At 45.7% G+C, this 142,557-nt stretch overlaps 6 long non-coding RNA genes, 22 other non-coding genes and 3 pseudogenes across 32 annotated transcripts in view; 30 read left to right on the top strand and 1 right to left on the bottom strand.

The window, feature by feature from the left end:
• Positions 1-155, top strand: part of LOC140579330 (uncharacterized) — an 875-nt gene extending 720 nt beyond the window's left edge. The window contains exon 3 of the long non-coding RNA XR_011983428.1: positions 1-155. This exon is cut by the window's left edge and continues 192 nt beyond it. This is a non-coding gene — a long non-coding RNA (uncharacterized lncRNA).
• Positions 1-41,136, top strand: part of LOC140579324 (uncharacterized) — an 88,131-nt gene extending 46,995 nt beyond the window's left edge. For all 4 annotated transcript variants that reach the window (XR_011983415.1, XR_011983417.1, XR_011983416.1 and 1 more), the window contains one exon: positions 38,053-41,136. This is a non-coding gene — a long non-coding RNA (uncharacterized lncRNA). The remainder of the gene's footprint in view (positions 1-38,052) is intronic.
• LOC140579327 (uncharacterized) lies at positions 1,461-14,968 on the bottom strand. Its single transcript, XR_011983425.1, has 3 exons — positions 7,383-14,968; positions 3,289-7,049; positions 1,461-2,663 (listed from the first exon to the last, which is right to left on the bottom strand). It is a non-coding gene; the product is annotated as an uncharacterized lncRNA (long non-coding RNA).
• On the top strand, positions 27,635-29,712 carry LOC140579328 (uncharacterized). The gene is made up of 2 exons (XR_011983426.1): positions 27,635-27,773; positions 27,987-29,712. It is a non-coding gene; the product is annotated as an uncharacterized lncRNA (long non-coding RNA).
• A 9,710-nt stretch (positions 41,137-50,846) lies between the features above and the next one.
• Positions 50,847-67,280, top strand: LOC140579642 (uncharacterized). The gene is made up of 3 exons (XR_011983590.1): positions 50,847-50,974; positions 67,044-67,058; positions 67,182-67,280. It is a non-coding gene; the product is annotated as an uncharacterized lncRNA (long non-coding RNA).
• Positions 67,281-68,841: 1,561 nt separating this feature from the next.
• Positions 68,842-74,135, top strand: LOC140579657 (uncharacterized). Of its 2 annotated transcripts, XR_011983595.1 has the most exons (3): positions 68,842-69,159; positions 69,640-69,712; positions 70,749-74,135. It is a non-coding gene; the product is annotated as an uncharacterized lncRNA (long non-coding RNA). The 2 variants fall into 2 exon arrangements; XR_011983596.1 differs by lacking the exon at positions 69,640-69,712.
• A 2,176-nt stretch (positions 74,136-76,311) lies between these two features.
• Positions 76,312-76,425, top strand: LOC140580011 (U5 spliceosomal RNA). The gene has a single exon (XR_011983792.1). It is a non-coding gene; the product is annotated as a U5 spliceosomal RNA (small nuclear RNA).
• Positions 76,426-82,465: 6,040 nt separating this feature from the next.
• LOC140579887 (U2 spliceosomal RNA) lies at positions 82,466-82,654 on the top strand. The gene has a single exon (XR_011983730.1). It is a non-coding gene; the product is annotated as a U2 spliceosomal RNA (small nuclear RNA).
• A 424-nt stretch (positions 82,655-83,078) lies between these two features.
• On the top strand, positions 83,079-83,192 carry LOC140580010 (U5 spliceosomal RNA). The gene has a single exon (XR_011983791.1). It is a non-coding gene; the product is annotated as a U5 spliceosomal RNA (small nuclear RNA).
• A 195-nt stretch (positions 83,193-83,387) lies between these two features.
• On the top strand, positions 83,388-83,579 carry LOC140579831 (U2 spliceosomal RNA). Its single transcript, XR_011983680.1, has one exon. It is a non-coding gene; the product is annotated as a U2 spliceosomal RNA (small nuclear RNA).
• Positions 83,580-84,011: 432 nt separating this feature from the next.
• LOC140579996 (U5 spliceosomal RNA) lies at positions 84,012-84,125 on the top strand. The gene has a single exon (XR_011983778.1). It is a non-coding gene; the product is annotated as a U5 spliceosomal RNA (small nuclear RNA).
• Positions 84,126-95,201: 11,076 nt separating this feature from the next.
• LOC140579964 (U2 spliceosomal RNA) lies at positions 95,202-95,391 on the top strand. The gene has a single exon (XR_011983755.1). It is a non-coding gene; the product is annotated as a U2 spliceosomal RNA (small nuclear RNA).
• Positions 95,392-95,786: 395 nt separating this feature from the next.
• On the top strand, positions 95,787-95,900 carry LOC140580009 (U5 spliceosomal RNA). Its single transcript, XR_011983790.1, has one exon. It is a non-coding gene; the product is annotated as a U5 spliceosomal RNA (small nuclear RNA).
• A 5,989-nt stretch (positions 95,901-101,889) lies between these two features.
• On the top strand, positions 101,890-102,110 carry LOC140579947 (U2 spliceosomal RNA; annotated as a pseudogene).
• A 429-nt stretch (positions 102,111-102,539) lies between these two features.
• Positions 102,540-102,653, top strand: LOC140580008 (U5 spliceosomal RNA). The gene has a single exon (XR_011983789.1). It is a non-coding gene; the product is annotated as a U5 spliceosomal RNA (small nuclear RNA).
• A 195-nt stretch (positions 102,654-102,848) lies between these two features.
• LOC140579877 (U2 spliceosomal RNA) lies at positions 102,849-103,040 on the top strand. Its single transcript, XR_011983722.1, has one exon. It is a non-coding gene; the product is annotated as a U2 spliceosomal RNA (small nuclear RNA).
• Positions 103,041-103,471: 431 nt separating this feature from the next.
• Positions 103,472-103,585, top strand: LOC140580006 (U5 spliceosomal RNA). Its single transcript, XR_011983787.1, has one exon. It is a non-coding gene; the product is annotated as a U5 spliceosomal RNA (small nuclear RNA).
• Positions 103,586-103,780: 195 nt separating this feature from the next.
• On the top strand, positions 103,781-103,972 carry LOC140579819 (U2 spliceosomal RNA). The gene has a single exon (XR_011983669.1). It is a non-coding gene; the product is annotated as a U2 spliceosomal RNA (small nuclear RNA).
• Positions 103,973-104,406: 434 nt separating this feature from the next.
• On the top strand, positions 104,407-104,520 carry LOC140580005 (U5 spliceosomal RNA). The gene has a single exon (XR_011983786.1). It is a non-coding gene; the product is annotated as a U5 spliceosomal RNA (small nuclear RNA).
• A 5,989-nt stretch (positions 104,521-110,509) lies between these two features.
• LOC140579946 (U2 spliceosomal RNA) lies at positions 110,510-110,730 on the top strand (annotated as a pseudogene).
• A 412-nt stretch (positions 110,731-111,142) lies between these two features.
• LOC140580003 (U5 spliceosomal RNA) lies at positions 111,143-111,256 on the top strand. The gene has a single exon (XR_011983785.1). It is a non-coding gene; the product is annotated as a U5 spliceosomal RNA (small nuclear RNA).
• Positions 111,257-111,451: 195 nt separating this feature from the next.
• Positions 111,452-111,643, top strand: LOC140579807 (U2 spliceosomal RNA). Its single transcript, XR_011983658.1, has one exon. It is a non-coding gene; the product is annotated as a U2 spliceosomal RNA (small nuclear RNA).
• A 430-nt stretch (positions 111,644-112,073) lies between these two features.
• Positions 112,074-112,187, top strand: LOC140580002 (U5 spliceosomal RNA). Its single transcript, XR_011983784.1, has one exon. It is a non-coding gene; the product is annotated as a U5 spliceosomal RNA (small nuclear RNA).
• A 195-nt stretch (positions 112,188-112,382) lies between these two features.
• On the top strand, positions 112,383-112,574 carry LOC140579794 (U2 spliceosomal RNA). Its single transcript, XR_011983647.1, has one exon. It is a non-coding gene; the product is annotated as a U2 spliceosomal RNA (small nuclear RNA).
• A 430-nt stretch (positions 112,575-113,004) lies between these two features.
• LOC140580001 (U5 spliceosomal RNA) lies at positions 113,005-113,118 on the top strand. The gene has a single exon (XR_011983783.1). It is a non-coding gene; the product is annotated as a U5 spliceosomal RNA (small nuclear RNA).
• Positions 113,119-113,313: 195 nt separating this feature from the next.
• LOC140579782 (U2 spliceosomal RNA) lies at positions 113,314-113,505 on the top strand. The gene has a single exon (XR_011983636.1). It is a non-coding gene; the product is annotated as a U2 spliceosomal RNA (small nuclear RNA).
• A 432-nt stretch (positions 113,506-113,937) lies between these two features.
• Positions 113,938-114,051, top strand: LOC140580000 (U5 spliceosomal RNA). The gene has a single exon (XR_011983782.1). It is a non-coding gene; the product is annotated as a U5 spliceosomal RNA (small nuclear RNA).
• A 1,969-nt stretch (positions 114,052-116,020) lies between these two features.
• LOC140579880 (U2 spliceosomal RNA) lies at positions 116,021-116,233 on the top strand (annotated as a pseudogene).
• Positions 116,234-116,649: 416 nt separating this feature from the next.
• Positions 116,650-116,763, top strand: LOC140579994 (U5 spliceosomal RNA). The gene has a single exon (XR_011983776.1). It is a non-coding gene; the product is annotated as a U5 spliceosomal RNA (small nuclear RNA).
• Positions 116,764-116,958: 195 nt separating this feature from the next.
• LOC140580013 (U2 spliceosomal RNA) lies at positions 116,959-117,150 on the top strand. Its single transcript, XR_011983794.1, has one exon. It is a non-coding gene; the product is annotated as a U2 spliceosomal RNA (small nuclear RNA).
• A 415-nt stretch (positions 117,151-117,565) lies between these two features.
• On the top strand, positions 117,566-117,679 carry LOC140579999 (U5 spliceosomal RNA). Its single transcript, XR_011983781.1, has one exon. It is a non-coding gene; the product is annotated as a U5 spliceosomal RNA (small nuclear RNA).
• Positions 117,680-142,557: the final 24,878 nt, after the last annotated feature.

Here is a 142,557-nt window from a genome sequence, read left to right as displayed (position 1 = left end):
TCCTTAAAAAAACCAGACACAGAAAGGTGAAGGACTGTGTAGTTTTCATGTACGCTTCTATTTATTTTGGTTATTGACATTGTTTTTATTCAGTTGAAAAATGTTTTTCTTGTTAAAAAAAAATTATCAACAATAAATGTTGGTTTGATTCACTATTCTGAGACTACTTTATTGAATTATATTGTTTTTTGTAAATGTTCTTATATTGAATATGAATGTTAATATTATTTTATATGCTGTAAAACACAAATACAGTCTAAACAAATTATAATGTACACAATTACAGTGTTATACCATAAACCACATTTGCAGTACAGTGATACTATAAAACTTAATCACGGTAAGTCTTTCTAACTGTAAACCATGTTTACAGTAAAGCTGCATTACCACAAACAACATTTACAGTAAAGCTGTTATACTGTAATATATGTTTACAGTAAAGTGGCTGAACTGTAAAACATCACAACAGTAAAGATACTGTAGATCAGTAATTACAGTAACTTACTGGCAATAGTGTTGCCAGTAAGGTACTGTAAAAATACAATAAAATGTCTAACAGTGTACCCTACCTTGTGCTATTCTACCTTACCCATTCCGACCCTACCTTATGCTATTCTACCTTACCCATTCCTATCCAACCTTATTCTACTCTATCATTCTTTAGTCATTCCTATCCTACCTTAAGCTTTTCTATCTTATCTTACCCATTCAACAACAACGGGTAACAAATTTATTTTTCTATAGTGCATTATGACAACATTACATCGTCTCAATGCGCTTTACAGCATCACCACCCAAAGCCCCCAGTGAGTAAGCCATAGGCGACACTACCCTACCTTATGCTATTCTATCTTATCCGTTCCTTTCCTACCTTATCCTATTCTATCTTACCTTACCCATTCCTATCCTACCTTATCCTTTTCTATCTTGCCTTAGCCATTCCTATCCTACCTTATCCTATTCTATCTTGCCTAACCCATTCCTATCCATCCTCATCCTTTCCTATCTTGCCTTAGCCATTCCAATCCTACCTTATGCTATTCTAACTTACCGATTCCTATCCTACCTTATCCTAGTCTATTATTCCTTAACCATTCCTATCCTACCTTATGCTATTCTACCTTACCCATTCCTATCCAACCTTATTCTAATCTATCATTCTTTAGCCATTCCTATCCTACCTTATGCTTTTCTATCTTATCTTACCCATTCAACAACAAATTTATTTCTCTATAGTGCATTATGACAACATTACATCGTCTCAATGCGCTTTACAGCATCACCACCCAAAGCCCCCAGTGAGTAAGCCATAGGCGACACTACCCTACCTTATGCTATTCTATCTTATCCGTTCCTTTCCTACCTTATCCTATTCTATCTTACCTTACCCATTCCTATCCTACCTTATCCTTTTCTATCTTGCCTTAGCCATTCCTATCCTACCTTATGCTATTCTCTTATCTTAGCCATTCCTATCTCAGCCATTCCTATCCTACCTTATCCAATTAAACCTTATCTTAGAGATTCCTATCCTATCTCATCCACCGGTATCTTATCCATTCCTATCCTACGTCATCCAAGTCTAACTTATCTTAGCCATTCCTATCCTACATTATCATAATCTATCATTCCTTAGCCATTCCTATCCTACCTTATCATAATCTATCATTCCTTAGCCATTCCTATCCTACCTTATGCTATTCTAACTCACCCATTCCTATCCTACCTTATGCTATTCTACTTTACCCATTCCTAACCTACCTTATGCTATTCTACCTTACCCATTCCTATCCAACCTTATCCTAATCTATCATTCTTTAGCCATTCCTATCCTACCTTATGCTTTTCTATCTTATCTTACCCATTCAACAACAATGGGTAACAAATATATTTTTCTATAGTGCATTATGACAACATTACATCGTCTCAAAGCACTTTACAGCATCCCCACCCAAAGCTCCCAGTGAGTAAGCCATAGGCGACACTACCCTACCTTATGCTATTCTATCTTATCCGTTCCTTTCCTACCTTATCCTATTCTATCTTACCTTACCCATTACTATCCTACCTTATCCTATTCTATCTTGCCTAACCCATTCCTATCCATCCTCATCCTTTCCTATCTTGCCTTAGCCATTCCTATCCTACCTTATGCTATTCTCTTATCTTAGCCGTTCCTATCTCAGCCATTCCTAACCTACCTCATCCAAGACTAACTAATCTTAGCCATTCCAATCCTACCTTATGCTATTTTAACTTGCCGATTCCTATCCTACCTTATCCTAGTCTATTTTTCCTTAATCATTCCTACCCTACCTTATGCTATTCTACCTTACCCATTCCTATCCAACCTTATCCTAATCTATCATTCTTTAGCCATTCCTATCCTACCTTATGCTTTTCTATCTTATCTTACCCATTCAACAACAACGGGTAACAAATTTATTTCTCTATAGTGCATTATGACAACATTACATCGTCTCAATGCGCTTTACAGCATCACCACCCAAAGCCCCCAGTGAGTAAGCCATAGGCGACACTACCCTACCTTATGCTATTCTATCTTATCCGTTCCTTTCCTACCTTATCCTATTCTATCTTACCTTACCCATTCCTATCCTACCTTATCCTTTTCTATCTTGCCTTAGCCATTCCTATCCTACCTTATGCTATTCTCTTATCTTAGCCATTCCTATCTCAGCCATTCCTATCCTACCTTATCCAATTCAACCTTATCTTAGAGATTCCTATCCTATCTCATCCACCGGTATCTTATCCATTCCTATCCTACGTCATCCAAGTCTAACTTATCTTAGCCATTCCTATCCTACATTATCATAATCTATCATTCCTTAGCCATTCCTATCCTACCTTATCATAATCTATCATTCCTTAGCCATTCCTATCCTACCTTATGCTATTCTAACTCACCCATTCCTATCCTACCTTATGCTATTCTACTTTACCCATTCCTAACCTACCTTATGCTATTCTACCTTACCCATTCCTATCCAACCTTATCCTAATCTATCATTCTTTAGCCATTCCTATCCTACCTTATGCTTTTCTATCTTATCTTACCCATTCAACAACAATGGGTAACAAATATATTTTTCTATAGTGCATTATGACAACATTACATCGTCTCAAAGCACTTTACAGCATCCCCACCCAAAGCCCCCAGTGAGTAAGCCATAGGCGACACTACCCTACCTTATGCTATTCTATCTTATCCGTTCCTTTCCTACCTTATCCTATTCTATCTTACCTTACCCATTACTATCCTACCTTATCCTATTCTATCTTGCCTAACCCATTCCTATCCATCCTCATCCTTTCCTATCTTGCCTTAGCCATTCCTATCCTACCTTATGCTATTCTCTTATCTTAGCCGTTCCTATCTCAGCCATTCCTAACCTACCTCATCCAAGACTAACTAATCTTAGCCATTCCAATCCTACCTTATGCTATTTTAACTTGCCGATTCCTATCCTACCTTATCCTAGTCTATTTTTCCTTAATCATTCCTACCCTACCTTATGCTATTCTACCTTACCCATTCCTATCCAACCTTATCCTAATCTATCATTCTTTAGCCATTCCTATCCTACCTTATGCTTTTCTATCTTATCTTACCCATTCAACAACAACGGGTAACAAATTTATTTCTCTATAGTGCATTATGACAACATTACATCGTCTCAATGCGCTTTACAGCATCCCCACCCAAAGCCCCCAGTGAGTAAGCCATAGGCGACACTACCCTACCTTACGCTATTCTATCTTATCCGTTCCTTTCCTACCTTATCCTATTCTATCTTACCTTACGCATTCCTATCCTACCTTATCCTATTCTATCTTGCCTTAGCCATTCCTATCCTACCTTATGCTATTCTCTTATCAAAGCCGTTCCTATCTCAGCCATTCCTATCCTACCTTATCCAATTCAACCATATCTTAGAGATTCCTATCCTATCTCATCCACCGGTATCTTATCCATTCCTATCCGACGTCATCCAAGTCTAACTTATCTTAGCCATTCCTATCCTACATTATCATAATCTATCATTCCTTAGCCATTACTATCCTACCTTACCATAATCTATCATTCCTTAGCCATTCCTATCCTACCTTATGCTATTCTAACTTACCCATTCCTATCCTACCTTATGCTATTCTACTTTACCCATTCCTAACCTACCTTATGCTATTCTACCTTACCCATTCCTATCCAACCTTATCCTAATATATCATTCTTTAGCCATTCCTATCCTACATTAAGCTATTCTACCTTACCCATTCCTACCCTACCTTATGCTATTCTACCTTACCCATTCCTATCCAACCTTATCCTAATCTATCATTCTTTAGCCATTCCTATCCTACCTTATGCTTTTCTATATTATCTTATCCATTCAACAACGGGTAACAAATATATTTTTCTATAGTGCATTATGACAACATTACATCGTCTCAAAGCGCTTTACAGCATCCCCACCCAAAGCCCCCAGTGAGTAAGCCATAGGCGACACTACCCTACCTTATGCTATTCTATCTTATCCGTTCCTTTCCTACCTTATCCTATTCTATCTTACCTTACCCATTACTATCCTTCCTCATCCTATCCTATCTTGCCTTAGCCATTCCTATCCTACCTTATGCTATTCTCTTATCTTAGCTGTTCCTATCTCAGCCATTCCTATCCTACCTTATCAAATTCAACCTTATCTTAGGGATTCCTATCCTATCTTATCCACCGGTATTTTATCCGTTCCTAACCTACCTCATCCAAGACTAACTTATCTTAGCCATTCCAATCCTACCTTATCCTAACCTATCATTCCTTAGCCATTCCTATCCTACCTTATGCTATTCTAACTTACCCATTCCTATCCTACCTTATGGTATTCTACTTTAGCCATTCCTAACCTACCTTATGCTATTCTACCTTAGCCATTGCTATCCAACCTTATGCAAAGCTATCATTCTTTAGCCATTCCTGTCCTACTTTATGCATTGCTATCTTACCTTACGCATTCAACAACAACGAATAACAAATTTATTTTTTTATAGTGCATTTTGACAACATTACAGCGTCTCAAAGCGCTTTACAACATCCCCACCCAAAGCTCCCAGTGAGTAAGCCATAGGCGACACTATCCTACCTTATGCGATTCTATCTTATCCGTTCCTTTCCTACCTTATCCTATTCTATCTTACCTTACCCATTCCTATCCTACCTTATCCTTTTCTATCTTCCCTAACCCATTTCTATCCTTCCTCATCCTTTCCTATCTTGCCATAGCCATTCCTATCCTATCTTATGCTATTCTCTTATCTTAGCCGTTCCTATCTCAGCCATTCCTATCCTACCTTATCCTATTCTATCTTGCCTAACCCATTCCTATCCATCCTCATCCTTTCCTATCTTGCCTTAGCCATTCCTATCCTACCGTATGCTATTCTCTTATCTCAGCCATTCCTATCCTACCTTATCCTAATCTATCATTCCTTAGCAATTCCTATCCTACCTTATGCTATTCTAACTTACCGATTCCTATCCTACCTTATCCTAGTCTATTATTCCTTACCAATTCCTATCCTACCTTATGCTATTCTACCTTACCCATTCCTATCCTACCTTATGCTATTCTACCTTACCCATTCCTATCCAACCTTATCCTAATCTATCATTCTTTAGCCATTCCTATCCTACCTTATGCTTTTCTATCTTATCTTACCCATTCAACAACAACGGGTAACAAATATATTTTTCTATAGTGCATTATGACAACATTACATCGTCTCAAAGCGCTTTACAGCATCCCCACCCAAAGCCCCCAGTGAGTAAGGCATAGGCGACACTACCCTATCTTATGCTATTCTATCTTATCCGTTCCTTTCCTACCTTATCCTATTCTATCTTACCTTACCTATTACTATCCTTCCTCATCCTTTCCTATCTTGCCTTAGCCATTCCTATCCTACCTTATGCTATTCTCTTATCTTAGCCGTTCCTATCTCAGCCATTCCTATCCTACCTTATCCAATTCAACCTTATCTTAGAGATTCCTATCCTATCTTATCCACCGGTATTTTATCCGTTCCAATCCTACCTCATCCAAGTCTAACTTATCATAGCCATTCCTATCCTACCTTATCCTAATCTATCATTCCTTAGCAATTCCTATCCTACCTTATGCTATTCTAACTTACCCATTCCTATCCTACCTTATGGTATTCTAACTTACCCATTCCTATCCTACTTTATGCTATTCTACTTTAGCCATTCCTAACCTACCTTATGCTAAGCTATCATTCTTTAGCCATTCCTGTCCTACTTTATGCATTGCTATCTTACCTTACGCATTCAACAACAACGAATAACAAATTTATTTTTTTATAGTGCATTTTGACAACATTACAGCGTCTCAAAGCGCTTTACAACATCCCCACCCAAAGCTCCCAGTGAGTAAGCCATAGGCGACACTATCCTACCTTATGCGATTCTATCTTATCCGTTCCTTTCCTACCTTATCCTATTCTATCTTACCTTACCCATTCCTATCCTACCTTATCCTTTTCTATCTTCCCTAACCCATTTCTATCCTTCCTCATCCTTTCCAATCTTGCCATAGCCATTCCTATCCTATCTTATGCTATTCTCTTATCTTAGCCGTTCCTATCTCAGCCATTCCTATCCTACCTTATCCTATTCTATCTTGCCTAACCCATTCCTATCCATCCTCATCCTTTCCTATCTTGCCTTAGCCATTCCTATCCTACCGTATGCTATTCTCTTATCTCAGCCATTCCTATCCTACCTTATCCTAATCTATCATTCCTTAGCAATTCCTATGCTACCTTATGCTATTCTAACTTACCGATTCCTATCCTACCTTATCCTAGTCTATTATTCCTTACCAATTCCTATCCTACCTTATGCTATTCTACCTTACCCATTCCTATCCTACCTTATGCTATTCTACCTTACCCATTCCTATCCAACCTTATCCTAATCTATCATTCTTTAGCCATTCCTATCCTACCTTATGCTATTCTATCTTACCTTAGCCATTCCTATCCTACCTTATGCTATTGTCTTATCTTAGCCGTTCCTATCTTATCCGTTCCTATCCTACCTTATCCTATTCAATCTTATCTTAGCCATTCCTATCCTACCTTATGCTATTCTATCTTACCTTAGCCATTCCTATCCTACCTTATGCTATTCTATCTTACCTTAGCCATTCCTATCCTACCTTATGCTATTCTATCTTACCTTAGCCATTCCTATCCTACTTTATGCTATTCTATCTTACCTTAGCCATTCCTATCCTACCTTATGCTATTCTATCTTACCTTAGCCATTCCTATCCTACCTTATGCTACTGTCTTATCTTAGCCGTTCCTATCTTATCCGTTCCTTTCCTATCTTATCCTATTCTATCTTACCTTACCCATTACTATCCTTCCTCATCCTTTCCTATCTTGCCTTAGCCATTCCTATCCTACCGTATGCTATTCTCTTATCTCAGCCATTCCTATCCTACCTTATCCTAATCTATCATTCCTTAGCAATTCCTATCCTACCTTATCCTAGTCTATTTTTCCTTAACCATTCCTACCCTACCTTATGCTATTCTACCTTACCCATTCCTATCCAACCTTATCCTAATCTATCATTCTTTAGCCATTCCTATCCTACCTTATGCTTTTCTATCTTATCTTACCCATTCAACAACAACGGGTAACAAATTTATTTCTCTATAGTGCATTATGACAACATTACATCGTCTCAATGCGCTTTACAGCATCCCCACCCAAAGCCCCCAGTGAGTAAGCCATAGGCGACACTACCCTACCTTACGCTATTCTATCTTATCCGTTCCTTTCCTACCTTATCCTATTCTATCTTACCTTACCCATTCCTATTCTTCCTCATCCTTTCATATCTTGCCTTAGCCATTCCTATCCTACCTTATGCTATTCTCTTATCTTAGCCGTTCCTATCTCAGCCATTCCTATCCTACCTTATCCAATTCAACCTTATCTTAGAGATTCCTATCCTATCTTATCCACCGGTATCTTATCCGTTCCTATCCTACCTCATCCAAATCTAACTTATCTTAGCCATTCCTATCCTACCATATGCTATTCTAACTTACCCATTCCTATCCTACCTTATCCTAATCTATTATTCCGTAACCATTCCTATCCTACCTTATGCTACTGTCTTATCTTAGCCGTTCCTATCTTATCCGTTCCTATCCTACCTTATCCTATTCAATCTTATCTTAGCCATTCCTATCCTACCTTATGCTATTCTATCTTACCTTAGCCATTCCTATCCTACCTTATGCTATTCTATCTTACCTTAGCCATTCCTATCCTACTTTATGCTATTCTATCTTACCTTAGCCATTCCTATCCTACCTTATGCTATTCTATCTTACCTTAGCCATTCCTATCCTACCTTATGCTACTGTCTTATCTTAGCCGTTCCTATCTTATCCGTTCCTTTCCTATCTTATCCTATTCTATCTTACCTTACCCATTACTATCCTTCCTCATCCTTTCCTATCTTGCCTTAGCCATTCCTATCCTACCGTATGCTATTCTCTTATCTCAGCCATTCCTATCCTACCTTATCCTAATCTATCATTCCTTAGCAATTCCTATCCTACCTTATGCTATTCTAACTTACCGATTCCTATCCTACCTTATGCTATTCTCTTATCTTAGCCGTTCCTATCTCAGCCATTCCTATCCTACCTTATCCAATTCAACCTTATCTTAGAGATTCCTATCCTATCTCATCCACCGGTATCTTATCCATTCCTATCCTACGTCATCCAAGTCTAACTTATCTTAGCCATTCCTATCCTACATTATCCTATTCTACCTTACCCATTCCTATCCAACCTTATCCTAATCTATCATTCTTTAGCCATTCCTATCGTACCTTATGCTTTTCTATCTTATCTTACCCATTCAACAACAACGGGTAACAAAAATATTTTTCTATAGTGCATTATGACAACATTACATCGTCTCAATGCGCTTTACAGCATCCCCACCCAAAGCCCCCAGTGAATAAGCCATAGGCGACACTACCCTACCTTATGCTATTCTATCTTATCCGTTCCTTTCCTACCTTATCCTATTCTATCTTACCTTACCCATTCCTATCCCACCTTATCCTTTTCTATCTTGCCTTAGCCATTCCTATCCTACCTTATCCTATTCTATCTTGCCTAACCCATTCCTATCCATCCTCATCCTTTCCTATCTTGCCTTAGCCATTCCAATCCTACCTTATGCTATTTTAACTTGCCGATTCCTATCCTACCTTATCCTAGTCTATTTTTCATTAACCATTCCTACCCTACCTTATGCTATTCTACCTTACCCATTCCTATCCAACCTTATCCTAATCTATCATTCTTTAGCCATTCCTATCCTACCTTATGCTTTTCTATCTTATCTTACCCATTCAACAACAACGGGTAACAAATTTATTTCTCTATAGTGCATTATGACAACATTACATCGTCTCAATGCGCTTTACAGCATCCCCACCCAAAGCCCCCAGTGAGTAAGCCATAGGCGACACTACCCTACCTTACGCTATTCTATCTTATCCGTTCCTTTCCTACCTTATCCTATTCTATCTTACCTTACCCATTCCTATCCTTCCTCGTCCTTTCATATCTTGCCTTAGCCATTCCTATCCTACCTTATGCTATTCTCTTATCTTAGCCGTTCCTATCTCAGCCATTCCTATCCTACCTTATCCAATTCAACCTTATCTTAGAGATTCCTATCCTATCTTATCCACCGGTATCTTATCCGTTCCTATCCTACCTCATCCAAATCTAACTTATCTTAGCCATTCCTATCCTACCATATGCTATTCTAACTTACCCATTCCTATCCTACCTTATCCTAATCTATTATTCCGTAACCATTCCTATCCTACCTTATGCTATTCTACCTTACCCATTCCTATCCTACCTTATGCTACTCTACCTTCTTACCCATTCCTATCCTACCTTATCCTATTCTATCTTATCTTAGCCATTCCTATCCTACCTTATGCTATTATATCATACCTTATCCGAATCTATCATTCCTTAGCCATTCCTAACCTACCTAATGCTATTCTACCTTACCCATTGCTATCCGACCTTATCCTAATCTATCATTCTTTATCCATTCCTATCCTACCTTTTGCTTTTCTATCTTACCTTACCCATTCAACAATAACGAATAACAAATGTATTATTTTATAGTGCATTATCACAACATTACATCGTCTCAAAGCGCATTACAGCATCCCCACCCAAAGCCCCCAGTGCGTAAGCCATAGCCGACACTATCCTACCTTATGCTATTCTATCTTATCCATTCCCTTCCTACCTTATCCTATTCTATCTTACCTTACCCATTCCTATCCTACCTTATCCTATTCCATTCTATTCTATCTTGCCTTCCCCATTCCTATACTTCGTCATCCTTTCCTATCTTGCCTTAGCCATTCCTATCCTACCTTATGCTATTCTCTTATCTTAGCCGTTCCCATCTCAGCCATTCCTATCCTACCTTATCCAATTCAACCTTATCTTAGAGATTCATATCCTATCTTATCCACCGGTATCTTATCCGTTCCTATCCTACCTCATCCAATTCTAACATATCTTACCCATTCCTATCCTACCTTATCCTATTCAATCTTATCTTAGCCATTCCCATCCTACTTTATGCTATTCTACCTCACCCATTCCTATCCTACCTTATCCTATTCTATCTAATCTTAGCCATTCCTATCCTACCTTTTGCTATTCTACCTTAGCCATTACTATCCTACCGTATGGTATTCTATCTTACCTTAGCCATTCCTATCCTACCTTATGCTATTCTATCTTACCATAGCCATTCCTATCCTAACTTTTGCTATTCTACCTTAACCATTCCTATCCTACCTTATCCTATTCTATTTTATCTTAGCCATTCCCATCCTACCTTATGCTATTCTACCTTACCCATTGCTATCCGACCTTATCCTAATCTATCATTCTTTAGCCATTCCTATCCTACCTTATGCTTTTCTATCTTACCTTACCCATTCAACAACAATGAATAACACATTTATTTTTTTATAGTGCATTATTACAACATTACATAGTCTCAAAGCACTTTACAGCATCCCCACCCAAAGCCCCCAGTGACTAAACCATAGGCGACATTATCCTACCTTATGCTATTCTATCTTACCTTAGCCATTCCTATCCTACCTAATCCAATTCTATCTTACCTTAGCCATTCCTATCCTACCGTATGGTATTCTATCTTACATTAGCCATTCCTATCATACCTTATGCTATTCTATCTTACCTTAGGCATTCCTATCCTACCTTATGCTATTCTATCTTACCTTAGCCATTCCTATCCTACCTAATCCAATTCTATCTTACCTTAGCCATTCCTATCCTACCGTATGGTATTCTATCTTACCTTAGCCATTCCTATCATACCTTATGCTATTCTATCTTACCTTAGGCATTCCTATCCTACCTTATGCTATTCTATCTTACCTTAGCCATTCCTATCCTACTTTATGCTATTCTATCTTACCTTAGCCATTCCTATCCTACCTTATGCTACTGTCTTATCTTAGCCGTTCCTATCTTATCCGTTCCTATCCTACCTTATCCTATTCAATCATATCTTAGCCATTCCTATCCTACCTTATGCTATTCTATCTTACCTTAGCCATTCCTATCCTACCTTATGCTATTCTATCTTACCTTAGCCATTCCTATCCTACTTTATGCTATTCTATCTTACCTTAGCCATTCCTATCCTACCTTATGCTATTCTATCTTACCTTAGCCATTCCTATCCTACTTTATGCTATTCTATCTTACCTTAGCCATTCCTATCCTACAGTACCTTATCATATTCTACCTTACCTTAATCATTCCTATCCTACCTTATGCTATTATATCGTATCTTAGCCATTCCTATCCTACCTTATCCTATTCGATCCTATACATTCCTATCCTACTTCATCCAATTCTATCTCATCTTAGCCATTCTTATCCTACCTTATCCTATTATATCTTATCTTAGCCCTTCCTATCCTACCTTATCCTATTTTATCTCATCCTATCCTATCTTATTTTGTCTCATTCTATCTTATCTTATCCTATTTTATCTCATTCTATCCTATTTTACCTTAGCCTATCTTATCCTAAGATAAAATAGGATAAGATAGGCTAAGATAAGATAAGAACAATAGAAATTTACAAACGAGAGGGGGCCATTCGGCCCAACAAGCTCATTTGGGGAGAACTTAACTAATAGCTCAGAGTTGTTAAAATCTTATCTAGCTCTGATTTAAAGGAACCCAGGGTTTTAGCTTACGCTACACTAGCAGGAAGACTATTCCATACTCTAACTACACGTTGTGTAAAGAAGTGCTTCCTCAAATTTGCTTTAAAATGTTCTCCCGCTGATTTCCACTTATGTCCACGAGTTCTAGTATTTAAACTAATATTGAAATAGTCATTTGGCTGAACAGCATCCAGACCTGTCAGCATCTTATAGACCTGGATCATGTCCCCCTTAGTCTCCTTTGCTCAAGGCTAAACAGATTCAGCTCAGCTAACCTCTCGTCACACGACATTCCTCTAAGACCAGGAATCATTCTCGTAGCCCTCCGTTGCACCTTTTCTAAGGCAGCAATGTCCTTCTTAAGGTATGGTGACCAAACCTGCACACGATATTCTAGGTGGGGTCTTACCTAGTAATTATATAAATGTAACATCACCTCCCTTGACTTAAACTCCACACACCTAGAGATATAACCCAACATTCTATTTTATTGCTTCCCCACACTTTGCGAGAGTGGGACATGGAAGCATCAACATACACACCGAGATCTTTCTAATATAAGAGCTTTACAATATGTAACCCTTCTTTCTAGGCTCAGGGAGGAGGATGATTAGTAAAAGAAGTCCACCCAAAAACTTATTTCCTTATCTTATTTATTTTGACCTGTAACCACTTACCTAATCAATAATATAACAATAAACTATCTCCTCTCTAAGGCTCAGCCTGGTTCCGTCTCTATATAATCATTTCCAAACCCTTTTCCATCAGTTTTGTGTCTTTTCTTTTCTTATCTGGAATCCAACGGAGGGCGCTCGGCTCCGGTGCAGATCCTGGCAGGGTGCGTGTGACCGTATTCTTCCCCTGACCGTTTTCCTCTCCGAGTAGTGGTGTGCGATACCACAAGATTTGTGACAGCAGGACAGAATTTTGGTAAGGTTAATAAGTAAATAAATACTTTATTATAAAACACAAGTAACACAAAATGTATTTTTCTTAAATAAAGTGCACAAAATTAGAGAACCCGCTTATTTAAAAAAATAATAATAATAAAAATAATTAGTGAAAATACAAAAAAAAGTACAATAAAAAATACAATAAAGTTTAAAAACATTAAATGAAAAAGCTAACACAAAATGGTAATTATAGTCAATCAAATCTGAGCTATATTCAGTATATTTCTTTCAATTCCAGTAAATGTATTCATTTTATAACATGTGGCAATGGGATAATATTGTATCAAATAACACGCTCATTTCGATTAATTAATCACAGAAGAAGTAATGAGTTAAAAAATAACTTTGATTAACCGCATTCCATGATTCTGGTCACGGTGACTGAAAAATCATCACGTTAACCCAAACCATATACCTATTTGAACCTGATGCTAACACTAGCATCCATGATAAAAAGGTCTTAGCATAATTTATACATTTTGAGTTTTAACCACTTGCACTTTGAAAGTTTAATATTAACTAATGCTGAAGATGACTAAAACATTACTGGCACCACTATACTCTACCTGGATATTCTCTGCCAAATTGCAAGGCCTCTGCCAGTGCGTGTGTGTGCGCGCGCAAGTGAGCCTGTGTGCTTGCCTGGCGCCGCTGAGTCACGTGACGGTAATGTTGGCATCAAATTACAAGACTGAGGAGGAGGAGCAAAGCCTGTCGCGTACTTATCGTTTTATCAATTATGTCATAACGACAATATCCTCGATATAATTTGCTTTCAGGGTTTCACACACTATCACAGCCTTAACCTGGACTGCGGACATCTAAAAGAAAAATATGGGTAGGGAATATGGCGCACTAGAAAAATAAAACATATCCCTTTTTTCCCTTTTACACATAACGAACTCATATCACAACAACATGTACATATCGATGACACATTATAACATCCAAGGTTTACGTAATCTCAATGGGCAAATGAAGCATTATTTAAATCCCCGGTAGGTTTTTTCCTTTACTTTTTATATCCCGCCATAGCACAATGAACATTTTCCCTTAACTCAGTCCCGTAACACTCACCGAAAAACTAAAGGATAACTCTTTTTTTCCCCCCAAATTACTTTTAATTTAAGAAAAGCTAAAATTAAACCAGCTGCTGGCTTGGTAGCTCCACCATGCCGGCCTGTCTTATTCCACTTTCCGTGCGCTTCTCTCCTTCTTTCTATATATTTTTCTTTAAGAGCTCTGCTAAACTGCCACACTCCTAATCCAGGTCTTTACCTTCGGCATGTAACACACCCTCCGCGTAGAACAGGGCTTCTCCGTCTCACCCGTCTTCTTGATCACATCTTTCACCATGCTGACTTTCTCCACCTTCTCGCTGCTGTTCTTTTCCACGGCCTCATTTTTTTCTAAATGGGTGTCAGATTCCTTAGCTGTTATTTTAATTGTAACGGTCATTTTAATTTTAATCTTAACTACTTTCATTTCTTTGCTCTCCATTTTTAAGATATTAAGTCTCTTAAAAATGCAGCCACTCGCCAAGATGCTCGAAAGACGTTTGAGAAAAGAAGTACATGTGATTCTAAAGTAATCAAGCTGTTGCCACGGACGCCCATTCGTACCATAACAAACAATACGATCCTATGCAGGTCGTCGGCGACTTTCGGCTGCGATCGGCTCCGACTGACCGGTCGTAGGTCCGATCCGGCCGTAAGCAGGTTGCCGACTCTGACGCATCTGGAGCGAGACTCAGGCTTTCAGACTCAAACGCTCACAGCAATCAATCTTATGGCGAATCTCTATTCATCCATTTTAAACCCAAAATTGGCTACATCAAAAGCGTTGGGGCAGTTTGCAAACCCTAAATACTATTTGCAAGGTAATAAAACTGTTAGGTACATGTAGCCTAAGTACGTGTGTAAATCTCACGCCAACCAGCTGACCAAAGTTGGCAACCCTGCGTAAGTCACCCCTTTATTTTATATGCAAAAATGATTGTATGCAGGGGGCACATACCTGGTGTGCAAGTACTGTACTCATTCGCTGTCTAAACCGATACGCGCTGCAATGTACAGTAGCAGCGCAAATGCGTATTTTTTTCATTTGCATTCGCGCTGTTATGACAAGAAATCACTGCATTCTAGCCTTCATGCCGCGAAAGAAGTACAAATTAGCCACATAAATATTCAATTGCAACGGTAATTTTTTGTCATAACAGCGTGAATGCACATAAAATAAATACGTATTTGCGCTGCGCTACAACAAGGAATTGCCGCGCGTGTACTGGGAATGCGCACTTGCGTACCATGCAGTTACTGTATGTGCGCTCCTGATCATATGTATAGTAGGCCTATATCGTACAATAAATTATATATTTAAGCCGTATTGTTTGGTGTTTTTTAATCTTTTAATCATAATTTTCTTCGTTCATTCCTGCCGACAGTTCGCAGACATACGCTCCGGGTAACACGATCACAGCCAGACGCGGCACAACAGTGAAGAATCGGGAAACAAGGGATTTATTGGGGAAAACAGCCAGGAACACGAGGCAATACAGGTAGCGACTTCAATGACAGGACTGGGGAAACATACGTTGATGCGGAGTTAAATACATAGGACTAATGGAAACAACTCGAAACAGCTGAGGATATCGGGATTCCACATGAGGTTAACGAGGGGGCGTGGCACACTGGAGGCGGGGATGAGCGGGGCATGATAATTGTAAGATAGACCACCATGAATTGCTGGGCTGTCACTCAGTACCGGAAGGCGAACCACAGTTCTGCATACAAAGATCGGCGTCAGTGGACCTGCAGCAGCATACCTGTAAGTTTACATAAGTGCAAGCTACCTGTAAACCCTGCTGACTAGTTTGTACAAAAAATGAGTCTATGATAGATTACTGGTGATTTTTATGTCGGGTATCAGAATGACATTATTAGGTATACAATGCATTGTATATGGAAAAAAAGTTAAGTCTAAATCATAGAAAAACCAGACCTGCTGGAGCAAAACTAAATATACTAAAAATGTTTGTTTATGAAGGGTGTTTGAAAAATGTCATTTGATATTATTCACCAAATTTGATGTCGGCTAGTGTAATTTATGTTGAACTTTAATTGTAAATCGTGACAAAACCAGACGTGTGGTGGCAAATTGGAAGCCATATTCTGAAACTACATTAAAATCTGTAGAACATGCACTTGTTGTTGTTAAATCACCTAACAAAAACTTTTAAAATGTCTGCTGGTATATTATATATCTATGCTATATCTTTATTTAGGCCATAATATGTGCTCTTGATGTGTTGTTTTTCAGTGAGCTGGAGGCATTTGACAAAAACATCCTTTTAGAAATGCATGAGGATTTTTCTTTTTGAAAAGTAGTGTATCTGTAAGGTTTGTGACACAACAGAGAAATTAAATATTATGTTTCAATCCTCAGGGTCAAGACTCTGGTCTCCAGCTCACTGTTCTCTGTTACATTTCCATGGCCATTTTGTCCGATAATATTATTGGATTTTTCTATGCTATATTTTTATGTGTAGTTATTGTGTGCTGTGTAAATTATTATAAATAATTGTTTCTTTTCCTTGTGATGTACACTCACCTAAAGGATTATTAGGAACACCTGTTCAATTTGTCATTAATGCAATTATCTAATCAACCAATCACATGGCAGTTGCTTCAATGCATTTAGGAGTGTGGTCCTGGTCAAGACAATCTCCTGAACTCCAAACTGAATGTCAGAATGTGAAAGAAAGGTGATTTAAGCAATTTTGAGCGTGGCATGGTTGTTGGTGCCAGACGGGCCGGTCTGAGTATTTCACAATCTGCTCAGTTACTGGGATTTTCACGCACAACCATTTCTAGCGTTTACAAAGAATGGTGTGCAAAGGGAAAAACATCCAGTATGCGGCAGTCCTGTGGGCGAAAATGCCTTGTTGATGCTAGAGGTCAGAGGAGAATGGGCCGACTGATTCAAGCTGATAGAAGAGCAACTTTGACTGAAATAACCACTCGTCACAACCGAGGTATGCAGCAAAGCATTTGTGAAGCCACAAGACGCACAACCTTGAGGCGGATGGGCTACAACAGCAGAAGACCCCACCGGGTACCACTCATCTCCACTACAAATAGGAAAAAGAGGCTACAATTTGCACGAGCTCACCAAAATTGGACAGTTGAAGACTGGAAAAATGTTGCCTGGTCTGATGAGTCTCGATTTCTGTTGAGACATTCAAATGGTAGAGTCAGAATTTGGTGTAAACAGAATGAGAACATGGATCCATCATGCCTTGTTACCACTGTGCAGGCTAGTGGTGGTGGTGTAATGGTGTGGGGGATGTTTTCTTGGCACACTTTAGGCCCCTTAGTGCCAATTGGGCATCGTTTAAATGCCACGGCCTACCTGAGCATTGTTTCTGACCATGTCCATCCCTTTATTTAATTGGGGCCCTTAATTGGTTTCTTGAACATGACAATGAGTACACTGTACTTAAATGGCCCCCACAGTCACCAGATCTCAACCCAATAGAGCATCTTTGGGATGTGGTAGAACGGGAGCTTCGTGCCCTGGATGTGCATCCCACAAATCTCCATCAACTGCAAGATGCTATCCTATCAATATGGGCCAACATTTCTAAAGAATGCTTTCAATACCTTGTTGAATCAATGCCATGTAGAATTAAGGCAGTTCTGAAGGCGAAAGGGGGTCAAACACTGTATTAGTATGGTGTTCCTAATAATCCTTTAGGTGAGTTTATAGAGTAGGTGATATCTATCACAACAAGTAAAACTTAGAACTGCTGCACGGGAAAGTCATATTTTATTATTGTGAAATTTTCAAAAATGTGTTTTATTATTTAGATTTACAGATTTAAAATAAAATGTGTTCTCTATTATAGATTCCAACACAACTGTAATAATAATAATGCATCATTTTTCGTAACAAGTGTTACTTAAGAACTTAAAAAAGAAAAATTCAAGTGTTCCATTTCAAAATAACACAGCTATAGCTAGACTACAGGTATTTTATTAGTGTTGGCTTGTAACTTACTTTAAAGTGGTGTAGTAAATCCTTAGCTGTTCTAGCTGATCCATGACCCATGAATTGGGATCCCAGGTATCTGGACTGGACTCGATCCTCTTTCCAGTAACGAACATGTAGGTTCAGTTGCTTGGTTTTAGTCATTTGGCTGAGGGTTTTGTCAAACATCAAAGTAAAACTGCCACTGCTGACATCGGCCACGAGGAGTTTAATGATGTGAGGAGCCAAACCAAATTTTGTGAAATAGGCTGTTTTGTCTTTACCACACATAAAGTTTATTGCGATTTCCAAGTCGGGAAACATAGCTCGGAAAATATCTCAGACTCCCTCATTAGCGCTTATGGCAAGCCGTTTTAACATTTAATCAAGTCGCACTCCTATCCGTAATTACATTTTAGATATACACAATATCATTTCTCCTAGTCAAAATTATACTCTTACTAGTCAGAATGGCAATTACAGATATCCACAATTGCATTCTTACTAGTAGAAAATGTATTTCAAGATATTTAAAACTTTATTTGTCCTAGTTACAATTCTATTTGAGATATCTTTAAATCATTAAAAAGTATAAGTGGCCGTTTTGACATTTAATCGCTAGACTGGATATGTATTGCAGATATCCGTAATTCAATTCTTCCTAGTCAAAAAGAGCATTCCAGATATCCACAATGACATTCTTCCTATCCACAACTGTCATTTCCAGAATGAACATTCTGGATATCTAAAATATAATTGTGGATATCTGAAATTAAAAGCCTAATAGACATGAATGACAAAAGTGACATCATTTCTCCTAGGAAGAATGACGTTGTGGATATCTGAAATGACACTTGTGGTTAGGACGAATGTCATTGTGGATATCTGAAATGTTCTTTTTGACTAGGAAGAATTGAATTAGAGATATCTGCAATACATATCCAGTCTAGCGATTAAATGTTAAAACAGCTTGCCATAAGTGCTGTAGGATTGGTGTCTTGTTACGCTGTGCAGACACCACAGTACCTCTGCCTGAAGGGTAGCGGTGGACCCAAACGTAGTCCTGAGGTCTGTTACTGTAACTGATGTTGCGGTTGCTGCTGGGTTCGGAGATGGAGCTGAAGTCCGTGAAACTGTTGAGACTGAACAGAACTGAGAAATGCCAGGCGTCTGTTCGCGGGTTTTGGCAGCAGCTTTGTGCTTCTCGCTCTGCATACTGTATCCGACTCTACAGCTTAACTCCCATTGAACCAGGTTTAAAATGCTTCTTGCACAGCATACAGCGGGTCTCATAGCTATTACCTGCAACTGGTTTTAACCATGTCGCAAAGGTGGGATTATCCATCCAGTTAACGTTAGACTTGCACTTCCCCATGACTGACGCGTCCATTAGCAAAAAACTGCTAATGTGCGTACCTGAAAAAGCGCCCCTCCCACACACACGACCGGAAATGCTGGCGGTTCTGCTCATTCCGATCTCATACACAAAAATGCAAAACACCAATTAGCAATTCGCCAAATTCTTTAGAGATTACCAGAAAAACATATAGCAATCTTGTCTATTGGGTCTGAGGTATTTTAAGACCTTTGAACTCTGGATTCTCGTCATTTTTAAAGATATTTAAGGCCTTCATTTTGGAAAGTCCAATTTAAGACTTTTTAAGGATCCGTGGATACCCTGCTCCTATACATTAAACACGAGGGTTTACCCTCATCCAACTGACTGGGGGCTGCAAAGACCCTAGAGGTATATAATTTTTGTCATATCTCACAGGTGCTTTTTTAAATTCCAGTTATTTATGAATTTGGCAATCAATCAACATCATTGTTTTCTGTTTTGATGAGTGTTTTTTAAAAATACAAATGTTTTGGGTCCTCTGTGATCTCAGTCAAAAGTGTCCAATTCCGCCTATGCAGTTCTGATAAACTGTTTATTCAGTTAATGTTTGCCAAGGGTCCTAATTTAAAGGCATCTAGGGGCACTCTGCCAGTCAATTTCATGAAGACTGGCAGAGATTTCCACATGAGCTCTGTAGATAACCTGCCATGCTGCTGTTCCTAAGGTAACATGATGTTTAAAGTCCATCCATCCATTTTCTGCAAACGCTTGTTCTATTATGGTTGGCGGGGGGTCCGGAGCCAGTCCCAGACACTATGGGAGCAAGGCGGGGGACAACCCAGGATGGGGCACCCATCTGCTATGTTTTAATTGATACTGTGCATAATTTAAAATAACTTTTACAGTTCTTGTTTGCTATGTTGCATATACAGGAACACTACCCCCCCGCCAATTAATGTTTGAGTGTTAAATACCGTTATATCATTAAGGAAGGTTTACTGTTGATCACTTGAGATTACGGTCTTCATGTGCATTTTTTATTCATACCTCTTGTAATGTATAATCAGTTACGCACTTGAATGTGGTAAGCTGAAGTACAGCCTTGCAGCATTCATTACAAGTTTATTACACCTATATGACCATAATGATTTTCCCCCATCATATTAATGTGGATTTGGATAAAAATGTCTTCTTTTACATAAATATAATTCATGTATATTTCAGTTAACCAAATGTCAGCCTCACTGTAGGTAACAAAGCAGAGACATTTTTCTCCCTCACCCCTTACAGTATGTCAGGTTTGGGGTTACTAAATCCCCCTTAGCGGTGGAAACGGTAATTTTTTTTTTTTGTCTAAAACCGAATGACATGAAACTTGGTGACTTTAAAGATATTACCAAGGACAAGTAAAGTACCAAGGAGTTTGAAAATATATTTTGTATTTTTTTAGAAAAACTGCGAAATACACTCGTTCGGTTTGGGGTGAGAAGTATGAAGTATGGGTATTTTTCTGACCTAGAGGGATCAAAGTTTATGGAGAAAAAAATATAAATGAAAAAAAATTACGCCATATGCCCTTGTAACACTCGAACGGTTGGGGTGCGAAAATCACCCCAATGTTATGCAAATGAGATTCCGGAAATTATGAGCGGTGTCGGATTTCATCGCCCAGGACCGCAACCTAAATGTGTAATCACACATGAAGTATGGGTAGTTTTCTGACCTAGAGGGATCAAAGTTTATGGAGAAAAAAATATAAATGAAAAAAAATTACGCCATATGCCCTTGTAACACTCGAACGGTTGGGGTGCGAAAATCACCCCAATGTTATGCTAATGAGATTCCGGAAATTATGAGCGGTGTCGGATTTCATCGCCCAGGACCGCAACCTAAATGTGTAATCATACATGAAGTATGGGTATTTTTCTGACCTAGAGGGATCAAACCTTATGGAGAAAAAAAAAAAAAATTAAAAAAAATTACGCCATATAAAATTTGATTTTACACAGCCACGGCTTCTGTGAGTACTAAAAAATATGCCATTTGAAAATGCTTATGTTTTTACTAAACTTTCATCCCTTTTCTACAACCTGGTGCAGTTTCTAGTTGATTGATAAGGTTTTAGGGTGTTTTTCTGGGTTTTGAAAAGACACGGGGCGACAAGTCCCATTCACAACAATGGAGCGCAAATTTGATTTTACACAGCCACGGCTTCTGTGAGTACTAAAAAATATGCCATTTGAAAATGCTTATGTTTTTTCTAAAATTACATCTCTTTTGTACAATCAGGCAGAATTTTTCCTTGATTGGTTAACTTTTGCGGTGCTTTTACGGCTTCTGACCAAGCACTGCCCATAAAATCCCATTGAAGTGAATGGAGGGTGCCTTTTTGTGCAAGACCGGTAACAGTGATGCAATGACGCCATCTCGTGGTCGAAAAAAGGTACTGAATTAAAGTAAAGGGATAGCCCTTCGGGGTTGAAACGATCTGGAGTATACAAATTAATGCGAAAATTAATCAAACCAGCATTATTTTTACGGAATTGACACACCCCAAACCTAACATACGTTAGTTTTTATTATCTGTATACAAGGGGTGATCACAGACCAAAAACAAGGGGTTTTAACTGCTGAGGTCAACATGTGACAACTACACAGTAATGACTGGTTAAGATGTTTCTGTGACAAACATAAACTCATTGTGTGTAGGGCAAGTACAGCAGTATTCATAGGAAGTCAGGACTCACACTGAAATTCCTTACATTTGGATATACACTCACCTAAAGGATTATTAGGAGCACCATTGTAGGATCACACATGCACATATCACAGGGCCTAAATTCCAGGTGGCCTGAGACAAGGCCGAGCCTGGTACGAGAGGCACCAAAGGGGGGTTACACACACAAACACACACACACACAGATAACCAGGGAGGCTAGCACTCCAACTTTTATTGCCCAAAGATTTAGGAACCTACAGACAAGCAGAGTGGACTTCACGGACAGGGGTCCCTCGACTTGGCACACAACCCCCTCCACATACACTCTGCCTTACATCTCACTCACCCAACAGACGAACACCCTAAAGGAAATTTCATTTAAGTTTGGCTTTTGTATACCCTGTATATTGATTTACTCACGACTACTAGTCTCAATATACAGATAGGTTATGTTTGTATGTGTCCTTAGACAATCTTAGTGTTTTGTGTGCCACCCTTATAACCATGTTCACGGAGTATCACCTATTTCACCCCTTTGCACTTGAACACATATAAATTTAAATAAATATTGTTCTCTTCCAACATTCCTTTGTGGTCCTTATCTGATCTTGGTGGACGGTTACCAAGTTTCGTTGTTTCTACCATGCTATGTTAAAAGAACTGAATTTAGGTGTATCTTATCCATTCTGGAGAAGATGAATTGGCATAAGCCACACCAAACAAAATATGTTGTTTCCAGATGTGCAACATATTGTTATTACCACAAACTAACGGCCAAGCCTATCTATGGATAAGATGTGCTGTTTGTAATATGAATATTTGATGTAATATCTGCACAAAGTGTAACATCTGTTGAGGTGCAACCCAAAACACCTGTATCCCATACTGATGTGAATGAGTCACATAGATAAAATAATTAATTGTTTAATCAATTAATGCAGATGGTATGAGGTATGTACCTGTGAAGCTGGTATGGCATATTTGGTGTCAAACTGATGGAAAATCACTCCTGATTCCAAATCTGGTCAGTGATTACCATATAAGTGGATGTATCAAAAGTTATAACAGCTTAATGAAAATCATCAGTAAAGGGAGAATCAGTCGGGCCATAAATCCCAAAAGGACTGATACAGACCCCCTTCCGAAAGCCCGCCAAATGGATGGCCAGCCATTGGGCCAGGATTCGAATTCCTGGTCATCCCTATTCATGAACTTTAGACCATAAAAACCTGGACCTCAGAACAAAGCAGCGCAGAGAACAACCAGCAGCTGTGCAGAGAATAACCGCCAGCCCGAAGAAGAACATCAGCCGGGGCAAACAGATCATCAAGTGTTGAGAACACCCAGCAGCCGTACAGAAAAGACCATCAGCCCGGGAGCAGAGAAGCCCACCAGAAACCCTCCGGTGAAGGCCCAGCTGAACAGAGGACAGCACCCAAGACAAAGCTTCACCAGGAGAGAGAATCCAAAGGGGCTCCACTCCACTGCTTAAAACGCCGCGCCTTCCTGAGTGCCATCGGCTCAGCAGCTCTGCCATCAACTGCCAAGACCCCCCCCCCCCACTCTTCAACCAAGTAAACCAACTTCCTTTCATTCTAACAACTTAAGCTGTTCTGTTAACCTGCTATAAGACTTTAGGGTCGTGTTTCCACAAACTGTGCTTGCTTTGCAGAACAGTATTTCCAATTTCAGGTTACTCATTTAAATCCGGTCATTGCATTTTCATAATTACATTGTTTGTTTTATTCCGTTATTTCGTGTTTGTTGTTTGTGTTAGGTGTAATGTCTGTCTTATGTCAGTTGTAGTGTTAGCTAGGAATAAATGCATGTCTTTTACACAACTTTAGCCTCCGTTATTGTGTGTCTCATAATAAGTTCCTGCCTTTGTGCCTCTGAACCTCAAACTCGCCTGAAACATCGCGAGACTCTCTCTCATCGGCCGTGAGGGGGGCTTCGCTACCAATTGTTTACATTACCTGGTGACGCAGCTCGGTGGACGAGCCTTCTAACCCAGGTTACTAAGTGATACTGGTAATTAGTGAATCCCGTTTAAGTCTCACATTAACAGACTCACGGGGATACCGCAATCGAGTTTGGAGGAGCCGACCATTCGGCATAACAATTGATTAATAATCAGCATTAAATAATAATTAATTAAACTTTAATTAATTCAAACATATTGGTGGAGATATAAAAATTTACCTGAGCTAATAATTCCTACACCATACTAATACGGTGTTTGACCCCCTTTCGCCTTCAGAACTGCCTTAATTCTATGTGGCATTGATTCAACAAGGTGCTGAAAGCATTCTTTAGAAATGTTGGCCCATATTGATAGGATAGCATCTTGCAGTTGATGGAGATTTGTGGGATGCACATCCAGGGCACGAAGCTCCCGTTCTACCACATCCCAAAGATGCTCTATTGGGTTGAGATCTGGTGACTGTGGGGGCCATTTAAGTACAGTGTACTCATTGTCATGTTCAAGAAACCAATTAAGGGCCCCAATTAAATAAAGGGATGGACATGGTCAGAAACAATGCTCAGGTAGGCCGTGGCATTTAAACGATGCCCAATTGGCACTAAGGGGCCTAAAGTGTGCCAAGAAAACATCCCCCACACCATTACACCACCACCACTAGCCTGCACAGTGGTAACAAGGCATGATGGATCCATGTTCTCATTCTGTTTACACCAAATTCTGACTCTACCATTTGAATGTCTCAACAGAAATCGAGACTCATCAGACCAGGCAACATTTTTCCAGTCTTCAACTGTCCAATTTTGGTGAGCTCGTGCAAATTGTAGCCTCTTTTTCCTATTTGTAGTGGAGATGAGTGGTACCCGGTGGGGTCTTCTGCTGTTGTAGCCCATCCGCCTCAAGGTTGTGCGTCTTGTGGCTTCACAAATGCTTTGCTGCATACCTCGGTTGTGACGAGTGGTTATTTCAGTCAAAGTTGCTCTTCTATCAGCTTGAATCAGTCGGCCCATTCTCCTCTGACCTCTAGCATCAACAAGGCATTTTCGCCCACAGGACTGCCGCATACTGGATGTTTTTCCCTTTGCACACCATTCTTTGTAAACGCTAGAAATGGTTGTGCGTGAAAATCCCAGTAACTGAGCAGATTGTGAAATACTCAGACCGGCCCGTCTGGCACCAACAACCATGCCACGCTCAAAATTGCTTAAATCACCTTTCTTTCACATTCTGACATTCAGTTTGGAGTTCAGGAGATTGTCTTGACCAGGACCACACTCCTAAATGCATTGAAGCAACTGCCATGTGATTGGTTGATTAGATAATTGCATTAATGACAAATTGAACAGGTGTTCCTAATAATCCTTTAGGTGAGTGTACATCACAAGGAAAAGAAACAATTATTTATAATAATTTACACAGCACACAATAACTACACATAAAAATATAGCATAGAAAAATCCAATAATATTATCGGACAAAATGGCCATGGAAATGTAACAGAGAACAGTGAGCTGGAGACCAGAGTCTTGACCCTGAGGATTGAAACATAATATTTAATTTCTCTGTTGTGTCACAAACCTTACAGATACACTACTTTTCAAAAAGAAAAATCCTCATGCATTTCTAAAAGGATGTTTTTGTCAAATGCCTCCAGCTCACTGAAAAACAACACATCAAGAGCACATATTATGGCCTAAATAAAGATATAGCATAGATATATAATATACCAGCAGACATTTTAAAAGTTTTTGTTAGGTGATTTAACAACAACAAGTGCATGTTCTACAGATTTTAATGTAGTTTCAGAATATGGCTTCCAATTTGCCACCACACGTCTGGTTTTGTCACGATTTACAATTAAAGTTCAACATAAATTACACTAGCCGACATCAAATTTGGTGAATAATATCAAATGACATTTTTCAAACACCCTTCATAAACAAACATTTTTAGTATATTTAGTTTTGCTCCAGCAGGTCTGGTTTTTCTATGATTTAGACTTAACTTTTTTTCCATATACAATGCATTGTATACCTAATAATGTCATTCTGATACCCGACATAAAAATCACCAGTAATCTATCATAGACTCATTTTTTGTACAAACTAGTCAGCAGGGTTTACAGGTAGCTTGCACTTATGTAAACTTACAGGTATGCTGCTGCAGGTCCACTGACGCCGATCTTTGTATGCAGAACTGTGGTTCGCCTTCCGGTACTGAGTGACAGCCCAGCAATTCATGGTGGTCTATCTTACAATTATCATGCCCCGCTCATCCCCGCCTCCAGTGTGCCACGCCCCCTCGTTAACCTCATGTGGAATCCCGATATCCTCAGCTGTTTCGAGTTGTTTCCATTAGTCCTATGTATTTAACTCCGCATCAACGTATGTTTCCCCAGTCCTGTCATTGAAGTCGCTACCTGTATTGCCTCGTGTTCCTGGCTGTTTTCCCCAATAAATCCCTTGTTTCCCGATTCTTCACTGTTGTGCCGCGTCTGGCTGTGATCGTGTTACCCGGAGCGTATGTCTGCGAACTGTCGGCAGGAATGAACGAAGAAAATTATGATTAAAAGATTAAAAAACACCAAACAATACGGCTTAAATATATAATTTATTGTACGATATAGGCCTACTATACATATGATCAGGAGCGCACATACAGTAACTGCATGGTACGCAAGTGCGCATTCCCAGTACACGCGCGGCAATTCCTTGTTGTAGCGCAGCGCAAATACGTATTTATTTTATGTGCATTCACGCTGTTATGACAAAAAATTACCGTTGCAATTGAATATTTATGTGGCTAATTTGTACTTCTTTCGCGGCATGAAGGCTAGAATGCAGTGATTTCTTGTCATAACAGCGCGAATGCAAATGAAAAAAATACGCATTTGCGCTGCTACTGTACATTGCAGCGCGTATCGGTTTAGACAGCGAATGAGTACAGTACTTGCACACCAGGTATGTGCCCCCTGCATACAATCATTTTTGCATATAAAATAAAGGGGTGACTTACGCAGGGTTGCCAACTTTGGTCAGCTGGTTGGCGTGAGATTTACACACGTACTTAGGCTACATGTACCTAACAGTTTTATTACCTTGCAAATAGTATTTAGGGTTTGCAAACTGCCCCAACGCTTTTGATGTAGCCAATTTTGGGTTTAAAATGGATGAATAGAGATTCGCCATAAGATTGATTGCTGTGAGCGTTTGAGTCTGAAAGCCTGAGTCTCGCTCCAGATGCGTCAGAGTCGGCAACCTGCTTACGGCCGGATCGGACCTACGACCGGTCAGTCGGAGCCGATCGCAGCCGAAAGTCGCCGACGACCTGCATAGGATCGTATTGTTTGTTATGGTACGAATGGGCGTCCGTGGCAACAGCTTGATTACTTTAGAATCACATGTACTTCTTTTCTCAAACGTCTTTCGAGCATCTTGGCGAGTGGCTGCATTTTTAAGAGACTTAATATCTTAAAAATGGAGAGCAAAGAAATGAAAGTAGTTAAGATTAAAATTAAAATGACCGTTACAATTAAAATAACAGCTAAGGAATCTGACACCCATTTAGAAAAAAATGAGGCCGTGGAAAAGAACAGCAGCGAGAAGGTGGAGAAAGTCAGCATGGTGAAAGATGTGATCAAGAAGACGGATGAGACGGAGAAGCCCTGTTCTACGCGGAGGGTGTGTTACATGCCGAAGGTAAAGACCTGGATTAGGAGTGTGGCAGTTTAGCAGAGCTCTTAAAGAAAAATATATAGAAAGAAGGAGAGAAGCGCACGGAAAGTGGAATAAGACAGGCCGGCATGGTGGAGCTACCAAGCCAGCAGCTGGTTTAATTTTAGCTTTTCTTAAATTAAAAGTAATTTGGGGGAAAAAAAAGAGTTATCCTTTAGTTTTTCGGTGAGTGTTACGGGACTGAGTTAAGGGAAAATGTTCATTGTGCTATGGCGGGATATAAAAAGTAAAGGAAAAAACCTACCGGGGATTTAAATAATGCTTCATTTGCCCATTGAGATTACGTAAACCTTGGATGTTATAATGTGTCATCGATATGTACATGTTGTTGTGATATGAGTTCGTTATGTGTAAAAGGGAAAAAAGGGATATGTTTTATTTTTCTAGTGCGCCATATTCCCTACCCATATTTTTCTTTTAGATGTCCGCAGTCCAGGTTAAGGCTGTGATAGTGTGTGAAACCCTGAAAGCAAATTATATCGAGGATATTGTCGTTATGACATAATTGATAAAACGATAAGTACGCGACAGGCTTTGCTCCTCCTCCTCAGTCTTGTAATTTGATGCCAACATTACCGTCACGTGACTCAGCGGCGCCAGGCAAGCACACAGGCTCACTTGCGCGCGCACACACACGCACTGGCAGAGGCCTTGCAATTTGGCAGAGAATATCCAGGTAGAGTATAGTGGTGCCAGTAATGTTTTAGTCATCTTCAGCATTAGTTAATATTAAACTTTCAAAGTGCAAGTGGTTAAAACTCAAAATGTATAAATTATGCTAAGACCTTTTTATCATGGATGCTAGTGTTAGCATCAGGTTCAAATAGGTATATGGTTTGGGTTAACGTGATGATTTTTCAGTCACCGTGACCAGAATCATGGAATGCGGTTAATCAAAGTTATTTTTTAACTCATTACTTCTTCTGTGATTAATTAATCGAAATGAGCGTGTTATTTGATACAATATTATCCCATTGCCACATGTTATAAAATGAATACATTTACTGGAATTGAAAGAAATATACTGAATATAGCTCAGATTTGATTGACTATAATTACCATTTTGTGTTAGCTTTTTCATTTAATGTTTTTAAACTTTATTGTATTTTTTATTGTACTTTTTTTTGTATTTTCACTAATTATTTTTATTATTATTATTTTTTTAAATAAGCGGGTTCTCTAATTTTGTGCACTTTATTTAAGAAAAATACATTTTGTGTTACTTGTGTTTTATAATAAAGTATTTATTTACTTATTAACCTTACCAAAATTCTGTCCTGCTGTCACAAATCTTGTGGTATCGCACACCACTACTCGGAGAGGAAAACGGTCAGGGGAAGAATACGGTCACACGCACCCTGCCAGGATCTGCACCGGAGCCGAGCGCCCTCCGTTGGATTCCAGATAAGAAAAGAAAAGACACAAAACTGATGGAAAAGGGTTTGGAAATGATTATATAGAGACGGAACCAGGCTGAGCCTTAGAGAGGAGATAGTTTATTGTTATATTATTGATTAGGTAAGTGGTTACAGGTCAAAATAAATAAGATAAGGAAATAAGTTTTTGGGTGGACTTCTTTTACTAATCATCCTCCTCCCTGAGCCTAGAAAGAAGGGTTACATATTGTAAAGCTCTTATATTAGAAAGATCTCGGTGTGTATGTTGATGCTTCCATGTCCCACTCTCGCAAAGTGTGGGGAAGCAATAAAATAGAATGTTGGGTTATATCTCTAGGTGTGTGGAGTTTAAGTCAAGGGAGGTGATGTTACATTTATATAATTACTAGGTAAGACCCCACCTAGAATATCGTGTGCAGGTTTGGTCACCATACCTTAAGAAGGACATTGCTGCCTTAGAAAAGGTGCAACGGAGGGCTACGAGAATGATTCCTGGTCTTAGAGGAATGTCGTGTGACGAGAGGTTAGCTGAGCTGAATCTGTTTAGCCTTGAGCAAAGGAGACTAAGGGGGACATGATCCAGGTCTATAAGATGCTGACAGGTCTGGATGCTGTTCAGCCAAATGACTATTTCAATATTAGTTTAAATACTAGAACTCGTGGACATAAGTGGAAATCAGCGGGAGAACATTTTAAAGCAAATTTGAGGAAGCACTTCTTTACACAACGTGTAGTTAGAGTATGGAATAGTCTTCCTGCTAGTGTAGCGTAAGCTAAAACCCTGGGTTCCTTTAAATCAGAGCTAGATAAGATTTTAACAACTCTGAGCTATTAGTTAAGTTCTCCCCAAATGAGCTTGTTGGGCCGAATGGCCCCCTCTCGTTTGTAAATTTCTATTGTTCTTATCTTATCTTAGCCTATCTTATCCTATTTTATCTTAGGATAAGATAGGCTAAGGTAAAATAGGATAGAATGAGATAAAATAGGATAAGATAAGATAGAATGAGACAAAATAAGATAGGATAGGATGAGATAAAATAGGATAAGGTAGGATAGGAAGGGCTAAGATAAGATAGAATAGGATAAGGTAGGATAAGAATGGCTAAGATGAGATAGAATTGGATGAAGTAGGATAGGAATGTATAGGATCGAATAGGATAAGGTAGGATAGGAATGGCTAAGATACGATATAATAGCATAAGGTAGGATAGGAATGATTAAGGTAAGGTAGAATATGATAAGGTACTGTAGGATAGGAATGGCTAAGGTAAGATAGAATAGCATAAAGTAGGATAGGAATGGCTAAGGTAAGATAGAATAGCATAAGGTAGGATAGGAATGGCTAAGGTAAGATAGAATAGCATAAAGTAGGATAGGAATGGCTAAGGTAAGATAGAATAGCATAAGGTAGGATAGGAATGGCTAAGGTAAGATAGAATAGCATAAGGTAGGATAGGAATGGCTAAGATATGATTGAATAGGATAAGGTAGGATAGGAACGGATAAGATAGGAACGGCTAAGATAAGACAGTAGCATAAGGTAGGATAGGAATGGCTAAGGTAAGATAGAATAGCATAAAGTAGGATAGGAATGGCTAAGGTAAGATAGAATAGCATAAGGTAGGATAGGAATGCCTAAGGTAAGATAGAATAGCATAAGGTATGATAGGAATGGCTAAGGTAAGATAGAATACCATACGGTAGGATAGGAATGGCTAAGGTAAGATAGAATTGGATTAGGTAGGATAGGAATGGCTAAGGTAAGATAGAATAGCATAAGGTAGGATAGGAATGCCTAAGGTAAGATAGAATAGCATAAGGTATGATAGGAATGGCTAATGTAAGATAGAATACCATACGGTAGGATAGGAATGGCTAAGGTAAGATAGAATTGGATTAGGTAGGATAGGAATGGCTAAGGTAAGATAGAATAGCATAAGGTAGGATAATGTCGCCTATGGTTTAGTCACTGGGGGCTTTGGGTGGGGATGCTGTAAAGTGCTTTGAGACTATGTAATGTTGTAATAATGCACTATAAAAAAATAAATGTGTTATTCATTGTTGTTGAATGGGTAAGGTAAGATAGAAAAGCATAAGGTAGGATAGGAATGGCTAAAGAATGATAGATTAGGATAAGGTCGGATAGCAATGGGTAAGGTAGAATAGCATAAGGTAGGATGGGAATGGCTAAGATAAAATAGAATAGGATAAGGTAGGATAGGAATGGTTAAGGTAGAATAGCAAAAGTTAGGATAGGAATGGCTATGGTAAGATAGAATAGCATAAGGTAGGATAGGAATGGCTAAGGTAAGATAGAATACCATACGGTAGGATAGTAATGGCTAAGGTAGAATAGCAAAAGGTAGGATAGGAATGGCTAAGATTAGATAGAATAGGATAAGGTAGGATAGGAATGGGTGAGGTAGAATAGCATAAAGTAGGATGGGAATGGCTAAGATAAGATTGAATAGGATAAGGTAGGATAGGAATGGGTAAGATATGTTAGAATTGGATGAGGTAGGATAGGAACGGATAAGATACCGGTGGATAAGATAGGATATGAATCTCTAAGATAAGGTTGAATTGGATAAGGTAGGATAGGAATGGCTGAGATGGGAACGGCTAAGATAAGAGAATAGCATAAGGTAGGATAGGAATGGCTAAGGCAAGATAGGAAAGGATGACGAAGTATAGGAATGGGGAAGGCAAGATAGAATAGAATAGAATGGAATAGGATAAGGTAGGATAGGAATGGGTAAGGTAAGATAGAATAGGATAAGGTAGGAAGGGAATGGATAAGATAGAATAGCATAAGGTAGGATAGTGTCGGCTATGGCTTACTCACTGGGGGCTTTGGGTGGGGATGCTGTAATGCGCTTTGAGACGATGTAATGTTGTGATAATGCACTATAAAATAATACATTTGTTATTCGTTATTGTTGAATGGGTAAGGTAAGATAGAAAAGCAAAAGGTAGGATAGGAATGGATAAAGAATGATAGATTAGGATAAGGTCGGATAGCAATGGGTAAGGTAGAATAGCATTAGGTAGGTTAGGAATGGCTAAGGAATGATAGATTCGGATAAGGTATGATATAATAGCATAAGGTAGGATAGGAATGGCTAAGATAAGATAGAATAGGATAAGGTAGGATAGGAATGGGTAAGAAGGTAGAGTAGCATAAGGTAGGATAGGAATGGGTAAGGTAGAATAGCATAAGGTAGGATAGGAATGGTTACGGAATAATAGATTAGGATAAGGTAGGATAGGAATGGGTAAGTTAGAATAGCATATGGTAGGATAGGAATGGCTAAGATAAGTTAGATTTGGATGAGGTAGGATAGGAACGGATAAGATACCGGTGGATAAGATAGGATAGGAATCTCTAAGATAAGGTTGAATTGGATAAGGTAGGATAGGAATGGCTGAGATAGGAACGGCTAAGATAAGAGAATAGCATAAGGTAGGATAGGAATGGCTAAGGCAAGATATGAAAGGATGAGGAAGGATAGGAATGGGTAAGGTAAGATAGAATAGGATAAGGTAGGAAAGGAACGGATAAGATAGAATAGCGTAAGGTAGGGTAGTGTCGCCTATGGCTTACTCACTGGGGGCTTTGGGTGGGGATGCTGTAAAGCGCATTGAGACGATGTAATGTTGTCATAATGCACTATAGAGAAATAAATTTGTTACCCGTTGTTGTTGAATGGGTAAGATAAGATAGAAAAGCATAAGGTAGGATAGGAATGGCTAAAGAATGATAGATTAGGATAAGGTTGGATAGGAATGGGTAAGGTAGAATAGCATAAGGTAGGGTAGGAATGGTTAAGGAAAAATAGACTAGGATAAGGTAGGATAGGAATCGGCAAGTTAAAATAGCATAAGGTAGGATTGGAATGGCTAAGGCAAGATAGGAAAGGATGAGGATGGATAGGAATGGGTTAGGCAAGATAGAATAGGATAAGGTAGGATAGGAATGGCTAAGGCAAGATAGAAAAGGATAAGGTGGGATAGGAATGGGTAAGGTAAGATAGAATAGGATAAGGTAGGAAAGGAACGGATAAGATAGAATAGCATAAGGTAGGGTAGTGTCGCCTATGGCTTATTCACTGGGGGCTTTGGGTGGGGATGCTGTAAAGCGCATTGAGACGATGTAATGTTGTCATAATGCACTATAGAAAAATATTTTTGTTACCCGTTGTTGTTGAATGGGTAAGATAAGATAGAAAAGCATAAGGTACGATAGGAATGGCTAAAGAATGATAGATTAGGATAAGGTTGGATAGGAATGGGTAAGGTAGAATAGGATAATGTAGGATAGGAATGGCTAAGATAAGTTAGACTTGGATGACGTAGGATAGGAATGGATAAGATACCGGTGGATGAGATAGGATAGGAATCTCTAAGATAAGGTTGAATTGGATAAGGTAGGATAGGAATGGCTGAGATAGGAACGGCTAAGATAAGAGAATAGCATAAGGTAGGATAGGAATCGGTAAGTTAGAATAGCATAAGGTAGGATAGGAATTGCTAAGGAATGATAGATTAGGATAAGGTAGGATAGGAATGGCTGAGATAAGAGAATAGCATACGGTAGGATAGGAATGGCTAAGGCAAGATAGGAAAGGATGAGGAAGGATAGTAATGGGTAAGGTAAGATAGAATAGGATAAGATAGGAAAGGAACGGATAAGATAGGAACGGCTAAGATAAGACAGTAGCATAAGGTAGGATAGGAATGGCTAAGGTAAGATAGAATAGCATAAGGTAGGATAGGAATGGCTAAGGTAAGATAGAATAGCATAAAGTAGGATAGGAATGGCTAAGGTAAGATAGAATAGCATAAGGTAGGATAGGAATGGCTAAGGTAAGATAGAATAGCATAAGGTAGGATAGGAATGGCTAAGGTAAGATAGAATAGCATAAGGTAGGATAGGAATGGCTAAGATAAGATTGAATAGGATAAGGTAGGATAGGAACGGATAAGATAGGAACGGCTAAGATAAGACAGTAGCATAAGGTAGGATAGGAATGGCTAAAGAATGATAGATTAGGATAAGGTTGGATAGGAATGGGTAAGGTAGAATAGCATAAGGTAGGATAGGAATGGGTAAGGTAGAATAGCATAAGGTAGGATAGGAATTGGTAAGGAATAATAGACTAGGATAAGGTAGGATAGGAATCGGTAAGTTAGAATAGCATAAGGTAGGATAGGAATTGCTAAGGAATGATAGATTAGGATAAGGTAGGATAGGAATGGCTGAGATAAGAGAATAGCATACGGTAGGATAGGAATGGCTAAGGCAAGATAGGAAAGGATGAGGATGGATAGGAATGGGTTAGGCAAGATAGAATAGGATAAGGTAGGATAGGAATGGCTATGGCAAGATTGGAAAGGATGAGGAAGGATAGAAATGGGTTAGGGAAGATAGAAAAGGATAAGGTACTGTAGGATAGGAATGGGTAAGGTAAGATAGAATAGGATAAGGTAGGAAAGGAACGGATAAGATAGAATCGCATAAGGTAGGATAGTGTCGCCTATGGCTTACTCACTGGGAGCTTTGGGTGGGGATGTTGTAAAGCGCTTTGAGACGCTGTAATGTTGTCAAAATGCACTATAAAAAAATAAATTTTTTACCCGTTGTTGTTGAATGGGTAAGATAAGATAGAAAAGCATAAGGTAGGATAGGAATGGCTAAAGAATGATAGATTAGGATAAGGTTGGATAGGAATGGGTAAGGTAGAATAGCATAAGGTAGGGTAGGAATGGTTAAGGAAAAATAGACTAGGATAAGGTAGGATAGGAATCGGCAAGTTAGAATAGCATAAGGTAGGATAGGAATGGCTAAGATAAGTTAGATTTGAATGAGGTAGGATAGGAACGGATAAGATACCGGTGGATAAGATAGGATAGGAATCTCTAAGATAAGGTTGAATTGGATAAGGTAGGATAGGAATGGCTGAGATAAGAACGGCTAAGATAAGAGAATAGCATATGGTAGGATAGGAATGGCTAAGGAATGATAGATTAGGATAAGGTAGGATAGGAATGGCTAAGATAAGTTAGACTTGGATGAGGTAGGATAGGAATGGATAAGATACCGGTGGATGAGATAGGATAGGAATCTCTAAGATAAGGTTGAATTGGATAAGGTTGGATAGGAATGGCTGAGATAGGAACGGCTAAGATAAGAGAATAGCATAAGGTAGGATAGGAATGGCTAAGGCAAGATAGAATAGGATAAGGTAGGATAGGAATGGGTAAGGTAAGATAGAAAAGCATAAAGTAGGACAGGAATGGCTAAAGAATGATAGCTTAGCATAAGTTTATATAGCAATGGCTAAGGTAGAATAGCAGAAGGTAGGTTAGGAATGGGTAAAGTAGAATAGCATAAGGTAGGATAGGAATGGGTAAGTTAGAATAGCATAAGGTAGGATAGGAATGGCTAAGGAATGATAGATTATGATAAGGTAGGATAGGAATGGCTAAGATAAGTTAGACTTGGATGACGTAGGATAGGAATGGATAAGATACCGGTGGATGAGATAGGATAGGAATCTCTAAGATAAGGTTGAATTGGATAAGGTAGGATAGGAATGGCTGAGATAGGAACGGCTAAGATAAGAGAATAGCATAAGGTAGGATAGGAATGGCTAAGGCAAGATTGAATAGGATAAGGTAGGATAGGAATGGGTAAGGTAAGATAGAATAGGATAAGGTAGGAAAGGAACGGATAAGATAGAATAGCATAAGGTAGGGTAGTGTCGCCTATGGCTTACTCACTGGGGGCTTTGGGTGGGGATGCTGTAAAGCGCTTTGAGACGATGTAATGTTGTCATAATGCACTATAGAAAAATATATTTGTTACCCGTTGTTGTTGAATGGGTAAGATAAGATAGAAAAGCATAAGGTAGGATAGGAATGGCTAAAGAATGATAGATTAGGATAAGGTTGGATAGGAATGGGTAAGGTAGAATAGCATAAGGTAGGGTAGGAATGGGTAAGGTAGAATAGCTTAATGTAGGATAGGAATGGCTAAAGAATGATATATTAGGATAAGGTTGGATAGGAATGGGTAAGGTAGAATAGCATAAGGTAGGTTAGGAATGGGTAAAGTAGAATAGCATAAGGTAGGATAGGAATGGGTGAGTTAGAATAGCATAAGGAAGGATAGGAATGGCTAAGGAATGATAGATTATGATAAGGTAGGATAGGAATGGCTAAGGAATGATAGATTATGATAATGTAGGATAGGAATGGCTAAGATAAGTTAGACTTGGATGACGTAGGATAGGAATGGATAAGATACCGGTGGATGAGATAGGATAGGAATCTCTAAGATAAGGTTGAATTGGATAAGGTAGGATAGGAATGGCTGAGATAGGAACGGCTAAGATAAGAGAATAGCATAAGGTAGGATAGGAATGGCTAAGGCAAGATAGAATAGGATAAGGTAGGATAGGAATGGGTAAGGTAAGATAGAATAGGATAAGGTAGGATAGGAAGGGATAAGATAGAATAGCATAAGGTAGGGTAGTGTCGCCTATGGCTTACTCACTGGGGGCTTTGGGTGGGGATGCTGTAAAGCGCATTGAGACGATGTAATGTTGTCATAATGCACTATAGAGAAATAAATTTGTACCCGTTGTTGTTGAATGGGTAAGATAAGATAGAAAAGCATAAGGTAGGATAGGAATGGCTAAAGAATGATAGATTAGAATAAGGTTGGATAGGAATGGGTAAGGTAGAATAGCATAAGGTAGGGTAGGAATGGCTAAAGAATGATATATTAGGATAAGGTTGGTTAGGAATGGGTAAGGTAGAATAGCATAAGGTAGGATAGGAATGGGTGAGGTAGAATAGCATATGGTAGGATAGCAATGGTTAAGGAATGATAGATTAGGATAAGGTAGGATAGGAATGGCTGAGATAGGAACGGCTAAGATAAGAGAATAGCATAAGGTAGGATAGGAATGGCTAAGGCAAGATTGGAAAGGATGAGGAAGGATAGGAATGGGTTAGGCAAGATAGAATAGGATAAGGTAGGATAGGAATGGGTAAGGTAAGATAGAATAGGATAAGTTAGGAAAGTAACGGATAAGATAGAATCGCATAAGGTAGGATAGTGTCGCCTATGGCTTATTCACTGGGGGCTTTGGGTGGCGATGCTGTAAAGCGCTTTGAGACGATGTAATGTTGTCAAAATGCACTATAAAAAAATAAATTTGTTATTCGTTGTTGTTGAATGGGTAAGGTAAGATAGAAAAGCATAAAGTAGGACAGGAATGGCTAAAGAATGATAGCTTAGCATAAGGTAGGTTAGGAATGGCTAAAGTAGAATAGCATAAAGTAGGATAGGAATGGGTAAGATAGGAACGGCTAAGGTAACAGTATAGCATAAGGTAGGATAGGAATGGCTAAGGTAATTCAGAATAAGATAAGGTAGGATAGGAATGGCTAAGGTATGATAGAATAGGATAAGGTAGGATAGGAATGGCTAAGAATGGAACGGCTAAGATAAGAGAATAGCATAAGGTTGAACAGGAATGGCTAAGGCAAGATAGAATAGAATAGGATAAGATAGTATACGAATGGGTAAGATTGGAACGGCTAAGATAAGAGAATAGCATAAGGTAGCATAGTAATGGCTAAGATAGAATAGCATAAGGTAGGATAGGAATAGCTAAGGTAAGATAGAATAGCATAAGGTAGGATAGTAATGGCTAAGATAGAATAGCATAAGGTAGGATAGGAATGGCTGAGATACGATGGAATAGGATACGGTAGGATAGAAAGTGGGTAAGATAAGAGAATAGCGTAAGGTAGGATAGGAATGGCTTAGAAAAGATAGAATAGGATAAGGTAGGATAGGAATGGCTAAGGTAAGCTAGAATAAGACAAGGTACGACAGGAAAGTAATATTTGTTTAATAATAGTTTATTTTCATTTTTAATTCTTTATTCTGCCAATGCAGATTTGTTTCTTTAATAATTTATGTTTCTTTAATAATTAACTACACAAAGTAATTAGAGAATATAGTAATTCACTACATTCATCATTTTTCATGACTCAAGGGCCCATCAACATACAGTTATCCACCTTTGAACCAGCAAGCTTTGGATTGCAAGCCCAAATATTTAGGTTACTGAGACACACACCTACACTGACTCAGCTTAAGTTGTAACTTTTCAAGTGGAATGAATTGCAGTGTACCTGACTATAATACTCATTAAGGTCAGAATGAAGAATTATGTCCTGCTACAACTGTCACCATGACCCTTTCAAATTTGCCTCCTAATCACTAATCTGTGAATTCTTCACCACTTTAGCTAATGTATAGTAAGTGTAACTGCTGCAGAATGACTGTGTTGCATCAGCAAGGTGGGTGTTGCACATTGGTGGTAGTTGAAGTGGCTCCTGCACTGCATCATGGCTGTTGGGTACACCTTGTATTTTGCAGTACATTCCATGTTCTGTATTTTGCTGACCCATTCTTATTTCTCTTTGCTAAGCTGCATTCGGCAGATAGTCTGCCTTTCTGTGGTTCTACGATCCAGGTCTGCAGAGGCCCTGCATCACTGGCACACTGCTGAGACCTACTGGACTCCATACAGCTGCATAAAATGGCTATAATTACCTGGAGCTGGACATTGCGGAGACACAGTGGACTTTCTATTGGATGTCAGACAGAATGGCAGAAGAGCGTTCACTAACAGGAAACTAAAACACACAAACATTTGGGAACGCTTCAAATGCGTGATCTGACTCTGTAAGGGGAGAACATGTGCATGCGGAGTCTTGGCTTTTCACAATGTTTTATTCCTACTTATAGCTAAGGTTTTCTTTTCTAGCCATTGTTACTCTAAGGTTGCCCATTAATGGTTTGGAATTGGTAATATGTAAAACTGCTTTGTTAGCATGTCTGCCTTACAATTCCTTCACTGTAAACTGAGGCCTGCCGGAGATCAATTCTGCTTCATGGCACTTGTGTTTACTCTTTATTTTGCAGTACATTATGTGTGTGACTAACCCCTTTCTCTACATCTCCATTCCTCCTGTCGAGCTCCATACACAACTAGTGGAGAAAAGGGGTGCTGATGTCTCTGGATGTCCACATCTGCATTCACACTGACGTTGGATTGGAGGGGGGACGATATCTCTGGATGCCCACTTAAGAAATGTCTGTGCTACCGTCCAGTTCACCTTCGTAGCTAAGTTGTTATATCCGTGTTAAGGACCTCCGTCTTTTAACATTATACTTGCATAAACCCTTCACTCTTCAGAGCATCATATGTGTGACTAATCCACTCTCTTCTGCCGAGCTGCATACACACTTCATGGAGCCAGCAAAGGACGTAGATGTTCTGCCTAGGATGCCTGTGGTTACAGGATCCAGCTCTATGGAGACCCTGTGCTGCCAGATTCCTGCGGGACCCTCCTCCTACTGGACTCTATACTGGACATGACAGAATGCCGCTGTTCGCCTGTACTTGGACCAACACCTCATAGAGACCCAATGGCTCACCATTGGAAAAATCTGACTTTATGATAGGTGGACCCTGCGGAGGCCTTTTTGCAGGATCCATTAGAGACTCTCTAAACCTTATCTAGACACACACTTTTGGATAATTTAAACTGCATGAACTGTTCCGGTATCGCCCAGAGGAGGATGGGGCCCCCTTCTGAGTCTTGTATCCTCTCAAGGTTTTTTCCTATTTTCAGCTTGGGGAGTTTTTCCTTGCCACTGTCGCCTTGGGCTTGTTCTTTAGGGGCTTGGATCCAGTGACATGTAAAGCTGCTTTGTGACAACATCCGTTGTAAAAAATGCTATATAAATAAAATTGGATTGAATGAAATATTTGTTTTGCTTTTTTATTATTATTCCCGCTTTGACATGCTAGGTCTACAGTTTAAGCTGTACAAACACCATTCAGAGTTTAAAATGTGAAGCCACATATCAGCTGTGTAATAGTCTGTACTACCTATTACAGTTAATACATGCAGTTCAAGTGCTGTGTGGAGCAGCATTATGTTTCTGACCTGCCTGCCATAATTGGGGACCAAGACTGTTTGACAAACATGTATGAGGCTTAGTGCACTGTTGTGAAAAATGAAATTCAATAATATTGTGGCAATATAATACTATTGTCTTTTTTGTTTTTCTTTATATAATTTCTTAAAGATAAAATTCTGCCCTTCAAAATGATATATGATTCATCCTGGGGACTCATTTTTACATGACACTTATGAACTTGAATGTAAAATGGAATGGCATATGGAAATCTGTCTCCAGGGCTTGTGTTACATTGTCTTAAAGGGCAGAAATTGTCCTTTACAAAAATATATAACATTGAAGAATAATTTCTACATATTATTCAATAAAACCATTAATCTGGAATAATAAAGAACATCCGCTGTGCAATCTCTGTATAAAAGTCCATGGAAGTTACATGTGGACATCAGTCCCCAGGACTTGTCATGTATTGTCCGAGAGAGCAGAATTTGTCCTGTCCAATGTGTGTGTGTGTGTGTATATATGTATATATATTAGTGCTGTCAAACGATTAAAAATTTTAATCAGATTAATCACAGGGTTGCTGTGGATTAATTTAGATTAATCACGATGAAATATAATTCATTTTTAATCTATATTAATCACATTTCATTTTGCATGAGCAAGCAGACTCAAGTAAAAAGGGAATATATATGCACTTAACATGTTTATTGAACATCTTGAACACGAGTCGGATGCATTCCATCTGCCAAAGAAGTGCAATACCATGGACCCATATCAAAAAGCAAGATTTTTTGCTTAGCCGGACAACTTGTCGTATTTAAGGTACCTCAGTTAAAATGGTCTTCATCTTCGTTGACTTACAATAGCCCGAACTACCGTAAATCCGACAAATAATCAGACTAATCATGGAATCCAATTCTAGCCCGGTTAATTGATTCTGATCTCGGGATTCTCTGTGCTTCTCCGAGATATGTCATCACTTCTGGCTTCAATACTCGGAATCCGACTCGGAATACGAGTTCCCAGGGCAAATGGAACACACCAAAATTGCCCGAAATGGGTTGCCAGAGACATTTCAGGGATTTTGAGTCATTCTGCGCTGCAGATGGGTTAATTGCGTTAAAAATTTTAATCAGATTAATCATGATGATGGATTAATCCACCTTAACCCGTTAATTTTGACAGCCCTAATATATATATATATATATATATATATATATATATATATATATATATCACTGTCTGAGAAACAATTTCTACATATCACTACATATACTTAATACACACAGCAAATGTGCCAGTGTTAAATTAACACTGCATGGTGTCTATATGGGTCCACCCCATTTAGTGTTACCTTTAACACTTTACAGTGTGTAGTGAGTGTTGTTTCTACAGTGTTAATATTGTTATATTGTTCAATGTACAACCTAGAGTGTTAAGACAATGTGTCTCCACCTCTTCCCAAATTGCAAGCCCATATGGGTGGCACACAAGTACAAAATGGGTGGCCCGTATCTGCCCCATTTTAATATACTTTCCTTTGAGTTCATTTGGGCATTCAGCTGCTGTGTTTTACTAACCCACCATAATAAGAAAGATTCAGACTAACATAGCCTTTTCTCTTTTTATGCAAGCCTTATTTCAGTTCAGCTTTTGATACCCAATGAACTGTGTTCATGTAAATTGGCGAGCATTAAAAAGCTGCTGTTATAAATGTGTTTATTTACACGTGAGTAAGATAGAGTTCTTCAGTTATGATGAGAAAGAACCAGTCAAGCTCTTCTGAGTACTGTCTGTGGTATCAAAGTGAGTGAAATGTATGGCGCCAGTCACCAAACACAGATTATTATCTTATCTTATTATATTACACTGCATAACATAGCTTAGCACGGCTGAGAAAAGGTGAGAGCTATCTTAATGGTAGAAGGAGTGTATTTCCACTAAAGCAGATATAATGGGTGGTAGCCTTATTGCTTTTAGACCTCAACTTGGGATAGAAGAACAAATCAAATCACGTTGCTCATTTAATATTCAGATTTTCATTTAGCTTAATTTTTAGAAACCCACCACGGTCGAGGATGGTATGGCACTGATATTAGTCTTTACCACATTTGATGACTAGTTTTTCTGGGTTGTCTATGTGTATTAACTTATCTGAGTAGCGTTGCTTGTATATATGTGCATCCCCAAAGAAACCTCAATTGTAGTGGTACATATGGTCTGGATGTCTTTCCTAGAAAGCCTAGGCTTAGAAGAGAAACAAATGGTTTTTCATGGTAACATGCCTTCTCTAGTTAAGCCATAGAGACTAAACCATCTAGCCTAGTCACTGGCTAGCACGCCAATGCCATTTCTGTGGTTTTTGCTCTCTTGTCCTATTCATCACAATCACTGTAGATTTTAAAAATAATCTATTAAGTAAAAAACAGTACTGTGTCATGCTATGCAAATATACATCCAGCACCATTGGTTCACAGGGCAGTTGGGAGTACCAGGAGCAGCACAAAAAAGGGTATCACACCTGACCTAACACCTTTCCACATATGTTAATCATCCAAGGGCAGGACCAGCAATCAAAAACACCGACACCACAAAATAATTATCACTCTGGAGACAGTGTCCAGTTTTCTGCTAGAAAACCACCGCTCTCTTAACTCCAAGATCAGTAAGAACTGAGCCAGCAAAACTTCAATATAAAACAAGAAAAAGCTGTAACGTCCTTTCTCATGATGGTGGGTAAATCTGGGATGGCACTTCTGATCCTCATGACTTGTGCGCATATTAAAATGGGGCAGGTGTGGAGGTGGAGACTCATCGACTTAACACCCTATGGTGTAAATTGAACATTATTAGAGTTAATAAACATTAACACTGTAAAAACAACACTCACTGCACACTGTAAAGTTTTAAAGGTAACACTGAATGGTGTGGACCCATATAGACACCATGCAGTGTTAATTTAACACTGGCACATTTGCTGTGTATGGCTCCTTATATAACATTACTGTTGATAATTGTTTACTTAGATATATATATATATCTATATCTGGGATTGCTGCGAGGATTGCTGGGATTGCTGCGAGAGAGTGGTGTTGAGCTGCAGCGATTGTTTGGGATTGTTTTTTTGGAGTGTTTTGAGTGTTTGTGTGCTTTACCTGTTTACGTGGGTGGCTGTTTATTTCTATTTATTGTTCTTATTTCGGTCAGCGTGAGTGCTTGTCTGTCCTGTCTGTTAATCAACAGCGCGATTATTACCGACGGAGAGCTGCGGGTGTCGCGTGCGCGGCGTTTTTCTGTCCGCGTTTAAACTCCGTAACGAACACCCGCGGGGCGATTATAACTAACAACATCTAACGTCGGTATCGCTACCAAGCGTCGGAAAAGGACAGTTGCTCCTGAGCTTTGCTCGGTCGCCAGTCGGGGCCGGGAGGACATTTTCCACTTTTTTCCCGCTCCGGCAGTAGCCTGCTGTGAGGGGGTTTTTGTGGTTTTTCGACCTCCCAAGAGCAACTTCGATTTCGCCTTGTTTTTAGTTCATACTTGGTTCAGGCAGAAGTTCTTCTGGTAAGTAGTAGTAAGTTTATCAGGTTTAAAATTTTTAATAAAATAATAATTAAGTTCCGTTTTAACACAAGTAATAACTTATTTTAGTGTACTCCGCACGTTACTGCATTTATTGTTACGCAAATTAATCTTTATAGTTAAATACACTATATAAATTTACTGGGCTGGGAGTACGGGGTCATAGTGAGTTAGTTAATTATGGGGCCAGCTCAGTGTTGCGTTTGCAAGATGTTTGCCCTTCTGGACGTTAGTGTCCAGTCGGACTTCATCTGCGAGCGATGTAAGCTAGTGGACTCACTCATGGTCAAGGTTCGCGACCTTGAGGAGCAACTGGCTCGCATCCAATGCAACAGTGAGTTAGATGAGCTAGTTGATACGCCGTTTAGGGAGACGGTGTGTACGCCACTAACGGGGGGGAGGGAGAATGAAGAGCAGAGAGGTCGAGAGAGCTGGGTGACCGTAGGTCGTAGACGCAGGAAAAGGCGTACACACGTTACAGAGGCGGCATCACCTGAGGTGTCTGTGTCTAACAGGTTTCAGGTGCTTCCAGCTTTAGAGCCGGAAGGGACTGGGGAAGCAGGTGGGCCCTTGGGCACTGAGGAGCCCCCTCCCCCCAGAAAGAGGGAGGTTGTGGTAGTGGGGGATTCAATTATTAGGGGAGTAGACAGTTATGTGTGCACGCGTGATAGAGGGTCCCGTACGGTGTCTTGCCTGCCTGGTGCCCAGGTAGGAGACCTTCCAGATCGTGTGGACAAGCTTTTGGCCCCAGCTGGGGTGGATCCAGTTGTCGTGGTGCATGTTGGCACCAACGACATAGGCAAGGGTAGAAGGGCTGTTCTGCAGGATAAATTTATAGAAGTCGCCAATAAGCTTAGAAGCAGAACGTCCATGGTGGTATTTTCCGAAATACTCCCCGTGCCACGCGCAAGTGAGGCTAAGTTAGCTGAGATAAGGAGATTAAATGCGTGGCTAAAAGGATGGTGTAGGAAAGAGGGGTTTAGGTTTATGGGGCACTGGAGGACCTTCTGGAACAGGTGGGACCTGTTCAAGCCGGATGGGTTGCATCTGAACCGGAGGGGAACCAGTGTACTGGGAAGGCGTATTTGTAGAGTAGTTGAGGAATGTTTAAACTAGGGACTGGGGGGGCAGGGAGGTTAGTTAAGTATGTAACTGGGGGGAAACGGAAAGCCCAAAAAAATCATATTATAAGTAGGCACTGTAATAAGCCTACCCTTTGTTGTCTGTATTTAAACGCCAGGAGTATTAGGAATAAAATTCATGATTTAGAGGCTCTTATCTCATTGGACTCTTATGATATTATAGCAATAACTGAAACGTGGTTGAGTGATAAGGATGGACAAGAATATAATATGGATGGTTACACATTGTTCCGTAAAGACCGTATAGGTAAGAAGGGAGGTGGTGTTGCAGTATATGTAAAGGAAATCTTGCAGGCAAGGGAGCTTACTGATATAAGTAAAAGTACGGAAGCTATATGGGTAAAATTAGATGCTAAAAACTCAAATAGCCTAATTGTCGGTGTTTGTTACAGAGCACCCAATGTAGCTGCTGAGGAAAGCAGATTGTTATACAGTGATATTAGGATTATGAGCAATAAAAATGATGTGGTAGTTATGGGTGATTTTAATCTACCGGGGATACAGTGGGACATTGTTGCTGGCTCTTCTGAAAATGAACTTGAGATGGTGGAATTAGTACAGGATTGTTTTTTTACTCAGTTTGTTAACACCCCTACCAGGGGAGATGCCATTCTTGATCTTGTTTTGTCTAATAACCAGGACAGGATTGGTAAATTAGATGTTTTAGAACCACTTGACAGTAGCGATCATAACATGGTTAAATTTGAGGTTAAGTTTAGTGCCCGAAGAGCAAAGTCCAAATCAAAAATATATAATGTTAGGAAGGCTAACTTCAATTGTATGAGATTAAAACTAGAAACCGTGAACTGGATGGAGTTAAATAACAAAACTGTTGAAGAGGCATGGGAATTTTTTAAAAGCACATTATTGCAAGTACAAGAGGACTTCATACCTGTTTCTAGCAAGAATAAATCTAGGAAATTGCAACCTAGGTGGTTTAATAGGGACATAAAGTATAAAGTAAGGAGGAAAAGGGCTTTGTTCCAGAGATGGAAAATAACTGATGATGACATAATAAAGCAAGAGTATCTAAATCTACAGGCTGAATTAAAAAATGACATTAGACGAGCTAAAAGGAATGTCGAAAGGAAGATCGCATTGGAGGCTAAGGATGACGTTAAAAGTTTCTTCCAGTATTTTAACTCTAAAAGAGCTCTAAAAGCTGAAATTACTAATCTGCAGGATAGTAAGGGTCTTATAATTGAAAACGACATTGACATAGTAAATGAGTTCAATGATAGTTTTGCACGGGTATTCACTGTCGAGGACACTAGTAACTTACCAGTTCTTATTACTAATTCAACATCGTCTATAACTAATATATATATAACTGAAGCTGATGTTTTGCAAAGCCTAGCTAAGCTCAAAATAAATAAATCACAGGGCCCTGATGGCATCTTACCTATAGTGTTAAAAGAGATGAGGGATATTATTTGCCGACCCTTAACATTACTGTTTCAAAAATCCTTATCTGAAGGTGTGGTACCTTCTGATTGGAAGCATGCCAACATAACGCCCATTTTCAAAAAAGGGGATAGAAGTAATTTGTCAAACTATAGGCCAATCAGTCTAACTTGTATAACTGGTAAAGTTATGGAGGCTATAATCAAAGAGAAAATGGTAGATTACCTGGACTCAAATAACATTTTGAGGGATAGCCAGCATGGATTTAGGAGAGGTAGATCCTGTTTAACAAATCTGTTGGAGTTTTTTGAGGAAGCTACTCAGGAAGTTGATGATAAGAAGGCCTATGATGTCATCTATTTAGATTTCCAAAAGGCTTTTGATGTTGTTCCCCACAAGAGGCTCTCACTTAAACTCAAAGCGACAGGTATTTTAGGAACTGTAGCGACTTGGATTGATAACTGGTTAACGGATAGGAAGCAGCGAGTAGTTATAAGAGGCTCGATGTCACAGTGGGCCTGCGTTCATAGTGGGGTACCGCAGGGTTCAATTTTAGGACCACTTTTGTTCCTAATTTACATAAATGATATAGACACCAATATATACAGTAAACTGGTGAAATTTGCAGATGACACCAAGGTGGGTGGTGTAGCAGATACTGAACTAGCGGCTCAGCAGCTACAGCGGGATCTTAATTTAATTAGTGACTGGGCTGACACCTGGCAGATGAAATTTAACATAGACAAATGTAAGGTACTCCATGTAGGGAGCAGAAATATAAAGTACAGGTATTTTATGGGACCTACTGAAATAAAGGTAGCTGATTATGAGAAAGACCTTGGTGTGTATGTTGATGCTTCCATGTCTCATTCTCGCCAGTGTGGGGAAGCAATAAAAAAGGCCAATAGGATGTTGGGGTACATCTCCAGGTGTGTGGAGTTTAAGTCAAGGGAGGTAATGCTAAGATTATACAATTCCTTGGTGAGACCTCACCTAGAATATTGTGTACAGGTTTGGTCACCATATCTTAAAAAGGACATAGCGGCCTTAGAAAAGGTGCAGCGTAGGGCCACAAGAATGATTCCTGGTCTTAGAGGAATGTCATACGAGGAAAGGTTATTTGAGCTAAATCTGTTCAGCCTCAAGCAAAGGAGACTGAGGGGGGACATGATCCAGGTCTATAAGATTCTAACAGGTTTGGATGCTGTTCAACCGAATAGTTACTTCAGCATTAGTTCAAATACAAGAACTCGTGGCCATAGGTGGAAATTAGCGGGAGAACATTTCAAACTGGATTTAAGGAAGCACTTCTTTACACAGCGTGTAGTCAGAGTATGGAATAGTCTTCCTGATAACGTAGTGCAAGCTGAATCCTTGGGTTCCTTTAAATCAGAGCTAGATAAGATTTTAACAACTCTGAGCTATTAGTTAAGTTCTCCCCAAGCGAGCTCGATGGGCCGAATGGCCTCCTCTCGTTTGTATAGTTCTTATGTTCTTATGTTCTTATGTAGATATATAATTTTGTAAACAGAATTAGCAAAAGTACTGCAAACATACAATTAGTTTTACTGCTTATATAAAAGTATATTTACCACCTAAATGAATTAGTTAAAGATGTAACTTAAATGGGTTGGGGCTATATAACATGATTAATTGCAGCCTTTGTGATCACCTTTGCATTTATTCAAATTTCCATTAAGCACCAAAAGGCTAAGCTTTCAGGCTAAAATCTTATTTAGTGTAGTATGCATTAATCCACGAGACCCTGATAACACAGCTTAGCTGCACTGGCACTGGTAACCCGCACCATCTTGGTATTCACGGCTGGCTGCACTGGCGACCCACACCATCTTGATGTTCACGGCTGGCTGCACTGGCACTGGTGACCTGCACCATCTTGGTGTTCACGGCTGGCTGCACAAGTTGCCAAAAGGCCTGGAAGTGCTGATATGATGCAAATCTAGCAATGAAACAGTTATGTTGGCGTTAATTTAACTTGATATTAACAATATACATTAATTCCATGCAATGAGGGACGTGTTGATTACAAAATGATTTTTCAGGACATGGACCTTCCTTGTGTAAAAACGAATGTCCTCATCAGACCCTGCAAGACGTTCTAGGCCAAATCTTAACTGCAGCTGCAGAGTTTCAATCTGCTGTTGCAGCTCCTGAATTTTTTTCTTCAAAATTTCATTCTCTTCTGCCAAGTCGGATGCCATCACTGATGTCGACGGAGTTACAGGATAGTCATGGTCCAGTGGTAACGTTACTTCTATCTCGCAATCAGGGTCAACGGACACTGACACCGGGCCCTGCCAGGGAGAGGGGCATTTAGGGTGGCCCTCCCACACATTGCGCCTCGGTGCTGGTATGGTAAAATTATTCCACTCAAAAAGGCAGGGCACCGCTCCTTGAACGAGTTTTCGATGTCCTGTTGTGATGAAATCGTCTACCTTGAAATGCCGACTGCGGACCAGAATGTTAGTAGGAGTGAAGTTCTCTCGTCATATCTTGACTACCACTGAGCTCGCACCTCAGGATTACGTGGGAAACAATGGAAACTTATTTCAGAATTATACCTCGATGAAACGGCACATCAAGGTACACTACAATGTAATTTAGACTTGCCAATTTGATACTGATATGTAAGGCGCTTGTTCTTCATTCTCAACATTTTGCATAAACTCGCTGACAGCTTACACCGGAAGTACCCCAGCCCACCACACAGATTTTGAACATTAGAAGTGCCATCTTGTGCACGGAGGGTATACCACACTGAAAAAAATACCGTTTAGGATATACTCAAGTTAATTAAGGCAACATTTTTTGCACTCACTTATTTTGGGAAATTTCGGCAAATCTTTTTTTATCAGTACAATAAACCCAAATGCTTTCCCCAATTTCCCCAATGCCAATTAAAGGACCATAATCAGCATCTGATACAAAGTGGAACCAGGCATGATGCAAGTGTCTTTGCTCACACAAGCCTGATGCAAATTTTCTGCCTCGTTGGGAATCAAGGGCTTTGCTCAAGAGCCCAAAGACATGGAGCTACTCAGCTGAGGCTGGATATGAACCTTTGGATCATATGGTCAGATACTTAGTCTGTTGAGCCACGCGCTGCTCTCAGCTGCAGCCGGGCCCCTTAAAATAAATGCAAAAAATTGTCATGTTAATTTAAAGTAAACTACTGGTAGGAGGGTTGCAGTAGTTTACTATTAATTTTACAGTTCATCTGTTCCCGTGATGCTGTGAGATCCCGTGAGAGCTGTGCGTAATCCAACATGGCAGCGTCCTACTAAAAAACAAACAAAACTTACTTCGACAGCCAACTTAAACAAGCCAAAATATTAATAATATTAATAATAGTATATATAGTATATATAGTTTATCGGATAGAGAAGTTTACTCATTACATCCTGGACGAAGAAACCTTAGAAGACTTACAGGATTACGTGGACGAGTATTACGAGCGACTCATCATGAAGAAGAACCAAGCGACTCCATCCACGAAGAGAACCCGCTCGGACTGTACTTCAAACAGCCCCTCAAGCAGCCCTTCATCGCCGGATAAGGAAAACAGAGATATCCTAGAGTCCATTAATAACAAACTTTCCAGTTTTGACGCCCGACTGGCACTTGTAGAAATCCTTAACAAGGAATTTCAAGCACTACGGGAATCTCTGGAGTACAGTCAACAACAGGTGGAATCGCTCGCATCTGAAAACAAGATTCTCAGAGACTCCGTAAAATCCCTCACGGAAGGTATGGCGGAACTCTCCACAGAAAATAAGCGTATGAAAGAGTCCCTGCTTGATATTCAAGCAAGAAGTATGCGGGACAATTTAGTGTTCGCCGGAATTCCGGAGCGTGCAGAGGAAGACGCAGAAGCTACCATCAGAAACTTCATGCAACAAGAACTTAAACTTTCTCGGGACACCGTCAACAACATCACGTTTCATCGGGTCCACCGCATAGGAGGGGTGAGGAAAGAAGCTCAGCGTCCAAGACCTATCGTGGCCAAGTTTGAACATTTCAAACAAAAGGAGCTGGTGAAAAGCCGAGGCAGGGAGCTCAGAGGAACGGACTTCAGCGTCAACGACCAATTTCCCAAAGAAATCCTGGATCGTCGCAGAATCCTGTTCCAGCTAAGGAAAAAATTCATTGCGGAAGGAGCCCGGGCTGTCATCGCAGTAGACAGACTGTATGTTAATGGACAACTGTTTCGCGACCAGAACACCACCGCTTGGCTCTACTGAAACCACTTCCGACTAAGGTAACACGCATTTAATAAACTAACTTTAAAAGTTTGGCAGTTAATACAGGTTTTTAGCGCACGCAGCACACTAGACGGCTTTGTCTAGGACTATTAAGGCCGGGTCACTTTATACCCCTTACTGTTCCTCAACCCCCTTGTTTAATGTCTCACCACAGTCGCAGTTCTTGTTGTTGTTGTTATGGCCATCATTGTCATTGTTATGGTAATTGTAGCATATCGATATTGACGCTCAAAAATGTTTTATCTGGAAGCAGTCTACCAGATACTATACACCCACACATACACGTAGATAGTCACACACTCGCATGCATAGACGCCCACTCAAACATACACGCACCCCCTCATCTAAACATCACACATGTATGCATTCATACACTAACATATACACATGCCCACTCAAGCTCAGACAGATCTCCTCATCTTAGTAGCACACATGGAGACATTCACACATTGACATTTGCACACACATTCATCCTGACACATTCACACTCATACACACACAGTCATTCACATACACACACATCCGTCCATTTTAACATTAGATTGCACTCAGGGGGTCTAAGTTAGGACAGCATGAATTCACTACGCTTTGTCACTTGGAACGTGTGTGGTATTGGCTCATTTGCTAAGAGACGTAAAATCTTAGAATATCTAACAACAGTACAGGCAGACATTGTCCTACTACAGGAAACTCACTTAGCCAAAACAGGACAGTGAACATTAAATTCACCAGAATTTCCACACGTATACTTAGCTAGTTATAATTCAAAACAGAGAGGTGTAGCAATTTTAATCAACAAAAGAATATGTTTCAACTGTAAAGACACTATTGCAGACCCAAAAGGTAGATTCATAATTATTAAAATTTCAGCATATAACAAAGAATTATGTATTGCCAATATATACGGTCCAAATAGTGATGACCCCTCCTTCTTCCACCACCTTTTTGCTGCAATATCATCATACTCAGACACAGAATTTATACTGGGAGGGGACTTCAAATTAGTACTTAACCCAGAATCTGACAGACGTAGTACAGCAGCTAGTTACCGTACTTGCCAGTCATCCGAAACAGTAAAACAATATATGAATGATTTCGGCCTATGCGATGTCTGGCGTACTTTTCACACCACGCTTAGAGAATACACGTTTTTTTCACCAGTCCATCATTCTTACTCCCGGATAGACTTTTTTCTTATCAGTAATACAGTCATGAAAGATATACGTGACACACAAATTCACCCTATAACAATCAGTGACCATGCACCTGTCACTATGACGGTCACTGTAAAAGTTAGTGCACCACCTTTTAAACGGTGGAGACTGAATACATCATTACTAACGGACTCAGAGTTTCTAGAAGTTATTAAAAAAGATTGGACAACATTTATTGAAACAAATGACTTGCCAAGTATCTCTGCGTGCATTCTCTGGGAGACAGCAAAGGCTGTAATACGAGGCAGAATAATATCATATTCAGTACATAAAAAGAAAAAGGAAAAAGCACTCGAGACAGAACTAGAACAGAAAATTAAAACTTTGGAATCAGCACATGTTGCCTCCCAAGAAAAACACCTTCTAAATGAGCTGAGGAAAAGTAAAATGAAATTGCAAGAATTAAGAGACAAAAAATTGTGTCAATTACGCTTGGACAATTTTGAACATAGTAATAAATCAAGTAAGTTTTTAGCAAACCAACTAAAACAGAATAAAGAGAAGGCAGCAATCTCTTCAGTTACAGACCCCAATGGGAAGGCAACTCATAGCCTAGGAGAGATAAGGATATTTAGGGACTTCTATAAAAAATTATACTCACCTAATATTAATCCAACCAATTCTGAAATAGAAGAGTTCTTAAACAACATCGACCTACCAAAATTAAATAATGAACAAATATCGGCATTAGAATTACCTCTCTCAATATTGGAACTTCACGAGGCACTACAATGTATGCCTAACGGGAAAGCCCCAGGTCCAGATGGACTTCCAGCAGAATTCTACAAAACATTTTGGCCTCTGCTAGCACCACTATTCCATAGAATGGTTATAGAAATTAAAGAAACTAGCAGCATCCCCCCAAATATGAATTGTGCAGACATTAACCTGCTCCTCAAACCTGACAAAGACCCTGCTCTCCCCTCTAGCTACCGACCAATATCACTCATAAATGCGGACCTTAAAATCATCAGCAAAGCACTGGCTAGTAGAATTGAAAAAGTGACACCTTATATAATACATCCAGATCAAACGGGTTTCATTAAAGGCAGACAGTCCACTAACAACATGAGGAGACTAATTGGCGTAATAGACTACTGCAACATTCAAAATAAGGAAGCCATAATCATCTCATTGGACGCAGAAAAGGCTTTTGACAGGGTCAACTGGAAATTTCTAATGGCAACCTTACTAAAATTTGGATTTCGCGAGAACTTCGTAACCTGGATTAAAATTTTATACAGTTCACCTAAAGCCTGCGTAAAAACGAATGATCAAATCTCCCCAAGCTTCACTCTCAGAAGGGGCACTAGGCAAGGTTGTCCACTTTCTCCATCACTATTTGCTATATTTATTGAACCATTGGCAGCAGCAATTCGGAACAATAATAATATCAAAGGTATTCAAACAGCAAGTATAACCCATAAAATTAGTCTTTATGCAGATGATGTATTACTTTTTCTTCAAAATACACAGGGTTCCCTCACAGAGACGATAAGACTCATAGATAAGTTCTCCTCCATTTCAGATTACTCTATTAATTGGAATAAGTCGACTACTCTTCCAATATCTTGTGACTTCCAGTCCAATCCAACTATCCCACTTCAATCTGGGAACATTAGATATCTGGGTATTAACATTTCTGCCAAGCTGTCAGATCTGATGCGATTAAATTACAGTCCGCTGCTTAAAAAGATAGAAGATGACCTTGCACGGTGGAACAATCTACCCACATCACTTCTGGGAAGAGTAGCAACAGTCAAAATGATGATCTTACCAAAAATTAACTACACGTTCTCAATGGTTCCGAGTCAACCTCCGCGGACTTGGTTTAATTCACTGGACTCCTTAATCTCAAAATATCTATGGAAATCTAAACCACCACGAATAAGTTTAAAAACTTTACAGAAACCCAAAAACTGTGGGGGTTTGGAGCTTCCCAATTTCTACAACTACTTTCTTGCCAATAGATTGATATATGTCCTAAAATGGACTACACAAAATAACTTAGACCTTAACTGGCTGGATATTGAGCAAACGTTCTGTAATGATATTCGAGTCCAGGACCTGCCATTTATCAGTCATATACTTAAACGACAATGTTGTTTTAAGAGCATCAACATCAGCACATCACTGACAGCCTGGTGGGAATTTTTTTTTTTTTTTTTTATTCCCTCCTCCACCCCCCCTCTGTGGGGGACTGTATCTATTTATTTATTTATTTATACATTTTTTTTTTATTTTTATTTTTTTATTTTTTATTTACTTATTTATTTATTTTTTATTTTATTTTATATTTTTATTTACTTCCTCAAAAGAAGGAGAGGGAGGGGGGGGACAAAGGAGAAGGAGGGAAGAGAGAGAGAGGGAGAGAGAGGAATGGAAAGAAAACAGAAAAAAAAAAAAATAAACAAAAGAAAAAAAAAAAAACAAACCAAGAAAAAAAACAAAACAGATAATCTGCTTCCATGTCTGTTGAAAAGAGAAAGACAACATACAACATCTGTACTAATCACAACGACCATCAAACGTTGAATGTTGTTGAACAGCACACACAACCAGCCTTACAACCCATGCCCAGAAACAACAGCCGATCAAGACAGTGTGTGTCCGTGAGCACGTGTCCGTGAGCACCTGTGTGCACACCTGTGTGTCAGCGCGCTGGTGTTCCTAAGGTTTCTCCAAGTAATTGTCTAGTAGTGTGTGTGGGGAGCCACAGCCCCGCCCACCCAGGACATGAAGTCGACCCGGGGGAGACCCGGGCCACAGATATCCAGAGGCCCCCCAGGGCACGGGAACCCCAGGAGGACCAACGCAGGGACAATTGCAGCCCCCACCCAGAAAAGGGCAGAGGAGCGCTCCGGAGGGGGGCCATCCGGCAGCCACATCACAGGAGCCCCAGGGGGCCGTGGCGACGAGCACGCAGGCCCCGCCGGCGGCCGGCCACACAAGGGCAGACCGGACCCCGGGCCCAGAGATCCAAGGGCCCCCCCACCCCCCAGCCAGGGCCCCGACAGAGCCGGAAGGGCCAGGCCCCGGCAGGCAACCGCCGAGAGTGAGCCAGCACACACCAGAGCATCCAGCCCCAGACATCGAGAACCACCAACGCATCGGCGGCCGGGGGCCTCATCCACCAGCAGGGAGTGTGGCGGGGGGTAATAGAGCCTGAGATGTTATTTCAGGTGGAGTCTAAGACCCAACCTGACACATACGTATAGACAGACAGGCACACACATACACAAGCATACGTTCCCACCCTCATGCACACATAAACAAATATTCACCCATTCGCCCAACATGAAGACACAGAAATGAACGCCGTACACACACTCACACTCCCCATATATACTCTATACTCCGAGATCTAGGCACCACCGCCCCCAGAGGGGCAATCCGCCACCAGACCTCGGAGATGGATCCCTTTTTTCCTCTGGCATGGGGACAAGAAGACCACCCCGGACCCCACAGCAGCCAAGAAGCCCACCAGCCCAGACCCCGACCGGACGGCCAGCTCCTCCCAGCCCCCGGCCCCAGATGGTGAACAGAGAACGGGGGCGTGAAAAGACCCCATGCTTCCCTCCGCCCGCTCATATGTGGTGTTGGTGCGTGTTGTTCTAAAGTGTTTTAAAACAGGGGAAGGGCATGGTGCTAACCACCCTCTGCCAATCAGCAGCTGGTGTCAGCTCGGCCCCTCCCCAGAACCCTCAATGTCTATATGCAACTTAAAATTGAGAAGTGGGCACTGGCACCAGAGGTAAGGCTGAATGAACAGACCGCCCTCTGGACGCCATTCCTTGTGCCCACCCCCAAGGCCCTAAATGTATGTGTCATGAGAGAGTAAGTAATGAGAGTGTCTAAGTTGTGATGTGTGATTGAGACACAGGTGGCCACGGGGGGACAGAGGAGGAATACCTCCCCTGCATCCCAGCGACGCACCTGCACCTCAAAGCCCTATATGTGTGTTGGGGTGACGGAGCGGGAGGAGGGAAGCATTTAGGGATGGGGAGGAAAGGATCGGGGGGGGCAAAGTACCCCCCCTCTGGAGCCAGCCCCCCCGCTGACCCCCATAAGCACCCCCGTTCCCCGAAATCCACCCAGGGCGGGAGAGCCGAGGCCCATCCAGTCCGGGGGCCCAGAGCAGCGGCACCACCGGGCACCACAGAGCCCGGGGCAGCCAACCAGACCCCACCACAGAGGGAAAAACTACACCCACCCCACCATTCAGTCAACTCCCAGACTACATAAGACAACAGACACCCAGGTTGGGTCCATTCTCCTACTCTATTGGATTCCCCCCCACCCCCGCAGAGTGGATACCCCTAAGGCAGGGACCACCTGCGGGCAGATGGTAACAACCTCCCCACCAGCTAAAGAGGCCCCCAGCCCCTCCAATGCGCCGAAGGTCCCCGCGCCGGGGCCGGGCCCCAGTGCACGCGCCAGCCCACACCCCGGCGACCCACCCACCAGGACCCAAGCCCCCCCAGCCCAGCCGGAACCCCAGCCCGGAGGCAGAGCGCCCCCAGAACCCCAAGCCCGCCCCGGACCCACCCAGGAGCAGCACGGCCGCCAGGCTGGTACCCTACGTCCGCCGGCACAGGCTACCCCAGCAGCGCTGCATGCAGCCACCAGAAAGACGCCACCCAAGAGCCACCAAAGCCCCATCCAGGCCAGGACCGCAGTCCCAGCGCCGAACCCCCCCAGAAACCCCCCCCCCAGGGAACCCCCAGACACCCCAAGCCCATAGGCCCCCCCCCACACCAACAACAAAGACCGAAGCGGGACAAACCTGCGACCCCCCACCGCCACTAGGTGATGGAGCTGATCAAAGGAGCCCAGAGAGATTGGTCTAATGTGGCGGCAGAAGCTGTATCAAGACTAATATGGTCCAGCAAACTCTCTCTATATTGGTTGATATTAAGGTTATTTTTATTTTTCCAGTTCATGAGGACAGTCTTCTTAGCAATGCATAAAGCGGTGAAAGCCATGTGGGTTGTGTTAATCTCTGTAGTGACACCATCTAAGTCACCCAACAAGCAGACTGAAGGAGAGGCTGGAATGGTACATTTCAGACACTTTGATAAGTCCTCACAAATCCTGCGCCAAAACATCTGAACAGGTGGACAGAACCAAAGAGCATGGATGTAATTGTCAGGTGTATCCCCTTGACAGTGTGAGCAGTTGTTAGAAGATGTAAAACCCATCCTGAACATCCGATGCCCTGTATAGTGCACTCTATGCAGGATTTTGTATTGTATTAATTGTAAATTGGGACTTCTAATCAGTTCAAAGGTTTTTAAGCATGTCTTAGACCAGAAATTGTGGTCCCAGCTGATTGATAAATCTGCCTCCCATTTTGCAATAGGAAGGGATATTGAATCATCCATTGTAGAAAGTGTCCTGTATATTTTAGACAGTAATTTGGGGGTTTTGAGATTAAGGAATTCTGCCACCCTTGGTGGTATTTGTAATTTGATTTGATTAGACTTGAATTTCCTTTTTACTATAGATTTAACTTGTTGATATTCTAAAAATCTATTCTTGTTAATCCCATGTCTTTTAACTAATAAGTCAAAGGGGATAAAGTCTATTTCTTCAAATATATGTTCCAAGTATTTAATACCTTTACAACTCCAATCCGGGAAATTTATCATATTATTGTTTAGTAGTATGTCAGGGTTGTTCCAGATGGGAGTACGTTTGCATGGGATTAATGAAGACTCAGTCATTTTAAGAAACTCCCACCATGCTGTCAGAGAAGAGCTGATACTGATGCTTTTGAAGCATTCATGTCGTTTAATGTTTGAGCTAATGAATGGTAGATCCGAAATGTCTATGTTATTGCATAGAGCCTGTTCTACGTCTAGCCAAGGTTCATCTAAGAAGGTATGTTTTAGCCATCCTGAGATGTTTTGAAGCCTGTTGGCTAAGAAGTAGTGGTGAAAGTTAGGCAGATCTAGTCCTCCTTTGTCCTTGGTCCTTTGCAGCGTTTTTAAGCTAATACGCGGTGGTTTATCTTTCCAAAGGAATTTAGAGATGGCGGAGTCCAGAGATCTAAACCAGTCAGGTGATGGTTTACTTGGAATCATTGCAAATAAATAATTAATTCTTGGTAACACCATCATTTTTATTGATGCAACCCTTCCCATGAGTGATATGGGCAGGGACTTCCATCTAACCAGCTCATCCTCTACCTTCTTTAAAAGTGGGATGTGGTTTAATTTAGTTAAGTCTGCCAGCCTAGGTGAAACATTAATACCTAAATATTTAACATCCCCAGATTGCAGTGGAGTGGAGGAAGAGTTCTGAAAGGAGCAGTTAATTGGAAGAACTGTAGATTTTAACCAGTTTATTGAATAATCTGAGACTCTTGAGAAAGAGTTTATTAATGTAATTACCTCAGAGAGAGTGGTTTGTGAATGCTGGAGAAAAAGTAACACATCATCCGCATAAAGACTGACCTTATGTTCCACATTCTTGCATTTGATGCCTTTAATCACTATAGCCTGTCTAATTGCTGCTGCTAGTGGTTCAATAAAAATTGCAAAGAGTGAGGGGGAGAGAGGGCATCCCTGCCTGGTGCCCCTCTTGAGACAGAAGCTAGAGGATGTTTGGTCATTCGTCCTAACACATGCTGTTGGGGAACTATATAATATTTTTAACCAGTTTATAAAAGAGGTTCCAAAACCAAATTTGTGTAATGTTGCAAATAAAAAACTCCAACTAACTCTATCGAATGCTTTTTCTGCATCTAGAGACAATATTATGATTTGAAGGTTTTTATTGCACGAATAGTCTATCAGATTGAGTAATCTACGTGTGTTTGTTGATGAGTGCCTCCCTTTTATGAAACCAGTTTGGTCAGGATGAATTATGTGAGGGGTTATCTTCTCTATTCTTTTTGAGAGAGCTTTGCAGATTATTTTAAGGTCAACATTAATAAGTGATATTGGACGATAGCTGGTAGGCAATATAGGGTCTTTGCCTGGTTTTAGCAAGAGACTAATGTTGGCAGAATTCATATTTGGTGGTAGTCTACCATTTTCCTTGGTTTCCTGCAACATTCTGTAGAATGTTGGTGACAGAATTGTCCAGAATTCTTTATAGAATTCTACTGGAAATCCATCTGGGCCTGGAGCCTTATTATTGGGCATACTGTTCAAAGCTTCCTGGAGTTCACCTGGTGTCAGCAGAGAATCCAGTGCCATCGTTTGATTATCTGATAATTTCGGAAGGGTTATACTATCAAGAAACTGATCAATTTCGTCTTTAGATGGGTTTATCTGTGGTAAGTATAAAGATTTGTAAAAGTCCCTGAAAGTGTTGTTTATTCTTTCAGGGTCATATACTGTATCCCCAGTTGAGTCTTTAACAGCACATATAGTTGTTTTTTCTTTATTTATTTTTAACTGGTTAGCTAAAAATCTACCTGATTTATTACCATATTCATAATTTTGCCAGCGAAGTCTTTGTGCTAAGAATTGTGTTTTTTTATGAATAATTTCATTTAATTCTAATTTTGCTTTACGTATTTTATTCAGCATTTCCTGTTCCTGGGATGATACATAAGCTTCTTCTAAGGGTTTGATGTTTTCTTCTAATTCCTGAATATACTTGTTTTCTCTTTTCTTTTTATGTGATGAGAATGAGATTATTTTACCTCTCATCACAGCTTTGCCTGCTTCCCAGAGAACAGATGCTGATGTTCCAGGCAGGTCATTATAGTCTAAATATAAAGCCCACTCTTTTTTGAAATAGTTAATAAAATCTCCATCTTTAAGCAATGATGTATTAAATGTCCAGTTTCTAATTGGTGGAATGGCTTTCTTATTTATTAGGGTTAAAGATACAGGAGCATGATCGCTGACAGCTATAGGGTGTATCTCAGTGTCTGAAATGTCACTCAGCAGTGAGCTACTGATTAGGAAATAATCCAGACGAGAGTAAGAGTGATGGACGTGTGAGAAGAAAGTATATTCCCTACGGTTGGGGTGAAGAGAACGCCATGCATCGCGAAGACCATAGTCACTCATGTACTGCTTAACTATATTTATGGATTCCCAATTGCGCTGAGCAGCTGTACTGAGCCTATCCATTTCTTTATTTAGTGCGAAATTGAGATCGCCCCCAAGAACGAGTGTGCTATCTAGGTGTTCAGAGAGTGTGGTAAAGAAAACGTGGAAGAATGAAGGGTTATCAACATTTGGACCATATATACTAACAATACATAACTTCTTGTTAAGTATAGACAATTTAATGATTATAAATCTACCTTCTGGATCTATAATTGTGTTGAGTAATGTGAAATTAACATTTTTATGTATTAAAATTGCTACTCCCCTCTGCCTAGAGTTATAACAGGCTGAGAACACATTAGGAAACTCAGGTGTTTTAAGTTCATCTGTAGCTGTGGCAGGTCTATGAGTCTCTTGTAATAAAACAACGTCTGCCTGTAGTTTTTTAAGCTGGCTAAATATTTTTAACCTCTTCTCTCTGGAGCCAGCTCCATGCACATTCCATGAGACAAACCTTAGTGTGCCCATAGACATGTGTGTGTAGCTAATATTGCACGTGCAAATGAGTCAGATATGAACGAGCGTGTGAACGCTTGTGTGCGTGTGTATCCTATATGTCTGTGTGCACTATAAGGTCGGAGTGGTTGTGGTGAAGCTGAGTACATATGTACATTATCATGTCGTGCAGATGTGTAAAAATCGAGGGTGTTGTGTGTGATTGAGTAGAAATTTAAAGCAGGTGATCGATGCAGGGAAAGCAGGGAGAAGTGAAAAAGACATACAAAGGGGCACGCGAGTAAGGGTATTAGTGAGAAACATAGAAACATAAACATTGTTAGCACTGTGGCGCCGCCGAGACTGACGGTAGTGTATTTGTTATGACCTAACATTAAATTAGCGAATTAACATGTATAAGCTAGATTAAACAGAAGAGGAAAATATAAGGAAAGAAGAAAAATATAACAGGTTCTTATCTGGAGTGGCGTTAATATAACCAGGGAGTGATGTTAGGGTCGCGGTAGAGCTGTCCATCCACGTAGAGCCGAACCCCGGCGATGACAGCTCGGGAGCCCTTCTGGATGGAGCTGCGTCGGATTGGGAACAGAACTTTGCGTCGCTCCAGAATCTCTTTGGGGAACTGGTCGTTTACGCCAAAGTCCGTTCCTTTCAGCTCCCTGCCGCGGCTCTTCACCTGCTGCTTCTGTTTGAAATTCCCGAATTTGGCCACAATAGGACGCGGTCTCAGGGCACCAGGCCTCTTAGCTCCCAGCCGATGGACTCTGTCAAAGCAGATGCTTTCCACAGTGTCCTCTGGAAGCTTCAGGTGGGTCTTGATAAATGTTTTAACCGTAATTTCTGCGTCCTCTTCAGCAGATTCCGGGATGCCTGAAAACACCAGGTTATCTCTCATACTACGGGCTTGGAGATCGATGACAGTCTCTTTTATTTTTTTATTTTCTTCTTTTAGATTGGTCACATTCTCAGTTAGAGACTTGACCGAGCCCCGTAGTGAGGCGTTTTCAGCAGCGAGTGTTTCCACCTGTTGCTGGCTGAATTCCAAAGACTCCCTCAGGGATGTGAACTCCTGATGCAAAATCTCGACCAGAGACAACCTCGCGTCGAAGCTGGACAATCGCTTGTCGATTGACTCCAGTATGTCGGCGAAGTCTTTACTAGTCGGCGAAGTTGCTCCGGGGGAGTCTGCCGGGCGACTTCTTTTGGATGACGGCGTCTCGCTTTTTCCCGGGGAAGATGTATTGAGGTTCTTCTTCATGACTGTAGTGTCGAAGTACCAGTCAATGTATTCTTCGAGTGATTCCAACTTCCCCTCGCTGTCCTCGCTCAGCTCGCTGTTCATTCAGATTTTCCGCCAAGTCTCCGGCGTCTGACGTCACTTACCGCATTTCCGGTCTTCCTCCTTCCTTACTCTCCGGTCTTCCTCCTTCCTTACTCCTTACTACAATGTATGCCTAACGGGAAAGCCCCAGGTCCAGATGGACTTCCAGCAGAATTCTACAAAACATTTTGGCCTCTGCTAGCACCACTATTCCATAGAATGGTTATAGAAATTAAAGAAACTAGCAGCATCCCCCCAAATATGAATTGTGCAGACATTAACCTGCTCCTCAAACCTGACAAAGACCCTGCTCTCCCCTCTAGCTACCGACCAATATCACTCATAAATGCGGACCTTAAAATCATTAGCAAAGCACTGGCTAGTAGAATTGAAAAAGTGACACCTTATATAATACATCCAGATCAAACGGGTTTCATTAAAGGCAGACAGTCCACTAACAACATGAGGAGACTAATTGGCGTAATAGACTACTGCAACATTCAAAATAAGGAAGCCATAATCATCTCATTGGACGCAGAAAAGGCTTTTGACAGGGTCAACTGGAAATTTCTAATGGCAACCTTACTAAAATTTGGATTTCGCGAGAACTTCGTAACCTGGATTAAAATTTTATACAGTTCACCTAAAGCCTGCGTAAAAAACGAATGATCAAATCTCCCCAAGCTTCACTCTCAGAAGGGGCACTAGGCAAGGTTGTCCACTTTCTCCATCACTATTTGCTATATTTATTGAACCATTGGCAGCAGCAATTCGGAACAATAATAATATCAAAGGTATTCAAACAGCAAGTATAACCCATAAAATTAGTCTTTATGCAGATGATGTATTACTTTTTCTTCAAAATACACAGGGTTCCCTCACAGAGACGATAAGACTCATAGATAAGTTCTCCTCCATTTCAGATTACTCTATTAATTGGAATAAGTCGACTACTCTTCCAATATCTTGTGACTTCCAGTCCAATCCAACTATCCCACTTCAATCTGGGAACATTAGATATCTGGGTATTAACATTTTTGCCAAGCTGTCAGATCTGATGCGATTAAATTACAGTCCGCTGCTTAAAAAGATAGAAGATGACCTTGCACGGTGGAACAATCTACCCACATCACTTCTGGGAAGAGTAGCAACAGTCAAAATGATGATCTTACCAAAAATTAACTACACGTTCTCAATGGTTCCGAGTCAACCTCCGCGGACTTGGTTTAATTCACTGGACTCCTTAATCTCAAAATATCTATGGAAATCTAAACCACCACGAATAAGTTTAAAAACTTTACAGAAACCCAAAAACTGTGGGGGTTTGGAGCTTCCCAATTTCTACAACTACTTTCTTGCCAATAGATTGATATATGTCCTAAAATGGACTACACAAAATAACTTAGACCTTAACTGGCTGGATATTGAGCAAACGTTCTGTAATGATATTCGAGTCCAGGACCTGCCATTTATCAGTCATATACTTAAACGACAATGTTGTTTTAAGAGCATCAACATCAGCACATCACTGACAGCCTGGTGGGAATTTCTTAAAATGAACCAAACCTCACTGGTCCCATGCAAACTGACACCCATCTGGAACAACCCTGACATCTTGTTAAATAAAAAAATGATAAACTTCCTGGCTTGGCATAATAAAGGAATCAAGCGCCTCGAACATAATCCAAGACAATCGCATGATATCATTTGACAAAATAGCAGAAACTTATAGCATTGAGAAAAACAAATACTTAGAATATCTTCAGCTTAAATCAATAATACATAATAGATGGTGCCGTAAGCAATTAGAGCTGGAGCTTTCACCTAAAATAGCAAACTTCTTAATAACACCAACTAAAAAACTACTGTCTAGGATTTACGTGCATCTAGCAGAATCTGATATAACGCTCTCACTCCCTACCCACAAATGGGAAAGGGATTTACTCATCAATCCAGACACTAACTTCTGGAGGCAAATTTGCTTGAATACCTTCCGAATGAATCAGAACTCCAACCTGCAGCTATTACAGTACAAAATTTTACACAGAACACACTACACAGGGCAGAGGATGTTCCAGATGGGTATCAGAGATACTGACATATGCCTAACTTGTAAAAAGGACGCACCAGATAATTACCTGCATGCTTTCTGGTACTGCACACCGGTCAACGAATTCTGGCAAAGGATTTGTGAAGACTTATCGACACACCTAGGGCATCCCATCCCACCCTCCCCCTCACTCTGCCTGCTTGGGGACCTCACTAACACTAATATAGACACGAATAAATCATGCATGCTTCTTACAGTACTAACCATTGCCAAGAAAACAATCCTTCTGAACTGGAAGTCAAAAGAGAATTTAAATATAAATCTGTTCAAAAATCTACTCTGGGATTATGTTTCCATGGAGAGGTCATCTGCCTGTAAGAAAAATCAATTGATCGATTTTGAAGATATTTGGGCTCCAATAATTAACTTTTTAATGTAATGTTGTCGAGGGTGGTGGGGCATTACCATCACTGTCCCGGGTTGGGGGCTGGGGGCGGAGGGGCAGGGTTGTTGTGGTCCTCTGGGGTTTCTCTTGGCTGAGGGCACGTGGTCAATGTCTCTGGGTGGCCGCTGGCCTGGCCTGTTGGGGGCGGTGCGGGGGGTTGGGGGTTCTGCCCCCCTGGGGTGGGTGGCGCGCTGAGGGTGTGATCGGGGGGTGGGGCCTCTGGGTTCCGCCTGTGCCGCTGCGCTGGGGTGGGTGGGTTTGGGGCCGTGGGCTCTATCTGCTGGGGCCGCTGCTCCGGCTCCCGGGCGGGTGGTCGCCCGCATGCTGGGGGTGCCTGGTCTGCCCGGGCCCGTTGCCTGGTGGGGCGGGTCGTTGTCTGCCGTTGGCGATTCCGGCGCGGGGCCCTCGGGCGCTGTGGGGTGGTTGGGGGGGGGGGCGGTGGGGGGAGCCTCTGCCTCGCCTGGGGGGGGGCTTGGGGTGGCCGGGGGGCGGGGGTCATCCCGCCTAGCCGGACCGGCTCCCCGTTTGCTGGGGGGTCTGGAGTTGTCCCGTCCTTGGCTGCTAGCCGGGGTCTCATCGGGCGTGGTGTGGTGGGTCTCTCCCGGTCTGCGCCTGGGGGGGGTCCCTGCTGCCGGGCTGCCTGTGGCGCCCCTGAACACCTCGGTTGGCCGTCCCTGCCGGCTGTGCGGGGTCAGGGATGGGGACTAATCGGGGCCAATCGGGGATCTGGCCCCGGTGCCGGGGGGGGGCCCACTCCTGGCACGCCCTTATTGCTCCCCTGGGCCCAACACCACATTTCACACAACACTAGGGCCTTGAGGGGCGGTGGGGAGGTGCGCTGAGACACTGCTCCTCAAATTTTACTTGCATGTTAGACATCACATGACACTAGGGCTGAGGAGGTGGGTTGAGGCAGGTGGGGCTCTGCCGTCTGACAGCGGTGGGGTGCCCGTGCCTCAACTGCTCGCCCACTTTTTGCACCTTAGTGATATACACAGTCCATATTACATTAGGGCCTTGGGGGTGCGGGGAGGGGGATGGGGGACTCTGCCATCTGCCAGTGGTGGGGCCCTCATACCCGAACTGCACCCACTAATTTTAATGCATTGTAGATATAAACACACGATTTACGCTAATTAAATAAGGCAGCATTTTTGCACTCACTTATCTTGGGGTATATTTAAACTGATTTTTTTTTTTAAGAAAAGTATACCCAAATTTAGGAAATAAATTATTTTAAATAAATGAAGCTGAAGTTCACCCACGCTGTAAACCCTGCTAGGTTGAGTTTACTCAAATCAGAGGAAATTAGTTGCCTCAAATGATTTAAGTTTAAAAGCTCAGTTTTTCAAGTTGCTTGAACTTGAATGTGTTATTAAACACTCTAAATGATTTAAGCAGATTTAGCTTAAGTTGTAACTTTTCATGTGGAATGAACTGCAATGTCTCTGAATTAATTTAATTAATACTCATTAAGGTCAGTTCATTTATAATTCCTAATTTCAGGAGCCAGTTAATAAATCTATTTCATTTTCAAATATTTCTCCTATGATACGTAATACCTGTTTACAATAATTCCGGGGGGAGGCATTTCCAGTAAAGCAGTGCTCACTGACACAGATTATAAAGCTTGTTAGACTACGCAACATTATTTAGCAGAGCTGAGAGAAGGTGAGAGCTCCCCTAGTGGCTGCAGAAGTGCATTTCCCTAGAGCAGATATAATGGGTGGCAGCCTCATTGCTTTTTAATCACAACTTGGGATTGAACAACAAATTTAATTATTTTGCTCATTTAATATTTCACTTTTAATTAGGCTTAATTTTTGGATATCCATCTTTACATAATATTTAGAATCCCACCGCAGTTGAGAATGGAATGCCACAGATATTAGTCTCTACCACATATCATTGCTTGTTCCGTTTCAGGATTCCTTTGGTTGTTTAAACTGATTGCTCTGTATCAGTTGGCTTTGTGTATTTAGAGATGTATAACTGCTAAAGAGTCCTGAGAAACTGATGGTTTAAATACCAGGATTAGAATAAGCAGGATTTAATGTGTGTTCTTATGGTGGGGATGTTAGAAGTCATTGAGGTTTTTTTATTCTATGTACATCCAGTCTTAGTCTCCCAGCCAAAATCACTCCATGGAGCACAAACCAACACATCCCACCAAGATCCATTTTAGCTGTGGTAGTCACAATATATTTGGGGTTTTATGTGCTTGTCCTACTCAACATCATGACAATGAATTAAAAATCTACGAAATCATTGGCAGTACTATGTCATGCTATGCAAATATACATCCAACACTATTGGTCTACAGGGAAGTGGGCAGTTCCAGGACCCACACAGCAAAGAATATCACTGTTCAGGCTCTTTTCTGCAAATATAAGGCTACAAGGCCAAGTGTGGGTAATCAAAGTGGCCTTACATTAACAAATACATCACCCCAAAAAAAGCATTACATGAGCAATCACAGCTGCTCCATTTTTTTTTTATCTCAACAGAGAACATCTTGCAAGGTCAGTATTTGGCAGAGTTTCCTTCATGACGGTGGGCGAAATATACCACAGCTGCAGAACAGCCCAGCCTTGGCAGAATAGCCACATTAATTAGCTCTTGAACAAAGACCTTTACTCCCAAAGGGACAGAAAACTGTATCAAGTCATACTGGCAAAGACCCTTGTTTCAAGCCTGGTACCACTTTGCGTTGGATGCTGAAGAAGGCCCTTTAAATACATTAGGTATGTTATTTGCTAAACTTGGCTTTACTTTACTCATGAAAAATAATACCCCAATTTACCCAAACGAGTGAGTACAAATATTGATTTGAAATATTAATTAATGTTAATATTCAAATTAATTAATATTAATATTGAAATATTAATTGATTTGAGTAAATCTTATAGGATGGTACTGTGACAGTAGGTATATTATAGCTTTATTTATTTAAAATGTCTCCTAGAATTGGGTATACTTTACTTAAAAAGGGTTTAAAGTCAACCCAAAAAAGTGAGTGCAAATTGTTACATCATTCAATCTGAGTAAATTCTACAGTTTATTTTTTTGCAGTTCATGTACAGAATTACAGTACATTACAGTATTTTATCGGCAAGTTTCTCATAAATATTGCCCAGAAAGCATTTTTTCTACAGTATTGTACTATTTTATTGATAAACATCATGTTACTGTAATAACTTCACTGTTTATTACAGCAGGGGTGCAGATTGAACCCATGACCCTGGAGGTGTGAGGCTATAGTAGGAGCAACGGGCCACTATTCATACTGTGAGAAATTATGTATTTTTAATCATACATTGTAACTGATATGTCGTTACACTGCTTGTGTATGCTTTGCACCTTGCTTTTCTCCCATACTTGTGTTTCTTGTTCTCCACACCTTGTGAGCTTCAACATGACAGTTCAAATTGCAAATAATTGCAAATAATTGATTGTTTTTCATAAGGCCCCAGGTTAGTTAGGTCCAGTCTCCTGGAAAATCACTAGAATGTGTCCTTGGCTTTGGAAGCTAAGAGCATCTTATTTTCAGGGAGAGCCCTGTAATATTTATTTTAATAAATTATTTTTATTGATAAACCTTCATACTGATAATGCTCTTGTAGTGGTCCTAAAAGAAAACATGACTGAAGATATTATGTTTGTTTTATCAATTTCAGTACAGACACATTTCACGATTCAGTAACCTGACTTGTCCAATAGATGGCAGTGTAGTACTTCGACTAAGACGTGCTACGGAAATTGCCGGTAAAAACGGAAAGCTCGTTTTCCATTTTAAACGTTTGTCTGACTGAAATGACCACATGTTGTACATATGTAATCGTACTATACATCTAACCTTCAGCGTTGTATTACCTACTTTAATTATCTGCAGCAATAAAATATGTACGCGTAATTGGACAGCTGCAAGTTAAGCAATCTGTCTGATTTTACATTATGGCATGGACGGATGAATGCAGGAGAGACCTGTGAATAAGCTGAAAGTATACATAAAATATGATAAAATAATAAATATTTTTAAACATTTAACTGGATAACGAGAGCTTCACAGTACTTATATAACCCTGCACAATTTCGAATATCATCACAGCTCCCTGAAAATTAACAGCTATCATTATAGTACAAATAAGCAGTTATCCAGACATCCCGAGTCTCCCGGAAGTTCCGGGAGTCTCCTCTTGGCAAATTCAATAAAATATCCCTGAAAGAAGACGCGCGCGCATGACGGAATGAGCGAGAGAGAGAGAGAGCGAGAGAGAGAACGTGCATATGTGTGGATCCCTGCGTGTGTGCCTGTAGCCCGTGCTAGACAGACAGCATCCCGATTGGTTTACTTAGCAAAATAAGCCAATCAAATTTCAATGCGGGCGGGGTTTTATTTAACTTCTCGAGGACCGAAGTTATCAGTTCAGTGGAGCATAATGACAGAGGGAGAGTGCCCCAAAAAACGAAAATATAAAACGCATTTCAATTCAGACTACACAAAAGTGTATCCTTGTCTAATAAGGATGAAAATAATGACAATGTTCCGCGCGCTGTACTGTTTGCAACAGTGATTTCAGCATTGCCCATGACGGTTTAAACGATTGTAAAAGGCATGTTGAGGTGAGTTTAACAAGTGTCATTTCATGTGCTGTATTATTCAGGTCTACACTAGTTAGACAGTTGGTTAGTTGCTAATGCTGTCATGAAAGACTCCTTGAAGACTTTTGTAAAGTAGCAATGGAATATAATTAAGGAATTTGCATAAATGGTAAAGTAATCTACTTTTATTATTTGTCAAAATACATAATATTGACCTTCGTAATTTAGTGCGCTGACCAGAGGAAATTAATGAACAAATTAAACTGTGAAATCAAGTTTGTTGAAGTTATCTCCCTCCTTGTCGGGGGGTTGGGGGCACCTTCCTGAATTGAGTTTTTGCAGGTTGGGATGTCTGAATTATCCCACTTTAGAGAAGGGAGGGGGTGCTGGCTGTGAAAGTTGGGGGGCGGTGGCAGACGATCCGTAGCCGCGCCCAACATACAATCCGTAGGCTCCTGGCCACTTCCCTGCGTTTGATTGCTTTTATTTCTGTGTGGACAGATTTCCGGGATGCTGCACATCGTTCGGGGGTGTGAGTGAGCTGTGGTGCATTTGCGGGAGTCTTCCGGGAGAGGTGTGATGTCTACATAAGATTATGTTTTAAAATGCGATCCAGTTGTTTAAATGTTCTGCCACTACACATTTCTATGCAGGACATAATTCATGGACTCAGACAGAGCAGTAGCACCAAAATTTATTGGTTATTTTAAGAAAGCAAGATAAATTACTGCGCATATGATACAGTAAAATGAGGTCAGTAAGAGCTTTTTTTAACGTTAGTACTGCTAAATCTCACTATTGCGGCACGCGTCAGTCAGACGTAAACACGCGAGAGTATGACAGACTGCGGTCAACGACGTTGTGTGGCGCGAGCGGCAGGTGGCTGTTAACGACCAGAGTCCGCGCCCTTTTACTAAGGGAGATGTCCGACGTTTGAGCTCCGGCAAACAAAACCAAAGCCGGATTTATTTTGATAATTTCTGCTTAGACTTTATTAAACTAATACATGTATGTTTCGTGGTAATTTATGTACTTATCGATGTAGCTGAGTTTCGATAATTTAGAAGTTTCTTGCGAATTTTTAGCTGTTTAGCTAGTTCTTGCTAGTTGGTACTAGCATTGCGTTGTGTTTTCGTTGGTGTGCCTCTGGGTTTTTTGTGTCTATTGATCTATTAATTACTACAGGGAAAATTTACATCGTGTTTGATAGTGAGTGAGAAATACCTCTGTTAATATTTCGGTAAACTATTTTTCCGATTGTGTGATTTCCATACATGTATATAGGCGTCACTTGGTTTACCATAACTTGGTGTTAACTACAGATCTGATTAGGGATTCTGAAATTGCCCTGGTGTGCAGCACATGTCACACTGTTCTGATTACTGGTTGTATTAACAACATATCACATTATATGTAAGTCACAGTATTTTGTGTGTCAGGTATAGAAATAATAATAATTTTTGGATAAATTCAGTTAAACTAATTGAGAGTTAGCTGTGATAAGCTGCCCTACACACAAACGCTCTGACCCCAGAGGTAAGCTGACATGTACCCAAACACCATCATCACAGAGTTAAGCTGTCATTTACTCAAATGCCCTAATTCCAAAGGTAAAGCTCTGATCGAACCAACTGCATCCAACCAAGCGCCTTGACCCAGGAGTTAAGATGACATAAACCCAAACACCCTGATAATAGAGGTAAGCTTTCATCCACTCAGATGCCTTGATCCCAGAGGTAAGCTGCCATCCACCAAACGCCCTGGCCCTAGAGGTAAGCTCCCAAACATGCAACCGGCCCAACCACAGAGGTAAGCTGCTGTCCCTCCAAGCACCCTGATCCCAGAGGCAAGCTGCGGTCTACCCAAACACGCAGGCCCCTGAGGTAAGCTCACATCCACTGAAATTCCCTAACCCCAGTGGCAAGCTGCCATCCGCCCAAACGCTCTGATCTCAGAGGTAAGCTGACATTCACCCAAACCTCCAGACCCCAGAAGGAAGCTGCCATCCACCTAAACGACTTACCCCCAGAGGTAAGTTGACATCCATCCAACTACCTTGATCCTAGGCGTAAGCTGCCCCGGTACGTCTAGGTGGTGACACTCCATCCTACAGGGTTGACATGATGCACTTTCCTGAAGCACACAGAGGACACTTCGGGTTTTAGGTAAGTGTGCTTTGTTTTTCTCTGTGTGTGTTTTATTTGGTATGGATTTTATTTAATGGCATTTACAGATTTTACTGAGCACTGATTTGGTTGATCACTGTTAGCACTTATTCATCAATATTAACATTTATTAACATTTTGTTTGATCTGTTGTGCTGTTTATTGTGTGATTGACCTATTTTATTCCCAAGGTTACTGATTTTATGTGTTTTGGGAAGGTGTATGATACTGTTTTAGCCTGACCCTTGTGCAGAGGTTGGAAGTCTGCGGATGTGTTCCTTTTTAAAGGTCTTAACTTTTTACAGGGTTCCCGCGGGGTCTTAAAAAGTAAAAAATTCAGAAAGTTAAATTTAAGGCCTTAAAATGCCCAGATTTTCATCCTCGGTCTTAAATTTAATTTACCCAAGTCTTAAAATTCTTACCTCCATTCATTCCCAATAAGCATTGTCCGCAGAAAATAAAATAGTAAAATGCTGTAAAACTAATCTGTTGGTTGTGTTTTCTGGTCTGCACCAGTGTCTGCGTGGTAATAAAACTACAAATCCCATTGCGTGATCACTGCGGCTAGGCAAGCACACAGTTTGAGAAGGGTCTGGCTGCAGAACGTGCACTTTCAGCCACTGACGTCAGGTGCACGCTCAGCCACAACAGGAAGTGCAGGGGAATCAAGCGCTAACTTAGTCCGTGAGGCTAATGTGAACGGTATGTTGTTTTATTATTTGTATTACTGAATGATATAGTTACAAGTTTATTTCATGCCATAAATTATTGCAATGTAAATGTTTTGATGTACAGTAGTGCGTTAGTAACTTTTTTCTCTGACTGGAGTGAATTTTTTCAGTTAAAAGGCAACTACAGTACTAGCCAGTTGGCTCACGTTATCTTATCATAAAATAAACACATTTCTACTTTTACAGAGCTTATCCTGGAGTTACCTTGTGAATGTCTTAGTTTCCAGCATATAGTTTTTAGTTGTTCGTGTGGTCTTGAGGTGAACGTTTCTCGGTCTCCTTATGGTAGGGCAAGGCAAGTTTTTATTATCATACACAGGGGTTATTTAAAGTGCTTTATAAAAACAAGATTTTAAAAAGTTAAACCAAGACAAAAAAGCAAAATAGAGATGAAAAAAAAACTTATTTGAATTTGAATTTATTTTGAAAATCTAAAAAATCTGATTAAAAGTGCAGTATATCCTGCCCCGCTCATTCGCTCCTCCCATGTGCCACGCCCCCTCGTTAACCCTGTGTAGATTCCCCGTGTTTATCAGCTGTTTCCAATTGTTTTCATTATCGCTGATGGGACTGGAGCGTAACTTCTGCGATAGGCGGGGGATCACTATATATTTTAAGGCTTAAACTATAAAAAAGTTTATGTATATGGTCTTTCTATATCGCGAATTTTCACCTATGGCTGATGGGTCTGGATCCCCCCACCTAAGTTACATTCCAGACCCATCAGCGATAGATGAAAATCCGCAATATAGAAAGACCATATACATAAACTTTTTTATAGTTTAAGCCTTACAATACCACTCCCACATGCTTTAAACACATGTGAACATATTAAAACGCACTTTGTAAACACATATGATATGTGGATGTTGGGCTAAGGATATGAGTGACATAAAATATGAGAATTTCTGGTATCATTCGAATGTTTCTTGTAATGCATCGTGTTGGTCTTAAATTTTACTCATAATGGTCTTAAAAGGTCTTAAAAGGGCCTTAAATTTAACTTTCTGATACCTGCAAGAACCCTGTTTTTAATAGCATGCATATAAGGTGACATTTTAATTGTTTTATTGGCCATATAATTGTAATTAGATATTAATGGTGCATAATTAAGGGTCCAAAGCATGTAGTGCTATGGAACCTTATCGCAGATTCCAGCAATGGGTATACTGTGGACTTTTCAGTATACACTGGAAAGAACAACTTCCCCACTGGCCAGGGACTTATGACTCTGTCATGTCACTGACCGATAGATGTTTTTTGGGGTCCGGGTACCATGTATATATGGACAACTTCTACACAAGTCCAAAACTTTTCAAGGACTTGTATGCATCTAAGTTTGGAACTTATAGAGAGTTTAGGAAGGACTGTCCACGTAGTGCCATCAATGCACTAACAAAGAAGTCGCCCAGAGGGATGTACCGCTGGATAAGGGACGGGCCTCTTCTCTTTGTGAAGTGGAAGGACACGAGAGAGGTGTCCGTCTGCTCCACCATCCATAACGCCTATGCTGGGGATACGGTACGAAGGAAAGTTAAATCCAAGCAGGGTGTCTGGATCACCGAGTCATTTCCATGCCCCTCACCGGTGACGGAGTACAACAAGTACATGGGAGGTGTGGATTTGTCGGACCAGCTGATCCAGTACTACACGACACAGCACAAGAGAATGAAGTGGTACAGGAAACTTTTTCTTCACTTCTTGGACATTTCCGCGACTAACGCCTACATTATCCACAGAGAGATCATGCAACAGGACAGCATGACCCACAAGGCGTTCATGGAGGAGCTCACCGCACAGCTGTGTGGGTGACACTGAATGTCCCCACAAAGATGAGTGGTGTTCATGTGCCAGTTCTTGGGGCTGAGCTGAGCACTGACGGCAGGATGAAGGCTACCTCAGGGCGAAAGACTTGTATGAATTGCAGGATGCATGGTGGGAACAAAACAAAAACCCCATGGAAATGCGTAGCTTGTGATGTCCAGCTTTGCCTTCAACCAAACAGAAACTGTTTCGAGGCTTGGCATGCGAATCAGGACTAAAAATTTGTTATATTGATTTGTGAATGAACTGTCGCAAATAAACATTATTCATGCACCCATTTATTTTGTGATTTGCTTATTTTGTGTTGTACATTTATTCACTTATGTTGTGACATTCTATCTATCAATAAACTGATTTTGTTTTTAAAAAAAAGGATTTTTTTGTTGCTACTTCTCTTGCATATCAAACTACCTTTCCAAAGTGATGGGTGTGGGGTGCAGTGACATTCCAGACTGACGGGCCATTGACAGTATGCAAACTACTAGAGGTGTGGGAACGCCTATCACATCAATATTCATTGTGCTGGCCACTGACTTTCAGAAAAAGAGTGTCACTCCAAAGTTCTAACACTTTAGTAATCAAACCACATAAAATTTCAGAATGTCTCTTTCACCTGTGTGTAACCAACCCCTGTGTCTATAAGCTTCAGAGCTCAAAAGTCTTACCTAGAAATGTCTATAATGTGATTTTTTATAATTTATCAGCATGTCTGAAAATAGGTTTCTGAAAAGCATATGTTTAAAGTTGATTTTAACAAAAAATAAAATAACATTATGAGTGGTCTCAGATCATTGGTGCTGAGTTTGTGCTGAATAAAAGCACATGCAACACTTTGGGATAAATGTTTTTTAGATAGGTGAAATATTTAAAAATGTCAAGGCATGTCAGACTACCCCGAAAGTGGAAAAGAGGCCTCAGACCCCTGGGGGTTAATCTCCTAGGATTTTCACCCAACCTACATAAATCTGGTGTCATTCAAATCAGGAGACAGTCCTTTTAAAGATTTAGAAAAAAAACTTAAACTTTTGGTAAGATATGGCTACCAGCCACACCCTGACTGTACTGCTGCCTCGCCCATTTCAATCAGACAGCTATATCTCAGGCATGCTTCAGCCAATCATTTCCAGATTTGTCTCATTAATGTAGGGCTGTACCCCAGAGAAATTTCGTGTCGATCGGTCAAACGGGAGCACTACCGCCACTGTTTATTTATGTCTAAGACCCACCTAGGCCAATTCAGCTAAAACGAGTTACCAGATCAGGTAGGAAGGTGTCTACCGATCTCACCTATCTTACCCACAGCAGCAGGAGGCTCAGTGGGCTAAGCCTGTGTGCCTGTAATCAGAGGGTCGCTTTGGTGGGTACTTGAGCTAGGCAGCCCAATGTGCACAGCATACTCTCCGTAAAGCAAGCTGGGGAGACGTAAAGGCGTTTTCCCCACGAAGCTTCTATTATTATTCAACCAGACATTCAGACGGCCTCAGGCACTCCACCGGATGGTTTTTCATTCTGTCCGACATCTACTGACCTGTAACGCCTACACTAAAACCATCTCCATCCTAATTTCTACCTACTACTCAGACCATCTCACCCAAACCAGTCCTGCTCTGTCCTACATCTCCTATCCCGTTCACCCTACGCTCAATCTCCATCGTAATTCTAATCGAATCTAATTCTGTCTGACTTTCTACTACCCTGGCTGCCAGTTCTCTGCCGTTATTCCTCTATTACTTGTCCTACATGTCCTACCTGTCCGATCATCCTAAGCTTTGGACACTTCCATCATTGCAGTTACTAGTTGTATTTGCTGGTCTTATTGCCCTTTTCCTATTTTATGGGTAATAGTTCTGCAGGTAGTTCTATTTCTTTAATGTTATCTTTGAAAGTCTTATTGTACTGTGTTGGCATTGATTTGCATGGTGTGGAAATGTTTCAGCCTTTTAGATTGTGATTATGTCTTTAATGTAAGTAGTACAAGCATAATATTATTCATGTATCTGAGCTGATTTACATTTTATTTCGGTATGAAATGGTTGTTTTGATACGTCCCCCATGGAGGGGACCACATATTGAACGGATTGTGTGAGTGAGTGATTAATAGACTGGGTGCCCCTGGATGGCCAGCTAATTAGCTGCATGTGTTGTGAGGGAGAGGCCCTGTCCGTGCGCGGCCCCCTTTTCCCGCCTTTTTTTTTAATTTTTTTTTTTTAAAGGAAGGTGACACGCTGTTTGTGAGGTGGACAGCTGCGCTGAGGTAAGGCGTGATGTCATCTTTGCCTTTTGAATTTCCCCTCATGTTTGTTAAAATGATTGCTGTCTTTTGAGAGGACAGGAGGACAGGGAGGAGTCGGGGCCCCGAGGACGGCGGCTGCGACGCCCCTGGGCATTCTACTCCGAGCGGGGGCGTCACGCAGGCCCGGCTAACGGCGACGGGCTTGACGGCGGCCCCATATCGACTCGGGTCTCTCTTCATCCCGTATAAATCTTTCGCCTTTTACTAAAGATTTCCGTGGAGAGGGATAGCGATGAGTTCATGGTATTTTTGGAGGCTCTGCCCAAGCAGAGCTGCACTGCTGCTGTCAAAGGAAGACTGGGCCCGGCTTAGCGGCTGGCGTTAGGTGCCCGGTGGCGCGGCTGTGGTCTCCCTGGATCACGCGTGGACTCGCCGGGCGACACCTGCCAGAGGGGCTGGTGAGGGCTGAGCCGCGCCAGCTCCGTCGGCATCCCGCATGCCGGCGCCCGGCGGGGCGCAATTTGTGGGTATCGCTTCTCGGCCTTTTGGCTAAGATCAAGTGGATTTTACGCTCTTTTTATCGCTTTTAAAGGACTGCGTCGGGTTTTTTAGAGGAAGGCACGGTGACCCTAATGCGTGACCAGTAGGTGGCTTGACCGCCGCTGCCACGGGGCGACCCGTGCCTTCCTTTTAGCCTTTTATCCCTGCTTTTATTTTCGTTTTTATTAGGCTGGGGATCCCGCAGTGGCTGGTGGCCTGCCCGCCGCCCTGTTGGGTGAACTGGTGTTTTTATTTCTTAGGTGTTTTTAATAGTTTAGTATTCCTCGGCTCATCCCGGATTGGCGGACGGCAGCAGGACCACGGCGGACGTCGGGACCACGGCGGCAGGAGGACTCTGCTCCAGGAACGACGTCGGTGGACCATCCCGGATGGCGACGGCCGGCGGTGCTGCGAGGAAGCCCTTCAGCGGGCCGTGGCTGGTAGCAGGTGGTGGCCTGCGTAATACCGCCCGGTTCTGCTGGAGGGCTGAAGGGGAGGTGGGCACCTTCCCTGACCGCCTGGCCTTCATCCGGGAGGTGGCCTTCGGGGAGCTGGGCCTCCGCATGGAGGACATCCTCTGTGTGCAGCGGAATGGACCTCACCAGTTCTTCGAGGTCACCCTGTCCACCGACGAGAGTTACTCCAAGGTCCTGGAGCGGAGCAAGGAGAGGGCCCAGTACCCTCTCCTGGGTCAGTATACCATCGAGCCGCTGTGGTGGCCCGACAAGCGAGTGATAACTGTACATTGTTTCAATCCTCATATCACCGCCGAGGCCGTCCGCCAGTTCCTGAACAAGTATGTGGACCTCCTTCCTGGCCACAAGGATATTCGGGATGAGCTGGGGATCTGGACTGGACGACGCCAGTTCCAGGCCCGCCTGCGCCCGGACGCTAATGGCGCGGGCGGTTTTAGTCATCCCCCAGCCTATTTTAATGTACAGGGCAATAAGGCTTACTTGTTTTATTCCGGACAGCCTCCCTTCTGCCGACAGTGTCACAGCTTCGGACACACTCTGGAGGGATGCGCCAACCTGCGCTGCCGTAACTGCCTGGAGCCGGGGCACATGGCCAGGGACTGCAAGGGCCCCCGTCGCTGCATCCACTGCAACGGTGAGGACCATCTGGCTCGTTCCTGCCCCCAACGGAAAACGTCATACGCCGACGCTCTGTTAGGCAGCAGAGCTGTCGGCAAGGAGAGTGGTGGGGGAGCGCAAGCCCCCACGTCAGGGCAGGAACAGCCGGCGGCGGGGGCAGGAGGAGATGCCCTGGCCGAGGTGGAGGAGGCCCCAGCGACAGCGACTGCAATGCAGGAGGGGTCTCCAGTCCTGGCTCCAGGTGTCAGCAGCAGGAGGAGAAAGAGCGGCGCATCCCCCCGGAGGAGGAAGAAGAGCAGAAGGGAGGCACAACCCGACGCATCCAGCCCTCCAGCTGCCACCTTGCCAGCAGGGGCGGCCGGGGACCAAGGCCGAGAGAGTCCCCCCTCCCCGACATTGGGGGCCCCCCATCTGGTGTGGGACTTGGGACAGTCCCCTGCGCCCCCCCAGGAGTACAGTAGTGTGCAGGACAAAGCAAATGAACAGGAGTACCTGGGGGGGCTGGAACTGGGGGGCCTTTTGGGTTTGACTGAGGAGGGGGGGCAGTAATGCGGTATTGTTTTTAATGGCTGGCTTTTATTATTTTAGTGTGTTGTTTGTAATTGTATTTTACCTTTTTAACATTTCATGGCCAATTTTAATATTGTCACCTTGAATGTCAGGGGTTTGAGGAACGTTTTAAAGCGCACATCTGTTTTTAATCAGCTGGCATCTTCTCCCTTCAGCATTTGTTTTCTGCAGGAAGTCCACCTCCGGGACCAGCGGGACGAGGCTCTCTTTTCACGACAATGGAAGAGGGGTAGATCCTACTGGAGCGTAGGTGGTGTCCACTCCTCAGGCGTCGGGATCCTTTTTGGCGACCGCGCCTTTGAAGAAGTAAGATCGTTTACCGTTCTTCAAGGAAGGGTTTTGGGGGTGGACGCCACATGGAGGGGACAGCGCCTCCGGGCCATATGTGTCTACGCTCCAGTGGAGGCCTCGTCCCGTATAACTCTCTTTGAAGAGTTGTCCCCGTTCTGTGTCACAGATCGACACTTGATTTTAGGAGGGGACTTTAACATCTCGTTGGAGGGTAGACAGGATGTCAGCTCTGGGCACTTTCGCCATTTTATTCGTTCCTTTAAACTTGTTGATGGTTTTAAGACATGCAACCCCAGCATGCCGGGCTTCACCTGGCATAATAGTCGCGGAGCCAGCAGTCGCATCGACTACATTTTAGCTTCACCCCCCGTTGTTTTTAAAAAGGTGTCCCTCTCCCCACAGTGGCCCACTGACCACTTGGCAGTGGAGGCCACTGTTTCCATAGACGCCCCTGAATGTGGGGGCGGCTATTGGAAAATGAACCTGCAGATCCTGGAGGAGAGCGATTTTAGACACCTTTTTTTAGATCACTTCTCCGAGTGGCAGAAGGACAAGCCTACCTTCCCCTCCGTGGCTGAATGGTGGGAGAGTGTGAAGGATAGGATCCGAACCTTCTCCATGCAGTACAGCAAGCAGCGCAGGATGGAGAAGAAATTCTCCATTCTGCAGCTGGAGAGAAGGTTGCGGGATGAATACGCCGCTCACAACAACGGGGGCGCCATCGATCACGAGCGACTGCTTGGCATAAAGGGTGAGCTGAGGCGCCTGCATGAACAGGCTGCCTCGGCCCTAATGCTCCGCGACAAAATGTGCCTGTTGGAAAACAATGAAAAGTGCAACGCCTTTTTTTTCCAGAGAGCCAGGGAAGCCCGGGAGGAGAAGAGCTTTGTCTCTCTCCGTGCCTCAAATAGCAACAAGGTAACTACAACATCAGACATGCTGGAGGTTGCAAAATTGTTTTATTGTGATCTTTTTAAGGTTAGGGACACGGACCCGGTTGCAGGGGAGCGGTTCCTAGACAACATCTCACCTTGTCTTCCCAGTGACATTCGTGACGGCTTAGAAGCCCCCATCACCTTGGCCGAGCTGACCGCAGTGCTTGGCAAGATGAACCGCCGCAAGGTACCGGGCCTTGATGGGCTCCCGGTGGAATTTTATTCCACCTTTTGGGATGTCCTCGGGCCGGAATTACTGCAGGTTGTAGAGGACGTTCAGCGCCGGGGTTTGCTCACTAGGAGCATGAGGTCAGGGGTTCTTTCTCTGTTGCACAAGAAGGGCGATCGTGCCGACCTTGGCAACTGGAGGCCCCTGACCATGCTTTGTGTAGACACAAAGCTCATCGCAAAGACCCTTACCGAACGCCTGAAGAAGGCCATGGCTCATCTGGTACACAGCGATCAGACGTGTGGAGTACCGGGTCGATCGGCGACGTGGAACCTCCATCTCATCCGCGACGCCATCGCCTGGGTGGAGGACAGGAACCTCCCTCTCCTGCTGGTCAGCTTGGACCAGGAGAAAGCCTTTGACCGGGTAGATCACCGCTTCCTGTTTCAAGTATTGGGTAAGTTTGGCTTTGGACCCAATTATCTGGGGTGGTTACACACTTTGTATAACGAAGTTGGAAGCCATGTTGTTATCAATGGCTTCCTGAGTGACTTGGTGCCCCAGCTGAGTGGAGTGAGGCAGGGATGTCCCCTCTCCCCCCTCCTCTACGCGCTCTATATAGAGCCACTGGCGTGCGCCATTCGCACCCACCCCGGGGTCGATGGCCTTCTTATCCCAGGAAGTCGGGGGAAAACTGTTAAACTGACCCAGTACGCAGACGACACCACCCTTTTCGTCTGCTCGGATCAGTCTCTCGGTCATGCCATGAGCCTTGTTCATGCATTCGGTAGGGCCTCCGGCGCGACGCTCAACCTCAGTAAGTCGGTGGCCAAGTATTTCGGCAGCTGGAAGGCGAGGGAGGACGTCGCAGGTGGTCTCACCCTCTGTGACGGACCTCTCAAAGTGTTGGGGGTCAACTTCCTTTCGGATGGTGCCGCCCGTTTGAACTGGGAGGGGCGGTTGGCGATCGCCAGGCGGAAGATCGGACTGTGGAAGTCCAGGTCCCTGTCCTTCCAAGGTAAGGTTTTAGCCTTAAAAGTGGATATTCTTCCCACCCTGCTCTACCTTGCACATGTGTACCCTTTGCCCCGCTTCATGCGCAGAGGCCTGACGAAGGACGTTTTCAACCTCGTCTGGGGGGGCAGGTACGAGTACGTGCGTAGGGAAGTGATGTATCTCGGAAAGGACAGTGGGGGGAGGGATGTTATTGACTTTCCTCTCAAGCTTGACTGCCTGTTCTTCTCGCAGCTCTGCGCGCGCCTGGCAGCTCCCCTCGAGCACCCCCATCAGCACTTTGTGCGTCTGTGGCTGGCTCTCCCCATGAGACGTCTGGTGGCGTCGTGGACCAACCTCGGCCCCAAGGCTGAGACCCTGCCGGCCCACTACAGCCACGCTGTCAAGTGGAGTAAGTCTTTTCCGGCAGGTGTCAAGACAGAGGCCTTGACCAAGCATAGAGCGCTTTACAGGGCTTTGCTTGGTCATAGGGATACTCGGGCCATGCTGGGCCTGGAGGAAGGCACATGGGCGAGAATCCAGCCTAAGGGTTTGGATCACAGGCTGCAGGACCTGAACTGGCAGTGCCTTCATGGTAAGCTGCCAGTCAGGGACGTCTTACATAGGCATAAGCTGACCAGACACCCCCGCTGCCCCAGGCCCGAGTGCAGTGAGGATGAGACCATCAGGCACGTGTTTTGGGACTGTGGGCATGCACAGAGAGTTTGGGGGTTGGTAGCGGGCCTGTGTGGACGTGTGGACCCGCAGCCCGGTCTGACCTACGACAAGGTGTTGAAGGGGTGGGACCCCAACCTCCATAACCCCTTCGGCCCCTGGATGTGGCTGCTGGTCAGCATTACCAAGCGGGAGCTGTGGAATGCCAGGACCGCGCTCATCCGCAGAGGGGTTCATCTGGAGGCACAAGGGGTATTCCGTAAAATCCGGGCCGACTTGGGTTTCAGGATGGAGACTGACGTCATCCAGCGGGGCTATCACGAGGCCAAGGAGAGGTGGAAGGGCCTCTTTTGGCTTTAGCCCCGTTTCGTTTAGGTGGTGACGCTCCATTCTACAGGGTTGACGTGACGCACTTTTCTGAAGCACACAGGAGGTACTTCGGGTTTTAGGTGAGTGTGCTTTGTTGTTTTTGTGCGTGTGTTTTAATTAAAATGTTTTTAACTAACAGCATGTGCATAATCAATTAAGCATGGTTTTGGTTGATCTTTTTTAGCACTTATTTATTAATATTAATAATCATTGTATTTATTAACATCTAACATTTTACTTGTTGTGCTGTATATTAAGTGATTGACCATGTTTTATTCCCGAGGTGCTGATTTTAAGTGTTTGGAAATATGTATGACCCTGTCTCAACCTGACCCTGGCGTAGAGGTTGGAGGTCGGCGGGTGTGTTCCTCTTTTAATGGTTTTAGTTTTTAATAGGTGGCATTTATGGTGACATTTTATTTTTGTAAATGGCCATTTAATTGTAGTTGTGTTTTAATTGTTATTGTAACGTATTGGTGGTTTTATAGTTGTGTGTCTTTTTGCAGTTCTGGAGAGGTTTTGTTTAATGTTGTTTTAATAATGCTCTGTTTTGTATAGCATATATAAGTAGCACTGTGTGTTGAGAATGTTTTAGCCTTTTATAAAGTATTTATGGATATATATTTTTACTAATTTGTGAACCTAAAAGGCTGTTTTATTATGTTTTGATTACAGTGCTAATTGATGCTAATTGATGTATATATGCTTTGTGTATTGGTATGATTTTAATTGTTGTACAGAACTGTTTAATAAAGTATTGGAAAAAAAAAAAATCTGTTCTTATCAGTTTAATATCTGATACGTCCCCCATGGAGGGGACCACATATTAAACGGATTTTTGGAACAGGGAGCCGGAAGTGGGGCTTGCCCCGTCCGCTCCACGCATCGACCCGGTATTGCAGTGCTTCCGGGAATGGTGCACCTCTACTGCCCCCTGTTGTCGAAAGGCAGAACTGACTGACTGACTGACTGACTGACTGAGTGAGTGAGTGAGTAAGTGAGTGAGTGAGTGAGTGACTAATAGACTGAGTGCTGTGAGGGGGGGGGCCCTGTCTGTGCGTGGCCCCCGTTTCCCGCCGTTTTTCTTTTTTTTTTTTTTTTTTTTTTAAAGGAAGGTGACACACTGTTTGTGCGGTGGACAGCTGCGCTGAGGTAAGGCATGATGTCATCTTTGCCTTTTGAATTTCCCCTCATGTTTGTTAAAATGATTGCTGTCTTTTGAGAGGACAGGAGGACAGGGAGGAGTCGGGGCCCCGAGGACGGCGGCTGCGACGCCCCTGGGCATTCTACTCCGAGCGGGGACGTCACGCAGGCCCGGCTAACGGCGACGGGCTTGGCGGCGGCCCCATATCGACTCGGGTCTCTCTTCATCCCGTATAAATCTTTCGCCTTTTACTAAAGATTTCCGTGGAGAGGGATAGCGATGAGTTCATGGTATTTTTGGAGGCTCTGCCCAAGCAGAGCTGCACTGCTGCTGTCAAAGGAAGACTGGGCCCGGCTTAGCGGCTGGCGTTAGGTGCCCGGTGGCGCGGCTGTGGTCTCCCTGGATCACGCGTGGACTCGCCGGGCGACACCTGCCAGAGGGGCTGGTGAGGGCTGAGCCGCGCCAGCTCCGTCGGCATCCCGCATGCCGGCGCCCGGCGGGGCGCAATTTGTGGGTATCGCTTCTCGGCCTTTTGGCTAAGATCAAGTGTAGTATCTGTTCTTATCAGTTTAATATCTGATACGTCCCCCATGGAGGGGACCACATATTAAACGGATTTTTGGAACAGGGAGCCGGAAGTGGGGCTTGCCCCGTCCGCTCCACGCATCGACCCGGTATTGCAGTGCTTCCGGGAATGGTGCACCTCTACTGCCCCCTGTTGTCGAAAGGCAGAACTGACTGACTGACTGACTGACTGACTGACTGACTGACTGACTGACTGACTGACTGACTGAGTGAGTGAGTGACTAATAGACTGAGTGCTGTGAGGGGGGGGGCCCTGTCTGTGCGTGGCCCCCGTTTCCCGCCGTTTTTCTTTTTTTTTTTTTTTTTTTTTTAAAGGAAGGTGACACACTGTTTGTGCGGTGGACAGCTGCGCTGAGGTAAGGCATGATGTCATCTTTGCCTTTTGAATTTCCCCTCATGTTTGTTAAAATGATTGCTGTCTTTTGAGAGGACAGGAGGACAGGGAGGAGTCGGGGCCCCGAGGACGGCGGCTGCGACGCCCCTGGGCATTCTACTCCGAGCGGGGGCGTCACGCAGGCCCGGCTAACGGCGACGGGCTTGGCGGCGGCCCCATATCGACTCGGGTCTCTCTTCATCCCGTATAAATCTTTCGCCTTTTACTAAAGATTTCCGTGGAGAGGGATAGCGATGAGTTCATGGTATTTTTGGAGGCTCTGTCCAAGCAGAGCTGCACTGCTGCTGTCAAAGGAAGACTGGGCCCGGCTTAGCGGCTGGCGTTAGGTGCCCGGTGGCGCGGCTGTGGTCTCCCTGGATCACGCGTGGACTCGCCGGGCGACACCTGCCAGAGGGGCTGGTGAGGGCTGAGCCGCGCCAGCTCCGTCGGCATCCCGCATGCCGGCGCCCGGCGGGGCGCAATTTGTGGGTATCGTTTCTCGGCCTTTTGGCTAAGATCAAGTTTTTAAAAACTTTTGGCGTTTTTCTTAGCCGTTTTACCCGTCGTGTTTTTTAGTTTAGCGGATACCAAGGGGATCCTAATGCGTGTCCAGCAGGTGGCCTGACCGCCGCTGCCACGGGGTGAACCTTGGTATCCTGTTTTAGTGTTTTTCAGCCCTTGTTTGTTTTTATTCACTTTTATTATTTTATTTTTTAGTCTAGTTTTTAGCTCAGCCCGTCTTGGACTACGGCGGAAGGACCTCTGGAACACTGCGCCTTGCTCCACTCCGAGTGGGACGGCTGATGCCGGAGCACCCCAGCTGGAGGATGGCAGCTACGGCTCCCAGGACGGCAGTGACGGCCCCAGCGGCGGCTCCAGTGGCCGGGACGACCCCCTCCTCCGGACCGGGTCCGATGGTAGGTGGCGGTCTGCTTAACACGGCCCGGTTCCGTTGGAGGAACCTGGATGGAGAGGCCCAGTTTCACGACAGGGTCTTCTTCATCCGGGAGGTGGTGTTTGGTGTGCTGGGCTTTAAGCTGGAGGACCTGATCTGCGTCCAGAGGAACCATCCCCAGAGGTTTCTGGATGTTACCTTGGCCTCTGAGGAGGCATACCGGAGGGTGCTGGAGCAGAGCAAGTCCGACCACCCGCTCTTGAATATGTACTCGGTTGAGCCCTTGTGGTTTACGGACAAGCGGGTGGTAACGGTGCATGTGTTCAATCCTTACGTGTCGGCGGAGGCCGTCTGCCATTTTCTCACTAAACACGTTGAGGTTTTACCAGGACACAGAGACGTCCGGGACGAGCTGGGTGTGTGGAATGGGCGCCGCCAGTTTCAGGTGCGACTGCGGCCGGATGGAAAGGGGGGATATCTTCATCCCCCAGCCTACTTTTCCATCGGGCCCAACAGGGGGTACCTGTTCTACACTGGACAGCCTACCTTCTGCCGGTCGTGCCAGGGCCATGGACACAAGGCGGAGGACTGCCCGGACCTTAAGTGCCGTAACTGCCTTGAGCCCGGGCACATGGCTAAGGACTGTAAGGGCCCCCAACGTTGCCGCCACTGTAGCAGCGAGGAGCACCTGGCCCGTGTCTGCCCCCAGCGCTCCTATGCGGGCGTTCTGGCGGGTGGTGGGCAGGTGAGGCGGGTGCCGGACCGGGAGCTGCTCCCTGCCCCAAAGCCAGGGGGGCCTCAGGAGAGGTCAGTGGGGGCCCAGGAAGAAGTGGCCAGGTCCCCAGTGAAGACCCCGTTGGGGGCTGAGGGGCCCCGGGCTCAGGCTGGGCAGTCCCCGCAGGCCCGGGCCGGGGTCACCAAAAGGAAGAAGAAGGGTGACCCCAAGGACAAAACTAAGAAGACGAGGAAGGAAGCAGAGGAGGCAACAGGTACCCCCAAGGAGGCGGCGCCCCCAGCTGAGGCCCCTGTACAGGTCGTATCGCCCCCCGCCCCCAAAACAGAAGATATAAGTTGGAATTTGTCAATGTTGTCCCCAGCCCTTCCCCAGGAGGACATTACCTTTTCGGGCCTGGAGGTTTCACCAAACGACCAGGCCTACCTGGAGGACTCCATGCTGGGGAAAATTCTGGGCATGAGCGGGGAGGGGGAACAGGGGTCTTAATAGCTGGTTTTAGGGTTTATAGTTTTTAAAATTTTTATGGTTTTAATTTCTTATTGTTTTATTCTTTTTTTAATCCCCCCATGGCTGATTTTAAAATTTTTACTGTTAACGTCAGAGGGTTGAGGAACCCAGTCAAAAGGGCCGCGGTCTTTGATGAACTGACATCCTCCCCTTTCAATCTCTGTTTCTTGCAGGAAGTCCACCTCAGGGACCAGCGGGACGTGGCTCTTTTCTCACAAGCGTGGAAGAGGGGTAAGTCCTGCTGGAGCGTTGGTGGTGTCCATTCTTCAGGCGTCGGCATCCTTTTTGGTGACCGGGCCTTTGAGAATGTGAGTACCTTCACTGTAGTGCAGGGAAGGGTTTTGGGAGTGGACGCCACCTGGAGAGGTCAGCACATCCGGGCGATGTGCGTTTACGCTCCAGTGGAGGCCTCGTCCCGCATTGCGCTTTTTGAGGAGCTGGCCCAGTTTTGTGTCACTAATAGACACATAATTTTAGGAGGGGACTTCAATACTTTTTTAGAAGGGAAAGGGGATGTCAGCACTAAACATTTTAGGAATTTGATCCGCAGCCTCAACCTCTCTGATGGTTTTAAAACGTGCAACCCCACAGATCCGGGCCATACCTGGCACAACAGTCGTGGGGCCAGCAGCCGTATTGATTATATTTTAGCTTCGCCCTCTGTTGTTTTTAGGAAGGTTTTGAGGTCTCCACGGTGGTACTCGGACCATACATCGGTCGAGGCCACAGTTTCCATTGACGCCCCTACCTTCGGGAGGGGCTATTGGAAGCTGAACGTGGAGATCTTAGAAGAGAGAGACTTTAGGTCTCTCTTCCTGGATCATTTTACTGCGTGGCGGGGCTGTAAGGCAGCCTACGTCTCCACGGCCGCATGGTGGGAGAGCGTAAAAGAGAGGGTTAGAGCTCTAGCTATCCACTATTGCGGCCAGCGTAAAGCTAAAAGGCTTTACGAAATCCAACGGCTAGAGACCAGGCTGCAGAGGGAGTATGCCCGCCACAACAACGGAGGGGCTTTTAACTTTGAGGAGGTGCAGGCAGCCAAAGCTAAGCTGAGGGGCCTGCACGAGCAATCGGCTGCGGCCTCCTTGTTTTGGGCCAGGGCTTTGGAAAGGGAGGAGAATGAGAAATGTACAGCCTTCTTCTTTAATAAGGTGAAACTGGCCCGTGAGGAAAAGTGTTTCACTGCCCTCCGGGACCAAGGAGGCAACCTGGTCTCCGATTCGGCCCGGATGCTGGAGGTTGCTAAATGTTTTTACGGTGACCTTTTTAAGAAAAGGGAGACCGAACCTGAGCTAGGGGAGCAGTTTTTATCTAAACTCAAACCTAGTCTTCCCAGTGAGGCAAGGGACAGCTTAGATGCCCCCTTCACTCTAGCCGAGCTGACTGAGGTGCTAGGCAAAATGAACCGGCGCAAAGTTCCTGGTCTCGATGGACTCCCCGTGGAATTCTATTCCACGTTTTGGGAAGTCCTCGGGCCGGAGCTGCTAGAAGTGGCTGAGGACGTGCAGCGTCAGGGCATGCTCACCAAGAGCATGCGGTCAGGGGTCTTGTCTTTGTTGTACAAGAAGGGCGATCGTGCCGAACTTGGCAACTGGAGACCCCTGACAATGCTTTGCGTAGATGCAAAGATCATAGCAAAGACCCTAACTGAGCGCCTAAAAAAGGCCATGACCCACCTGGTCCATAGTGACCAGACTTGCGGGGTCCCGGGTCGATCTGCGACTTGGAATTTACATTTAATTCGGGACGCGATCGCCTGGGCTGAGGACAGGAATGTCCCTCTGGCACTCGTTAGCTTGGACCAGGAGAAGGCGTTTGACCGAGTGGACCACTGCTTCCTGTTTGGGGTATTGAGCAGGCTAGGTTTTGGGCCTAAGTTCTTGGGATGGGTTCATGCGCTTTATACTGAGGTTGGTAGCCATGTGTCGATTAATGGTTCCCTCAGTGATTGGGTTCCCCAGTCAAGTGGAGTGAGGCAGGGTTGCCCTCTCTCCCCCCTCCTCTACGCTCTATATATAGAGCCGTTGGCGAGCGCCATCCGTGCCCATCCAGGTATCAACGGCCTGATCCTGCCAGGGAGTGGGGGCCTGACGGTAAAGCTGGCCCAGTACGCAGACGATACCACTCTGTTTGTGTGCTCGGACCATGCGCTCGGTCACGCCCTGGGCTTGGTGCAGGCGTTCGGGAAGGCCTCCGGGGCTGCACTTAACCTTAGCAAGTCGGTGGTCAAGTACTTTGGCAGCTGGAAGGCGAGAGAGGACGTCCCGGGGGGGCTCACTCTCTGCGGCGGCCCTCTCAAGGTGTTGGGGGTTAACTTTCTTTCGAAAGGTGCTGCCCGGGTAAACTGGGAAGAGCGTTTGACGATCGCCAGGCGGAAGATGGGGATGTGGAAGGCCAGGTCCCTGTCCTTCCTGGGTAAGGTTCTCGCCTTGAAGGTTGATATCCTTCCCACCCTCCTCTACCTCACCCATGTGTTCCCCATGCCCCGCTTCATGCGGAGAGGCTTAACTAAGGATGTGTTTAACCTTGTTTGGGGCGGCAGGTATGAGTATGTGAGGAGGGAAGTGATGTACCTTGGAAAGGACAGTGGGGGGAGGGATGTTCCTGACTTCCCTCTCAAGCTTGACTGCCTGTTCTTCTCCCAGATCTGTGCACGTCTGGTGGCTCCCCTAGAACACCCCCACCAGTATTTTGTTCACTTGTGGCTGGCCCTGCCCATGAGACGTCTGTTGACGTCGTGGTCCAACGCCGGGCCCAAGGCGGAGACGCTGCCGACCCACTATCACCATGCTATTAAGTGGAGTAAGTCTCTTCCGGCAGGTCTCCCCCCAGGGACCCTCACCAGGCACCGAGCCCTGTATCGGGCTGTGCTGGTGAAGAGGGGAACCCGTGCTGTGCTGGGCCTGGAGAAGGACACCTGGACCAGGATCCAGCCCAAGGGGTTGGATAACCGGCTGCAGGACCTGAACTGGCAGTGTGTGCATGGTAAGCTGCCGGTCAGGGATGTACTGTACAGGCACAAGCTGACCAGACACTCAGGCTGCCCACGTCCCGAGTGCTCAGAGGAGGAGACCCTCAGGCACGCCTTTTGGGACTGTGGGTATGCCAGGGAGGTCTGGAGATCAGTGCAAGGCCTGTGCAGGAAACTAGACCCGCAGTTTGTGTTGTCCTACGATAAGGTGATGATGGGGTGGCCCCAAGGTCCTCAGACTCCCTTCCCGCCCCGGATGTGGCTGCTGATCAGCATGACCAAACGTGAACTTTGGAATGCAAGGTCGGCACTCATCCATAAAGGGGCAGATTTGAGGGCCTGGGGATTATATCGAAAGATTGTGGCGGACTTGGATTTCAGGATGGAGCGGGACATCATCCAGTGGGGCTATCACGAGGCCAAGGAAAGGTGGAAGGGCCTTCTGCGGCCATAGCCCCACTAACATCTTGGTGAGTACGAGCTCCATCCAGGAAGGTCGGTGTGGCACGTGAGTTGTGAACGCACGCACCTTATACTGTGCCTTTCTTGGTGGTGCGTTAATGTTTTTTTTTTCAGTGTCACACCATAAAGTTCACAAGGATCGGAAACCCTTTGCAATGGGATTTTAAGCCTGGGGGTGATTTTGAAAATAACCACTGACACTCAATGGTTTTTGATTAATATTTGCTTATTTATTGAATGTCTGGTGTGGTTTATGTATTTTATATTTAAATTTTAAACTCTGATATGGGCTGAATTTTAACGGTGTGTTAATGTCTTGTTTGAAATCCTTTTAAGGAGATTATAATTGTAATATTTTATTGATTGAAATAAAAATTGTAATTGAATTTGAAATAGCCGGAATGATGAGTGAAGGTTGGCCGAGTTGATGAAGCGACGGGTATCCAACTCTGACTGGTTACAAGAAAAAAAAAAAAAAAAAAAATCTGTTCTTATCAGTTTATCAGTCTAGTTTTTAGCTCAGCCCGTCTTGGACTACGGCGGAAGGACCTCTGGAACACTGCGCCTTGCTCCACTCCGAGTGGGACGGCTGATGCCGGAGCACCCCAGCTGGAGGATGGCAGCTACGGCTCCCAGGACGGCAGTGACGGCCCCAGCGGCGGCTCCAGTGGCCGGGACGACCCCCTCCTCCGGACCGGGTCCGATGGTAGGTGGCGGTCTGCTTAACACGGCCCGGTTCCGTTGGAGGAACCTGGATGGAGAGGCCCAGTTTCACGACAGGGTCTTCTTCATCCGGGAGGTGGTGTTTGGTGTGCTGGGCTTTAAGCTGGAGGACCTGATCTGCGTCCAGAGGAACCATCCCCAGAGGTTTCTGGATGTTACCTTGGCCTCTGAGGAGGCATACCGGAGGGTGCTGGAGCAGAGCAAGTCCGACCACCCGCTCTTGAATATGTACTCGGTTGAGCCCTTGTGGTTTACGGACAAGCGGGTGGTAACGGTGCATGTGTTCAATCCTTACGTGTCGGCGGAGGCCGTCTGCCATTTCCTCACTAAACACGTTGAGGTTTTACCAGGACACAGAGACGTCCGGGACGAGCTGGGTGTGTGGAATGGGCGCCGCCAGTTTCAGGTGCGACTGCGGCCGGATGGAAAGGGGGGATATCTTCATCCCCCAGCCTACTTTTCCATCGGGCCCAACAGGGGGTACCTGTTCTACACTGGACAGCCTACCTTCTGCCGGTCGTGCCAGGGCCATGGACACAAGGCGGAGGACTGCCCGGACCTTAAGTGCCGTAACTGCCTTGAGCCCGGGCACATGGCTAAGGACTGTAAGGGCCCCCAACGTTGCCGCCACTGTAGCAGCGAGGAGCACCTGGCCCGTGTCTGCCCCCAGCGCTCCTATGCGGGCGTTCTGGCGGGTGGTGGGCAGGTGAGGCGGGTGCCGGACCGGGAGCTGCTCCCTGCCCCAAAGCCAGGGGGGCCTCAGGAGAGGTCAGTGGGGGCCCAGGAAGAAGTGGCCAGGTCCCCAGTGAAGACCCCGTTGGGGGCTGAGGGGCCCCGGGCTCAGGCTGGGCAGTCCCCGCAGGCCCGGGCCGGGGTCACCAAAAGGAAGAAGAAGGGTGACCCCAAGGACAAAACTAAGAAGACGAGGAAGGAAGCAGAGGAGGCAACAGGTACCCCCAAGGAGGCGGCGCCCCCAGCTGAGGCCCCTGTACAGGTCGTATCGCCCCCCGCCCCCAAAACAGAAGATATAAGTTGGAATTTGTCAATGTTGTCCCCAGCCCTTCCCCAGGAGGACATTACCTTTTCGGGCCTGGAGGTTTCACCAAACGACCAGGCCTACCTGGAGGACTCCATGCTGGGGAAAATTCTGGGCATGAGCGGGGAGGGGGAACAGGGGTCTTAATAGCTGGTTTTAGGGTTTATAGTTTTTAAAATTTTTATGGTTTTAATTTCTTATTGTTTTATTCTTTTTTTAATCCCCCCATGGCTGATTTTAAAATTTTTACTGTTAACGTCAGAGGGTTGAGGAACCCAGTCAAAAGGGCCGCGGTCTTGGATGAACTGACATCCTCCCCTTTCAATCTCTGTTTCTTGCAGGAAGTCCACCTCAGGGACCAGCGGGACGTGGCTCTTTTCTCACAAGCGTGGAAGAGGGGTAAGTCCTGCTGGAGCGTTGGTGGTGTCCATTCTTCAGGCGTCGGCATCCTTTTTGGTGACCGGGCCTTTGAGAATGTGAGTACCTTCACTGTAGTGCAGGGAAGGGTTTTGGGAGTGGACGCCACCTGGAGAGGTCAGCACATCCGGGCGATGTGCGTTTACGCTCCAGTGGAGGCCTCGTCCCGCATTGCGCTTTTTGAGGAGCTGGCCCAGTTTTGTGTCACTAATAGACACATAATTTTAGGAGGGGACTTCAATACTTTTTTAGAAGGGAAAGGGGATGTCAGCACTAAACATTTTAGGAATTTGATCCGCAGCCTCAACCTCTCTGATGGTTTTAAAACGTGCAACCCCACAGATCCGGGCCATACCTGGCACAACAGTCGTGGGGCCAGCAGCCGTATTGATTATATTTTAGCTTCGCCCTCTGTTGTTTTTAGGAAGGTTTTGAGGTCTCCACGGTGGTACTCGGACCATACATCGGTCGAGGCCACAGTTTCCATTGACGCCCCTACCTTCGGGAGGGGCTATTGGAAGCTGAACGTGGAGATCTTAGAAGAGAGAGACTTTAGGTCTCTCTTCCTGGATCATTTTACTGCGTGGCGGGGCTGTAAGGCAGCCTACGTCTCCACGGCCGCATGGTGGGAGAGCGTAAAAGAGAGGGTTAGAGCTCTAGCTATCCACTATTGCGGCCAGCGTAAAGCTAAAAGGCTTTACGAAATCCAACGGCTAGAGACCAGGCTGCAGAGGGAGTATGCCCGCCACAACAACGGAGGGGCTTTTAACTTTGAGGAGGTGCAGGCAGCCAAAGCTAAGCTGAGGGGCCTGCACGAGCAATCGGCTGCGGCCTCCTTGTTTTGGGCCAGGGCTTTGGAAAGGGAGGAGAATGAGAAATGTACAGCCTTCTTCTTTAATAAGGTGAAACTGGCCCGTGAGGAAAAGTGTTTCACTGCCCTCCGGGACCAAGGAGGCAACCTGGTCTCCGATTCGGCCCGGATGCTGGAGGTTGCTAAATGTTTTTACGGTGACCTTTTTAAGAAAAGGGAGACCGAACCTGAGCTAGGGGAGCAGTTTTTATCTAAACTCAAACCTAGTCTTCCCAGTGAGGCAAGGGACAGCTTAGATGCCCCCTTCACTCTAGCCGAGCTGACTGAGGTGCTAGGCAAAATGAACCGGCGCAAAGTTCCTGGTCTCGATGGACTCCCCGTGGAATTCTATTCCACGTTTTGGGAAGTCCTCGGGCCGGAGCTGCTAGAAGTGGCTGAGGACGTGCAGCGTCAGGGCATGCTCACCAAGAGCATGCGGTCAGGGGTCTTGTCTTTGTTGTACAAGAAGGGCGATCGTGCCGAACTTGGCAACTGGAGACCCCTGACAATGCTTTGCGTAGATGCAAAGATCATAGCAAAGACCCTAACTGAGCGCCTAAAAAAGGCCATGACCCACCTGGTCCATAGTGACCAGACTTGCGGGGTCCCGGGTCGATCTGCGACTTGGAATTTACATTTAATTCGGGACGCGATCGCCTGGGCTGAGGACAGGAATGTCCCTCTGGCACTCGTTAGCTTGGACCAGGAGAAGGCGTTTGACCGAGTGGACCACTGCTTCCTGTTTGGGGTATTGAGCAGGCTAGGTTTTGGGCCTAAGTTCTTGGGATGGGTTCATGCGCTTTATACTGAGGTTGGTAGCCATGTGTCGATTAATGGTTCCCTCAGTGATTGGGTTCCCCAGTCAAGTGGAGTGAGGCAGGGTTGCCCTCTCTCCCCCCTCCTCTACGCTCTATATATAGAGCCACTGGCGAGCGCCATCCGTGCCCATCCAGGTATCAACGGCCTGATCCTGCCAGGGAGTGGGCCTGACGGTAAAGCTGGCCCAGTACGCAGACGATACCACTCTGTTTGTGTGCTCGGACCATGCGCTCGGTCACGCCCTGGGCTTGGTGCAGGCGTTCGGGAAGGCCTCCGGGGCTGCACTTAACCTTAGCAAGTCGGTGGTCAAGTACTTTGGCAGCTGGAAGGCGAGAGAGGACGTCCCGGGGGGGCTCACTCTCTGCGGCGGCCCTCTCAAGGTGTTGGGGGTTAACTTTCTTTCGAAAGGTGCTGCCCGGGTAAACTGGGAAGAGCGTTTGACGATCGCCAGGCGGAAGATGGGGATGTGGAAGGCCAGGTCCCTGTCCTTCCTGGGTAAGGTTCTCGCCTTGAAGGTTGATATCCTTCCCACCCTCCTCTACCTCGCCCATGTGTTCCCCATGCCCCGCTTCATGCGGAGAGGCTTAACTAAGGATGTGTTTAACCTTGTTTGGGGCGGCAGGTATGAGTATGTGAGGAGGGAAGTGATGTACCTTGGAAAGGACAGTGGGGGGAGGGATGTTCCTGACTTCCCTCTCAAGCTTGACTGCCTGTTCTTCTCCCAGATCTGTGCACGTCTGGTGGCTCCCCTAGAACACCCCCACCAGTATTTTGTTCACTTGTGGCTGGCCCTGCCCATGAGACGTCTGTTGACGTCGTGGTCCAACGCCGGGCCCAAGGCGGAGACGCTGCCGACCCACTATCACCATGCTATTAAGTGGAGTAAGTCTCTTCCGGCAGGTCTCCCCCCAGGGACCCTCACCAGGCACCGAGCCCTGTATCGGGCTGTGCTGGTGAAGAGGGGAACCCGTGCTGTGCTGGGCCTGGAGAAGGACACCTGGACCAGGATCCAGCCCAAGGGGTTGGATAACCGGCTGCAGGACCTGAACTGGCAGTGTGTGCATGGTAAGCTGCCGGTCAGGGATGTACTGTACAGGCACAAGCTGACCAGACACTCAGGCTGCCCACGTCCCGAGTGCTCAGAGGAGGAGACCCTCAGGCACGCCTTTTGGGACTGTGGGTATGCCAGGGAGGTCTGGAGATCAGTGCAAGGCCTGTGCAGGAAACTAGACCCGCAGTTTGTGTTGTCCTACGATAAGGTGATGATGGGGTGGCCCCAAGGTCCTCAGGCTCCCTTCCCGCCCCGGATGTGGCTGCTGATCAGCATGACCAAACGTGAACTTTGGAATGCAAGGTCGGCACTCATCCATAAAGGGGCAGATTTGAGGGCCTGGGGATTATATCGAAAGATTGTGGCGGACTTGGATTTCAGGATGGAGCGGGACATCATCCAGTGGGGCTACCACGAGGCCAAGGAAAGGTGGAAGGGCCTTCTGCGGCCATAGCCCCACTAACATCTTGGTGAGTACGAGCTCCATCCAGGAAGGTCGGTGTGGCACGTGAGTTGTGAACGCACGCACCTTATACTGTGCCTTTCTTGGTGGTGCGTTAATGTTTTTTTTCAGTGTCACACCATAAAGTTCACAAGGATCGGAAACCCTTTGCAATGGGATTTTAAGCCTGGGGGTGATTTTGAAAATAACCACTGACACTCAATGGTTTTTGATTAATATTTGCTTATTTATTGAATGTCTGGTGTGGTTTATGTATTTTATATTTAAATTTTAAACTCTGATATGGGCTGAATTTTAACGGTGTGTTAATGTCTTGTTTGAAATCCTTTTAAGGAGATTATAATTGTAATATTTTATTGATTGAAATAAAAATTGTAATTGAATTTGAAATAGCCGGAATGATGAGTTAAGGTTGGCCGAGTTGATGAAGCGACGGGTATCCAACTCTGACTGGTACGAAAAAAAAAAAAAAAAAAAATCTGTTCTTATCAGTTTAATATCTGATACGTCCCCCATGGAGGGGACCACATATTAAACGGATTTTTGGAACAGGGAGCCGGAAGTGGGGCTTGCCCCGTCCGCTCCACGCATCGACCCGGTATTGCAGTGCTTCCGGGAATGGTGCACCTCTACTGCCCCCTGTTGTCGAAAGGCAGAACTGACTGACTGACTGACTGACTGACTGACTGACTGACTGAGTGCTGTGAGGGGGGGGGCCCTGTCTGTGCGTGGCCCCCGTTTCCCGCCGTTTTTCTTTTTTTTTTTTTTTTTTTTTTTTTTTTTAAAGGAAGGTGACACACTGTTTGTGCGGTGGACAGCTGCGCTGAGGTAAGGCATGATGTCATCTTTGCCTTTTGAATTTCCCCTCATGTTTGTTAAAATGATTGCTGTCTTTTGAGAGGACAGGAGGACAGGGAGGAGTCGGGGCCCCGAGGACGGCGGCTGCGACGCCCCTGGGCATTCTACTCCGAGCGGGGGCGTCACGCAGGCCCGGCTAACGGCGACGGGCTTGGCGGCGGCCCCATATCGACTCGGGTCTCTCTTCATCCCGTATAAATCTTTCGCCTTTTACTAAAGATTTCCGTGGAGAGGGATAGCGATGAGTTCATGGTATTTTTGGAGGCTCTGCCCAAGCAGAGCTGCACTGCTGCTGTCAAAGGAAGACTGGGCCCGGCTTAGCGGCTGGCGTTAGGTGCCCGGTGGCGCGGCTGTGGTCTCCCTGGATCACGCGTGGACTCGCCGGGCGACACCTGCCAGAGGGGCTGGTGAGGGCTGAGCCGCGCCAGCTCCGTCGGCATCCCGCATGCCGGCGCCCGGCGGGGCGCAATTTGTGGGTATCGCTTCTCGGCCTTTTGGCTAAGATCAAGTGGATTTTACGCTCTTTTTACTGCTTTTAAAGGATTGCGTCGGGTTTTTTAGAGGAAGGCACGGTGACCCTAATGCGTGACCAGTAGGTGGCTTGACCGCCGCTGCCACGGGGCGACCCGTGCCTTCCTTTTAGCCTTTTATCCCTGCTTTTATTTTTGTTTTTATTAGGCTGGGGATCCCGCAGTGGCTGGTGGCCTGTCCGCCGCCCTGTTGGGTGAACTGGTGTTTTTATTTTTTAGGTGTTTTTATAGTTTAGTGATCCTCGGCTCATCCCGGATTGGCGGACGGCGACAGGACCACGGCGGACGTCGGGACCACGGCGGCAGGAGGACTCTGCTCCAGGAACGACGTCGGTGGACCATCCCGGATGGCGACGGCCGGCGGTGCAGCGAGGAAGCCCTTCAGCGGGCCGTGGCTGGTAGCAGGTGGTGGCCTGCGTAATACCGCCCGGTTCTGCTGGAGGGCCGAAGGGGAGGTAGGCACCTTCCCCGACCGCCTGGCCTTCATCCGGGAGGTGGCCTTCGGGGAGCTGGGCCTCCGCATGGAGGACATTCTTTGTGTACAGCGGAATGGCCCCTTCCAGTTCTTCGAGGTCACCCTGTCCACCGACGAGGGTTACAGCAAGGTCCTGGAGCGGAGCAAGGAGAGGGCCCAGCACCCTCTCCTGGGACGATACACCATCGAGCCGCTGTGGTGGCCCGACAAGCGGGTAATAACTGTCCATTGTTTTAACCCGCATGTGACCGCCGAAGCCGTCCGCCAGTTCCTGAACAAGTATGTGGACCTTCTTCCTGGCCACAAGGAGATTCGGGATGAGCTGGGGATCTGGACTGGTCGACGCCAGTTCCAGGCCCGCCTGCGCCCGGACGCTAATGGCGCGGGCGGTTTTAGTCATCCCCCAGCCTATTTTAATCTACAGGGCAATAAGGCTTACTTGTTTTATTCCGGACAGCCTCCCTTCTGCCGACAGTGTCACAGCTTCGGACACACTCTGGAGGGATGCGCCAACTTACGCTGCCGCAACTGCCTGGAGTCGGGGCACATGGCCAGGGACTGCAAGGGCCCCCGTCGCTGCATCTACTGCAACGGCGAGGACCATCTGGCTCGTTCCTGCCCTAAGAAGAAAACGACGTATGCTGACGCTCTGTCGGGTAATGGAGCTGTCGGCAAGGAGAGTGGTGGGGGAGTGCAAGCCCCCACATTAGGGCAGGAACAGCCGGCGACGGGGGCAGGAGGAGAAGCCCTGGCCGAGGTGGAGGAGGCCCCAGCGACAGCGATGCAGGAGGGGTCTCCAGTCCTGGCTCCAGGTGTTAGCAGCAGGAGGAGAAAGAGCGGCGCATCCCCCCGGAGGAGGAAGAAGAGCAGAAGGGAGGCACAACCCGACGCTTCCAGCCCTCCGGCTGCCACCTTGCCAGCAGTGGCGGCCGGGGACCAAGGCCGAGAGAGTCCCCCCTCCCCGACGTTGGGGGCCCCCCAGCCGGTGTGGGACCTGGGACAGTCCCCTGCGCCCCCCCAGGAGTACAGTATTGTGCAGGACAAAGCAAATGAACAGGAGTACCTGGGGGGGCTGGAACTGGGGGGCCTTTTGGGTTTGACTGAGGAGGGGGGGCAGTAATGCGGTATTGTTTTTAATGGCTGGCTTTTATTATTTTATTGTGTTGTTTTTAATTGTATTTTACCTTTTTAACATTTCATGGCCAATTTTAATATTGTCACCTTGAATGTCAGGGGTTTGAGGAACGTTTTAAAGCGCACATCTGTTTTTAATCAGCTGGCATCTTCTCCCTTCAGCATTTGTTTTCTGCAGGAAGTCCACCTCCGGGACCAGCGGGACGAGGCTCTCTTTTCACGACAATGGAAGAGGGGTAGATCCTACTGGAGCGTAGGTGGTGTCCACTCCTCAGGCGTCGGGATCCTTTTTGGCGACCGCGCCTTTGAAGAAGTAAGATCGTTTACCGTTCTTCAAGGTAGGGTTTTGGGAGTGGACGCCACATGGAGGGGACAGCGCCTCCGGGCCATATGTGTCTACGCTCCAGTGGAGGCCTCATCCCGTATAACTCTCTTTGAAGAGTTGTCCCCGTTCTGTGTCACAGATCGACACTTGATTTTAGGAGGGGACTTTAACATCTCGTTGGAGGGTAGACAGGATGTCAGCTCTGGGCACTTTCGCCATTTTATTCGTTCCTTTAAACTTGTTGATGGTTTTAAGACATGCAACCCCAGCATGCCGGGCTTCACCTGGCATAATAGTCGCGGAGCCAGCAGTCGCATCGACTACATTTTAGCTTCACCCCCCGTTGTTTTTAAAAAGGTGTCCCTCTCCCCACAGTGGCCCACTGACCACTTGGCAGTGGAGGCCACTGTTTCCATAGACGCCCCTGAATGTGGGGGCGGCTATTGGAAAATGAACCTGCAGATCCTGGAGGAGAGCGATTTTAGACACCTTTTTTTAGATCACTTCTCCGAGTGGCAGAAGGACAAGCCTACCTTCCCCTCCGTGGCTGAATGGTGGGAGAGTGTGAAGGATAGGATCCGAACCTTCTCCATGCAGTACAGCAAGCAGCGCAGGATGGAGAAGAAATTCTCCATTCTGCAGCTGGAGAGAAGGTTGCGGGATGAATACGCCGCTCACAACAACGGGGGCGCCATCGACCACGAGCGACTGCTTGGCATAAAGGGTGAGCTGAGGCGCCTGCATGAACAGGCTGCCTCGGCCCTAATGCTCCGCGACAAAATGTGCCTGTGGGAAAACAATGAAAAGTGCAACGCCTTTTTTTTCCAGAGAGCCAGGGAAGCCCGGGAGGAGAAGAGCTTTGTCTCTCTCCGTGCCTCAAACGGCGACACGGCAACGACAACATCAGACATGCTGGAGGTTGCTAAACTGTTCTATTTTAATCTTTTTAAGGTTAGGGACACGGACCCGGTTGCAGGGGAGCGGTTCCTAGATAATATCTCACCTTGTCTTCCCAGTGACATTCGGGACGGCTTAGAAGCCCCCATCACCTTGGCCGAGCTGACCGCAGTGCTTGGCAGGATGAACCGCCGCAAGGTACCGGGCCTTGACGGACTCCCGGTGGAATTTTATTCCACCTTTTGGGATGTCCTCGGGCCGGAATTACTGCAGGTTGTAGAGGATGTTCAGCGCCGGGGTTTGCTCACTAGGAGCATGAGGTCAGGGGTTCTTTCCCTGTTGCACAAGAAGGGTGATCGTGCCGACCTTGGCAACTGGAGGCCCCTGACCATGCTTTGTGTAGACACAAAGCTCATCGCAAAGACCCTTACCGAACGCCTGAAGAAGGCCATGGCTCATCTGGTTCACAGCGATCAGACGTGTGGAGTACCGGGTCGATCGGCGACGTGGAACCTCCATCTCATCCGCGACGCCATCGCCTGGGTGGAGGACAGGAACCTCCCTCTCCTGCTGGTCAGCTTGGACCAGGAGAAAGCCTTTGACCGGGTAGATCACCGCTTCCTGTTTCAAGTATTGGGTAAGTTTGGCTTTGGACCCAATTATCTGGGGTGGTTACACACTTTGTATAATGAAGTTGGAAGCCATGTTGTTATCAATGGCTTCCTGAGTGACTTGGTGCCCCAGGTGAGTGGAGTGAGGCAGGGATGTCCCCTCTCCCCCCTCCTCTACGCGCTCTATATAGAGCCGCTGGCGTGCGCCATTCGCGCCCACCCCGGGGTCGATGGCCTTCTTATCCCAGGAAGTCGGGGGAAAACTGTTAAACTGACCCAGTATGCAGACGACACCACCCTTTTCGTCTGCTCGGATCAGTCTCTCGGTCATGCCATGAGCCTTGTTCATGCGTTCGGTAGGGCCTCCGGCGCGACGCTCAACCTCAGTAAGTCGGTGGCCAAGTATTTCGGCAGCTGGAAGGCGAGGGAGGACGTCGCAGGTGGTCTCACCCTCTGTGACGGACCTCTCAAAGTGTTGGGGGTCAACTTCCTTTCGGATGGTGCCGCCCGTTTGAACTGGGAGGAGCGGTTGGCGATCGCCAGGCGGAAGATCGGACTGTGGAAGTCCAGGTCCCTGTCCTTCCAAGGTAAGGTTTTAGCCTTAAAAGTGGATATTCTTCCCACCCTGCTCTACCTTGCACATGTGTACCCTTTGCCCCGCTTCATGCGCAGAGGCCTGACGAAGGACGTTTTCAACCTCGTCTGGGGGGGCAGGTACGAGTACGTGCGTAGGGAAGTGATGTATCTCGGAAAGGACAGTGGGGGGAGGGATGTTATTGACTTTCCTCTCAAGCTTGACTGCCTGTTCTTCTCGCAGCTCTGCACGCGCCTGGCAGCTCCCCTCGAGCACCCCCATCAGCACTTTGTGCGTCTGTGGCTGGCTCTCCCCATGAGACGTCTGGTGGCGTCGTGGACCAACCTCGGCCCCAAGGCTGAGACCCTGCCGGCCCACTACAGCCACGCTGTCAAGTGGAGTAAGTCTTTTCCGGCAGGTGTCAAGACAGAGGCCTTGACCAAGCATAGAGCGCTTTATAGGGCTTTGCTTGGTCATAGGGATACTCGGGCCATGCTGGGCCTGGAGGAAGGCACATGGGCGAGAATCCAGCCTAAGGGTTTGGATCATAGGCTGCAGGACCTGAACTGGCAGTGCCTTCATGGTAAGCTGCCAGTCAGGGACGTCTTACATAGGCATAAGCTGACCAGACACCCCCGCTGCCCCAGGCCCGAGTGCAGCGAGGATGAGACCATCAGGCACGTGTTTTGGGACTGTGGGCATGCACAGAGAGTTTGGGGGTTGGTAGCGGGCCTGTGTGGACGTGTGGACCCGCAGCCCGGTCTGACCTACGACAAGGTGTTGAAGGGGTGGGACCCCAAGCTCCATAACCCCTTCGGCCCCTGGATGTGGCTGCTGGTCAGCATTACCAAGCGAGAGCTGTGGAATGCTAGGACCGCGCTCATCCGCAGAGGGGTTCATCTGGAGGCACAAGGGGTATTCCGTAAAATCCGGGCCGACTTGGGTTTCAGGATGGAGACTGACGTCATCCAGCGGGGCTATCACGAGGCCAAGGAGAGGTGGAAGGGCCTCTTTTGGCTTTAGCCCCGTTTCGTTTAGGTGGTGACGCTCCATTCTACAGGGTTTGATGTGACACACCTTTCTGAAGCACACTGGAGATACTTCGGGTTTTAGGTGAGTGTGCTTTGTTTTTTTTTTGCGTGTGTTGTATTCAAAATGGTTTTATCTAACAGCATGTGCATAATTAATTGAGCACGGTTTTTGGTTGATCATTTTTAGCACCTATTTATTCATATTAACAATAACTGTATTTATTAACATTTTACTCTGGTTTGTTGTGCTGCTTTTTAAATGATTGACCTTGTTTTTATTCCCGAGGTGCTGATTTTACGTGTGTGGAAATGTATGACCCTGTCCCAACCTGACCCTGGTGTAGAGGTTGGAGGTCGCCGGGTGTGTTCCTCCTTTAATGGTTTTAGGTTTTAATAGCTGGCATTTAAGGTGGCATTTTATTTGTGTAAATGGCCATTTAATTGTAATTGTGTTTTAATTGATATTGTAATGACATTTTTTGGTGGTTTTATAGTTTTGTGTTTTATTGCAGTTCTGGAGATGTTTTGTTTAATATTGTTTTAATAATGGTTTGTTTTGTATAGCATATATAAGTAGCACTGTGTTGAGAATGTTTTAGCCTTTTATAAAGTATTTATGGATCTGTATTTGTGAACCAAAAAGGCTGTTTTATTATGTCTTGATGACAGTGCAAATTGATGTTTATATGCTTTGTATATTTGTGTGATTTTAATTGTTGTGCAGAACTGTATAATAAAGTATTGGGAAAAAAAAAAAAAAAATCTGTTCTTATCAGTTTAATATCTGATACGTCCCCCATGGAGGGGACCACATATTAAACGGATTTTTGGAACAGGGAGCCGGAAGTGGGGCTTGCCCCGTCCGCTCCACGCATCGACCCGGTATTGCAGTGCTTCCGGGAATGGTGCACCTCTACTGCCCCCTGTTGTCGAAAGGCAGAACTGACTGACTGACTGACTGACTGACTGACTGACTGACTGACTGACTGACTGAGTGAGTGACTAATAGACTGAGTGCTGTGAGGGGGGGGGCCCTGTCTGTGCGTGGCCCCCGTTTCCCGCCGTTTTTCTTTTTTTTTTTTTTTTTTTTTTTTTTTTTTTAAAGGAAGGTGACACACTGTTTGTGCGGTGGACAGCTGCGCTGAGGTAAGGCATGATGTCATCTTTGCCTTTTGAATTTCCCCTCATGTTTGTTAAAATGATTGCTGTCTTTTGAGAGGACAGGAGGACAGGGAGGAGTCGGGGCCCCGAGGACGGCGGCTGCGACGCCCCTGGGCATTCTACTCCGAGCGGGGGCGTCACGCAGGCCCGGCTAACGGCGACGGGCTTGGCGGCGGCCCCATATCGACTCGGGTCTCTCTTCATCCCGTATAAATCTTTCGCCTTTTACTAAAGATTTCCGTGGAGAGGGATAGCGATGAGTTCATGGTATTTTTGGAGGCTCTGCCCAAGCAGAGCTGCACTGCTGCTGTCAAAGGAAGACTGGGCCCGGCTTAGCGGCTGGCGTTAGGTGCCCGGTGGCGCGGCTGTGGTCTCCCTGGATCACGCGTGGACTCGCCGGGCGACACCTGCCAGAGGGGCTGGTGAGGGCTGAGCCGCGCCAGCTCCGTCGGCATCCCGCATGCCGGCGCCCGGCGGGGCGCAATTTGTGGGTATCGCTTCTCGGCCTTTTGGCTAAGGTCAAGTGTAGTATCTGTTCTTATCAGTTTAATATCTGATACGTCCCCCATGGAGGGGACCACATATTAAACGGATTTTTGGAACAGGGAGCCGGAAGTGGGGCTTGCCCCGTCCGCTCCACGCATCGACCCGGTATTGCAGTGCTTCCGGGAATGGTGCACCTCTACTGCCCCCTGTTGTCGAAAGGCAGAACTGACTGACTGACTGACTGACTGACTGACTGACTGACTGACTGACTGACTGACTGACTGACTGACTGAGTGAGTGAGTGAGTGACTAATAGACTGAGTGCTGTGAGGGGGGGGGCCCTGTCTGTGCGTGGCCCCCGTTTCCCGCCGTTTTTTTTTTTTTTTAAAGGAAGGTGACACACTGTTTGTGCGGTGGACAGCTGCGCTGAGGTAAGGCATGATGTCATCTTTGCCTTTTGAATTTCCCCTCATGTTTGTTAAAATGATTGCTGTCTTTTGAGAGGACAGGAGGACAGGGAGGAGTCGGGGCCCCGAGGACGGCGGCTGCGACGCCCCTGGGCATTCTACTCCGAGCGGGGGCGTCACGCAGGCCCGGCTAACGGCGACGGGCTTGGCGGCGGCCCCATATCGACTCGGGTCTCTCTTCATCCCGTATAAATCTTTCGCCTTTTACTAAAGATTTCCGTGGAGAGGGATAGCGATGAGTTCATGGTATTTTTGGAGGCTCTGCCCAAGCAGAGCTGCACTGCTGCTGTCAAAGGAAGACTGGGCCCGGCTTAGCGGCTGGCGTTAGGTGCCCGGTGGCGCGGCTGTGGTCTCCCTGGATCACGCGTGGACTCGCCGGGCGACACCTGCCAGAGGGGCTGGTGAGGGCTGAGCCGCGCCAGCTCCGTCGGCATCCCGCATGCCGGCGCCCGGCGGGGCGCAATTTGTGGGTATCGCTTCTCGGCCTTTTGGCTAAGATCAAGTGTAGTATCTGTTCTTATCAGTTTAATATCTGATACGTCCCCCATGGAGGGGACCACATATTAAACGGATTTTTGGAACAGGGAGCCGGAAGTGGGGCTTGCCCCGTCCGCTCCACGCATCGACCCGGTATTGCAGTGCTTCCGGGAATGGTGCACCTCTACTGCCCCCTGTTGTCGAAAGGCAGAACTGACTGACTGACTGACTGACTGACTGAGTGAGTGAGTGAGTGAGTGAGTGAGTGAGTGAGTGACTAATAGACTGAGTGCTGTGAGGGGGGGGGCCCTGTCTGTGCGTGGCCCCCGTTTCCCGCCGTTTTTCTTTTTTTTTTTTTTTTTTTTTTTTTTTTTTTTAAAGGAAGGTGACACACTGTTTGTGCGGTGGACAGCTGCGCTGAGGTAAGGCATGATGTCATCTTTGCCTTTTGAATTTCCCCTCATGTTTGTTAAAATGATTGCTGTCTTTTGAGAGGACAGGAGGACAGGGAGGAGTCGGGGCCCCGAGGACGGCGGCTGCGACGCCCCTGGGCATTCTACTCCGAGCGGGGGCGTCACGCAGGCCCGGCTAACGGCGACGGGCTTGGCGGCGGCCCCATATCGACTCGGGTCTCTCTTCATCCCGTATAAATCTTTCGCCTTTTACTAAAGATTTCCGTGGAGAGGGATAGCGATGAGTTCATGGTATTTTTGGAGGCTCTGCCCAAGCAGAGCTGCACTGCTGCTGTCAAAGGAAGACTGGGCCCGGCTTAGCGGCTGGCGTTAGGTGCCCGGTGGCGCGGCTGTGGTCTCCCTGGATCACGCGTGGACTCGCCGGGCGACACCTGCCAGAGGGGCTGGTGAGGGCTGAGCCGCGCCAGCTCCGTCGGCATCCCGCATGCCGGCGCCCGGCGGGGCGCAATTTGTGGGTATCGCTTCTCGGCCTTTTGGCTAAGATCAAGTGGATTTTACGCTCTTTTTACTGCTTTTAAAGGATTGCGTCGGGTTTTTTAGAGGAAGGCACGGTGACCCTAATGCGTGACCAGTAGGTGGCTTGACCGCCGCTGCCACGGGGCGACCCGTGCCTTCCTTTTAGCCTTTTATCCCTGCTTTTATTTTTGTTTTTATTAGGCTGGGGATCCCGCAGTGGCTGGTGGCCTGTCCGCCGCCCTGTTGGGTGAACTGGTGTTTTTATTTTTTAGGTGTTTTTATAGTTTAGTGATCCTCGGCTCATCCCGGATTGGCGGACGGCGACAGGACCACGGCGGACGTCGGGACCACGGCGGCAGGAGGACTCTGCTCCAGGAACGACGTCGGTGGACCATCCCGGATGGCGACGGCCGGCGGTGCAGCGAGGAAGCCCTTCAGCGGGCCGTGGCTGGTAGCAGGTGGTGGCCTGCGTAATACCGCCCGGTTCTGCTGGAGGGCCGAAGGGGAGGTAGGCACCTTCCCCGACCGCCTGGCCTTCATCCGGGAGGTGGCCTTCGGGGAGCTGGGCCTCCGCATGGAGGACATTCTTTGTGTACAGCGGAATGGCCCCTTCCAGTTCTTCGAGGTCACCCTGTCCACCGACGAGGGTTACAGCAAGGTCCTGGAGCGGAGCAAGGAGAGGGCCCAGCACCCTCTCCTGGGACGATACACCATCGAGCCGCTGTGGTGGCCCGACAAGCGGGTAATAACTGTCCATTGTTTTAACCCGCATGTGACCGCCGAAGCCGTCCGCCAGTTCCTGAACAAGTATGTGGACCTTCTTCCTGGCCACAAGGAGATTCGGGATGAGCTGGGGATCTGGACTGGTCGACGCCAGTTCCAGGCCCGCCTGCGCCCGGACGCTAATGGCGCGGGCGGTTTTAGTCATCCCCCAGCCTATTTTAATCTACAGGGCAATAAGGCTTACTTGTTTTATTCCGGACAGCCTCCCTTCTGCCGACAGTGTCACAGCTTCGGACACACTCTGGAGGGATGCGCCAACTTACGCTGCCGCAACTGCCTGGAGTCGGGGCACATGGCCAGGGACTGCAAGGGCCCCCGTCGCTGCATCTACTGCAACGGCGAGGACCATCTGGCTCGTTCCTGCCCTAAGAAGAAAACGACGTATGCTGACGCTCTGTCGGGTAATGGAGCTGTCGGCAAGGAGAGTGGTGGGGGAGTGCAAGCCCCCACATTAGGGCAGGAACAGCCGGCGACGGGGGCAGGAGGAGAAGCCCTGGCCGAGGTGGAGGAGGCCCCAGCGACAGCGATGCAGGAGGGGTCTCCAGTCCTGGCTCCAGGTGTTAGCAGCAGGAGGAGAAAGAGCGGCGCATCCCCCCGGAGGAGGAAGAAGAGCAGAAGGGAGGCACAACCCGACGCTTCCAGCCCTCCGGCTGCCACCTTGCCAGCAGTGGCGGCCGGGGACCAAGGCCGAGAGAGTCCCCCCTCCCCGACGTTGGGGGCCCCCCAGCCGGTGTGGGACCTGGGACAGTCCCCTGCGCCCCCCCAGGAGTACAGTATTGTGCAGGACAAAGCAAATGAACAGGAGTACCTGGGGGGGCTGGAACTGGGGGGCCTTTTGGGTTTGACTGAGGAGGGGGGGCAGTAATGCGGTATTGTTTTTAATGGCTGGCTTTTATTATTTTATTGTGTTGTTTTTAATTGTATTTTACCTTTTTAACATTTCATGGCCAATTTTAATATTGTCACCTTGAATGTCAGGGGTTTGAGGAACGTTTTAAAGCGCACATCTGTTTTTAATCAGCTGGCATCTTCTCCCTTCAGCATTTGTTTTCTGCAGGAAGTCCACCTCCGGGACCAGCGGGACGAGGCTCTCTTTTCACGACAATGGAAGAGGGGTAGATCCTACTGGAGCGTAGGTGGTGTCCACTCCTCAGGCGTCGGGATCCTTTTTGGCGACCGCGCCTTTGAAGAAGTAAGATCGTTTACCGTTCTTCAAGGTAGGGTTTTGGGAGTGGACGCCACATGGAGGGGACAGCGCCTCCGGGCCATATGTGTCTACGCTCCAGTGGAGGCCTCATCCCGTATAACTCTCTTTGAAGAGTTGTCCCCGTTCTGTGTCACAGATCGACACTTGATTTTAGGAGGGGACTTTAACATCTCGTTGGAGGGTAGACAGGATGTCAGCTCTGGGCACTTTCGCCATTTTATTCGTTCCTTTAAACTTGTTGATGGTTTTAAGACATGCAACCCCAGCATGCCGGGCTTCACCTGGCATAATAGTCGCGGAGCCAGCAGTCGCATCGACTACATTTTAGCTTCACCCCCCGTTGTTTTTAAAAAGGTGTCCCTCTCCCCACAGTGGCCCACTGACCACTTGGCAGTGGAGGCCACTGTTTCCATAGACGCCCCTGAATGTGGGGGCGGCTATTGGAAAATGAACCTGCAGATCCTGGAGGAGAGCGATTTTAGACACCTTTTTTTAGATCACTTCTCCGAGTGGCAGAAGGACAAGCCTACCTTCCCCTCCGTGGCTGAATGGTGGGAGAGTGTGAAGGATAGGATCCGAACCTTCTCCATGCAGTACAGCAAGCAGCGCAGGATGGAGAAGAAATTCTCCATTCTGCAGCTGGAGAGAAGGTTGCGGGATGAATACGCCGCTCACAACAACGGGGGCGCCATCGACCACGAGCGACTGCTTGGCATAAAGGGTGAGCTGAGGCGCCTGCATGAACAGGCTGCCTCGGCCCTAATGCTCCGCGACAAAATGTGCCTGTTGGAAAACAATGAAAAGTGCAACGCCTTTTTTTTCCAGAGAGCCAGGGAAGCCCGGGAGGAGAAGAGCTTTGTCTCTCTCCGTGCCTCAAACGGCGACACGGCAACGACAACATCAGACATGCTGGAGGTTGCTAAACTGTTCTATTTTAATCTTTTTAAGGTTAGGGACACGGACCCGGTTGCAGGGGAGCGGTTCCTAGATAATATCTCACCTTGTCTTCCCAGTGACATTCGGGACGGCTTAGAAGCCCCCATCACCTTGGCCGAGCTGACCGCAGTGCTTGGCAGGATGAACCGCCGCAAGGTACCGGGCCTTGACGGACTCCCGGTGGAATTTTATTCCACCTTTTGGGATGTCCTCGGGCCGGAATTACTGCAGGTTGTAGAGGATGTTCAGCGCCGGGGTTTGCTCACTAGGAGCATGAGGTCAGGGGTTCTTTCCTTGTTGCACAAGAAGGGTGATCGTGCCGACCTTGGCAACTGGAGGCCCCTGACCATGCTTTGTGTAGACACAAAGCTCATCGCAAAGACCCTTACCGAACGCCTGAAGAAGGCCATGGCTCATCTGGTTCACAGCGATCAGACGTGTGGAGTACCGGGTCGATCGGCGACGTGGAACCTCCATCTCATCCGCGACGCCATCGCCTGGGTGGAGGACAGGAACCTCCCTCTCCTGCTGGTCAGCTTGGACCAGGAGAAAGCCTTTGACCGGGTAGATCACCGCTTCCTGTTTCAAGTATTGGGTAAGTTTGGCTTTGGACCCAATTATCTGGGGTGGTTACACACTTTGTATAATGAAGTTGGAAGCCATGTTGTTATCAATGGCTTCCTGAGTGACTTGGTGCCCCAGGTGAGTGGAGTGAGGCAGGGATGTCCCCTCTCCCCCCTCCTCTACGCGCTCTATATAGAGCCGCTGGCGTGCGCCATTCGCGCCCACCCCGGGGTCGATGGCCTTCTTATCCCAGGAAGTCGGGGGAAAACTGTTAAACTGACCCAGTATGCAGACGACACCACCCTTTTCGTCTGCTCGGATCAGTCTCTCGGTCATGCCATGAGCCTTGTTCATGCGTTCGGTAGGGCCTCCGGCGCGACGCTCAACCTCAGTAAGTCGGTGGCCAAGTATTTCGGCAGCTGGAAGGCGAGGGAGGACGTCGCAGGTGGTCTCACCCTCTGTGACGGACCTCTCAAAGTGTTGGGGGTCAACTTCCTTTCGGATGGTGCCGCCCGTTTGAACTGGGAGGAGCGGTTGGCGATCGCCAGGCGGAAGATCGGACTGTGGAAGTCCAGGTCCCTGTCCTTCCAAGGTAAGGTTTTAGCCTTAAAAGTGGATATTCTTCCCACCCTGCTCTACCTTGCACATGTGTACCCTTTGCCCCGCTTCATGCGCAGAGGCCTGACGAAGGACGTTTTCAACCTCGTCTGGGGGGGCAGGTACGAGTACGTGCGTAGGGAAGTGATGTATCTCGGAAAGGACAGTGGGGGGAGGGATGTTATTGACTTTCCTCTCAAGCTTGACTGCCTGTTCTTCTCGCAGCTCTGCACGCGCCTGGCAGCTCCCCTCGAGCACCCCCATCAGCACTTTGTGCGTCTGTGGCTGGCTCTCCCCATGAGACGTCTGGTGGCGTCGTGGACCAACCTCGGCCCCAAGGCTGAGACCCTGCCGGCCCACTACAGCCACGCTGTCAAGTGGAGTAAGTCTTTTCCGGCAGGTGTCAAGACAGAGGCCTTGACCAAGCATAGAGCGCTTTATAGGGCTTTGCTTGGTCATAGGGATACTCGGGCCATGCTGGGCCTGGAGGAAGGCACATGGGCGAGAATCCAGCCTAAGGGTTTGGATCATAGGCTGCAGGACCTGAACTGGCAGTGCCTTCATGGTAAGCTGCCAGTCAGGGACGTCTTACATAGGCATAAGCTGACCAGACACCCCCGCTGCCCCAGGCCCGAGTGCAGCGAGGATGAGACCATCAGGCACGTGTTTTGGGACTGTGGGCATGCACAGAGAGTTTGGGGGTTGGTAGCGGGCCTGTGTGGACGTGTGGACCCGCAGCCCGGTCTGACCTACGACAAGGTGTTGAAGGGGTGGGACCCCAAGCTCCATAACCCCTTCGGCCCCTGGATGTGGCTGCTGGTCAGCATTACCAAGCGAGAGCTGTGGAATGCTAGGACCGCGCTCATCCGCAGAGGGGTTCATCTGGAGGCACAAGGGGTATTCCGTAAAATCCGGGCCGACTTGGGTTTCAGGATGGAGACTGACGTCATCCAGCGGGGCTATCACGAGGCCAAGGAGAGGTGGAAGGGCCTCTTTTGGCTTTAGCCCCGTTTCGTTTAGGTGGTGACGCTCCATTCTACAGGGTTTGATGTGACACACCTTTCTGAAGCACACTGGAGATACTTCGGGTTTTAGGTGAGTGTGCTTTGTTTTTTTTTTGCGTGTGTTGTATTCAAAATGGTTTTATCTAACAGCATGTGCATAATTAATTGAGCACGGTTTTTGGTTGATCATTTTTAGCACCTATTTATTCATATTAACAATAACTGTATTTATTAACATTTTACTCTGGTTTGTTGTGCTGCTTTTTAAATGATTGACCTTGTTTTTATTCCCGAGGTGCTGATTTTACGTGTGTGGAAATGTATGACCCTGTCCCAACCTGACCCTGGTGTAGAGGTTGGAGGTCGCCGGGTGTGTTCCTCCTTTAATGGTTTTAGGTTTTAATAGCTGGCATTTAAGGTGGCATTTTATTTGTGTAAATGGCCATTTAATTGTAATTGTGTTTTAATTGATATTGTAATGACATTTTTTGGTGGTTTTATAGTTTTGTGTTTTATTGCAGTTCTGGAGATGTTTTGTTTAATATTGTTTTAATAATGGTTTGTTTTGTATAGCATATATAAGTAGCACTGTGTTGAGAATGTTTTAGCCTTTTATAAAGTATTTATGGATCTGTATTTGTGAACCAAAAAGGCTGTTTTATTATGTCTTGATGACAGTGCAAATTGATGTTTATATGCTTTGTATATTTGTGTGATTTTAATTGTTGTGCAGAACTGTATAATAAAGTATTGGGAAAAAAAAAAAAAAAATCTGTTCTTATCAGTTTAATATCTGATACGTCCCCCATGGAGGGGACCACATATTAAACGGATTTTTGGAACAGGGAGCCGGAAGTGGGGCTTGCCCCGTCCGCTCCACGCATCGACCCGGTATTGCAGTGCTTCCGGGAATGGTGCACCTCTACTGCCCCCTGTTGTCGAAAGGCAGAACTGACTGACTGACTGACTGACTGACTGAGTGAGTGAGTGAGTGACTAATAGACTGAGTGCTGTGAGGGGGGGGGCCCTGTCTGTGCGTGGCCCCCGTTTCCCGCCGTTTTTCTTTTTTTTTTTTTTTTTTTTTTTTTTTTTTAAAGGAAGGTGACACACTGTTTGTGCGGTGGACAGCTGCGCTGAGGTAAGGCGTGATGTCATCTTTGCCTTTTGAATTTCCCCTCATGTTTGTTAAAATGATTGCTGTCTTTTGAGAGGACAGGAGGACAGGGAGGAGTCGGGGCCCCGAGGACGGCGGCTGCGACGCCCCTGGGCATTCTACTCCGAGCGGGGGCGTCACGCAGGCCCGGCTAACGGCGACGGGCTTGGCGGCGGCCCCATATCGACTCGGGTCTCTCTTCATCCCGTATAAATCTTTCGCCTTTTACTAAAGATTTCCGTGGAGAGGGATAGCGATGAGTTCATGGTATTTTTGGAGGCTCTGCCCAAGCAGAGCTGCACTGCTGCTGTCAAAGGAAGACTGGGCCCGGCTTAGCGGCTGGCGTTAGGTGCCCGGTGGCGCGGCTGTGGTCTCCCTGGATCACGCGTGGACTCGCCGGGCGACACCTGCCAGAGGGGCTGGTGAGGGCTGAGCCGCGCCAGCTCCGTCGGCATCCCGCATGCCGGCGCCCGGCGGGGCGCAATTTGTGGGTATCGCTTCTCGGCCTTTTGGCTAAGATCAAGTGTAGTATCTGTTCTTATCAGTTTAATATCTGATACGTCCCCCATGGAGGGGACCACATATTAAACGGATTTTTGGAACAGGGAGCCGGAAGTGGGGCTTGCCCCGTCCGCTCCACGCATCGACCCGGTATTGCAGTGCTTCCGGGAATGGTGCACCTCTACTGCCCCCTGTTGTCGAAAGGCAGAACTGACTGACTGACTGACTGACTGACTGAGTGAGTGAGTGAGTGAGTGAGTGAGTGAGTGACTAATAGACTGAGTGCTGTGAGGGGGGGGGCCCTGTCTGTGCGTGGCCCCCGTTTCCCGCCGTTTTTCTTTTTTTTTTTTTTTTTTTTTTTTTTTTTTTTAAAGGAAGGTGACACACTGTTTGTGCGGTGGACAGCTGCGCTGAGGTAAGGCATGATGTCATCTTTGCCTTTTGAATTTCCCCTCATGTTTGTTAAAATGATTGCTGTCTTTTGAGAGGACAGGAGGACAGGGAGGAGTCGGGGCCCCGAGGACGGCGGCTGCGACGCCCCTGGGCATTCTACTCCGAGCGGGGGCGTCACGCAGGCCCGGCTAACGGCGACGGGCTTGGCGGCGGCCCCATATCGACTCGGGTCTCTCTTCATCCCGTATAAATCTTTCGCCTTTTACTAAAGATTTCCGTGGAGAGGGATAGCGATGAGTTCATGGTATTTTTGGAGGCTCTGCCCAAGCAGAGCTGCACTGCTGCTGTCAAAGGAAGACTGGGCCCGGCTTAGCGGCTGGCGTTAGGTGCCCGGTGGCGCGGCTGTGGTCTCCCTGGATCACGCGTGGACTCGCCGGGCGACACCTGCCAGAGGGGCTGGTGAGGGCTGAGCCGCGCCAGCTCCGTCGGCATCCCGCATGCCGGCGCCCGGCGGGGCGCAATTTGTGGGTATCGCTTCTCGGCCTTTTGGCTAAGATCAAGTGTAGTATCTGTTCTTATCAGTTTAATATCTGATACGTCCCCCATGGAGGGGACCACATATTAAACGGATTTTTGGAACAGGGAGCCGGAAGTGGGGCTTGCCCCGTCCGCTCCACGCATCGACCCGGTATTGCAGTGCTTCCGGGAATGGTGCACCTCTACTGCCCCCTGTTGTCGAAAGGCAGAACTGACTGACTGACTGACTGACTGACTGAGTGAGTGAGTGAGTGAGTGAGTGAGTGAGTGACTAATAGACTGAGTGCTGTGAGGGGGGGGGCCCTGTCTGTGCGTGGCCCCCGTTTCCCGCCGTTTTTCTTTTTTTTTTTTTTTTTTTTTTTTTTTTTTTTAAAGGAAGGTGACACACTGTTTGTGCGGTGGACAGCTGCGCTGAGGTAAGGCATGATGTCATCTTTGCCTTTTGAATTTCCCCTCATGTTTGTTAAAATGATTGCTGTCTTTTGAGAGGACAGGAGGACAGGGAGGAGTCGGGGCCCCGAGGACGGCGGCTGCGACGCCCCTGGGCATTCTACTCCGAGCGGGGGCGTCACGCAGGCCCGGCTAACGGCGACGGGCTTGGCGGCGGCCCCATATCGACTCGGGTCTCTCTTCATCCCGTATAAATCTTTCGCCTTTTACTAAAGATTTCCGTGGAGAGGGATAGCGATGAGTTCATGGTATTTTTGGAGGCTCTGCCCAAGCAGAGCTGCACTGCTGCTGTCAAAGGAAGACTGGGCCCGGCTTAGCGGCTGGCGTTAGGTGCCCGGTGGCGCGGCTGTGGTCTCCCTGGATCACGCGTGGACTCGCCGGGCGACACCTGCCAGAGGGGCTGGTGAGGGCTGAGCCGCGCCAGCTCCGTCGGCATCCCGCATGCCGGCGCCCGGCGGGGCGCAATTTGTGGGTATCGCTTCTCGGCCTTTTGGCTAAGATCAAGTGTAGTATCTGTTCTTATCAGTTTAATATCTGATACGTCCCCCATGGAGGGGACCACATATTAAACGGATTTTTGGAACAGGGAGCCGGAAGTGGGGCTTGCCCCGTCCGCTCCACGCATCGACCCGGTATTGCAGTGCTTCCGGGAATGGTGCACCTCTACTGCCCCCTGTTGTCGAAAGGCAGAACTGACTGACTGACTGACTGACTGACTGACTGACTGACTGAGTGAGTGAGTGAGTGAGTGACTAATAGACTGAGTGCTGTGAGGGGGGGGGCCCTGTCTGTGCGTGGCCCCCGTTTCCCGCCGTTTTTCTTTTTTTTTTTTTTTTTTTTTTTTTTTTTTTTTTAAAGGAAGGTGACACACTGTTTGTGCGGTGGACAGCTGCGCTGAGGTAAGGCATGATGTCATCTTTGCCTTTTGAATTTCCCCTCATGTTTGTTAAAATGATTGCTGTCTTTTGAGAGGACAGGAGGACAGGGAGGAGTCGGGGCCCCGAGGACGGCGGCTGCGACGCCCCTGGGCATTCTACTCCGAGCGGGGGCGTCACGCAGGCCCGGCTAACGGCGACGGGCTTGGCGGCGGCCCCATATCGACTCGGGTCTCTCTTCATCCCGTATAAATCTTTCGCCTTTTACTAAAGATTTCCGTGGAGAGGGATAGCGATGAGTTCATGGTATTTTTGGAGGCTCTGCCCAAGCAGAGCTGCACTGCTGCTGTCAAAGGAAGACTGGGCCCGGCTTAGCGGCTGGCGTTAGGTGCCCGGTGGCGCGGCTGTGGTCTCCCTGGATCACGCGTGGACTCGCCGGGCGACACCTGCCAGAGGGGCTGGTGAGGGCTGAGCCGCGCCAGCTCCGTCGGCATCCCGCATGCCGGCGCCCGGCGGGGCGCAATTTGTGGGTATCGCTTCTCGGCCTTTTGGCTAAGATCAAGTGCTGCTTTTTGGAGGGATTTTTATTGCCAGGTTTTTTAGTGGAGGCAACAGCGAACCTAAAGCGTGACCAGCAGGTGGCTTGACCGCCGCTGCCACGGGGCTAGCTGTTGTCTCCTTTTAGCGCTTTTTTTTATTTTGGGTAGCCCTTGCAAGCCTAACGTGCAGGTTCGGGTGGCTTGACCGCCGTTCCCGCAGGGTGAGCTTGGGGTTTTATTTCCAGCTTTTATTAGTTTAGGCACCCAGCTAGGACACGTCGACTCCCTGCCCGGCTCCCGAGGACTCTCTTGCCCACCATCGCCAGGATGTCCGGGAGCCCACACAGGACCGTCGTAGTCATCCGGCATACAGCAGCCTTCAAGTGGACTCACCAGGAGGAACCGGAGAGTTTCCCGGAGAGACTGTGCTTCATCCGGGAGGTGCTCTTCGGCCTCCTGGGACTCACCATGGAAGACATCATCTGTGTGCAGCGCAACCAGTCTTCGGCCTTCTTTTATGTGACTTGCACTACGGAAGAGGGCTATAAGAGGATGTTGGCTGCATGCAGCCGCTTGGAGGAAGAGCTTCGCCGGATGTTCTATGACGTGGAGCCACTGTGGAAGCTGGACCGGAGAGTGATCACCGTCCACGTCTTGGACCCCTTCGTTCCAGCTGAAGCGGTGGCTGCCTTCCTGGGCAGGTTTGTCGACGTGGTCCCTGGGCACAGGGACGTGAGAGACCAGCTGGGTGTCTGGACTGGGCGCAGGCAGTTCCGGGTGTGCCTGCGCCCCGACGCTAGCTCCCCTGACGGGTATAGCCACCCACCTGCTTATTTTATTATAGGTCGTTGCAAGGGCTACCTTTTTTACTCCGGGCAACCCTCCTCCTGCCGCTTGTGCCACGGCCTGGGCCACACCGCGGACTCCTGTACCACCATGAAGTGCTGGAGATGCCTGGACGTCGGTCACCTGGCGAAGGACTGCAAGGGCCCCCTCCGGTGTAACCTGTGCAGAGGTGAGGACCATCTGGCCCGGAGCTGCCCTCAGCGCAAACCGTCCTGGGCCGACGCCGTTGCTCGGGGTTCGGCTGTGGACGGGGCCCGACAGCAGGCACTGCCGGGCTGCGCTGAGATGCACGGGGGAGCCGAGAGGGGAGCTGAGAACAGCGAGGAACAGCCCTTCGCCGGTGCTGATGGGGAGTCCACGGCTTCCAGCGCTTCGGTGGAGTCCCCTGGTAAGGGTCAAGTGGCCGTGGCTGAAAAGCGCGCAACCTCTCCCTCCAGGTTTGTCCAATGCAGGAGGAGGAAGAAGGCCCGGAGGAACGAGGACACTGCTTTAGGCCGAGAAGCGATCTTCCCCTTAGAGCTAATTGATCTGCAAAGTGTTTTGGTCTCCCCCCAAGAGAGACGTTTTTATGCAGGGCAGCAGGACTTTGCTAATGAACGCTCTTTTTTAGTTGCTGCCGAGTCGGGGGGGGACCTTAGTTTTAATGGGGATATTGTTGATGATGATAGTGTTTTACCTTTTTAGACATTTTAGGATTTCTGCTGTATTTATGTATTTAATACTGTTTTAACGTGTGTTGTAATGGTGTTGTAGGGTTGAAGTATTTTAGAAGTTTTATGTATGTGGTATTATATGATTGTTTTATAATATGTGTTATATATGTTGTTGTTTTATGATTGAATAGGTTAGGAGTGTGATTTATATGTGTATTTCTTTTAGTGTTGAAGTTAGCTTATTATGGGTAGTGTGATAAATGTCTTTATAGTTTTATGTGTTGGTTTTAGATTGTATGCAGAAATGTTGATTAAAGATGAATAAAATCTGTTCTTATCAGTTTAATATCTGATACGTCCCCCATGGAGGGGACCACATATTAAACGGATTTTTGGAACAGGGAGCCGGAAGTGGGGCTTGCCCCGTCCGCTCCACGCATCGACCCGGTATTGCAGTGCTTCCGGGAATGGTGCACCTCTACTGCCCCCTGTTGTCGAAAGGCAGAACTGACTGACTGACTGACTGACTGACTGAGTGAGTGAGTGAGTGACTAATAGACTGAGTGCTGTGAGGGGGGGGGCCCTGTCTGTGCGTGGCCCCCGTTTCCCGCCGTTTTTCTTTTTTTTTTTTTTTTTTTTTTTTTTTTTTTTTTAAAGGAAGGTGACACACTGTTTGTGCGGTGGACAGCTGCGCTGAGGTAAGGCATGATGTCATCTTTGCCTTTTGAATTTCCCCTCATGTTTGTTAAAATGATTGCTGTCTTTTGAGAGGACAGGAGGACAGGGAGGAGTCGGGGCCCCGAGGACGGCGGCTGCGACGCCCCTGGGCATTCTACTCCGAGCGGGGGCGTCACGCAGGCCCGGCTAACGGCGACGGGCTTGGCGGCGGCCCCATATCGACTCGGGTCTCTCTTCATCCCGTATAAATCTTTCGCCTTTTACTAAAGATTTCCGTGGAGAGGGATAGCGATGAGTTCATGGTATTTTTGGAGGCTCTGTCCAAGCAGAGCTGCACTGCTGCTGTCAAAGGAAGACTGGGCCCGGCTTAGCGGCTGGCGTTAGGTGCCCGGTGGCGCGGCTGTGGTCTCCCTGGATCACGCGTGGACTCGCCGGGCGACACCTGCCAGAGGGGCTGGTGAGGGCTGAGCCGCGCCAGCTCCGTCGGCATCCCGCATGCCGGCGCCCGGCGGGGCGCAATTTGTGGGTATCGCTTCTCGGCCTTTTGGCTAAGATCAAGTGTAGTATCTGTTCTTATCAGTTTAATATCTGATACGTCCCCCATGGAGGGGACCACATATTAAACGGATTTTTGGAACAGGGAGCCGGAAATGGGGCTTGCCCCGTCCGCTCCACGCATCGACCCGGTATTGCAGTGCTTCCGGGAATGGTGCACCTCTACTGCCCCCTGTTGTCGAAAGGCAGAACTGACTGACTGACTGACTGACTGACTGACTGAGTGAGTGAGTGAGTGACTAATAGACTGAGTGCTGTGAGGGGGGGGGCCCTGTCTGTGCGTGGCCCCCGTTTCCCGCCGTTTTTCTTTTTTTTTTTTTTTTTTTTTTTTTTTTTAAAGGAAGGTGACACACTGTTTGTGCGGTGGACAGCTGCGCTGAGGTAAGGCGTGATGTCATCTTTGCCTTTTGAATTTCCCCTCATGTTTGTTAAAATGATTGCTGTCTTTTGAGAGGACAGGAGGACAGGGAGGAGTCGGGGCCCCGAGGACGGCGGCTGCGACGCCCCTGGGCATTCTACTCCGAGCGGGGGCGTCACGCAGGCCCGGCTAACGGCGACGGGCTTGGCGGCGGCCCCATATCGACTCGGGTCTCTCTTCATCCCGTATAAATCTTTCGCCTTTTACTAAAGATTTCCGTGGAGAGGGATAGCGATGAGTTCATGGTATTTTTGGAGGCTCTGCCCAAGCAGAGCTGCACTGCTGCTGTCAAAGGAAGACTGGGCCCGGCTTAGCGGCTGGCGTTAGGTGCCCGGTGGCGCGGCTGTGGTCTCCCTGGATCACGCGTGGACTCGCCGGGCGACACCTGCCAGAGGGGCTGGTGAGGGCTGAGCCGCGCCAGCTCCGTCGGCATCCCGCATGCCGGCGCCCGGCGGGGCGCAATTTGTGGGTATCGCTTCTCGGCCTTTTGGCTAAGATCAAGTAGGTCTGGACGATATGGCAAAAATTTATATCACGATATATTTCTTAATTTTGGTCGATACGATATAATTCCGATATCGATATGGGTAATATTAAAAAGCCTCAGGAAAAAACTGCCGAGGACACGCACAATGGTTGTCTGCAAACTGAATTTGCAAAGTCTATAATACCTCCAGGCTCCTCCTATTAAAATTATATAATTTTTTTTTTAAATAAAAACAGTACAAAAAAAAAAAGGTTCACTTTTTTTTTGTATTTAGCCTTTACAAACAAGAAATGTGAAATAAACTATCAAATAAATAAAACTCTCAGACTCAGCTTATTAACAATAATATATTTCCATTTAAACTAGAACAGGCTGATTATTCATATACAGTCGAACCCGGTTATGTCGCCGGCCTAGGGGGTTGCCAAAAAGCGTCGAGATAACCGATGATCGAGATAACCGAAAACCAATATGGCAGCAATATATTAGCATGTGCTTGAAATGTATTTATGTGCGTTAATAACTGAGAATGTACATACATACATACGCGATCGGCATGCTATAAATATGTACATACATCGGGGCCGGTTCTAGACATGCATATATGAGGGGGCAGACAGAAATGTGAAGGGGGCACATGGTGGCGACAAAGGCGGGAAAGGGGTGGGGTGGTGCTCTGGATAACTGTTTTTGTCATGTAATTGGTTTGCACTTTGTCAGGCCTCTGCCCTAAGACCTGTCCAACTTGGGTGTCCCACCTGAAGGCTAAGCTTCTGCTGGTGTAGCTCTTAGGGTCACTGAGGCACGCAAAGCCCCTGACCACAGTAAGGTGGCAATCCCTCAGGGGGAAAACTGAAAAGTAAAACAAAAAATAAAATAAAATATTCCTCATCAGATTAAAAACAAGACATTTACCTTAATTGGATGGCCTATATCAAACATATTTGAACCCAACAAAACACTTTTCACTATTGCCAATATTACCAAAACTAAAAAGGGTAGGCTAAGTTATGAAAAAGAAAAAATCAATTCACCGAGTCTTGAAATATAAAACTGAAAAATAGGATCGGTCAGGGTTCATTTCACTACATGTTGTACTTGTTATAACTATGTATGTGACGAATAAAGAATCTTGAAATCACAACGAACAAGTCGCTCAATGAGAATGAATGACGTAACCGACTGGCTAAGCTGCTTCTAGCGCCAAGGTGGTTCAAATGGTACGATCCACACTAGGGGTGTCTAAAATCGTTTTACATAAAATTTTCCTACAAGGTAAGGTTCTTTCTTAAAAAAAAAAAAAACAACAAGAAAAATGTTAATACCCCCCCCCCAAACTGCTATTTTTGTCTATTTGGGGGGGGTCTTGATCGGGGGGTACTGGGGGGTACAGTACCCCCCGATCAAGACCCCCCCCAAACAGACAAAAATAATTCGAACCATGATCTCACTAATCACTATGATTTTGACGAGAGAGATTGCTGTTTCCTCCAAACCTTCCGCAATCACGCAGCTCATTTCGCTTTGCCCTGCCTACTGAGAAACTGGCTCATTTGCATACTAACAGTGATTGGATGTTTAGCTGGGGGGAGGGTGAGTGGGGGATCTGCCGAGTGCTGCGTGAGCCCGCGCACAAACAGAACGCGGAGGGAAAGAGCGAACAAGAAGTGAAACTTATCATCTCGTTTGTGCCTTTTTCAGTGGATTTTTCAGCTACTGTAGTAAATCTTGTCCATATTCAGTTTGTGGGTAATTATTATTTTCTTCCTCAACTTCTAAAAGTTTGATTTAAGGGGGCAGGACGTTTGCTTAAGGGGGCGTTGCCCCAGCGTAGAGCCGGCCCCGACATACATGTTGGCTAACAAAAGGCATACCACCAACTAACAGCAGAGATTTACCAGTATACAATAAAAACCACCGTCGTTTCTTGATACAAACCTTTAATTATATTCTCCAACATTGAAAACACAAAGATCGCTCACAAAATCACAAAAAACCTGCGGGGTGTACTGTAGTTCGTTTTCACAAAAAGCTAACCAGTGTCAAAATTAAATTCACGAGTCATTTCCCTCTGACGCAGCTCTGAAAAGTATCATACACGTGGTTACTATGGTTTCTTTACAAAGTCTAAAATGCTTTGTTGCTTTTGCTTTTAACAGTCTGCTTAAACAAATGCTTCAATATTATTTATGCTGTCTAAAAAAGTTTTACCTGGATCACGTTTCACAGCTGCGTTGTTCAGCAAATTACCATGCAAATGCGATTTGAATACGCGCTGTTTAGCACTTGTGATACATGTAAATATCGGAAATGTGTTTAAAAATCGTATCACCGTTATCGAAAAAAAATATATCGCGATATATATTGATATCGAATTATTGTCCAGCCCTATGTAAATTAGATTAGAAGCTTTATTTGTCATTGCATAAAATACGTAGTATTAAACACAACGAAATTTAGAGTTGCCACTCTTAGTCAGTGTTTTAAAACCAATATAGTTAAGAATTAACAAATCTGCCCCAAGGCAGCCTACCCACACTCACTCATACACTCCCCCCAAACCTATTCACTCCTCTCACCCAAAACATTAGTCCCCACCTTCCAACCAAAACAAGACACTCCCCTGCACAAAGGTATAACATTATAGTAAACGTAACAGCATCAGACTATCAAATGCCTGTTGTTAAAGTGCGATGGTGATGAGGATAAAGTGATCAAATACAATTTCCAGAGACATAGTTAATCATTGCAGACGGTGGAAGGAGGGGGGGGGGGGATTGGGGTGGTGGGTGACCAATGTCTGCAGAGGGATATTGTTTTTGTTAAGTGAACGTATGGCCCAGGGAAAAAAACTGTTGGAAAGTCTTGTAGTGCGGGCGTTTAGTGACCTGAACCGCCTGCCGGAGGGAAGCGGGTTGAACAGGTGGTGGGCTGGGTGGGCAGAGTCTTTGAGAATGGACCTGGACCTGGAGAGGCAGCGGGATTCGGCGAGCTTTTCCAGGGAGGGCAGAGGGTGGCCTATGATCTTTTGGGCTGTGTAAATGACCCTCTGCATGGCCTTCCTGTCTGCTGCTGTACATCCCGCATACCATACTGTGATGCTGAAGGTGAGTATGCTTTCGATGACTGTCCGGTAGAAGGACACCAGCAGCTTCTGTTCCAGATGGTTTTTCCTGAGAATTCTCAGGAAGTGCATACGCTGCTGGGCCTTCTTAGTTATTGCTTTAGTGTTGGTGGACCAAGTGAGATCTTCGGTGATGTGTACCCCTAGGAATTTAACTGACGCCACCTGCTCAATGCATTCCCCGTTAAGATTCAGTGGAGCATGGGCAGTGCGTTTGCGTCTGAAGTCTATGATGATTTCCTTGGTTTTTAGTGTGTTGAGAAGTAAGTTGTTTGATGTGCACCAAGTTGCAAGTGACTGCACCTCATCTCTGTATGCTGTCTCATCGCCCCCTGAAATGAGACCGACCACTGTGGTATCATCTGCGAACTTTATGATGAGGTTGGAGGGGTGGATGGGGGAACAATCTGATGTATAGAGTGTGTACAGGAGTGGGCTCAACACACAGCCTTGGGGGGAGCCAGTGCTGAGTGTGAGCGAAGGGGAAAGATGGCGACCGAGTCTCACTTGTTGTGGCCTATTGGAGAGGAAGTCTTTAATCCAAGCGCAGGTGGAGGGAGGGAGGCGTAAGTCCAGGAGTTTTTTAATCAGAATGTCCGGGTTTATTGTATTGAAGGCTGAGCTGAAATCTATGAAGAGCAGTCTTGCATAGTTACCCGGGTGGTCAAGGTGTTTCAGCGTTGCATGGAGGGCGATGGCAATGGCGTCCTCAGTGGAACGGTTTGCCCTGTAGGCTAACTGGTGGGGGTCAAATGATGGAGGGAGGTAGTCTTTGATGTGCTTGGCAACCAGCTTTTCCAGGCACTTCATTGCCACAGATGTTAATGCCACAGGCCTAAAGTTGTTCAGGTTTTTGCAGGCAGATGTTTTTGGAACTGGAATGATGGTAGAGGATTTCCAGCAGTATGGGACGATGGCTCGGGACAGGGAGATGTTGAAAATCTTGGTGAAAATTCCTGCCAGTTGGTCTGAGCACGCCTTGAGTACCTTGCCAGGCACTCCATCCGGTCCAGCTGTTTTCCTTGGATTAACCTCCCTCAGGACCCTCCTCACCTGATGTTCCTGGAGGAGTAGCGGGGTGTTGGTGAAGGCTGGGGGGGGTGCTGAATGACCATTTGCCTCGAACCGGGCAAAGAAGTTATTTAACTCCTCTGCCATTGTAGCATCGGCGGAAGGGGGTGTGATCTGGTGGCCCTTGTAGTTGGTGATGTTTTGTAATCCGTGCCACACTTAACGTGGGTTCTTGTCTGTGATGTATCCCTCTATTTTCCTTTTGTATGCGACCTTAGCAGCCCTGATGCCTTTCTTCAGGTTAGCTCTGGATGCACTGTACAGTGCCCTGTCTCCTGATCTGAATGCTGTGTTACGGTCCCTGATGAGGTGCCGCACTTCACTCGTCATCCAGGGTTTTTGGTTGGGGAATACCCTAACACGTTTGGTGATGGTGACCATATCAATACAGTAAACAATGTATGATAGCACAGTCACTGTAAATTCCTCCAAATCGTTGCTTTCAAAAACACTCCAGTCCGTGGTTGTGAAGCAGTCTTGAAGCTGGGAGAGGGCGTCCCCGGGCAAGGTGTTGATCACCCTGGTGAATGGCTTGCTTTTCCTGATGTAGGGAGTATAGGCGGGTACGAGATGCAGCGAGAGGTGGTCCGACTGGCCAATGTGAGGGTGTGGCTCTGTTTTATATGCATGTTTAATATTACAGTAAACATGGTCAAGGGTGTTGCTCTCCCTGGTGGCACATTTCACATATTGGGTGAATTTAGGGAGAACAGTTTTCAGGCAAGCCTGATTAAAATCCCCAGCTATTATGTGTACCCCATCCGGCTGGTCCAGTTGTTGTTTACTAATGCATCCATGAAGATAGCTTAGAGCTACGTCCCCGTTAGCATCTGGGGGGATATACACAGCCGTAATGGAGACTACAGTTAGCTCCCTAGGTAAGTAAAAAGGGCGGCAGATGACAGTTAATGCCTCAAGATCAGGGGAACAGTATTTATGAGTAACATGGCTTTGTGAGCACCAGTCATTGTTAATGTAAATGCAGAGACCACCTCCTCTTTTCTTACCAGAGTCACTGTTCCTGTCGTTCCGGTGAATGACGCGACCTGCTAGCTGCACAGCTTTGTCGGGTATAGCAGGATGTAGCCAGGTTTCAGTTAGGATCAGCACACAGCAGTCCCGGACGAAGTTGTTATTTGCTATCCGTAGCTCTAGGTCATCCATTTTATGCACGATAGATCTTACGTTTGCCAGGAAGACGCTAGGGAGAGGTGGTCTGTGAGGATCCTTCTTTAGCCTCTTTATCAGGCCGGCTCGACATCCCCGTTTTTGTTTCCTGTCCCGTCTCCGTCGTCGCTGTCTGTGAGAGCCGACAACAATCCATGGAGACCCCGGTGTCCTCGATATTTCAGGCGGTATGTTGTTGGCTTGTTGAAAATAGTCCGTGACGGGAATGCTATTTTGAAAACCGATGCTGATCAGGTTTGCACGACTGTATACGCATTGTGCTTGGCAGAGTTCGCCATACAATTGCCACACCGAACTAGAGGGCACCAAGCTGCAGCACTCACGCGCGCCGCCATCTTGCCATCTTTGCAAAATGATGACATTTTGGAAAATGTTAAATATAAATATAAATGTTAAATATAAATGTTAACATATCTAAATGTTAACATATCTAAATGTTAAATGTAAATGTTAAATGTTAAATATAAATGTTACATGTAGACTCTAAATGTTGAGAACATATGCAAATTCGCCACTCCCATCTGCATAGAAATGGGCGGTAACGACGAAATTAGCCCGCTAAGTGGTTGCAGGTTAGGGGCGATTGAGGACAATATGGCGAATTCGGCTCACTTAGATGCTATAGAACGCTGCATTACATGGCGTTGCTTCACAGCCGGGAGCAACATCATCTGCACTTTCCACTGTAACATCGATAAATTATGAATGTTTAATGGGCCGAGTAGGGGATCAGTAGTATCGTATAAATTGGCCTTAAATATTTCCCGCCATGCTTTAGCTGATGGCGGCAGTTCGTAAGATGCTGCTGAACATTTTGTTCGGAAATGGCAAGAAATCGCTTGCAAAACGGCAGGTCCAATCGCGAGGACCGTAATCCATTGAGATTATCGTCACTGCTACGCGTCGCTCGTTCGCATGTCGGTAAATACTTACGCGCGAACGTGCGATATGTTTCATGTGATGTGTTTAATGATGTTCATCTGGCAAACAGAAAACGGAAGTAAGCAGCAAGGAAATATACTGTTTTTTGTTCTACCCGTTCAGTTAATAACCCAACAAGCTATAACGGGGCTGGTTTGGCACATTCTGCTGAGCTGCTCAGTGATTTTTAGCTCTTGCTAGCTGAGTTCTGGTTATATGCTGAAGACCTTGCAAGTGTTGCATGTGATGATACACTGTGGGTTCATACAGACCATAAGAAATGTGTGAAAGACATGTTACCTCATCTGGCCTGCTGTATGTGTAACCATGACCCCCTTTCTCTCTGAGCTGGACAAGAATTCAAATTCATTTGTGAGGGTCAGATTTCTTTTAAGTATGATCCCTCATTTAGGGTGTCCAGCTGCATACCTGTCTGGACACCATATGTAATGAAGAAGCACCCCCCACCCTGGAAAAGTCATTCGAGGGGGGGGGGCACCTTACAGTTTCACTTTCCTTAAAAGTGATAACACATCACATGAAACATATCGCACGTTCGCGCGTCAGTATTTACCGACATGCGAACGAGCGACGCGTAGCAGTGACGATAATCTCAATGGATTACGGTCCTCGCGATTGGACCTGCCGTTTTGCAAGCGAACCACTTAGCGAGCTAATTCGTCGTTACCGCCCATTTCTATGCAGATAGGCGTGGCTAATTTGCATATTTTCTCAACATTTAGAGTCTACATTTAACATTTATATTTAACATTTACATTTAACATTTAGATTTATATTTAACATTTACATTTAACATTTAGATTTATATTTACATTTAACTTTTACATTTAACATTTAGATATGTTAACATTTAACATTTATATTTAACATTTATATTTACATTTAACTTTTATATTTACGTTTACATTTAACATTTATATTTGACATTTACATTTAATATTTATATATAGACATACCATTTATATTTACATATGATGAACAATTGTGCAAATAATCTACACAGCAAAAAATATGATGATCCACAACACCATTGACTTCTAGCTAAATGTCAGAAAATTGCACTAAATGTTGAAAAAGTGGCAAGTACAAAAATGTTTCGTAACTTTACAAATGGCGCCCCATACACTTCCATGTTTCAATATAACAGATGCTTTAATTGCAATATCCTTTTTCTTTTATTTATTTCGTGTATTAATTCTGATAAAATGGCTTGTAGAGTGGCAACCACGTTTCTACGTAGATATTTCACAGGAGTGCTTTCAAGCTGTACAGTATAGCTGTACTTATATGAGAAAATTTAATCAGATAACACCAAAACAGTTCAATAGTGCTTGGATGTGAGATCTACAGAAATACAGAATTACAATAAAATACTGACATGTTTGGTGAAAGACATATTTATTTATTGATTTATTATGATTTATTTTATTCGTCAGGAACAGGCATCCATGAACAGTGACGTTGGTAGCCATGGACATCCACATCTGTCTGACGGGACAAGAGAGGGGAAAAATGCAGATTATCCTCGACCAGAGAACGCTCAACAGATAATAAACATTTTAATTATCTGTTTAACAAATTAACAATGAAATTAATGTTAACATTAAGAATAATACGATTTCGGGCAACCGTATTGTACTGACTGCGCAGTTGCACTGCAATGCTGAGCTCCTCGAATTTCTCTTTTGTTTACGTCCGACGGAATCTGCATTTTACCCTCACCCGTCAGTGGCTAGTTTAGGTGCTAGGCTAGAGCGGCTAACAACAACAACTTTAACTCACGCCAAACACACTTATAGGGGCTAAACGGCCAACCCTCTGTCCTATGCCACACCTATTCATTCAATATGATGCCTCCTTACCTGCAAACATACAGGCATAGCGGTACATTGTTGTGAGCACATCTGTCTTGCATCTCGTCTCAGCGCTTCATTACAATGTATGTCCGCTGCATTTACACTGTTGACAAAGGTGCTCACGAAAAGGTAGACTCCATCTTGTGGCGAAAATTGGTAACAACACCTTCTTAATGTCTACCTAAATTTGCACTGCTGTTGCCTGTGTGCAAGAAACTGGAGCACAGATAATAAAATAAACCAAACACTGAAAATAAACCAAAACATAAAACGTAAGATGTGCCAAAGAAACAATGCACAAGAGATGACATGAACTACACTCACCTAAAGGATTATTAGGAACACCTGTTCAATTTCTCATTAATGCAATTATCTAATCAACCAATCACATGACAGTTGCTTCAATGCATTTAGGGGTGTGGTCCTGGTCAAGACAATCTCCTGAACTCCAAACTGAATGTCAGAATGGGAAAGAAAGATGATTTAAGCAATTTTGAGCGTGGCATGGTTATTGGTGCCAGACGGGCCGGTCTGAGTATTTCACAATCTGCTCAGTTACTGGGATTTTCACGCACAACCATTTCTAGGGTTTACAAAGAATGGTGTGCAAAGGGAAAAACATCCAGTATGCGGCAGTCCTGTGGGCGAAAATGCCTTGTTGATGCTAGAGGTCAGAGGAGAATGGGCCGACTGATTCAAGCTGATAGAAGAGCAACTTTGACTGAAATAACCACTCGTTACAACCGAGGTATGCAGCAAAGCATTTGTGAAGCCACAACACGCACAACCTTGAGGCAGATGGGCTACAACAGCAGAAGACCCCACCGGGTACCACTCATCTCCACTACAAATAGGAAAAAGAGGCTACAATTTGCACGAGCTCACCAAAATTGGACAGTTGAAGACTGGAAAAATGTTGCCTGGTCTGATGAGTCTTGATTTCTGTTGAGACATTCAAATGGTAGTCAGAATTTGGCGTAAACAGAATGAGAACATGGATCCATCATGCCTTGTTACCACTGTGCAGGCTGGTGGTGGTGGTGTAATGGTGTGGGGGATGTTTTCTTGGCACACTTTAGGCCCCTTAGTGCCAATTGGGCATCGTTTAAATGCCACGGCCTACCTGAGCATTGTTTCTGACCATGTCCATCCCTTTATGACCACCATGTACCCATCCTCTGATGGCTACTTCCAGCAGGATAATGCACCATGTCACAAAGCTCGAATCATTTCAAATTGGTTACTTTAACATGACAATGAGTTCACTGTACTAAAATGGCCCCCACAGTCACCAGATCTCAACCCAATAGAGTATCTTTGGGATGTGGTGCAACGGGAGCTTCTTGCCCTGGATGTGCATCCCACAAATCTCCATCAACTGCAAGATGCTATCCTATCAATATGGGCCAACATTTCTAAAGAATGCTTTCAGCACCTTGTTGAATCAATGCCACGTAGAATTAAGGCAGTTCTGAAGGCGAAAGGGGGTCAAACACCGTATTAGTATGGTGTTCCTAATAATCCTTTAGGTGAGTGTATAATGATGAGCATGTTACACTAAAATAAAAGATGTAGGGGCTGCTTCTTTTCAGTCACTATCCTCGCACTATATATATAAATATAATGGCGTCTTGACATTGTGCAATTACCAGTTCACATTATGAATTCACCAATTAACATGTTATTATGTGTAGCATACAGGTAGGCATTTTCTAAGTAGGAGTCAGAGTCCATAGAAATGCAATGCTGTCATCAGCTTATCAGATGACATGTATCTCCTGTTAATGTCATAAGTCTGCAGCAGCTGTTATTGCACACGATAACACTCTACTGCCACTTCTGCCATAGGCAAGATATCTGCAGCACTTCTGAGTAAAGTACTTTTAACATAAGAATAACTTCCCACCTAACATGTAGTATAGTAGCTCTGGTGAATTGCTGTACTGTCTGACACTTAAAACTACCAAATAGCCTAAATTACTGTTGGTTAACCTTTAAGAACTTCATTAAAACTTTACTTATCTATTGCTGCACTAAGTTCTTATTCTTCTTAAAACAGGGAATATGTAAATAACTAACATCATCACTGCAATAACAATTACTTTTACTCTAATATACTTATTTATCCCTGAGACATAATAGGCTGGACTAATCTATGGTAAGTAAACATCATTCTAGGCTTTCTTATTCGCAAAAGATACTTTTTCTGTTTGACAGGTGATTGGTGAGTATCCTCCTGGTCACTTTGTGCAGATGCAGGGGACTCATCTTCACCCTGTGCGTTCAGTGTCTCAGTGCTTTCTGGTGCTCCGAGTTCCTCCTCCTCTGGCAGCTGTTGTTCTGCACTATCCTCACCATCTAGATCCTCAGCTGCTGCTGCTTCACGGTGTGGCTGGAACTCGGGGGCATCAAGCGTCAGTTGACTTTTGACCTGTTCACTGCTTCTTGCTTGTGGTACCATGATGGCTCTCCAGTCATCCTCATCCTCGGAATTGTGTTCTTGTTCTATCTGTCTCTGTTTCCTTACATTCCTTCTCCGTTTCCTAGGTTCAGCAGGTGAGTCCACTTTTTCCATAGGGAGGAAGTCAAATGGTAGCAAGAGGTTCTTATGGATGACTCTTGTTCCTTTCCCATTTTCTGGCTTCAGTTCATATACTGGGCTTCCTTTGTGTTACAAAGGTGAGGCGCAGGGATTGCTGGGATTGCTGCGAGGATTGCTGGGATTGCTGCGAGAGAGTGGTGTTGAGCTGCAGCGATTGTTTGGGATTGTTTTTTTGGAGTGTTTTGAGTGTTTGTGTGCTTTACCTGTTTACGTGGGTGGCTGTTTATTTCTATTTATTGTTCTTATTTCGGTCAGCGTGAGTGCTTGTCTGTCCTGTCTGTTAATCAACAGCGCGATTATTACCGACAGAGAGCTGCGGGTGTCGCGTGCGCGGCGTTTTTCTGTCCGCGTTTAAACTCCGTAATAAACACCCGCGGGGCGATTATAACTAATAACATCTAACGTCGGTATCGCTACCAAGCGTCGGAAAAGGACAGTTGCTCCTGAGCTTTGCTCGGTCGCCAGTCGGGGCCGGGAGGACATTTTCCACTTTTTTCCCGCTCCGGCAGTAGCCTGCTGTGAGGGGGTTTTTGTGGTTTTTCGACCTCCCAAGAGCAACTTCGATTTCGCCTTGTTTTTAGTTCATACTTGGTTCAGGCAGAAGTTCTTCTGGTAAGTAGTAGTAAGTTTATCAGGTTTAAAATTTTTAATAAAATAATAATTAAGTTCCGTTTTAACACAAGTAATAACTTATTTTAGTGTACTCCGCACGTTACTGCATTTATTGTTACGCAAATTAATCTTTATAGTTAAATACACTATATAAATTTACTGGGCTGGGAGTACGGGGTCATAGTGAGTTAGTTAATTATGGGGCCAGCTCAGTGTTGCGTTTGCAAGATGTTTGCCCTTCTGGACGTTAGTGTCCAGTCGGACTTCATCTGCGAGCGATGTAAGCTAGTGGACTCACTCATGGTCAAGGTTCGCGACCTTGAGGAGCAACTGGCTCGCATCCAATGCAACAGTGAGTTAGATGAGCTAGTTGATACGCCGTTTAGGGAGACGGTGTGTACGCCACTAACGGGGGGGAGGGAGAATGAAGAGCAGAGAGGTCGAGAGAGCTGGGTGACCGTAGGTCGTAGACGCAGGAAAAGGCGTACACACGTTACAGAGGCGTCATCACCTGAGGTGTCTGTGTCTAACAGGTTTCAGGTGCTTCCAGCTTTAGAGCCGGAAGGGACTGGGGAAGCAGGTGGGCCCTTGGGCACTGAGGAGCCCCCTCCCCCCAGAAAGAGGGAGGTTGTGGTAGTGGGGGATTCAATTATTAGGGGAGTAGACAGTTATGTGTGCACGCGTGATAGAGGGTCCCGTACGGTGTCTTGCCTGCCTGGTGCCCAGGTAGGAGACCTTCCAGATCGTGTGGACAAGCTTTTGGCCCCAGCTGGGGTGGATCCGGTTGTCGTGGTGCATGTTGGCACCAACGACATAGGCAAGGGTAGAAGGGCTGTTCTGCAGGATAAATTTATAGAAGTCGCCAATAAGCTTAGAAGCAGAACGTCCATGGTGGTATTTTCCGAAATACTCCCCGTGCCACGCGCAAGTGAGGCTAAGTTAGCTGAGATAAGGAGATTAAATGCGTGGCTAAAAGGATGGTGTAGGAAAGAGGGGTTTAGGTTTATGGGGCACTGGAGGACCTTCTGGAACAGGTGGGACCTGTTCAAGCCGGATGGGTTGCATCTGAACCGGAGGGGAACCAGTGTACTGGGAAGGCGTATTTGTAGAGTAGTTGAGGAATGTTTAAACTAGGGACTGGGGGGGCAGGGAGGTTAGTTAAGTATGTAACTGGGGGGAAACGGAAAGCCCAAAAAAATCATATTATAAGTAGGCACTGTAATAAGCCTACCCTTTGTTGTCTGTATTTAAACGCCAGGAGTATTAGGAAAAAAATTCATGATTTAGAGGCTCTTATCTCATCGGACTCTTATGATATTATAGCAATAACTGAAACGTGGTTGAGTGATAAGGATGGACAAGAATATAATATGGATGGTTACACATTGTTCCGTAAAGACCGTATAGGTAAGAAGGGAGGTGGTGTTGCAGTATATGTAAAGGAAATCTTGCAGGCAAGGGAGCTTACTGATATAAGTAAAAGTACGGAAGCTATATGGGTAAAATTAGATGCTACAAACTCAAATAGCCTAATTGTCGGTGTTTGTTACAGAGCACCCAATGTAGCTGCTGAGGAAAGCAGATTGTTATACAGTGATATTAGGATTATGAGCAATAAAAATGATGTGGTAGTTATGGGTGATTTTAATCTACCGGGGATACAGTGGGACATTGTTGCTGGCTCTTCTGAAAATGAACTTGAGATGGTGGAATTAGTACAGGATTGTTTTTTTACTCAGTTTGTTAACACCCCTACCAGGGGAGATGCCATTCTTGATCTTGTTTTGTCTAATAACCAGGACAGGATTGGTAAATTAGATGTTTTAGAACCACTTGACAGTAGCGATCATAACATGGTTAAATTTGAGGTTAAGTTTAGTGCCCGAAGAGCAAAGTCCAAATCAAAAATATATAATGTTAGGAAGGCTAACTTCAATTGTATGAGATTAAAACTAGAAACCGTGAACTGGATGGAGTTAAATAACAAAACTGTTGAAGAGGCATGGGAATTTTTTAAAAGCACATTATTGCAAGTACAAGAGGACTTCATACCTGTTTCTAGCAAGAATAAATCTAGGAAATTGCAACCTAGGTGGTTTAATAGGGACATAAAGTATAAAGTAAGGAGGAAAAGGGCTTTGTTCCAGAGATGGAAAATAACTGATGATGACATAATAAAGCAAGAGTATCTAAATCTACAGGCTGAATTAAAAAATGACATTAGACGAGCTAAAAGGAATGTCGAAAGGAAGATCGCATTGGAGGCTAAGGATGACGTTAAAAGTTTCTTCCAGTATTTTAACTCTAAAAGAGCTCTAAAAGCTGAAATTACTAATCTGCAGGATAGTAAGGGTCTTATAATTGAAAACGACATTGACATAGTAAATGAGTTCAATGATAGTTTTGCACGGGTATTCACTGTCGAGGACACTAGTAACTTACCAGTTCTTATTACTAATTCAACATCGTCTATAACTAATATATATATAACTGAAGCTGATGTTTTGCAAAGCCTAGCTAAGCTCAAAATAAATAAATCACAGGGCCCTGATGGCATCTTACCTATAGTGTTAAAAGAGATGAGGGATATTATTTGCCGACCCTTAACATTACTGTTTCAAAAATCCTTATCTGAAGGTGTGGTACCTTCTGATTGGAAGCATGCCAACATAACGCCCATTTTCAAAAAAGGGGATAGAAGTAATTTGTCAAACTATAGGCCAATCAGTCTAACTTGTATAACTGGTAAAGTTATGGAGGCTATAATCAAAGAGAAAATGGTAGATTACCTGGACTCAAATAACATTTTGAGGGATAGCCAGCATGGATTTAGGAGAGGTAGATCCTGTTTAACAAATCTGTTGGAGTTTTTTGAGGAAGCTACTCAGGAAGTTGATGATAAGAAGGCCTATGATGTCATCTATTTAGATTTCCAAAAGGCTTTTGATGTTGTTCCCCACAAGAGGCTCTCACTTAAACTCAAAGCGACAGGTATTTTAGGAACTGTAGCGACTTGGATTGATAACTGGTTAACGGATAGGAAGCAGCGAGTAGTTATAAGAGGCTCGATGTCACAGTGGGCCTGCGTTCATAGTGGGGTACCGCAGGGTTCAATTTTAGGACCACTTTTGTTCCTAATTTACATAAATGATATAGACACCAATATATACAGTAAACTGGTGAAATTTGCAGATGACACCAAGGTGGGTGGTGTAGCAGATACTGAACTAGCGGCTCAGCAGCTACAGCGGGATCTTAATTTAATTAGTGACTGGGCTGACACCTGGCAGATGAAATTTAACATAGACAAATGTAAGGTACTCCATGTAGGGAGCAGAAATATAAAGTACAGGTATTTTATGGGACCTACTGAAATAAAGGTAGCTGATTATGAGAAAGACCTTGGTGTGTATGTTGATGCTTCCATGTCTCATTCTCGCCAGTGTGGGGAAGCAATAAAAAAGGCCAATAGGATGTTGGGGTACATCTCCAGGTGTGTGGAGTTTAAGTCAAGGGAGGTAATGCTAAGATTATACAATTCCTTGGTGAGACCTCACCTAGAATATTGTGTACAGGTTTGGTCACCATATCTTAAAAAGGACATAGCGGCCTTAGAAAAGGTGCAGCGTAGGGCCACAAGAATGATTCCTGGTCTTAGAGGAATGTCATACGAGGAAAGGTTATTTGAGCTAAATCTGTTCAGCCTCAAGCAAAGGAGACTGAGGGGGGACATGATCCAGGTCTATAAGATTCTAACAGGTTTGGATGCTGTTCAACCGAATAGTTACTTCAGCATTAGTTCAAATACAAGAACTCGTGGCCATAGGTGGAAATTAGCGGGAGAACATTTCAAACTGGATTTAAGGAAGCACTTCTTTACACAGCGTGTAGTCAGAGTATGGAATAGTCTTCCTGATAACGTAGTGCAAGCTGAATCCTTGGGTTCCTTTAAATCAGAGCTAGATAAGATTTTAACAACTCTGAGCTATTAGTTAAGTTCTCCCCAAGCGAGCTCGATGGGCCGAATGGCCTCCTCTCGTTTGTATAGTTCTTATGTTCTTATGTTCTAACATACACTTTGTCTTCCCAGAATGACCTTAATTTGCCAGGTCCACCCTTCTCATTTAAATTGCGGATCAGCACTCTGCTTCCAGGGTGTAATTGCTCCATGGACCTCTCTGTCATAGAGTATTTTGCCTTGTAACCCCTCTTTGGTGGCTGTCTTAGAAGCTAACTGATAGGCTTCAGTCATTCTAGCTCTCCATTTCTCAGCATAGTCTTTGTGGGATAAGCTTTGTTCTTTTGCTGTGAGGCCAAACATGAAATCAATAGGGAGTCTGGGGTTGCGACCAAACAAGAGATAATAGGGAGCATAGCCAGTAGCATCACTGCATGTGCAATTAAAAGCATGAACCACTTTTGTTAAGGAAGCTTTCCAATTTGCCTTAGCAGTTGCTGGTAAGTTTCTGAGCATGGCCAACAATGTCCGGTTAAATCTTTCCACTTGGCCATTCCCTTGCGGGTGGTACGGTGTGGTTCTCGACCCCTTGACTCCACTGTATTCCTCAAGCTTAGGAAACAGTTTTTTTTTGGAACTCCTTACCCTGGTCATGGTGAAGTCTTGTAGGAAAACCAAATCTCAGCACAAAATCTCCAAATATCTTGTCTGCAGCTGTTTTGGCAGTTTTATTTCAACAGGGGTAAGCCTGGGCAAACCGTGTAAAGTGATCCATCACAACAAGGATATATTCATATCCTCCCTTACACTTCTCCAGATGTAAGAAATCAATGGAAACCTGTTTGAATGGATAGGTGGTGATGATGCTGGTGAGTGGAGCTTTGGTTGGTTTATTGGGATGCTTGCTTTTCAGGCAGCTGCACACATGTGTAATGTAATGCTCGATATCTCTTTGCATATGGGGCCAATAGAAGCGGTCCCTGATGAGATTCAAAACACTTTCTACTCCGAGATGACCCTTCTCTTCGTGGAGCTCCTTGTAAACCAGCTGGTGGTACTTTTTAGGTAGGAGTAGTTGTGTTCGACTGGCCGTTTTCCGATAAAGCAGCCCATCATTGTCAATATGCAGTTTCTCTCTCTGCCTTACCAGTGCAGCTGTTTTGTTATTATGGGAACGTTTTCCACATGTTTTGAGATGACATATTTCAGCACCTCACCAATTACAGGATCTTCTCTTTGAGCCTCTCTCAGGGTCATTTTAGGGATTTCTGCCACTGATGTCATCATTTCATTGTTCTCTTCCGCTAACATTGTGCATATGGTCACAGGAGACAACCAGGGCTCACTTCCTTGCAACTGAGCAGTCACAGCCGGAGTCACACTGTTCATAACCTCTGGTAGTAGTGCTTGTGTGCAGGTTTGCATGTACCGTTCCATATCCAGGGGCATGCGTGACAAACCGTCAGCATCCCGATTGGCTCTGCCGGGACGAAATTTGATGGAAAACTGGAAGTCAGCAAATTGAGCTATCCACCTGTGAGTGGTTGCATTCAGCTTTGCAGTGGTGAGTACATACGTGAGAGGGTTATTGTCAGTATAGACTGCGAATGGTGGAGAATAATACAGGTAGTCCCTAAACCTTTCACATATGGCCCACTTCAGAGCCAGGAACTCCAACTTTCCTTAGTGAAGGTGGTAATTTTTCTCTGGGGCTGTTAGAATCCTGGATCCATATGCAATCACAGCCAGCTTCCCTTGTTACCTCTTATAAAGCACTGCCCCTAGACGCTCCTGTGAGGCATCACAATGAACAATAAATGGCTGCTCAAAGTCGGGATACCCTAACACTGGTGGCTGAGAGAGAAAGTCAACTAACTGGCACAGCACTTGTTGGTGTTCATCTGACCATGCGACTGGGTGGCATGATGGCAACTGACCTCCGTTATTTTGCTTTCTCGTCATATTTTGTTTAAGCTTTCCCTTTACTGTTTTGTCTGAGGAAAGGAGGTCATAAAGCGGCTTAGCTATGCGAGAAAAGTTTGGGATATAATTGTGGTAATATGAAATAAATCCCAGCAACTTCCTCAACTCTCCTATGGTTGTAGGCTTCCTCTGCTTCAAAGCAGGATCCATCGTGTAGCCATCTTTTGTCACAAGACTTCCCAGGAATCTCACCTGGTTTTTGAATATCTCACATTTCTTGGGAGTCCATTTTACTCCGTGGCTCTTAAAACAGTGTAAGACACTCCTCAGATCATTCAGATGGTCTTCAAATGTCTTTGAGTGGACCAGGTTTTCATCCAAGTATGGTAAGCATATTTCATCCCGCAACCCCACTAAGCATTCTTCCATTGACCTCTGGAACTCTGCAGGTGCAGATGACAATCCAAAGGGGATTCTCACCCATTTATACAAGCCCCAGGGTGTGATACATGCAGTGAGATGGCGGCTTGACTCTTCCAAAAAGCCCTGGTGATAGGCCTTTTCTTGGTCGAGGACTGAAAACCAGGAACTTCCCTTTAAACCAGTGGTTCCCAAACTGGGGGGCGCAGAGGTATTGTGGGGGGGGGGGGTGTTGGGCACCAATGGAATAGCCTCAGGGGCAAAATAATCTCTTCACAGACTGGACGATTAAACAAATAAAGCAGCGCAACATTACAGTAACTAACAATATATAAACCACTACCATACGTGTACTATTAGAGCATTTATGTAATTTATTTAAACTTTATTTTACCCGGTAAATGAACTGAAAACCAGTTCTCACTGCTTTACGTGATATTCGGGAGAAATAGCAGATAACGCATCGGAACTTCCTGGGATACAAACGTCACGTTCTTCAGCCAATAAGGGCAAAGTTGTGTCGTTACGGAGGCAGTTCCAGTTTGTTCAGCCGGCTGAGAGGTGCTGTACGATCTGTCTTAAGTCATCTTGCTCTTGCAAGTTTTTGTACCATGTGACATGGTGACGCGTGACAACGTTTTGCAGCGGCGGACAAAAAAATCTAACCATATCATAAAAAACGAGGTTTAAAATTGTCACGCCCAGCTCCGTCCGATCCTCGTGTGTGCCACGCCAACCTCGTTACCTCCTGTTTCTGCCTGATTGTTCTCACCTGTTGCTCGTTTCCCTCAGCATGTCTTGTGTATTTAGTCCACGTCTTGGTTAGTTTCCCGAGTTGTATCACTGATGTTGTCCAAAGTAATGCCTGTTCCTGTCCTTGTCTGCCCGTCTGAGACCAATAAACCCCGGTTATTGGACTTCCTGGCTCAGCTTGCCTGTTTCCTCACTTGCCTGCACCGCTTAATGTGACAAAATTTTTCTACATGAAGTGCAGGGAGACTATCAATTAATGGGTATGATTTAGTGTTGTTTTGTGCTATAGTATAGGCTGAAACCTGCGGTTATCATTAAAAACAAAGTGCGGTAATCGTAAAACAAACTTTAATTTGTGTACGCCAATGAATATTAACAGGAATATAAATCTGCATTTGCATAATTTCAAACTTATGCTGGACTTTTATTTTTAATTGATTGTTCTTTTTTCTGCCACAGTGGTGAAATTGCACCATTTGTATTTTGTAATTGCATTTGTTTCACTCAGTTAGAATAGGGAGTTGTATTTCAAATAAAGTTTAAATCTGAACCTATGTAGTTTGAATGGGGGGCTCAATAATGTTCCTATCTAGAAAAGGGGGGCCCTGCAGAGAAAGTTTGGGAACCACTGCTTTAAACTATTTAACATGTCTTGTATGTGGGGTATTGGATGCCGATCAGGGATAGACTTTGCATTCAGCTCCCTATAATCGCAGCAAAGGCAGAGGTTTCCATCCTTTTTCCGCACACAAACAATTGGGCTGGAGTAGGGGGAATTTAGATTTTCTTATCCACCCTTGATTCAAGAGTTCTTCCAGGTACTCTTTTACATGTTTATGAAGTGGCTTGGGGACTGATATATATGTGTCCGCTTCACAGGTGTGGGGTCACTAAGATGGATCTTGAGCTGCAGGGAGGGTATGGTTGATGGTTCTAACACCATGTTCATCTCGAGAGAAGGCTGTACATTCCTCCCTCAGAAGCTGTTTAAGCTGTTGCTGTTTTGCTGAGGAGAGATGACTGAGAGGAACTGGGGGATCCCAACTACCTCCACCACCCTTCACTGTTCTGTTTGGTTGTTTCTTTTCCATAGGGGATAGAAGTAATCCAGCAAACTATAGGCCAATCAGTTTAACTAGCATTACTGGAAAAATAATGGAAGCTATAACTCAAGTGAAAATGGTAGATTACCTAGATGCAAATAACATTATAAAGGATAGCCAACATGGATTTAGGAGAGGTAGATCTTGCTTAACAAATCTACTTGAGTTCTTTGAGGAAGCTACAAGTGAAATTGATCACAAAATGGCCTATGATGTGATTTACTTAGATTTCCAGAAGGCCTTTGATGTTGTCCCCCACAAACGGCTCTTGCTAAAGCTTAAAGCTGCAGGGATTTTAGGAACTGTGGCAGCTTGGATCGAAAACTGGCTAACTGACAGGAAGCAGCGAGTAGTTATTAGAAGCACAATGTCACAGTGGGCCTCCGTTCATAGTGGGGTACCGCAGGGTTCAATTTTAGGACCACTATTGTTCCTAATTTACATTAGTGATATTGACACAAATACATACAGTAAACTGGTTAAATTTGCAGACGACACCAAGGTGGGTGGTGTAGCAGATACTGATCTAGCAGCAGAGAGGCTTCAACGGGATCTGGATTTAATTAGCGAATGGGCTGATACTTGGCAGATGAAATTTAACACAGATAAATGTAAGGTAATCCATGCAGGGAGCAGAAATATAAAGTACAGATATTTTATGGGTTCCACTGAAATAAAGGTAGCTGATTACGAGAAAGATCTCGGTATGTATGTTGATGCTTCCATGTCCCACTCTCGCCAGTGTGGGGAAGCAATAAAAAAGGCGAACAGAATGTTGGGTTATATCTCTAGGTGTGTGGAGTTTAAGTCAAGGGAGGTGATGTTACACTTATATAATTCCTTGGTAAGACCCCACCTAGAATACTGTGTGCAGGTTTGGTCACCATACCTCAAGAAGGACATTGCTGCCTTAGAAAAGGTGCAACGAAGAGCTACGAGAATGATTCCTGGTCTTAGAGGAATGTCTTATGAGGAGAGGTTAGCGGAACTGAATCTGTTTAGCCTTGAGCAAAGGAGACTAAGGGGGGATATGATTCAGGTCTATAAGGTTCTAACGGGTCTGGATGCTGTTCAGCCAAATGACTATTTCAATATTAATCTAAATACTAGAACTCGTGGCCATAAGTGGAAATTAGCGGGAGAACATTTTAAAACAAATTTGAGGAAGCACTTCTTTACACAGCGTGTAGTTAGAGTATGGAATAGTCTTCCTGCTAGTGTAGTGGAAGCTAAAACCATGGGTTCCTTTAAATCAGAGCTAGATAAGATTTTAACAACTCTGAGCTATTAGTTAAGTTCTCCCCAAACGAGCTTGATGGGCCGAATGGCCTCCTCTCGTTTGTAAATTTCTTATGTTCTTATGTACTCATCAAAAGCGCAAAACTGAGCTTAACGCGGCTACGGCCGCTAAACTCCCCCGCTGTGGGGAACTGCCCTGGGTCCCAGAGGGCTCCGCTCACCCCCACGCAAAGAAAAAGCGCCGTGGAAAAGGGAAGAAAGCCGCCCCAACACTCTTCCTGGGGGCGTGCTCCCTTTTCCCCGCCTGGGATGACGTCGCCCCTGCCCGCCTTGCCAGCTTCGGCGAAGAAGTATTTGTATCAGCCGGAGCGTCTGGGGCACGGTGGCATTCATGCCGTGAGAGACTCTATTCCCCTCTATTCATGCCGTGAGAGACACTGCCCGCGGCACCGCGTGCTGCTGCTGCCGCCGCTCTGCCCGCGGCTGCTGCCCGCGGCTGCTGCCCGCGGCTGCTGCCGCCGCCGCACTGCCCGCGGCACCGCCTGTCCCGCCTGGCCTGCCTGACCCGCCAGTCCTGCCGGTTCGGCATGCAGTCCCTGCAGCTGCCACCGCTCTGCCTACGGCAATGCCCCTGCTGGCCGCGTCCCATGCTGGCCGCACGCCCAAGGCGCCCGCCGAGGCGCCCCCTGCTGGCCAAGTGACTGCGGCGCCCGCCGAGGCGCCCCCTGCTGGCCAAGTGACTGCGGCGCCCGCCGAGGCGCCCCCTGCTGGCCAAGTGACTGCGGCGCCCGCCGAGGCGCCCCCTGCTGGCCACCTGCCCGCGGCCCTGCCTGAGGCCGTCTCTCCCGTTCTGCCCGCGGCCCTGCCTGAGGCCGTCTCTCCCGTCCTGCCCGTGGCCCTGTCTGAGGCCGCCTCTCCCGTCCAGGGGTGCGTTTCTCGAACAACGACGGAAGTTAGCATTAACGATGCATCGTACTATGGTAGTTCAAACTAACCAACATCCGACCAACGACCGTCGTACCACAGTTGTTCGAACCACGTTAGTTAGTTAGTTAGTTAGGACTTATGTAGTTGGAACTACAGTGGTTCCAGCGCTGATTGGTCAGACTCACGGCTAACCTACCGTAGTTTAAACCACAATGGTTCCAGCGCTGATTGGTCAGACTCACGGCAAGTCGTGCGCAACAACTAACAACGCACTTTCACAGCCGGTCGCGTACAAACACTCGCGAACTGTGTAAAATATATAATAATCACACACACACACATGTATATTTATTTGTGACATCAATTTCTGTCAGTCACATAACGCCAATAAAATGAAAATTAGCAATCGCGGAAAAATAATGCGACGCTCCTTGGAGTGATAAACAGAATAACTTTTATTCCGACGTTGTCGCTTACAGAATATTGTTATACTGGCTGACTGGAATACACAGGTGTGTGTAATAACCAAACATTACAGACGTAATTTCCCGAGAACAAAGGCATGGATTCGTATCTGGCTGCTGTAGTGTCATTCTGCTAACATTACCCACCCCTGTGCTAATTAATACTTTGCAGTCTGAGATTTGCTCACTACAGACAGTTACCATACTTATGACCAGAGACCCACACAACAATTACGTTTCAAACTACATTTTCAGACAACTTCACATTATATGTGATCGTAGAGCTAAATTATTTCTTATTAGGTATTAAAGATTATTAAATTTCTTACTTACACGGTGACTATACCCTTATTGCACTGTATTTTCCACCATCGCTGACGAATTTACATATAACTACGCTTCTAACTACAGCTCGTGAGCTGTAGTTTGAACTACACAACTTAACGACAGTGTTTGCGAACGTTCGTTCGAACTATGGTTTCGAGAAACACCTGCGTCGTTCAACGATACATCGCACCACGTAAGTCCGCAGTATCGTTACCTATGTAGTTTGAACTATGGTTTCGAGAAACACCTGTGTCGTACTTACATAGTTTGAACCACGCAAGTTGCTAACGTAGGTAGCAACGATGGTTTCGAGAAACGCACCCCAGCCCGGCTCTCCAGTCCAGCCCGGCTCTCCAGTCCAGCCCAACTCTCCCGTCCTGCCCCGCCTGTTGCCTCTTTAGAGGCCCTGACAATTGTCCGCCCGGCTCTGTCCTCCCTCCTGACTCTCTCGCCCTTACCCCGGCAAGGCCGACGCCCCCCTAGGACCCCACCTTGCGCTCCCTCCTGCAGCAGCTCGTCCGCCGGGTAAGGGAGAAGCGACCCCAACCGCTCGCCTGCACGGAGGTAACTCCGCCCCCACCTACCGGTCCCGGACAGCGAAAAAAGAAGAGGCGAAGGGAAAAGGGTGAAGAAGCCGCCCCGACGCTCTTCCTGGGAGCGTGCTCTCTGCTCCCTGCCTGGGCCTCTACCTGCCTGACCAGCCCCGATGGAGGCTTACTTTTACCGGCCGGCATGCCTGGGTCTAGGCGGGATACGCGCCGTGTGGGACGCTATTCCTCCGGTCCTGAGAGCCCTTAAAGGGGCAGCTCTTAGTTGCTCGGCGCCCCTCCTGCCGCCCGTGCCGGACCTGCCTGCTCCAGACCTGCCCGCAGCACCGCCTGCTGCTGCTGCAGCCGATCTGCCCGCAGCACCGCCTGCTGCTGCTGCAGCCGATCTGCCCGCGGCACCGCCTGCTGCCGCTGCCGCCGCATTGCCCGCGGCACCGCCTGTCCTGCCTGACCCGCCTGACCCGCCAGTCCTGCTTGTTCTGCATGCAGTCCCTGCTGGCCGCGTGATGGCGGCGCCCGCTGCGGCGCCCCCTGCTGGCCGCGTGATGGCGGTGCCCGCTGCGACGCCCCCTGCTGGCCGCGTGATGGCGGTGCCCGCTGCGACGCCCCCTGCTGGCCGCGTGATGGCGCCGCCCGCCACGGCACCCCTTGCTGGTCAGGAAGTGGTGGTGCCCGCTGCAACTCTGCCCGAGGTCCTGGCTTCACCTCTGCCAGCAGCTGAGGACACCGCTCTGCCTGTGGCACCCGCCGAGGCGCCCCCTGCTGGCCACGTGATGGCGGTGTCCGCCAAGGCGCCCCCTGTTGGCCACACGCCCGAGACGCCCGAGGCGCCCGCCCTGGCGGCCCCTGCTGACCACGTGATGGCGGCGCCCGCCGAGGCTCCCCCTGCTGGTCGCACGCCCAAAGCGCCCTCCGAGGCGCCCCCTGCTGGCCACATGACGGCAGTGCCCGCCGAGGCACCCCCTGCTTGCATCACGCTCGCGGCCCTGCCTGAGGCCGCCTCTCCCGTCCTGCCCACGGCCCTGCCTGAGGCCGCCTCTCCCATCCTGCCCGCGGCTCTGGCTGCCCCGCCTGCGGCCACGCTCGAGGCTCCGGCTGCCCCGCCTGTTGCCTCTTTAGAGGCCCTGACTTCTGTCCGCCCAGCACCGACCTCCCTCATTACTCACTCACCCTTGCCCCGGCGAGGTCAACAGCCCCCGGGATCCCGCCTTTCAGTGTCCCGCAAGGGACGGGGACACAAGCGTCGGGCCCGGGTCCCGCCCGCCCTGCCCCCTGGCTCGCCCGTTCGCCCCCTGGCTGTGGCTCGGTGGCTGCCTGCGGGTCCTCTGGCTTGGGGTCGGCGGTCGCACCCTGGTTCCTCGGTGCCGGTCCTCGGTCCCGCCTTCGGCTCCGTGTCGGCCGCCTCCGGACCCCCCTGCTCCGGCTTGGCATCGGACGGCGCCTTCCCCGGCTCCGGCTGCACCTCCGCCTGCCGCGGCTTCCCCCTCCTGCCTTCCTGCACCGGTGTTCCCTCCTGCTCCCTCCGTGACTCCCTCGTCCCGTTCCCTTGGCCCCTGGGTGGTCCCCTCCTGCTCCCTCCTCCCTCTCGCCTGCGGCCCATCCGGCCGCTG

The sequence above is a fragment of the Paramormyrops kingsleyae genome, chromosome 18 (genome assembly GCF_048594095.1).
Source record: "Paramormyrops kingsleyae isolate MSU_618 chromosome 18, PKINGS_0.4, whole genome shotgun sequence".
In the NCBI taxonomy this organism is placed as follows: domain Eukaryota; kingdom Metazoa; phylum Chordata; class Actinopteri; order Osteoglossiformes; family Mormyridae; genus Paramormyrops; species Paramormyrops kingsleyae.
This window is presented reverse-complemented; position numbering and strand designations above follow the sequence as displayed.